Raw genomic sequence first — 144,179 nt, forward strand, 5'->3', positions numbered from 1 at the left:
CATTGAATCAAATTGATTAATAATGATCTCTATTATTAAAGGTAATTCACTGACTGCATTGAAGATACAGCAGCTACTGGAAAACAACAGGGGAGATGCAATGTTCCACACTTAATTGAAAAATACATCTATGTAATAAATAGGATATCTCCCCATGGCTGCAGTTTCCAGTCATTCTTTGTATCATGGGAAATATTGTCATAGTTCATTTGCACCTGTGACTGTTGTGGACTGTGGGCTTTTGCAAATGCTTATTATATTAACCTCTGCAAAACACTATTTATACACTAACTGGGGTAACTCTAACTTTGGTCAATAGTGTAGGTGATATCTTGTTGACTAGATATACATAGCAGATATCATTTGTTGCCCTATGTAATGGGATACATTTCAATGTTGCCTTGAAAACAGATATCTCTATAATAAATGGAACATTAGATGGTGCATTGCAGGGTTTACTCTAATGAGTTACTTTTGCCTTGAGTGCTTGCGATTGATTGATTACTAATACTAATATAAGAACTCTTGAACTGACACTTTCTGAATGGTCTACTGATTACAAGCGTTTGCTGTAGAACTTTTGAACAACCATAGTTAATTAACCCTGTGATATCACGCTGATGTTATGCTAACTGTGAGAGCTTTCATAATTTAATCAAAAATTCTAGTTCTTTAGTGCTGCATATTTTACTGCAGTGCTTTATCTGCGTGTGGTTTGGTTCCCTTGGCACGTGACCACTGATGAAATATCTCGTTTATTTCGACAACTGACTATAGTAATTAGTCATATTTACCCAGAGAGCTTATAACCCCAACCCCAGATCATTTATCTTGATAAAAAAATCATGAATATATTTGCTTGCACACATTATGTAGAGTAAATGGGAATTGTATTTGCTGTCCTGGGTTGGACCATATTGAAATCTTCATCCCAACACCAGATTGTCCTATGCAATAAAAACCTCCCACTTATGTATAAATGTTGGTGACAGAATATATATGCAGAAGATTATACGTGAACCACTCACCACTTTACAAAAAATTATTTGTGCAAATTGAGCACTAGATTTGATCTCTGATTCAAACTCAATTAGAATAATCTGGATCTATTTAATTTTGTTCAGCTCATTTCAAATTATTATCCTTCGAACGGACTGTACTTAAAGAAAAACTGGTTCTTTTTTACCACGGGATATATTGTTAGTTTGCCCATTCTCCTGGATTAGTAGTAATGCATCATGTTTGTGTACTTCTGTGTTTCAGTTGTGAATGAACATCTCATGTGAAAAATGTGCTGTATGTGACTAATCCAACCTCTGTGATGAATTTCCCAGCATTTCCCTGTTGGTTGAGGGAGTTTCCATCAACCTTTGGTCAGTTTTTATTGTCCTTTAAAATAAAACAATAATAGTAGGGAGGAGGAGTTAAAAATCCCAATCTCAGTACGATGTCAGACCACTCATTCTTCACAGGGAAGCTCACTTTAATATGATAGTTCCAATAATATGAAATAGATTTGAGCATTGTCAACCCAGTTCTTAGTGACAAGTTAACCACAGAAAAACTGCCTATAGTTTGCAAATAAAACAATTGGTTTACTCCAGGATCAGTAGAAGGAAGAAAAGCTTGCGTTTATGACCACATGACAACCCAAAATGCCTTACCACCACTGAATTACTTTCATTGAAGTATAGTCACTGTTGTAAAAAAACACATCTGCCAATTTGATCACAACAGCGATGTGATAATGACTAGGTAGCCTGGTTTTGTGTTGATTGAGAGATAAATATTAACCAGAACAATGGGGATAACACCCCTGCTCTTCTTTGAAATAGTGCAATGGGACCTTTTATACCCAGCTGAAAGAACAGATGGAGCCTTGGTTTCATAAGTCACCCAAAAGCAGCACCTTCAACAGTGCAATATTCCCTCAGTAATGCACTGGGAATATCAGCTTTGTGCTCAAGTTCTAGAGTGAGATTTGAACTCACAACCTTGTCACCCAAAAGTAAGAGTGTTACCTACTGACAGCTGACACCTACACCTTTTTAAAGATCTTCTTTCATGGGATGTGGACATCACTGGCCAGGCCGGCATTCGTTTCCCATCCCCATGTGACCTTGAGAAATTGGTGGTGAGCCATCTCTTCAACCGTTGCAGTCCATGGGGTGTAGGTGCACCCCAGTGCTGTTAGGATCCAGGATTTTGGTCCAGCGGCAGTGAAGGAACGGCAACATAGTTCCTAGTAGGTGTGGAGGGGAACTTGCACATGATGGAAATGGAACAATCACTAAAGGTGTTCTACTGAGGTGATGATTAAGGCACATATTTGGAAGAGTAGAGAAGGAGCTTTACTCTGCACCTAAGGTGGAAGGAGGCCCCTGTAGAGCATTACCACCAGCATAAACTCCTTGACCCCAATGGCCACCTTTTGAGTTGCAAAATTCCACATATTTCTATGTTATAAATGGTACCTAGAATGTTTTAAGATGAGTTAGAAATGTACTCCAGAGCACTGACATATCTCATTGTAATGACTAATTCACTGTAAGTTTAAAAGGAGGGAAGAAATAAATTAGTTAACAGAAAAGGTCGTTGAAGTTGAGTTAGTTTGTCTGCGGGGACTAATGGTTAGTGCATCAGTAATGACACAAGCAACATGCAAATCTTTCTGTTTATCCTCTAGTAAAATCAGTAAAGGCTCAATGGAAAGTTCAAAAGTGGACCATTTACTTGAGAGTTTTTATAACATTAACAATAGCTTAGAAATGATACTCAGTAACTTTCACCAAGAAGCACTTACTGCGTTTGTCTGACATCTTTTTGGCTATTTTAATGGACATGATAACCCTTTTAAAATAGTTTAGCACTTGCAGTAAAATAGTAAATAAAAGGAAGTCATAAAGACGTGTTAACCTGATTTGCGTTAGCCCGCTTATTATTGATAACTTTCTTGGTTAACCTTCTTTATGGGGTAGATTATCAACACTTGCCATATTGTCTTTGTACTTTTTAAAAAACAATTCATAAGAATTTAGTAAAATGTTATAATTTAATCTCAATCTTGATATTCATTTTGATTATATATGTTCTGAATCACTTAATTAAATTATAGACTTTTATCTCTGAACCATCCATAATCGTATATAATGTCAAATTCTATTAGGATAATTAATCCGAACAGTAGAGACATATGGTATTATTTTCCCATTATTATTCTACTATACCAGAAATCCCATTTCATACACTATGTTTATTGCAATGTTCTAAAAGCAGTCTTACAAAATAATATTGCTAATGTTCTTATGTTCTCAATGGTTAAGAAGACTAACACCGATAAAATGGCAAGATCAGATAAGGAATGCCACATTGCAATCGTGGTCTGAGAATGAGTTATTTACTAACCCATGGGTGAACACTGTTTAGATAATTGGGGATGAGAAATTTGCTCACAAGAACTCTAAGAAATGTACTGGAATATAAGTCAGAGGTCCACAGATGGAGAGGAGAAAAGCGGCAAGTCAGAGAAAGAAGATCGAGTAAGATGCAGAACTTATAAACAAGCTTACAGGGTTGCTGTGGAATAGGGCACCAGGCATGACTGGAGTGCCACATGTGGCAAAAAATCTCAGCGCAAGTAAGAAAGAATTTACATTGCATTTATATTACATTTATAATTGGCTCACTGCCAGCACTCTCCCGTGTGAAGCAGAAGGTTGTGGTTCAAGTGTTACTGTAGAGCCGAACACACATTGCTGTACTGAGGCAGCAGCTGCCCAGTTGGAGGATGTGTTTTTTGGATGAGGCATTTAAACTGGAAGCCCCATCTGCCTTCTCAGATGGACATTAAAGATTCCATGGAATTATTCGAAGAAGAACGGGGGAATTTTCTCAGCGTCCAAGCCTCAGATAATTTGTTTTTTTTTTTGCAATTTGAGTGAGTTTGTTGTGCACTGCCATGTTTCTTGCATTTCAACAGTGACTGCACTGCAACAAGTACTGAATTGGGTAAAGTTTTTGATATGTCCTGATATCATGAAAGGAGCTGTATAAATGAAAGTCTTTCTTTCTTAAAATGCTTACACTTGGAAAATTTACAGATATTGCATTTTAAATATTAACAGTTTTCCATTGTACACCAGGAGAAATAACCCTTGAGTGAAGAAGATCCCATGGTCTAAAAATTGTGAACTGTTGTGAGCCTTTCATGTTTTGAAATTTCCATAACATTTATAAACACATCAATTTTTAATGCATTTGAAAATTGGTTAAACTTTAAACAATGATGCATTTATGATGACACATTTATTGTGACATCACAGAGACAAAGAATTTATTATTAATCTAATGTGAAAACACAAGTTTATATATTTTTAGACCTGTGGGATGAATTCCAGTTTGAAGCAGTTTATAATGGTGACCAAGTATTGATGGTGATTCCTGTCTTTTAAAAGACATAACAGATTGTCCAAATATTTATTCTGTATTAAACTTTTAGATGAAAGAAAAGTTTGAATCTACAACCAAAACCTTCATGTGTGTGTTTATTACCATCAAACTTGACTAGTCCAATGCTCCACTCTCTATAAACTTCAGGTCACCTAAAGATCTGCTGCATCTATCTTAAACTGCACCTCCAGTGCTTGTGCCCACTGACCTACTTTGGCTCCAGGGTACCAAAGATTCAGGTTAAACATTCACAACCTTGTGTTAAGTTCCTTTATGGAAGATGCAGAAGTTGAAACTCCTCCTTTGCTCTGTACCCACCTCCAATCCTACAACCTTTTCTTGCAACATATGATAAAAAATATATATAAAAGATAGAAAGCAATAGAAATTAATTGATGATACTTTGAATTCCACATTGTTCATGTACTAAAAGCACAGACAAATTAGTCATGTTTGCTTAAGTATGTGACATCTTTATTAAGACCAGTGTTGCTGTAGCAATAGGAAATCAGAGTTGTGTCAAATATTAAAACTGCCTTTCAAAATTGTGCTGTGTAAGAATTTGCCATTTATTTAACTTGCACCAGAATGGATTTATTTTTAATGATATCTTTATGAAAGTTAATTTTCCACAGAGATTAAATGTAACATATTGGTGAAGAGATGAAAAGTTTCTGTCCTTTTATACAAGATCTCAATCAGAGGATTAGGGTTCTAACCTTGGAATCACTTCCTACTATGATGATCACAGAGGTATCATCTTGTATAATTGAGCATGTTCATCTTAATCATTTTCAGTGATGATCTATGCCTAGAATTTGGGGTGAGGAGCAATAAAACCCGCAATCTGGCTAAACCAGGACTCACCTATAATAATGCTCATTTTGATTTTCTTACGATAATTATCCACCATTAATGGGCCCAATAATAGCTAAGGATGTTAATCCAACTTTATTTAGTGGCAAATTCTGGAATTAAAAAAAAAATTAAGAGCTGTTCATTGACTGTGCTTGTTTTATGGTTTGTTCAGCTCAGGATTTTAAAGGACTGATTTTGTAGATTTAGAACCGTTCAAACAGAACTATTTACTGTTAGGCAGGTAATCAGAAAGAAAGACTCAACTACAACTGAAAATGATATGCTTCTCTACATGTGTAGTTTGTGGTGAAAATACATCGGCATTAATTTCTTGGTGCTAGTTATATAGTCTTTTCCATACTTATAATATATTCAAATAACTAAAGTCTGACATTTCTGATTTTCCACAGGGGCGGACAGTTGAACAGCGCAGCAATGGTTTTAAGCAATTTACTGCCTATGGATGGAATGATGTTCAACTGATCAAAACGCTGATGACTTTTTATATTCATTCACGGGATGTGGGCTTTGTTGGCTAGGCCAACATTTATTGCCCATCCCTGGTTGCCCTTGAGAAGGTTGTGGCAAGCTGCCTTCTTGAACCGCTGCAGACTAGTTGACTGTTGAAAAGCTGGCTGGCGGCTGGATGGGGAGGGGGAAGAGTGCTTAATTTCGAGGGAGCTCACGGTCTTGGGCAGTCTGTCTCAACACTGACATTGCATCCAGTCAACGTAACATTCACTATACAAATATTTAGTTGAATTAACCCCAATTCTATGGGTGTGTTAATTGCTACCAGGTTGTTTTTATTTCTCCCAGGGAAAACTGCTGCACCTTTCCATGAATGTTCATTAATAGCTGGCATCAGTCAGTAACAGCAGAGTTTTCAAAAACAAAGTGACAGTTTTGACATTTGCTTTTTTACAGATTGGGAAACGGGGTGAAGTATATGCTGAAAATTACAACATCAGCTGACAATTAAGGCGAATGGTCCCAGATTTGCACTAAGTGCAGTAGCGGACATGAAAAAGGATGTTCTACCCGCCGGCCGCAGTGACGGGTTTTAATGCTGTACCATCCCGCCTCACCAATAATACATTCACAGGAAACAGCCGGATTGCTGCCGGGATTTAACCGCCAAGCTGTGACCTCAGTGCTTCCTCACTCCGGGCGCCATATTTAAAGCACACCAGAGCGCAGCCCACTTCATGTCTTCAGACCAGGACTGCTCCAGGTGACAGACGGCCCCGAAATCAAAGGAGGTGGCAGCCCTCAGATTTAGTGATGCCTCTCTGGGGCACCTGCTGGGCACAGTGGAAGGCCGCCCCAATGTCCTCTACTGCCGCTCTGGCCACAGAAGGTCCACTAGAGTCACCAATCCGGCCTGGGAGTCAGTGGCAGCAGCAGCCAGTGCCACCAGGGCACAGAGGAAGTCAGCCATTCAGTGCAGGAAGAGGATGAACGATCTCATCCTTTCGACCATCTCATCACTCTCAACTCACACACCCACAAACCCATCGCACATCCACAGGGATCTCACACTTCAAGGGACAACACCACTAACTCTCACACACACCCTCAAACCTCCATCAGGCTCATATCCTCTTGAGCTCGCATCCTCATCCTGTCCATAGCGCCGCTCACCACGCAAAACATTCCACTCAGTGCCATGCGTCCTGCTCACACTCTCGTCATCTGTTTTCATGCAGGAAAAGCTGGCTCACAACAGCAGGGAGAGGTCCCGACCATGGGTACTGTGGCCCACATTAAGCCCCTTGCTCACTTTGAGCAGCATGCCATCTTGCTGACTGGTGAGTGCCTGAACCGTGCCTGTGGCATGGTGAGGTCAGCCATGGAGACCCTGGTCCAGCAGAATGCAGAGATGAACGTAGGCCTGCACTCCATTGCGGTAGCCACGGGTGAGTTCCTGCAGTGGCAATGCGAGAGTCAAACGTCCCTCCAGGTGTTCCAACCCCTCGATGAGTCAGGCTGGGACCCTCACGCACCCGAAGGGAGGAGGAGCAGCAGGTTGACACTCTGGGCAATCCACTCAGGAATCTCAGAGGCAGTCTGCTCCATCCAAGTCCCCTTTGCCTGTGATCCCCTCAACCTCGTCCTCTGTCACCTCAGAGGGAGCAGCTGGCCCACAGGAGGACAGCCAAAGCAAGCCAGGACCCCCAAGGCCTTAGCTTTCCAGAGGATGCACGCCAAAATCATCAGAGGCAATAGGGCCAACCATTGCACATGCTATCTCAACCCCTACTGCGGATGTCAGGGCAGCACCTAGGAAACGTGGTAAGCCTGGAAAAATTAAGAAATTCTGATCACAAGTGTTTGCACGGGTGAACACATTTTGTCACTTGATGATCTGAAACTATATTCACTTTCACTGAGTAATGTGTAATGTTGCCTTTCAGCTTCATTGACAGGTTCTGCGAGTCCTCCCACTGCATTCGACCCCCTGCACAACCCCCTGCCCACCCGCCTGCCACCCCCCCCCCCCCCCAACCCCACCACTAGCAGATCAGCTGCATGCAGCCGGACCACGAGTGCTTCTGGAGGGAGTAGTATATGTGGCAGGACCTTTCGGCGCCTCGTGCAAGCACTCTCCCATACACACTCTTCATCTCACTCTCCTGAACGTTTTCAATGCTGCCTGCTGGGGTTCTCTTTCAGTTGTCCCTCTGAGCCGACCTGCATCACCGCCCACCCACTGACTGCACTCCCATGCCACACCTGTGCCCGTCCAACACGAGATTTCGCTCATTTTCAATACAACAATGGTCAAGTATATTGTTAGCTCTCCCACCTTGTCCCCTCCCCCAATTACCCATGTTCTTTCCTCCATCACTGTTGACCCCCAGGCGTTACCTTCCAAATCCCCGCTGTCACCTGCCAACCAGATCCCTTGTTTTCCCCGGATGTCCAGGTGAACTTGCACATTCCCTACCTTCCTGAGAATCCCACCCCATCCACGTTGACCTCCCCGACCTCCTCCTTCCTACCCCCAGGGTCCGTGTCTGCCTCCAAATCCCCACCAACCACCCTCACCGTCCCTTCTACCTTTACAGATGCACCCTCACTCTCCCACCATACCGGCTCCCTCTACCCCATCATACACACCATTCCCTCCTAACACACCCACCCTCAGTTCTCTCCCCAGGAGGCAGTCATTAACTCCACAGGCACCTCCCTTGCACGTTCACCTGGACATCCCTCCCCCTTACTCCCTCCTCCACCCCTATTCCCTCCTTCACCCTTTTTCCATCCTCCACCCCAGACACCTTTCCCCCCAACTGAACTCCCTCCCTTATACCTTCCTTCCCCCTTATACTTATCTCTCCACTTGCTGCATTCTGTCCCATTACACCCTCCTCCTCCTGTACTTCCTCCTCCCCTCTCCCAACCTCACCCCTGACCAACACCCTTGTTCCCACCCCTCCCAACCTCACCCTTCCCACCCCCTCACCCCACCAGAACACCTTCCTTTCCCTGCCGCACCTAGACTTTCCTCTTGCACCACCACCCCCCCCCCCCGCCCCCCCACCCTTGTTCACCTTCCTCTCCCACTCATGGCTAGGTTGCTAGACCTTCCTCTCCCCCACCTTGCCGATCATCCATAGCAACTCAAGGCCAAGATTGTGATGTTCCGAAGCAGACCCGAAGCGTCAACGGAGACCTTCCGCTTTCTGAGAGCTGCTTCATGGCGGAGCCATGCCCGTGAGAATCCACCCAGCGTGCGATGCGTGTGTTCTCCAGTGTCTGGTCGTTGGAGAGCTCCAAATCTTCTGCTCCTCGGATCTGAGAAAGACCCAGCGGTAAGTCCCAACTTCTGCGTGTCACTCTTGTCCAGAAGTGTTCTGAGCCGGCATGTTTTCCCGCCGGCGTATTGGTAAATCTGGCATGGGGGGACGTTTCCCATTAGTGGGATGCAAATTGGGTTCATGCCGGCCTCCAGTGGGATTTAGTGTTCCACCATCAGATAATCCCGCTGTGCTCCCATACCGGAGTGAAACTGGTTTCTGCCCCTCACGCTGAATTGTTTCACCACTCCCACCACCCCCACCTCCGCCATGACGCCTGCCGCCGATGGGACCGGATGATTCCGTCTTTAGTCTTCCACCATTTTTGACAGTCGTCTCTCATCTCTTTTCAGATCCTCTTAAAAAGGAAATAGCTTGTAATCTATGGATGAAATGCTCGTCACAATGAATGCTTTTAGCAATGTCTTCCCTCACTGCCAAGTTCACCATTGACTGTGGTCATAGAAAGTTCTGCTTTCCATAGAAAGTATTTTATGAATGTCATAACTTTTAGCAACCCCTTGTTACAAAATATCTGCTTTAAAATATTGCAATTTAAATTTTTGTGAAAACATTGCTGTCACAGAATTAGAGCCTGGTTATCTGGTTATTCTAGCTTTAGAGGTAACTACCAAATACAGGCAACTCTTTTAGAAACAGGATTTGGTTAAAAACAGGGGATCCACTGAATTTTAAAAATATTTAATCTTCTAAAAATTACTTGGTTGTCACAAACATTCTTCTTAACAAAAGCTAATTGCCAACATGCATAATGGCCGTTTGATAAATTGCGCCTGTGTGTCCTTCAACCAATTTAATGCTTTACGTACATCCTCTTTGTAAGTACTCATAAGCTGATTTTATGAATGCACATGCCTGACAGGGCACCTTACTCGCTGGGAGTGCAAGTTCATAAAATCCGCTCTATGGTCTTTGACTAGCTGCATTTCCTTCATTTCCATGGTACTTTATGTATATTATAAAGATAAGAATTATTTTCTTAGAGCTCAATTGTTTCCTTTTGTAAAGATTGATCGCTTCATCATTTACTTACTTGGTAGGACTCAGCTGGAGGAAGAGTTCCTCTGGGTGCTGGATGTAGTAAGATCACAAAGACCTCCTCGAAGAATATGCTTTGCTACTCCAGGCACAGAGAGGAAATACTCCCCACCACCCCATTCAATGACCCAAATGTTAATATTGAGCTTGAAATTCTATAATTAATCCTCAGAATTATCCTAAGAACTATTATTTTTCCAGATAAATTCATTTTTATTCATTGTTTATGTTGTTTATATAGATTTCTTTATAGCATATATCCCAATAAGCAAAAGAATGCAGAAATTCAATTTTCTGCACTTGGGTGGAGTCCACTGCAGTCATACATTTGCTTTTCACGTGCATAAGATTTCACCAACTTCGGCGATGGAATTTAGCTCAAACCACTCATTTGTATTTGTTTGAAGATCAGAAGGTGGTGCCATATTATGTTGCTCACATTGGTTGGTTCAGCTACGAACGGACCCAGTTAGCTGGTACCCAGAATGAGTCCCTGTCTATACTCTCCAGAATTGTTTTCAATTCACTGCATGCAGTCTGAAGGTCGCCTTTCACCAGGACTTTATCGATGAGATGACCATAGTGCTGTTCAATATAAGTTGCTGACTGAAACATTTCCTGGTATTTGTCTTCCTGCAATTGGAGAGCAGAATTTTCACTGTAAGACCAATACCATGTTAATACACAGACTGAACAAAAAAAAAAGATAGGAAATCCCATTGGAAATGGAAATCCTTTCACAAAATACAAATGACTTAAACCACAGACAATTATTGTGGGCCAGGCTTTGTTATTGAAATAACAGTGAGACTAACAGCAACCACCCTTATTTCTGCAGAAATTAGACAGTGGCTTCTGCTGACCATCCATATGCTGTTAAATGTGGCAATCTGGAAATTATTGTCTGAGGTGTGGTGTTCCTCCAAATCCTTCTCAAAAAAGGGCACCTTGGCCTCTGCCTCCCCATTCAAATATATTAAACAGCGTGAAGTTGCTGTACTAATATCATAGATACAGACTAAGCTTGCCAGAATAAATGAGGCCTGTCTATTGTAGTGTAAGGACCCATTCAACATCTCATCGTGATTTGAATGATTTTTCTTTTTGTCTTGCAGGATTCCTTCCAGAGAGACGTGTGCAGAGCTTATACGTTACAAGTCACACAGGAGGATTGCAGCTCAGTTATGCTGGCCCCTACTTTGGCGGTGAACCTCCTGACTGGAATGCTCCAGTCAAGGGCAAGATCTCCCAGATAGACTTAGAGGCTTATAAGGGTTAAAGTATAACATTTGGCTATTATAAAGAGCAATATTCCTTAATTAAAACTACAGTGACACAATGTGTAGTCAGGACCATACATAAGCAGAGCTGGAGAGATTTGATTTTTATTGTCAATTAAAATTAACTCCTAAAAAGTGTGGAGTCCCATTTAGTCACATTTTAATTGCTAGAGATTTAAGAAAAATAAAATGTAAATACATTTTTTACTTTTACATTGTTTTTGCATTCTTTCTCTTCATCCAATCTTTCTTTCCCTCTCTCATTTCATCTTCTCTACCTGATTGGACATTGAATTCAATATCCCAATTGGTGGTACTTGTCTCAAATTCTTCGCTGCTCATTAATGATTCTTCAGCCTATTTGATGAAGAAGATACACAGCCGCTTGCCCCAATCTCATAGTTTGCAGATCTCCAGTGCTTTTTGGCTTCTAATTTACCATAAGTTCCAGCTGAAAACCCCACAGGAGGTCAACATGGGAAAGTGCAAACTTAATAAAAGGCTGTGCTGTATATTTGCCAATGGGAGTGAAATCCAGCCCATAATTTGTTTGATGTGAATATAAAAATCATAAATTGCCAAAGTGGCGCAATGGTTTTGATATCATTTGACTGTCTTTTTAGATCATTGTTGGAATGTATGGCATAATTCAGATCTTGAAATATGGAACATTAAAGTCAGAGAGGCTTCCACACCCCACCATCTCAATTTTCTGCTCCTCCCTCTTAATGAAAGCCAAGCGATATGCATAATGGACAAGTGATATGCTACCACACATTTTCACTCCTGCATGGCTTAGTGCTACTCGAGGTAGTGGCTCACCCATTAGGCTACCAGGGGAACTTTCAGGAATACTGCTACCATTAAATAATATTTCAGCATTCTTGCCATATTACGGATGTTTCTGTTAACTTAGTTACCTCATGTTCAGAAACTCATCCTCATTGTTAGCAACACTAGTATATTGTTGTAGCCACAAAGGATAGTGAATCATTTGTACATGATGAAGTATACTGCTTTAATATGGGTTTGAAATCTGCATGAATACTACTGGAGATTATACTAGTTGAATCTTGCAATGGCACTTTTATATGAAGTACATGCTTTTCAAGTGATTTACAAACATTGCTACAGCCAGCAGCAAACTTGTACTCTGGTGTTTACAGTAAAACGCTGCATACTTGACTTTGATGGAACCAAAATAAAGGATAATTTTCTTGCTTCTTTCTTCTCCCATCCTCTTTTCTGTCTGTGCATGTGAAGTTTAAAGTGAAATTCTCAACAAGAATACCTTTAAATGCTGCTTTGAACTGATTGGACTTACTTCTAATTCTTTAACATTATTATTTCCTGATACTTCAGCTGTCGATGTGTTTGCCTTTGGTTCTTGAAGAAATGGCTTGACAAAGATCACATAAGGTTTAAACTCTGCTGTCCTGAGGTTTTTGATTGTCTGTAAATTCAAAAAAAAGAGCAACTTACTTATACTCAAATGAGAACTATAAAAAAGATATAACTGTAGAATGGACACTATATCCATATTAGACATCATTCTGCTCCAGGATATTAAAAAAATACTTTGCATTTATTCTGGAGCTTATCAATTCTCTTGGAATGATCTTAACAACGAACAGCTCTGTTATGCAGCATCAAATAATGCAGCCATTGTGAGACCCCACAAATAACAAGAGACCCAGAGACCCAGGGTCATTCTCTGGGGACCCAGGTTTAAATCCCATCACGGCAGATGGTGGAATTTGAATTCAATAAAAAAACTGGAATTGAAAGTTTGATGACAACCATGAAACCATTGCCGATTGTCGTAAAATCCCATATGGGTCACTAGTGTCCATTAGGGAAGGAAATCTGCAACCCATACCTGGTCTGGCCTACATGTGACTCCAGACCCACAACAATGTGATTGACTCTTAAAATGCACTCCAAACAAGGACAGTTAGGGATGAGCAATGAATGCTGGCCTAGCCACTGACGCCCACATCCCATAAACGAGTAAAAATAAATGACCAGATAATCTGTTTTTGCTTACAGTAATTGGGGATAATGTTGGCCAAAACCAGGAGAATTCCTTGTTCCATGGTCTGTCTGTCAGTCTATCTTAAACCCACCATACAGAAAAGTATTACCAACTGAGACATTTATAAATGCCTAGTTGTAACAAAGAGGAACAGATTATTAAAATGCTTAATTGAGTTTGTTTATTCACTAAGAAAATCTTCCTTTTAAACAGATTTGATCGAATGGTTTAACATTAACTTCCTGTGTAATTTAAATGATCAGATCACATTGAACACTGAGATCTAAAGGTACATTTTTTTAAGAATGTAAGTCATGCAATACCCATCCATCATATTCTGCTTCAGGACAAGACCTAACTCACATCTCACATGAGATTCTTGAGCCACTTATGAAAGATGAATAGTTGAAGTGGCCTCCTCTTGCCTGCTTCATAGTTTTTATCTTCAAAATAACCTTCTTCCAAAGGAGACTACAACCCAGGGTAAAAAGCCCCACCTACTCTTTAAGATGGAAGTTGGGGGAGATGTAGCACCTGCACCCATCAGAAGCGAGTTCCCCTGCCGGACATCAACCCAGTAGTTGGAGAGCATGGGCAGGATTTTCCCATGGGCTTCGTGGACCCTAACATCAGGACCAAACTGGGGTCCCAAGCTCACATTTGCTGGGGGCCACATAGGACCGCCTCTCTCCCGAAGGTTGACTTCTCCTTCCTCCAACCCCGTCAATGGGCCATTGGGCCCCCAGCCTGCCGCAGGGTTGCATTTAGCTGGCAGCTTCCCCAGGTGGCGGGCAAGACGCTAGCAAGCCTGAAAAAAATCGCCCCTAATTGGGGTCTTAACTATTTAAATTGACTGCTTTGTGGAGCAGGCATCCGATCTGTACTCCAGCCTGGCCCTGTGAAAGGTCTCCAGAAATGGTTATGTGTTAGGGAGCTATCATGAGGTGCTCCTGCCAGCTATTTTCCTGCCCCCAACCCCATCCCCTCACCGCCCCACACCCACCTCCTACACCTCCTTCCATGGGGCCAAGAAAATTCAGCCCATGCTTTAATTGCCAGTTGCAATGATTGTCTCAAACCCTTCACCTTCAAATGTAGAGATGGAAATGCTTCTGCTAATCCAAAGGATCACTCCCATGCAGGTGCAGAGTTTTAATATCGGTGCTGGTACCCTGGACCATCCTGTGTATAAATGGAGTGAATGTGTAACATCAAGATTGTAGAGGTGGCTCTCTAATGTAAATAAGCTCTGTTACAATGAATGTGCCTTCATGTTTTATTGGCCAGACAAAAATATTTTCACATTTCACATGGTACTCTGAATTATTCTCCTTCTCTAAATGCTTTGATTATCATTGAAAGCAAGTTACCAAAGAACTTACTTGAGGATTTGCATCCAGTAAGCAAATCTTTTTTTTTAACATAATTGTACGAATGGAATCGACATTTATTCCATACAGATTGTCTTTGTATTCTCCATGCTCGACAAATCTAATATAAAGAATAAGGGGAACAAGTTAACCAGCTGTACTCAACTTCAAGCCATTTCTGTTTGAAGCATTTGGACACAGTCTCTCTATGTCACTTTTCATATTGTTTACAATTTGAAGAAGAGCAGAGAGTTTGACTGATTTTCTATCAATATTCCTCCTTCAACCAACACCACCAAAATATGAAGTCATCCAATGTACATGGTAACTTGTGTGTTGATGCTGAAGATGTGGGCAGGGTTCACAATAAGTAGTTTGTGTCTGTCTTCACTAAGAAGAGGGATGATGCAGACATTCTGGTTAAGGAGGAAGAGTGTGAAATATTCGATACAATAAGCATTATGAGAGAGGAAGTGCTGGAGGGACTGGCACACTTGAAAGTGGATAAATCACCAGGGCTGGATGGTTTGTATCCCAGGCTGTTGAAGGAAGCCAGACAGGAAATAGAAGATGCGCTGAGAATCATTTTCCAATCCTCACTAGATACAGGCGAGGTACCAGAGGATTGGAGGTCTGCAAACGTTGTACCAATATTTAAAAAGGGCACAAGGAATAGGCCAGGAAATTACCAACTTTAACACCTATGTGTTCTTTTGTTCTATTGTTTGTGACATCTTTTGATGATCTGCTTCTATCACTGCTTGTTTGTCCCTACAACCATACCAACCCCCTCCAATTCTCTCTCTCTCCCTCTCTCCCCCCCCCACACACCTTAAACCAGCTTATATTTCAACTCTTTCTTGGACTCGAACTCAAGTTCTGTCGAAGGGTCATGAGGACTCGAAACGTCAACTCTTTTCTTCTCCGCCGATGCTGCCAGACCTGCTGAGTTTTTCCAGGTAATTCTGTTTTTGTCCAGGAAATTATAGTCCGGTCAGTCTGACTTTGGTGGTGGGCAAATTATTGGAATCAATTCTGAGACACAGGATAAACTGTCACTTAGAAAGGCAATGATTGATCAGGGATAGTCAGCGTGGTTTTGTTAAGGGAAGATCATGTCTTACTAAGTTAGTAAAATTTTTTGAGGAAGAAACAAAGGATTGATGAGGGTAGTGCAGTGGATGTTGTCTACATAGATTTTAAGGCACTTGACAAGGTCCCACATAGCAGACTGATCAGAAAAGTGAGGTCCCGTGGGATACAGGATGGAGAGTTGGATCCAAAATTAGCTCAGTGACAGAAAACAAAGGGTAATGGTTGATAAATGTTTTGTGAATGGAAAGCAGGTTCCAGTAGCATTCCACAGGGCTCAGTGTTGGCACCCTTGCTGTTTGTTGTACAGATCAATGATTTGGACTTAAATGTGGGAGGCATGATTAGGAAATTTGCAGATTACACAAAAATTGGCTGTTGTCTTCAGAAAGATATAAATGGTTTGGTTGTGGGCACTCAGGTGGCAAATGGAATTCAGTCTGGAAAAGTGTGAGGTAATGCATTTGGGGAGGGCAAACAAATCAAGGGAATACTCAATAAATGGAAGAATATTGAAAGGGGTTGAGGAAGTGAGAGACCTTGGAGTGCGTGTCCACAGGTCCCTGAAAGTGACAGGATAGGTAAATAAGGTGGTAAAGTAAGCATATGGAATGCTTTCCTTTATTGGATGAGGTATTGAATACAAAAGCAGCGATGCACTGATCCTCCCTGTATAAAACCCTGGTTAGGCTGCAGCTGGAATTTTGTGTACAGTTCTGGTCACCACATTACAGGAAGGATATAATTGTTTTGGAGAGAGTACAGAGGAGATTCACACGACTGTTTCCAGGGCTAGAAAATTGCAGCTTTGAGGAAAGATTGGATAGACTAAGATTGTTTTCCTTACAACAAAGGAGGCTGAGGGGTAAACTGATTGAGGTGTACAATATTACAAGGGGCCTAGAATAGGGTAGGCAGGGAAGACCTGTTTCCCCTAGCTGAGGAGTCAATTACCAGGGGGCACAGATTTAAGCTGATTGGAAGAAGGATTAGAGGGGGTATGAGGAAAAACCTTTTCACCCGAGGGTGGTGGGCATCTGGAATTCAAATGCCTAAGTTTGTGGTTGAGGCTGAAATGCTCAGCTCATTTAATGGGAACCTGGATTTGCACCTGAAGTGCTGTAACCTGCAGGGCTATGGACCAGGTGCAGGAAAATGGGGTTAAGAAGCAACGGCTGGTTTCTTTTATTCTCTTTTTTGGGCCGGTGCAGGCACGATGGGCTAAATGGTCTCTTTCCATGACGTAACTTTTCTATAGTTCTATGGTTCATTCCCTGTTTGTGACACTTTATTGGGCATATCCTTGCTATTGTGTTTCCCTGGATAACATACAGAGGACGTATGGCTCAGGAACAGGCCATTCAGCCGAACCCCTAAATACTGGTGTTTATGCTTCAATTGAGCCTCCTCCTGTATTTTCTCATCTAAATCTACCATCGTAACCATCTGTTCCCTTTTACCCATATGCGTGTTTAGTTTCCCCTTAAATATATCTGTACCATTTGCTTCAGCCACTCCCTGTGATGGCCAGTTCCAACAATTAATTGGTTATGACCTACTTTGACATGTTCTAAGGATGTGGCACAGTGCTGTATCAATACAAGGCTTTGTTCCCTTGACGAAAGTACACAATGTAGTTGATAGCATTACTTCGGGTATGCTGCTCTTAGGGGCGAAAATGATTTTTCTCACATGGGCTGCAGCTTAAAGCACTGGTGCAGAGAGCAATTGTGGTTTCAACAATTTAATGGAAAAGCAATTGAGCCAATGCGGTTGCTTCCGGAAGCTTTATGATGTGTTTGACGTGGTAGCTTTCTCCAGTAACAGTCAGCAGATAGCTGGTACTTTCAGAGGCTGCGGTCGCCATGTCCTCTAGCTGCCAGCAGGTGGAGTGGCTTTCTCTTTCTAAACTGTAGGAGCCTCCTTCTCACTGGGTAAGTGTGGTTTCACGATGTTACAGATTCAGCCCAGAAATGAAACAGAGTGGGCTGTACAGCATTAGAACCCTCAACTTCTTAATTGTAGCATAAATGTTTGCATCGTTTCTGCTAAATTAGATGCAACATAAGAAACTAAGACTACATTTTAACCCTTTCAGAAATGCTCCTGACAATGAAAGGAGCTATAGCCTAGGTCAGCAAGTTTAGGACAGAGTAAGTACTCAAGGGACATAAAATAATAAATTTTACTATCAATATGTTAGCTTTAAGTTGATCCTTTAGGAGCATAAGAATTGCTGGACAATAAAAGAGCAAGATCTAGTTAGTTCACCTTCTACTGTCCTGGTAGTCACATGATACACCAATAATGGATTTGTTAACTAATAGAAACAAGGAAATATTCATTGTTGTGGTAGTGAACAGGTAGATTTAAGATTGGAATCCATTTTGCTGGAAACGATTATCAAGAATGTTATAGAAAACTGTAAGCGTACTCAGAAAATCATAATGGGATCAGGCAGAGTCAACATGGTTTTGTGAAAGGGAAATCATATTTAACTAATTTATTAGAATTTTTTTGAGGAAGCAATAAGCAGCGTGGATGAAGGGGAACCTGTAGACGTGGTGTACTTGGATTTCCAAAAGGTATTTGATAAATTGCCACGTCAAAGGTTTCTACACAAAATAAGAGCTTATGGTGTAGAGGGTAACATATTAGCACAGATAGAAGATTAGTTAGTTAGCAGAGAGTAGGGATAAATGGATAATTTTTGGGTTGGCGAGCTGTAGCTAGTGGAGTGCCATAGGATCAGTGTTGGAGCCTCGACTACTTACATTCTTTATCAATGACTTGGATGAAGGGATTGAATGTATGGTAGCTAGGTTTGCCAGTAATACCAAGATAAGTATGAAAGTATGTTGTCAAGAGAAGGTAAAGAGTCTACAAAGCGATATAGATGGGCTAGGTGAGTGGGCAAAAATTTGACAGATGGAGTATAATGTGGGAAAATGTGAACTTGTCCACTTTGGCAGGAAGAATAGAAAAGTAGAATACTATTTAATTGAACAGAGATTCCAGAACTCAGTGGTACAGAGGGATCAGGGTGTCCTGGTACATGAATCACAGGAAGTTAATATGCAGATACAGAATTTGATTAGGCAGGCAGATGGAATGTTGGTGTTTATTGCAAGGGGAATGGAATATAAAAATCAGGAAATGTTTTTGTTGCTGTACAGGCTATTGGTGAGACCACACTTAGAGTACTATGTACAGTTTTGGTCTCCTTATTTGAAAAAGTATACAAATGTGTTAGAAGTGGTTCAGAGAAGGTTCACTAGACTCATTCCTGGGATAAAGAATTTATCTAATGAAGAAAGGTTGAACAAGTTGGGCCTTTACCCATTGGAGTTTAGAAAAATAAGAGGTGATCTTATTGAAACATATAAGATCTGAGGGGATTGAATAGGGTGATGAGAATAAGAGGTCTCCCTTTTAAGACGGAGACGAGGAGAATTTTTTTCCCTCAAAGGATTGTTAGATTGTGGAATCCTCTTCCCCAGAAAGCAGTGGAGATTGGGTCATTGAATTTATTCAAGGCACAGTTGGATACATTTTGATAGTCAAGGGAGTCAATGGTTATGGGGAGCAGACAGGAATTGGAGTTGTGACCACAATCAAATCAGCCATGATGTTATTGAATGGCAGAACAGGCTCGAAGTCTGGATGGCCTACTCCTGCTCCTAAGTCCTATGTTCCAATAATTAACCACTTTTAATCCCTCTGCTAAAAATAATTTGATATGGAGGACCTGATGGACCTCCTGATGCTGAAAGGCTGATTCCTTTACTAAAATGAGCCTACCTGTTCTTCTGAATATCTGCTTCAAATGATAATTTACTGACAAAGTGATATTCCAATCCTTGCCTCTCATGGACTTTCTTTTGCCTTGTTGTTGCTGCATGTAAATAAAATGAGCATTTAGAAACACAATAATCTTTGAATATAGATCACAATGTCACTTCTTTATTTGCTTATGGTGTTGAAACCAATCTTTGAACAAATAAGATGTGGATTGAACATCACATTCAAAAGCAGAAGTTTTTGGGTTTAAGTACTTCGCAGGATTCACTCATCCTTATATGTTTGTGTGATGGATAAAATGATTACAGGGATGCATGTGGAACAAGGAGCCGCACACTGTGAATGCCATGTTGTCACGGTATCTGTCTACAAACACTGGAGATCAACACTGGACCAAATGAACTGTCACATCATTAATCTCTGCAGGCAATCTCTCTTGAAAATTAGCCTCATCTTTCATACTACAGTTTGGATCCTAACTTCTTGTCTCTCTGCTATTGGTCAGAATAAATTGTTTACTGGAAAGTCTTCTGAGACACTCAGATCTGTGCTTTGTCATAATCTCAGGACTTTTTGATCAGCTTCCACAGAATGGATTTGAAAAGGGAAAGTTTATGTTCATTTTGTTCTTTTACAAATTTTGAAAATGACATTTTTAAAAAAGGCTGTTACCATGCTAGTTGGAAACTGTTACTCCAATAGACTGAGCAACCAGAAATTCATTGGCTTGTTGAGGTAATCAGAAAAATCTACAGTAGTGCTGCCTTTGTAGGCAGCACTGATTCCAGTGGCAACACTATGACATAAATGCTCCTTTGTGCACCATAAGTTGGGCGCCTTCTCAAAGGATTCAGATTAATCGTTTTGCATAAAGGGTGAGCACATACAATGGTTTGCAAAATGTGTTTGTACTTACAAAAGGTTGCTTGGGTCAAAGCATCATTTGATGCCACCTTCTGGATTGTTCCATTAGACACAGCTGTAGGTCAATGAGCCCAAAACAACACTACAGGAAGTTGAAGAAAGAATCTGTATCTAAAATGAAGGTTCGAATTAACCCATCTATACTCGCCTCAATTTTATATTTGAGGAAAGAGGTCAAGAAATTAAATCTGTTTTTGTACTGAAGTGACGTGAATCTTAAAGACAGCTTCCGTTTTCTATGGGTAAGAGTTGACTATTAATAAGTTGATGGCTCAATGTCTTACACAAACTATTCATCCTAAAAATGAAAAATGGTGAAACTTACTGGCATTAAAAACATTTATACATATATCAAATGGAAGATTAACTGACTGAGAACCTGCTACTGGCTGCAATATAATTTCAGGATCCTGATGACAGTGTCAACCTTGGAACCCTTGGTGTCATTGAAATCTGCTAATTATACAATGGCTGTGTAATGTAATTCCAATCAAACTGTTGTTCCATATCAAATTTGCATTATTTTGAAACATCATAGGGATGAGTTACTTTCCTATATGATTTTTTTCCTAATTATCACTTAGAACAAGTGAATTATTTTACGTGGTCAGTCTGCACCGAATAATTTTACAAAATTAATGAACAAACTAATACTTACAAGGAATAGCTACATTGTAGCGGTTAGGATTCTCTGCTATTATTCTTTGTCTCATCTCATTAACCTTTGCTCCTATAGAACCTGCAAATATGCACAAAAGGCAGGAGATAAAATGAAATGGCTCCAATTAGGTCTGATCTCCAAATTGCTATGTGCTGTTAATATAACTTTAGATTTTGATTAGTACTCAAGATATCTGTTTTTAACCAGTTTAACCCATTATAAAGTCTTGCACAACACTGAGCAGTAGTATTAATGAACTTGATGCGATAATATTCCTGTTTCTTTCCTCCTCATAGTACTCTCCATCTCTGCCATCCCCCTAATTATATGGAATTGCCTGAGTCTGAAAGTATTCATGTGATTGTGCTACATTTACTGAATGGTGGGACTTACCAACGAGGACCACCAGTCTGTGCACATCATTAGGGTGATGGTGGTAGACAACCACTTCCTCGTAGGTTAGATATTCTATGTCCTTCTGCTCGGTCTGTTTCTCTTCATTTTGATTTGCTTGTCGGTCTTTCCTGCTGAGCCTGAAACTTCTCCGTAAACCAGCTGAAACACAACAAGGACAGCTTAGAAAGAAGCAATAGTACAATGCAGCTCATAATGTCCAACTTTACCACCCCACTTACTACGATACACCACTGTATGAGGTACTATGTAAATACAATGTAAATAGCCATAAAATGTTTCTATTAAAATAAGTAGATGTTGTGATTCCATTGGATAGATCACAGAGATCCATAAAGCTGAGAGCCATGTTGCCAGTCCTTCCACAGAATCGTATGGTGTTTTCATATTGTTCCTATCGTTGTTTGCAAATCCCTCCATGGCCTTGCCCCTCCCTTTTCAATTAATGCCATTGCTGAATTTGACTAATTTGCATGGGATTTCTGGATTTAGGTGCTTTAAGTCAATTAGATACAGCAGGAGCCCCAGTACTCCTCTCATTATATCTCAACTTTATGAAATTACAGATACGCCACACCATAGGCTTCCCCCCACATCCACATGAATCTGTTCCATCACAAATCACATGACATGTGGAGAGGATGTTTCCTCTTGTGGGAGAATTTAGAACTAGGGGGTCACTGTTTAAAAATAAAGGGTCTCTTATTTATTGAGAAGAATTTTTTTCCTTCCGAGGATAGTGAGTCTTTGGAACTCTCTCCTTCAAAAGGCAGTATAAGCAGAGTCTTTGAATATTTTTTAAGGCAGAGCTAGATAGATGTTTGATTAACAAGGGGGTGAAAGGTTATCTGGGTAGGCAAGAATGTGGGGTTGAGTTTACATACAGATCAGCCATGATCTTACTGAATGGTGGAACAGGCTCGAGGGGCTGAGTGGCCTACTCCTGCTCCTAATTTATATTTTTGTATGTTTGTACGACATGGAAGAAGAGCTGGAAGAAGCTCTGTGATGAAAATACTGACAATTAAATACATGACAGGAAGTGACAGCACCAAGCATGATCTACATCAGACATATATTTGGGATGTATTATTGCGATCTGCACAGAATAGTTAAAGCATTTCTACTTTACAGCTCCTGAGATAGCGAGACAATGCATCTTAATAAAATATAGGAGCCGCCAAAGATTTCAAAGTTGGAGCTAAGATGCAATAGAAGCAGAATAACTTCCCTCTATGTTATTTGAATGGGAGAGAGAAATATTGATTAAAATCAATGCTATGAATGCTTCTTTTCATTGTTGTTTTTTCACACTTTTTGAAAATGGGCAAGTGTCCTTCCGTAAGGTTACTGGTATGTGGATGTGATGAACAGTAACTGAAACTCTATTATCAAGACAAACCATAATTAGTCAGTTGTAATAAACTGGACCAAAAATCTAGTGAAATTCATAGGAACTGATACACAAAAAAGCGATATGACTTGGAAATGTATGGGAATGAATCTGAAGCTGTTTAAATTTAAACTAAAACTTCCAAATCAGCTAAAAATGCATACAAGAATGTAACATGAGTTTGCTTAGCCATTGCACTTAACATTCGTTGATGGGATATTTTAATCCATATCTTCCATATTATTTTGTAGTTCAGTTCTTGTACTTGATTTAAAGTTTCCTTTAATTTGGACAACACTGAGTCATCAAGCAAACTGCAGCTATATCTATTTAAAACTGATTGATTTAAATCAACAACAAGCTTGTTGCTGCTCATTAACTAGGCATATTAACCCTCAGCGAATGGTGTGTGGATCTTTTCCTAGCAACATATCAGTTTCACTTTCCTGTATTATTTTAAGAAAGCTTTTAAGTGAAAACTATTGGCAAATGTATTACAAAAAAACTGTTATTCCAAAGAGGACGTTTCTCAGGAGGATAAAACCCAAATAACCACAAACGTCAGTCTGATTTTAAAAAAATGTTTAGCAAAAAGTGCTAAAAAGTGCTCCAGAGCCCAGGGATGTGAATATTTAGCTTCTAATTACAGTCACTTAAAAATTTCTGGAAACGTGAACTTTGTGGACAGGACTAAGCTCAGCAATGATACCCAGTGGCATGCTGCCATTCACATCTAAGTTTTCCAATTGATGGTAGTCAATTTGAAATAAACCAGTTAATGTCAGCATTAAAATAAGATAAGAAAATCTAGGCATTGTTGTAAAAGTTAGTTTTAGTGTCTCGCTAAGAGGGCTGGAGGCTTGTATGGTTGAACATAAACCGTTTATTGTTAACCCATAATTATATACATATCCAAGGTACTACCATGCATAGGTCCTACTCCATGCTGGCTCCTTCCAGACTCCACCCATACAGTCTACTATCATGTAACCCTCTACACCATACCATGGACAGTACTATTCTCCAGTCCCACATTAGCCCTTGGTCTGCTGAATACCCTTATACTACAATGGCATGCTACTATCTCTTAAAGGCAAATACAACACACCGTTTCTTTTTAAAAGAAATCTTTCCTCCCTTCCAATGAAGTATAACTATTTACAATACGATCTTTATTTTACTTGTTACCCCTTCTCCCCACTCCTTAAGTCTCTGACTTTATAAATTCAGACAGTCCTGAGGCTTGACAATTCTTCCGGATCTCATTCTGTCATGTTTGGAGGAATGGTAGTCCCAGTTGCTTTGGGTTGATTTTGTTGGTTTAGCATTGAAATTGTAGTGCTCTGTGCTTCCAGTACTTGGTTGTCTTCATTCGATCTGCTTTTTGCTCTCCTTCGAGTTGTGTTTCTCTTTATCAAACAACCCGTCTGCTTTGTTTGGACACCGTGGCTGTATCCCATTCCTTCTGAAGGGAATGTGCACTCCATTCATTCCTAGAGTGGACTCAGATGTTTTTTTTCCCATGGGGGCCGCCATTTTCTTTCTGGTTGTTGATGTTTCAAAAATGGAACTTTCTTTTCCACTTGTTGTACAACTTCAGCCAAGTATTTGTTTACTCTTTTATTTTGCAATTCATTTGCAAGCTTATAAATCTTTTCATTCAGTCCAGCAAGTAGTCTGGTGAGTTCAGTTGTCTTTGTTTCAGAGTCCTCTGCGAATTCCTTATGCAGCTCAATAGCTTCACCTGGGCATTCAGCTCCTTTCGGAGTCTTTCCTCCATGTCACTGATTGCTCCTTAGATTTTCCTTTTCTTGTAATTCAACAGAGTTTCCTAAAGTTTCATCTGCTGTTCTTCCATTCAGCTGTTCAAGGCAGCCTTCATTTCTTCAGGCTGTTGAAGGGTTATGTGCTCCTTTTGCATTTTGATCTTGAAGGTTGTTTAGTTGTTCTTTCAACTGTTTGTTTTCTTGTTGACCTCTTGCCAGCTCACGCTGCGCTTCAGCGCATTGCTTTGTCACGACTTTAGCTCCAATGCTGCTTTTGCTGAAGTAATTAATATCTTTTTGAGCTCCTCGTGTTTACCCATGGCTACATATTGATTCTGCAAAGAGTCTTTCGGGGCTGCAACTTCTTTGATTGCCTTTTCTACCTGCTGTTGTGCCTGGCAGTGCTGTTGTGCCTGGCAATGCTGTTGTGCCTGGCAGTGCCGCTGGTTGAGACTTCCTAACTCCTACTTCAATTTGCCAACTGTGGAATTGGGGGTCGCTATTTCCTCCTGGTACCTTTGTGTGTTATCTCTGAAATTTGTTTGTTCAGATCTCAAACAGCTTGGTTCATCAAAAACTATATTGTGTGTTTCCAAAGAAATATACCCAGCTTGGGCCTTGCACTTCAAATTGTCCAGTTCAGCTTGGATATGAACATTTCCTGATTTTATTTCTGCTTCTTCTTGCTCTGCCTGCTGCAAGGCTGTTTCCTTGTCGTCCACCACCAGCTGCTGGTACAATTCTGGAAACATGTCTGTGTTTTTGAAAAGGAAATCATTTGAGACTTCAGCCTTGAGCTTCCCAAAAAGATAGATTCCTGGGACTTCTGGAAAGTTCTGTTCCCCTCTGGCGCCCTTGTGTGGTTTGTTGGGGGAATTTCTTTTGCCCTTTTCGTCACTTTGCTAGGGGCTATCTACGTCTCTTTTTTTAAGCTCTGCGTGGTCCTCAACTTGAAGATTAAAACATTTGTCAAAGGCATTTAACATTTCATCAAAGTTGGCTGAGGACATATCAATGCCCTGCATTAGGATGACTTTACTTAAAGGCATATACAACAGGCGTCACTCCCTAGGCTGGTGCATGAAGCTCTTTGGTGAAGGCAGTAGAAAGTCACTGACACCTGTGGAATTTGACCCCTGCATGGCTTTAGAGAGAGGGGATTAAATGAGAGAAAATGGGGGGAAAAGAAAGAAATGTTACGACAGTATTGATATTAGATTATGCAGGCACTTGTTTAGACCAAGGGACTAAACTAGGGCCCATGTAATTGTTTGCCCACAGCACTGAATAAATTATATACGAAAACTAAGAAAAAACACACACTTAATAACAAAATTCTATTTCTATTTTTGAATGAAGTTTTATTGTAGGTGTGTCAAGTGCCTAGGAAAGCATATATAACCAGGGCCACTGTTTTATGACATTTTAAGAAATCAAATTCTGTTTTCATAACTGGGAATCTGGAATTTTTCTTAACTTTTATGGTAATCACATTCAAAGATTCCATTAATTTGTATTTGGACTATGAGTTTATATCATTGTAGATTATTACTGAAGGATCAATTTCACCTTTGTTTCTGGTTCCAAGATGTTTAATGGTATTTTGGGATGAAACTTGATGGTCTTCCGATGAAAATCATAAATCAGTGGTCTTGATCTTAAAAGATGCGTCAGATAGTTTAGCAGAATCTAGATTCTCACCTATGTACAGCCCATTCAAATACCCATCACAATCACAGTCCTCTGAAGAGACAGGGGAAGCAGTAAATAGAAGGAGAACGAATGATAAAGGTCAGAAAGCAGAAAGGTTTTCTCGTGAAAATCTATCAGTGTTTGACAACATCAACTCAATAGCAATTACACATCAGTCATATACAAGGGTCAAAAATAGGGAAACATTGCAGGGTGACTATGTCACAACTCATATTTCCTGGAGCTGTTCAGCCTTGAACTGAACAGTAAATCCTGGAGTAGTTTTAATGTGTCTTGTTATGATTTTACAGATAGAGTAGTGATGAGGATGGACTAGTGGCTGAATCTGATTAATCTTTTCATTATCTACTTGATCATTAGACAGTTAATAAGTTATCAAGTTGGCATTGGAAATTTTAATCTGCTGGAATGTTTAATAATTTTCAATACAGTTAATGAATGCAATTTCAATTTTTGAAAATAATTCTCTGTGAGGTTAATTTGTCACAATTCCAAGATATATGAAATTTCCTTTTTAACCATAATTCATCTCAGATATGAGCAGTATCCATGTATCTTACTTAATAAATACTGTTACCATTTGTCTTAGATAATACAGGCAAGACATGAATGTTCCTTTATGTCACTTAGCAAGTTGCTTTGATCAGGAATGCACTGCTTGAAAGGCTGTTAGAAGCAGATGCAATAGTAACATTCAAAAGAGAACTGGTTAAGTACTTGAAGAGAAAAGATATTATGACCTATGGGGTAACAGCAGGGCTGGCTGAAAAATTGGATGGTTCTGCCAAAGAACTAGGATAGACAGCCTTCTTCTATGCTGTATCATTTTATGATTCCATGAATCATTAACCAGAGCTATTATGAGTACTGCTGTGGTTGGACTAGATCCAGGATTTTAATTGGGAGGTGGATAGAATGAGAGGAGAGCAAGACAGGAAGAGTGACTGGGATGGAGAGAAGAGTGACAAGAACCACATGGAGATGGTGTAGTGGTTGAGGGGTGATGAGAGAGGAAACAAAATAAAAGGCACTGTAGAAAAGAATAAAGGAAAAAAACAGAGATAAAGGATAAGAATATCGAGAAGAAGGGATGGGAAAGTAATGCAAATTAAAATGTTGCAATTATAAAAGTATGTTTTGTATGCACTGAGCATAATTCATCTCTTGCTCATTTCTATAATTGATCCTTGTATTAGAATATCACAATGGTTTAATGGTTGCCATTTTTGGCGCACTCCCACTTGGGTATTAAAGCAAGTAATACCTGGAAAATTCAGTCTCATCATGATTTGGGAACATTGATGAATTAATGCCAAAAAAGCTTTCCATAGGATCTATCACAAAATAAAGCGCCTCAAGCAGATTAAAGCAGCCAGCTCCCCCTGCATGAATCTATCTATCTCATTGCAATATAACACCTGGAGGAAACTCCACTGTACTGATCTTGATTCAAAAGTCCAGTCTCATGAACAATTTTTGGCTTGTAAATCAATGTCCTATTTTACAAATGGCAAAATGCCATTGCTTCTGAGAGAAGAATGCAGTTAAATAATATCAAAGGCAGCTATTGTGATTCTTATGGTAAATATTCTTTCAACTAGCTCAAAAATAAGAATGAAATAACAACTGTCTATAGAATAGATTTGAAAACTTTTTAGATGAAGCTTTAAAAGGAATTCAGCTTTGATCAATCAGCAACAACCTGGTTGCTTTCTCAGTAACATAGATTTGTTATGAGACTTTTGGAATGATACATTTTCTGTTGCAAGTCAGAAATTAAGCGGTTTTGTATAACCTAAGTCAATTTCACACCTTCATATGGAAGAAAAGTGAAGCAGTGTTTCTATGTTACTCAATATTTAAGACTATTCTGTTTTTAACACATGAATTTTAAATTAATATATTACAGTTCATGCCTTAATTTTTGTGGCTTAATCCATCTGTAATCTTCTTGAGTTACTTAGAAATTTAAAATATTAATATATGAAACATTAATATGTGAGATATTAATATGAAGACTTCCAAATATTAACAGTATTGATGATTTACAACCATTACTGTAGTTCTGTATAAATTTGCATGTGATTTATAAGACAACATAATGCCCACCTTTCTCACAGCTTTGGTCATCTGAGGATAGCATTAATGGAAAAAAAAAGAAAATATTGAAGAATTTCAAATCAGCCAGTAAAAGTTAATCTGGTTTATTGGGTTAGACAGGATACCAAATTTATTCCAACAGTAATTTCCTTTTCAATCAAAACAGAGAGGCTTTCCATCATGGCAGAAATGGCAGATGAGACCGGAAACCCTAATTCTCGACCCCAAACACAGCATTTCCATTTTCATAGGGGTGGAAACTGGAGTTGGGCTAAGGTTCATGCATTTGTGGGTATTTAAATCATCAGCTGTCTCCACTGAAGTGGGATTTGGTAGGCCAGGAGTGTGAAACCGGGCATGTGCAGATTAAACCAGGTAAGATCTGGTCTGAACTTGGTAGAATCGTTTGGATAGCCAGTGTACACCTTTGGGTATGGCCCCAGGATACCTCTGGGTGAGGCAAGGCATCCTTTGGGAGAGGTAAATCATCCTTTGGGAAAGTTAAAGCACCCTCTGCAATTGTTAAAAGTAGACATGATGGTGAGGAAAAAGTGCATAAACACACTGGAACTGTCAAAACTGCCAAAGAACTATCAAAACTGTCAAAGAATTGCCAAACTCATTGGAACCAGTGGATACTGTGTGAGTTAGAATAGAAGGGGTAAGGGCAAAGGGTGGTGGCATGGGTTGGCATGAGTTGGCACTAAGTTGGCATAGGGGCTATAAATGGCCATGGGGATGTGGGGGATGTGGGGGGTATGAGGGGCAATGAGGAATAGATAAAGGGGTATGAGTTGACATAGGAAGCATGAAGGGCCATGGGCGATTGGTGGGGGGCATGAAGTGGCATAGGTTAACATGGATGGGACATGGGGAATGTGTGTGTATGTGTGTTTGGGGGTGGGGGGGTGGTGTTGCTGGGGGGGGTTGCGGTAAGTGCTGTTTTATGTTTTAATCTTTTTTCATTGAATTCAACAAAGTGGCAGAGCACAGAGGCAGCCTTCTAGCTAGTCCGCCTCCACACTCAGCAGCCTCAGCACTCGTTCCAGAGATGGAGGGCCCGACTTCTAATCCACACACCACCCCCCCCCCACCCACCCCACCCACCAGAACAAAATCAGAGCGGGTCACCATTTTTAAAGGTCAGGCTTGCAGAGTCGAGAATTCTCATATCACTGCACACTGGACCCAGGACCAGAAATCTGGGCCTCAATTACCTGCCTTAAATAAACAGGGGGTGTCTTAGCCTCTGTAACAGGAGCAATAGCTGATATTTGGTCTGTCTACATCGTCGTTGGATTTGGACCTATTCTGATGAACGGTATGTACCCAAACCTCATTACCTGTTTTTCCACTTTACAGATGCTGACTGAGCTGAAATGCATTTCTAACAACCTCTCCTGTATTTTCAGATTCACCGTACTTGCTGTTTTCCTTTTTAATTTCTTTGACAGGGATGCGAAAATGTTTCACTCAGAATGTTGTCAGAATCTGGAATCCTCGACCTGAAAAAGGTGGTGGAAGCTAATTCCATAAATCATTTAAAAAAGGAGTTGGGCAGGCATTTGGGAATGAGGAACTTGTGGGCTTACAGCCACAAAGCAGGGATGCTGGACTAAGCACGACTGCTCACCTGAAGAGCCAGCACAGGCACAATGGGCTGAATGGCCTCCTTCCATCTGTGGGAATTTTTGTGATTCAGTGGGTTGGATTTGAAGCAGCCGGCCGCAGTGGGAACCTGGCAGCAAGGCCCACGTAATCACGGGAGACGCTCCGTGCTCGCTCCCTGGCAGTGGCAAAACCCTTGACTTATCGAAGGGCGGAAGACATGGGATTCACAGCCACTGGTGGTGGGATGTCAATTAATAAGCCAACTGAAACCCGTTATCTCTGAGCCCACCGCAATTTAGTGGCGGCCCAGGGTTTGAAAGGGGCTGCATGGCTTTCCCTCACCCTTGGAAGGGCGCTGCTGGATTTTCCAGTGGCGTCCTGGGGGCTCCCTCACAGTCAGGCACTCTGTGCCTGATGAGGAGCCTGGCATCGGAAAGGGGAGGGGTTGCTAAGAGCCATACCACTGCCCTTGCCTCAGGCACCCCTGCTCCCCCATGACCCACCGCCCCGCGATTCACATCCTGTCTCACTCACCTTTGGTTTGGGATCCCACGATGACCCTGGGCCTCTGGTGGGTGCATTGCCACCAGCCTCTGATTGGCCGGCAGCTTTTGCAATTGGGGCTTCCGCCAATGGGAACCTCAATCGTGGTGAAGGCCACTTAAGTGCCTGAAAGGCACTGGATTCCAGTGGGCCTCCAACACGAATCTGCAGATTCTCCAACCTGTGGGTGAGACCCCTGTTGGTCTGACAGAATTCCAGCCTATGTTTTGGTATGGCAAATGCTGGTCACGTTTACGAATGATCTATTCTTAGCTGAAACAATGAATAATGGCATTTATCACAACTGAATCCAATTCCATCCCTACCTGAAGCCTATACCCAAGCACTTCCAGCAGAGGTGGGTAACTGCAGTGGAAAGCTTGGTTGTATTTTTATTCCTAACTTGAGGCCAATGACATCCATTGTGTTTCCCAGATGTCACCTGACTGAGATCAGCTAACTCAATACGGACTAGTGACTAAGCCTACAATGTTCTTGGTCTAGATTGCTCACTATCTTAACTAGCAGAGTTACTGTAGGTATAATTAATCTTTAGTTTTGTAAAATCAGTCCTATGAAATGATTTAGGTCCCCCTTTTATGAACTTTCTAAGTACTCCAGACAGTAGTAACAGCAAATAACTCAATAATACATATTGATGAAGGCCAGACCTGCCTCCTTGAAATAATTAATGGCTGCTGTGAAAAAATGGAATACACTCATCTTGAAACTAAGTAAATAAGTTTGGGTGGATACCGGAAAATGCCTTTGTACAAAATAAGGGTTATTTGGAATGGTGCACTTTCCATTAATACATTTCGAAACAAGTTTGAAATGATGCTTGCAGTGTCTTCTATACCTTTATTAAAATGAAAATGCTGACAATGTCTTGATTATGTTCTTCTTACCTTTGTCACCCTTACAGGATACATGCAGCCAAACACTGAGGTAAGCACATTGAGGTAAGAAGGTCTCAGGAGCAGCATCATTGCTGCTCTGCTCTGCGATTCTTGCAGAAGCCAGAAAACAGCACTTAAATGAAAAAACTAATTTCCAACCAACACACCAGTTGAGACCCAAAGAGCCCACCCAAATGAGGCAGACATGTTTAAATCACAGACACTGCTGGGACATTAAGGGGGTGATGGTAGCGGAGTGGTAATGTCACTGGACTAGTAATCCAGAAGCCCAAGCTAATGTTCTGGAGTCAAGGGTACAAATCCCACTACGGCAGCAGGTGGAATTTGAATTCAAGTTATAATCTGGAATTGAAAAGCTGGTCTCAGTAATGGTCACCATGAAACCATTGTCAATTATCATTAAAAAAAACCCATCTGGCTCACAAGTGCCCTTTAGGGAAGGAAATCTGTTGTCCTTACCTGGACTGGCCTTCTTGTGACTCCAGACCCACAGCAATGCAGTTGACTCTTAACTACCCTCTACAATGGTGTAGCAAGCTACTCAGTTCAAGGGCAATTAGGGATGGGCAACAAATTCTGGCCTTGCCAGGAACGCCCATATTCCATGAAAGAATGAAAATAAAACTCAAACTTGAGAACATGGCTGCTTCAGCAACTGAGATTGATATACAGGAACCTTAGCATTTCAACCCTGCACAAGATGGCGTTAGAACTTATATAGTTAAAGCATGGACAGCAGAAAACAAAATGGAAGTAAGTTTATTTGCTGCCTCCTTACAAGATGACCTTTTACTGCTTTTCTCTTGTTCCAAATTAGCGTTTTTTCGCCTGTAGGCAAGTCGTCTGAAAACAAAAGAGAGAACTTTAAAGAGAAGGTATTTTATCAACATCGTGAAGTTATACCAAGGAAAGAGATATCTATGAGAACTGGGGTTTGCTAGTACTCACATATTTTAAGCTGTATATGTACTATTCTGGGATTGTTTGTCTAGAAAGTGTTCTTGTGGATACTCCAATGGTTTAGTTTGGAAATACATCATTCAATACCGTGTCGAGTCACATAGTCCAGGAAGATATAGGGCTGCATTTTCTCCCCGAGTCGGGAGATTTCCTGACTCCGTAAACCTGACTCAGGACAAAGTGTCCCGAACAGTCAGGTTTTCATTCTGTGGGGGTGGGTACTGACTGGAGTCGAGCATATCACGCCTGGAAAGAGTTCAGAGGTAACAACAGGGCAACCAGTTGCTGAGGCAGGCTGCTTAAAAGGCCCACCTCAGTGCTCTGAGACTTCGTTCCTGTTCTAAAAAGAAAGTAAAACAAAAAATAGCCCTCAGTCTTCACACCTCACAACGCCTCAACCCTACACACTCCTCATGCTCCATCTGTGCCAACTCATGACACCTCATGCCCCCACCCACCCCTCATGGCCCCGCATGTCAACTTATGTCCTTCTACCTCCCAATGGCCCCCCCTTATCCTACATGCCAAATTCATGCCAACTGACACCAACCTAGCTCATCCCCATAGCCCTTTATAGTCCCTATGCCAACTTAGTAGCAACTCATGTCAACATATGCCTCCCACCCACCACACTTTCCCTTACACCCTCCAAGCCAACCCACCCAGTATGGTGAGATGAAGAATAAGTAAAGTTCTATCACAATCTTCACTATATTTAAAAAAAACTCTCATTGATAAAAGCCTATTCAATACATTTAAACCCCTAAAAGTATTTGATTCTCCATAAAAACAAAAATGTGTATTCCACACCAAGTACACTATCTCTTATAACCACTTGGAGCTTTCAATCAAACTGTGAACCCAACCGTCCCACCAACCGGAATTTGGACTCAAAACATTAACTCTGCTTCTCTCTCCACAGATGCTGCCAAACCTGTTCAGTTTTTCCAGCATTTTCTGTTTTTGTTACATTACAATTGCCTCTGATTTAGGGAAGGGAAAAATATTCTCACCTTATTAAAAAAAAACCTACTGCATGTGCTTAGACGTAAGTACGAATAGGATTGGTCTTTGTTTTCGCATTGTTGAGAAACCTGCCGGCACTAACTCTCCAGACTCACATATGAATAGTCGGCCAAACTAACAAGGTAATTACCAACTCTGCACTCATACTACAACGTAAGTCAGTATATGTTCATTTTCTGCAGTGACCTCTTGAATGAAATTCCAGCTTCTGGGGCAGAATTTTACAGCCCCATCGTGGTGGGTGTGGGGCAGAAAATGCGGTGAGCTGTTCAAAAGTCCATTGACTTAGGCAGGACCATAAGATTCGACTGGCAATATGGTTCATAAAGTTCAACCCTTGCATTCTGGAGGTAGTAATGACATGGTTAGTCATTACTTCATTGCAGAGGAATGGTATAGCTGACAGCACTCACTCTCAGCAACTTCTAGCAACTTCACATATGCGTTTCAGTGCACAGATCAGGAAGTTTCTGAGGTGCCTGTCTCCACCAGAAGCTGCATGATACCAAGAGATTCACAATTCAAATACATTGAACAATTTGATGTTCCTGTACTTATCTGATGTGTACATACTAAACTCCAGAAAAAGTTATAGCTTTCCATTCCAGTCTAAATTCCCATTTTAGCAGTGTGGCAAATCTTAATTACTGCCAAACATCCCTTCTGGCATAATAATTAATAAGTGTGAAGTCTCATTCCTTCTGATTTTATTTATTGTTGTACTTTTAAAAATTTAAAATCTTTAAATATTTTCTTTCTTTTTCTTTCTGTCTCTTTTATTTCTCTCCCTTAATCCAATCTCTCTTTCGTTTATTTTAATTCCTGTACCTGATTTGACATTGAATTCAATATTCTAACTTAGACTTCCTGGTTCCCACCCTGCACTGCTAATGATGCTTCATGTGATTGTTTAAGGACACACACAATTGCTTGTCCTGTTCACACTCGTTTGAGGTTCCCTGTAGAGCATGTTGCAATCTTCCAATGGTTGACTGAGAGGAACTTTTAGTGAAAAAGCCCATAAAAAGCAGTGGGGAAGTGTAAGTATAACAAATTAAATATCTGGCTCTATGGTTTCTCACAGGCAAACCCCATACAATAATTTTATGGTGGAAGATATGGGAACAAAGAAGCACTAAGATATTATTAACTTTGATTATACCTCTAAAGGCAAGTAGGATTGTGCAGTATTTCCAAATAATTAAGTTATAATGTAATATTACATTTGAAGCCTGAATGAAATAACCAACATCTAAGATTTGCAATTGTTCCAGAGGCATCAATTTTAGTTGCCTAAAATCAACATTTTACAGGGCAATCATTCCTGATTATTAGGAGATTGGAGCTACATGGAGGATGTTCAACTTTAATTCCAGCACAGTGTTAGTTAGCAGAAGGAACAATTGAGGTGTGTTGGATAATGTCTGTGTTGTATTGTTAGTGAAGCAGGACTTTTGTTATTTCAGAACAAGCCAAATATAAGCAAATAACGTCAAGAGACAATCAGCCTTCAGTCTTCAACTTGCCATGTCACTAAATATCCACTTAATTTGAAACGTAAACTGGACAATGTTAATTGTGATTTCTAACCCACCCTTGACCTATTAGCTACTAAGAACAAATACATGCAGGTACCTACTTTTCTTGAAACTTTTTTGATGGAATAAGACCTGCCCGGAGGTTTGCATCTCCCACACGCTTTGCTTGCCACCACACAGAATCATCCTGGCTCACAACCTGAAGTATATCCCCTTTCCTGAAAGGTAACCCTGCTTCCTTACATGGAATCGCTTTATCCTCACTTGGATCATAGTCAAATAAGGCTCTCACGTGAACCTATGGAAAAAAACCATAATTAATTTAGAACCAATAGTCTAATAATGCTGTTGTGGATTTCCCAGGTAACCTATTCTGCAAATCTGTTGTTCTTTTAAAGTGAAAAAGAATTGTCTGATTTTATCATTTATTCATTTTTAACTTGTGTCCCCTAGCATTCAAAGCATTCACCATTGTGAACAAAATTTCTTCATTACCATGAAAACTTCCATTAGGACATCTCAGTGACTCTTATCTTGCCAAAGAAGCCCAGATTCCCTAATGATTACTTCACTTTCTGATACCTGGAGTGATACTCATTTCTCACCTTTGTACCCTGGCAAGAATAATATCCTTCCTTTGATTAAGTGACCAGAACAACTTACAATGCTCCAGATGGATATAACACCTTATAAAACAATATAACCTATTTTGATTTTCACTCTGCAAAAGGAACCCAACATATTGTTTGCTATTTTCCCCATGTTGACAGTTTTGCATGCTTGTACACTATGATTCCTTGATCACTTTGCTGTCTAGCGTTCATCACTATTGTTTCATTTAACCCTTACTATCTTTTGTTGAGTTCTTTGCCCCATACCAATTAACCATATTAAATTTCAAATGCCACCAACTGGCCCCTGTTTCCTAAAAAGGTCTAAAATAGTAAGGCCTCCAACATCAAACCCTGGGGTGTCTCATTAATAATCTCTTTCTAGCCTGAAGAGTCCCATTTAAGGCTATCTTGTTTCCTAATTTTGAGCCTATTATTTAATCAGCAGCATACTTTACCTCCTATTCCGTGGCTCCTTACCTTAGCCCTTAATCGTCGACGTGGAGCCTTGTGTAAAGCTTTCTGAAAATCCAAGTATAAAATATCAACTTATATTGCTGCTGTACTTGAATCTTCTTGCATCTCTGTTCACAATCAAGAGAATTATCTTACGACTTTATGTCATTTGACTATAATTTCAGTTAGCATCAGTTTTATCTTGATGTGTAGTCTCGTAAAGAGTCCTGCTTCACATGCCTTCAACTAGGTCTTTTCACTGAGTAATTCATCTGATCCCCAACAAAAAACTTAAGCTCAGTCTTCTGAGTTCCCAGAACGCAGAATTCAGCTCCACAACTAACTCTATTAGATATGATTGAACCACAGATCAGCTTCTGGTTTTTCACTTCCTGCATGTGCTCTACAACTTTTACCATTGTTTTCTGTTCATTGCCTAAATTTGACCTCTTCCCTTCCATTATACATTCAGAAGAGATCAGAAGCATTCAACATGGTACAGCAAGGCTTGAACTTGTCACACACTGCAATACCAGCTAGGTCATTCATAGCTATGACAATAATACAATGCAGTAGCATAAAGTTTCAAATTTTGGGGCTAGTCAGCCCCTTTCCAGTTGGACAAACATAAAGTGGTAGCAAGAATCAAAACAGAGTTTGTAGAAAACTACCCAACATATAATGTTATAAAATCTACAGTAGCAATTAACTTCAACAGTAAATCTGATTGGTCTGTCACAATATTGAAACTAATAAAAGCCCTGGTTCTCCTGGCAACTCACTTGATAAATTCATCCCAGGGCATGGAGAGTATATAGATCAGGATTCTAGGTTTATGATCACAGCCAAACAGCAGTGGGTCATCACAGCTAGTTTCAATCCCTTGGATTAAAGATGAGAAAATAAAAGCAGCTGGGGATCCTAAGATTACTCATGAACAGTAAACCCCGCTGGCAAATGTGCAGGTATGGGCATCAGGTAAAAATACCATTGGACTTGGCTGTGATTTCTATGTAATAATTGCTCAGTTGACAACCACTGTGTAGATTTGGGCATGAGGAATGAGTATTTGAATGATGTATCAAATAGCACCAAATGCCTACTAAGCCTTACCTCAGCACTGGTCAACATCTTCAGGAGCATAATGGAGAAATCCTGGCAACAATGTTTTAAAATAATATTAATGCTTATTAATATGTGGTGTTTATTATCATAATAACAAACTCCTGCATTCCTGTGAAATGTGAAATAGCAGATAGCCCTGTGTCTGAAGATGATAGCAGCAAAATAACTTATGAATGCTGCATGAGTCTTGAAAAAAATTGTTCTGTACATGATAAGCTTTCATAGGTTGAAAGAAGCTAGATTAGATAGCATTTAGACAATCGCAACAACTTGCCTTTGACTTGACATGAACACATAATGAACAATTAGTATTATAGTGCTAGAATGAATTGATCAATGAGATGTAAGCATCAGTTTGTACTGACTGATTTATTTTATTGAGAAACCAAGGTAAGGTAGCAAGGTCCACAGCAGAGGACACCATCAATCTTGAAAAAGAGAAATAGAGCAAATCGAGAAGCAGCAATTAGATGATGTCAAGCTTAAGTCTTAAAAGCCTAATGATTATAGGAGGAAGAAAAGACTGACGAATGTCAGGAATTCCACAGTTTTGAGGCCGTGGAAAAGAGGGTTCTAAGCTTAGAGACTATACACTGATTCTTGACTTCAAGGTAATGAGGACATAAGGAAGAGGAAGAGTATGCAGTACTAAGAGCAGGTTCGATGTTAGGCTACATTTCATTTCCTAGAGAGTTGCGGACCTCTGAAATGTATTGCAGGGTTACACAGTTTGTGCTGAATCTCTGACTGCCTTTAAAAGGGAAATGAGCCAGTTTTTGACTGAGGGGGAGATAGAATCACTTAAAAAGCAACTGGATTAACAGTTAATGTACACAAGTTAATGTGATCTCCTGTTTGGTTTCAATTGCCTGGGAGAGCCTGAGAAAAAAATTTAAGTTATTTTCTTCTCTTACTGATCCCTTTTTACTGCCTCCTGATTGCAGGGGTGGAGAAGGGTAAAATCAGGAAGTGTCTATTCATGATGTTCCAGGCTTCATGCGTATGGGATGAGTTCAATGCATTTAGAAATGCATAATCTAATCAAGCAGAGTGAGCATGGCTTCATGAAGGGGAAATGATGCCTGGCAAATTTATTAGAATTCTTTGAGGAGGTAATAAGCAAGATAGATAAAGGGGAACCAGTAGATGTAATATATTTGGCTTTCCAAAAGGCGTTCAATAAGGTACCACATATAAGGCTACTTAATAAGATAAGAGCCCATGGTGTTGGGGTAGTATATTAGCATGGATAGAGGATTGGCTAACTAATAGACGGCAGAGTTGGGATCCGGGGAATCGGTGGGGTGGGGGGGGGGGGGGGGGGGGTGGGGGGGGGGGGATTTGTGGGGAGGGCATTTTCAGGATGGCAGCCTGTAACTAGTGGAGTGCCACAGGGATCAGTACTGGGGCCACAATTATTTACAATATATATTAATGACTTGGGTGAGGGAAATGAATGTACAATCGCCAAGTTTGCAGATGACACAAAAATGGGTGGGAAGGCAAGTGGTGAGGATGACATAAAGAGTCTCTAGAGAGATATAGACAGGTTAAGTGAGTGGGCAAAAATGTGGCAGGTGGAATATAATGTGGGAAAGTGTGATGTTTTGCACCTTGGTAGGAACAATAGGGGAGCTGAATATTATTTAAATGGAGAAAGACTGAAAAAAGCAGCAGCACAGAGGGATTTGGGGGTCCTCGTACATGAATCCCAAAAAGCTAGCATACAAGTTCAGCAGGTAATAGGTAAGGCAAATGGAAAATTGGCCTTTATTTCAAAGGAAATGGAGTATAAATATAGGGAAGTCTTGCTAAAAGTATACAAGGCACTAGTTAGACCACACCTAGAACACTGTGAACAGTTTTGGTCCCCTTACCTAAGGAAAGATATACTGGTGTTGGAGGCAGTCCAGAGAAGCTCCACTAGGTTGATCCTGGGGATGGAGGGATTTTCTTATGAGGAGAGGTTGAGTTGGTTGGGCCTATACACATTGGAGTTTAGAAGAATGAGAGCTGACCTTATTGAAACATATAAGATTCTTAGGGGGCTTGACAGGGTAGATGCTGAGAGGTTCTCTTTGTGGGACAGTCTAGGACCAGAGGGCTTAATCTCAGAGTAAAATGTTGCCCATTTAAAACAGAGATGAGGAGGAACTTTTTCCCTCAGAGGGTAGTCAATTTGTGGAATTCTTTACTGCAGAGGGCTGTAGAGGCTGGGTCATTAAGTAAATTCAAGGCTGAGATAGACAGATTTTTAATCAGTAAGGGAATCAAGGGTTATGGGGACAAGGCAGGAAAGTGGAGTTAAGAATTATCAGATCAGCCATGACCTCATTGAATGGTGGAGCAGACTTGATGGGCTGAATGGCCTACTTTTGCTCCTACGTCTTATGGTCAATGCACCTACTGATCTTCTGTCCATCATTTTCACATGTTTATGTGTGGAACAAAATAGTTGGGAGGGGTGTGGGTCATAATTATATTGATGAAATAGAGAAAGACTGCAAAGATTGAAATGGAGGGAGAGGTTGGAGGCTAAAGATAAGAAAGGGGTCATCTATCAGATAAGCTTTTTTCTTGCAGTCCACTCAGGAGGGTCAGAAAGCCTTTAGAACAACTTCTTCAGACATGGATGCAGGTTACAACCCTGGGAGAGATGAACTTAATAGAAAGTTCGGGATTATTTAGGAAAAAATGCATAGCATGAAAGAGAAATAAAACATCTTGGAGCCAGCTTTAGCAATGGGGCAGGGGGAGATATGAAAATACCATTTGTGATCAGGGGAGATGATGGAGGTCAATAATAATAATAAAAGCTGAAAATGAAACCAACATAATAAGAGCTTTTAGCTGTTGGCTAGACTTAGTAGATACACAAAAAATCTTTGTAGGCTTGAAAGAAGTAAGAATTTCATCAGCCCTTTAAAGAGAACAGAGATTGAAATGTAGCTACTGAGCCACTGCACCATGAAAAGATTACCGATTGTACATCCTCACTGTGATCAGTGCAGAGGAAGTTGGTGACGGGAATTATCTGCGTAGAAAATAGATAGGCTCAGATTGTGAGTGGAGTTGCTCATTTCAAAGAAGAAGGAAGAGAGTCCCACACAACACAGATAAGACAATATAGGAAAGTAAGGGATTGAAGGAATGGTGTAGGACAGAAGTAAGTTCAGAAACATACATTCTGAGACAAAGAGAGATACAATCAGGACCAGAGATCAATTACTGTAATCCAGAAAGCAAAGGTTCAACAGACCCAGTTGAGATAAAACTTGATATCAGTGACAGGGTAGTTATAGTGCAGCAGAGAGGTCCTTCATCAATATTTCCAGGAGGAAAACAGTAGGGCCTGAAAAGCCCAGTCTTTGGAAAAACTAACAATTGCACCATCAGAATAGAAAATGCGTGGAAAAGAAATTCATCAAAATTATAAGATACATTTTCAGTGGGAGTGGGGCGTGAATGAGGAAATAATTGCTTAAGAGACAGAAAGGCTGGAGCTTCATTTTCTAAAGATACATTTATCAGCTTTTAACAATAGAATTTCATGCCATATGAATAGAAATCAAGTTTCGCTAGGGTGTTTTTGACTGATGAAAAGGCTAAATGAGATGTGAGGAATTTTTGAAAAACAGTAGGCACATTGAAACTGAGATGCAGCACGATCTCTCCTGGAAAGGGATGCATGAGATATCAACCTTCCAGGCCAACTGGGATACTTCAGTGCCACAGGTGGAAGGATGATAAGGAAAGGGTTCTGTTAGTAAAGCCACTAGTTAGTAAAGTTGGTCACTAGAGGAAGGAGACATGTATCTTAGTGACATTTTCTGAAAGGCACCAGTTATTCTGAGAACATAAAAACATTTTGTTAGAAAATACTCATGAAGCCCAACAAGCTCACCCACTTCTGATAATTTAAACCCAACTGACTCTCCTTCTCACCATACCCTCAAGTCCCTGTTCTCCGATAACATATTATTGACCTATTGGTGACATAAGTTCCTGATATTTCACTTGTGTCCCTTGGTATTTGAATTATCTTTCCCCATAGTGAACAATGTATCTGGATGAACTCTGTTAATTCCCTTTCTTATCGAGAAAACCTCCATTAGGTCACCTTTTTACTTTCTCATCTCTTTGGTTATTGGACAAATAGTCAATTATTTGCCCATTCAAGTTGAACATATGTGAGTCTTGTGACAGTTCACTGCTCAAATAATCTTTTTCAAAAGCTTTGGTTAGGTTATTAACACTGCAGCTTCAGCTACCAGGTTAATAAAACACGGCATCTGTTATTACTATTTCAGCAAGTGCATGAATCACAGACTCTTCTTACCTTGCTTTCATTAAGCTGATCCTCTTCTTTGACTGCTGGGATTAGCTTTAAGGTTATTGAACCCTGACACTGGGCCTGCATAGATAAAATGTAAAAATGTCAAACCATTACTGTAACTTTGGTTAAAATTAGGTCACATTCAAAATTTTACAAAGGATTCCAGACTCTTTCTTTTTTGATTATGCTGTTAGATTATGTCCAGGAATGGTTTAAAACTATAAGACAACATACTCCTTGTCAGTTATGTACTATCTACTATCTTTATGCCACTGATGTTCTTATATGTCCATTATGTCCATATATGTGCTTGTACATGAAGTTTGCTCATGTGAAAGCATGAGAGAAGGTGCAGAAAAGAATTGTCCCAGGGAAGAGGAACTTTAGTTACATGAATAGATTGGAGAAGCTCGGGCTGTTCTCCTTGGAGAAGAAAATTAAGATCAAGAGGAGATTTGATAGAGGCGTTCAAAATCATGAAGGGTCTAGACAGAGTAGATAGGAAGAAATTGTTCCCATTGGTGGAAGGGTCGAGAGCCAGAGGACGATTTAAAGTAATTGGCAAAAGAAGCTAAGACAACATGAGGAAAAGTTTGTTTATGCAGCAAATGGTTAGGATCTGGAATGCACTGAGAATGTGGTGGAGGAAGATTCAATCATGAATTTCAAAAGGGAAATGGATAATTATCTGAAGAGAAAAAATTTGCAGGGCTACAGGAAAAAGGCAGAAGAGTGGGACCAGATGAGTTGCTCTTGCAGAGAACTGGCATAGACATGATGGGCCAAATGGCCTCCTTAACTGCTGTAACCATCCTATGATGCTATAATTCTATGATTCTATGACATTCCACCCTTATGGAATGTAAATTAATGATGTGACATTATCAACAATTTTGTCATCAACACCTAATTGTTATTTTTACAATTTCAAAGAAGGTATTACCACATAAAAATAGATTAAACCACTGTCAATATGGTGGAGAAAGGAATTTACAATAAGGAATTTAAGCATTCACAGCTAAATTCATTTTCAATGTTATATGCAAGTGACCTATCATATAGATTTTGTATATCCAATTCTAGCACTTCATTTGAGATTTGAGATATTTTAATAAAAAGTTAAGGCTTCATGCTGCTGTTTTTTTAATCCTTCTGTCTGATTATTGTGCAATTGCTTTGCTCAGTGGTACCATTTCAACTGTGAAAAGCAGTACTATTGGTTTCCTCCAGATAAGGGGTGGAATTGTTCCGGATTTGCACTGTGTGTGGTAGCGGGCGGGTAAAACGGCGTTTTACCCACTGGACGCAATGGCGGCTTTTCACGACGTATAGTCCCAAACACACCGCATTAATTATGCATTCCCGGGAAACACGCCGTTTCCAAGGTGGGTGGGCTCTCATTCGTCTGCCAAGCCATCACCTTGCCACCTCATCACGCCGGGCGCCATATTTAAAGTCCAGCCGCATGCACACATCTTAGTGCTTCTAGCCCAGGACTGTTTCAGGGAAGACTGCAGCCCTCTAGGTTCAATGACACGTCCCTTGAGTGCCTTTTGGATGCAGTGGAAGCCCGTTGTGATGTCCTCTACCCCCGCTCTGTCTGCAGGATTGCCAGCAACCTCACTAATCTGGCTTGGGAGCCGGTGGCAGTGCAAAAGAGGACAACCACCTAGTGCCACTACAGGATGAATGGTCTCATCCGTTCCACCAGGGTAATTCATCACTCTCAACTCACACACTCACAAATCCATCACACACTTTCACACACACCCTCACACCTCCATCAGGCTCATATCATCTTGAGCTCACGTCCTCACCCTGTCCATGGCTCCGCTCACCACACAAACATTCCACTCAGTGCCATGTGTCCTGCTCACACTCTCTCCCTCTGTTTCCATGCAGGAGAAGCCTGCTCAATTCAGCAGGGAGAGGTCCCAGACCGGGGGGTGGAGTGGCCCACATTAGGCCCCTCAATCACTTTGAGGAATGTGCCAGCGTGCTGACTGGTGAGGACATGGACTGTGCCTGTGGTGATGGTGAAGTTGGCGACAAACACCTTCGTGAGGATCCTGTACCACATCATCCCTCTCTCAATGCAAATGTGAGTGCCTCTCTCTTCTGCTTTTGACTCTGCTGCCATGCACTACTTACCTCTACTTTGGTTCACAGTGAGATCTGTCAAGCGACTGGCACCCTCAGCCAGCCATTCCCTCAGCTTTGTTCAGGCCCTCACGCCCTCCATTGAAGGAGTAGAATTAAGCAGAATGGAAAACCGATCACAGCGCTTACCCACACCCTCCATCAGCACAGAGACACACATCTCGGTGGAACCTAAATCTAGTGTAGGCTCAGGTTCACATTCTGGTGGTCACCACATGGACACGTGTCTGCAGCAGCAGGAGGCATGTTTGCGCGAGCTCCCTGGCACCTCTCCTCCGTGACCTACCAGGCACAACCCTTTTCCTTCAGGGATGCTCAGGTAAACATGTACGTTCCCTTCCTTCTCGAAAATCCCACCCCCATCCACATTCACCTCCCCGACCTCCTCCTCCTCACCCCCAGGGTCTGCGTCTGCCACTGAGTCCCCACCAACCACTCTCGCTATCTCTTCGACTGCTACCGTCAAACCCTCACCCTCCCACCCTACCACCTCACTCTGCCCTCGGCCATTCTCACCAACCCCTTGTTCCATGCCCATCCTCAGTTCACTCCCCAGGAGGCAGTCATGGACCCATCAGACACCTCCCTTGCACATTCAGCTGGACATCCTCCCCTCTGAACCCTTTCCCCTCCATGGATCCCGTTCTCCCCTCTGGATCCCTTCCCCCCTCTGGATGCCTTCTCCCACAGAATCCCTTCCCCCGGAACCCCTTTCCTCCCCTTAGTCCTTCCACCCCGTCCGGACTTCCCCCCGCTTAGTCCCTCCTCCTTCCTGACTCACTCAGACACCCTTACTTCTTCTGCAAATCTTTGCCCTTCCCCACTCCCGACTCCTTTCTACAGCCCTACCTTTTCCTCCAGTCTCAATTCTTCCTCCAGTCTTACTCCTTCCCCCTCCCTGACTCCCTCAGGTACCCTCGCTTCTTCCTCCAGCTCTACTACCCCCTTCCCGACTCCTTTCTCCACCCTGACTCCATCCCCTCTCCGTATTCCTTCCTGTCCCTGGACTCCCTACCCTGTCTGAATTCCTTCCTCCCTCTGAACCTCTTCCCTTACATCTTCCACCCTCTTACAATTACCACCCCTGTTGCCACCTTCTCCCCTGTTACCCCCTCCTCCTCCCGTACTCCCTCCCTCCCTCCCTCCCAACCCCACCCCCCGACGCCTTCATTTCCCCCTCCCAGTCTCACCCCTCCTTGACATCTCTTCATCTCCCAGTCTATCCTAGACCTTCCTCTCCCACCCCCTCAGCCTTCATCCATTGTGAGCATCAACAGTGACTTTCCATCTTCCATGAGCTGCTTCGCAGCAGACCCATGTCCATGAGAATCCACCCAGCATGCGATGGATGTTCCTCCAGGCTCCTATTGCTGTCAGGCTCCAGCATCTTCTGCTCCTCAGATGTCCGCGATGTGAACAAGGCCCTGGCGGTAAGTCCTGACTCTTGCACGTCACAGTTGTTAAGATGTGTTTTGCACCGGCGTGTTTTCCCGCCTATGTGGGCGGACGATCCAGTCTGCTGGGGGGGGGGGGCCTGCGGGGGAGGTAAATGAGTCTGGCTGGCCTTATAATGCTATGCTACTGTATTACAGTGAGGTTCCCAACATCTGATGGTGGGAAATGGGGCCTACAATTGATGGGCTGAGTGGACGATTGCAACCTGGTTTCACGATGTTGTGAAACCGATTTTTGCCCTTCTCGCCATATTGTGCATTCACGCTACTGAACATGCCCGCACCAGCGGGCATGGAAAACCCTGGCCAAATTCTCTCAATTGATCATAAGGGGTTGTTCATAACCTGATGAAAGGACTATTTTTCTGGGGCTGTTATACCAAGGAGGAAAGTCAAGATCATTAGGCTTCTTCATTGAGTATCTAGCTAACAGTTAAGGAAATCAATACACGCATGACCGTAAGGAAAAGTTGGTCAAATCAGAAGTCTGAATCTATAGCTAATTAGCTATTAGGTAGGTCAAATTACTTCATAACAATCAGATAGTCCATGTCAGAAATTGCAAACACAAACCTAGACTTTTCTTAGCTCTGTATTTAATAAATAAGACTATTACAAAAATATATTTATAATTTAGATGAACTAACACAAAAGATGCTTTAACTCACTCAAAAGAAAAAAATAGCAAATGCAAAAATAAAGCCTTGTTTAAAGATTTGTTTACAAAGATAAACTATATACCAGAATCTGACTGATCTCTTCAGGTGTCTTGTGCTCAACTGGGATTTCATTGACCTCTCTTAGTTCATCTCCAACATGAACTAAACCTGCAGAAACAAGAACAAAATGAATGTACACCTTAATAAAGGAATACCTAGTTAAAGGGAGTGATAACCCTGGGCCCTGGCCACCACTAATAGCTTAATTGGTGAAGGGAAATGTAACTGAACAATACAAGCTAGAAAGTTTAAAATTCAATCCTCAGACTTTGATGAATTAGCTGTGCCCATTTAGGGTAGCAGCTGTGGGTGCTACAATTGGCCTTGGACGAGTGAGGAGAAAAACAGTTAGGGTTTCCGCTCTCGCTTACTATCAGATGATTGCTGGTGTGGTTGTTTGTGTGTAAATATCGGGTGAGGGTAGTGCTAGGCCCAACTGTGAAACCCTCCACAGTCAGACAGCTTAACTGTACTGACTCTCTGGCCTCACAAAGAAGATTGACCACCTGGATATACTTTTGATGATTGGCCTAACCCCAAGGAACCATACCCCCTGCAATTGTAGCACCTCAGAGAAGGTACAAGAAACATGGAAGAACATAAAACTTTGAAGTATTTCTTTTTTCATCCTATAATACTCTCTCAGTATCACAGTGTCACCTCATAAGTCTTTCCAAAATTAATTATTTTTCCAAAAACAGGGCCTTGTAACCAAGCATAGATAAATGTGTTGCAAAAGGAAATTAAGCCCTGGATTTTCATCCGCAGGTTGGGTGCACAGGGTCAGAATTCCCACTCCTTATGGCCCCTCATACCCTCTATGCCAACCTATGCCCCTGTACCCAGCCCCTATTGTCCTTTATATTCCTTATGCCAGCTTAGTGACAACTCATGCCAACCCATGCCCCCCTCCCACCACTATTTGCCCTTACACCTACCATGCCAATGCACCCAGTATCAACCATGGGCTGAACTCAGGACCCATGCAGAGATGAGATAAATAAATTTCTACGTGCCTATTACAGACTTCACTGTATTGAAAAAAAAGCCTCATTCATAAAAATCCAATTACCATATTAAGATTCCTTCAAGGACACAATGCTTTATAACAACAAACATTTCATTCAAGCATTGGAATTAATAGGCCCACATCAAAGAGTATATAACCACTTGTCATTGTCAATCAAACTGTGAAGTGTCAGGTACCCTACTGTGCTAAAGGATGTTATGAAATCATTCATGCAGCACTGATCCAGTAATGGAAGCCCTCAGGCTTATGTCAACAGAAAGAGTGAAATAACAAGCAATGATTTTTTTAACACTCCAGACATTTTTTTCAAAGACTCAAAGAGCCTGACTTTTTTAAGTGCCTTGACAGTGTGACAGCTCTCTTTGACAGATACTTTTGACAGTTCCTCTTGGCACTTCTGACTGGTTCTCTTGACAGGTGCTTTTGGCAGTTTTGAAAGTTGATTTTGACAGGTCTATTGACAGGTCAATGAGCTTGACAGTAATGAATTTATGCACTTCTAACACACATACATGCCTAGTTTTAACAATTCCAAAGGCACCTGACCTCTACCAAAAGGGCACCTTACCTCCTCCAAAGGACACTTGATTTCTCCCAGAGACATGCCAAGACCATATCCAAAGGGGTACCTTACCTCTCCAAAAGGTTACCTCTTCTGGCTATCCAAACAAATCAGCAAAGTTCAGACCTGCTCCTACCAGGTCTACTCTGCACAGTTTGGGCTTCATACTCCTGGGCTACCAAAATTTGACTTCAGCGAAGGCAACTGTTGATTTAAATGGCCAGCCACCTCCGTAAAGCATGCATGCATGAAACGCGCCCTGCCTCCATTCCTGCCCCGGCGAAATTGGGAAGTGCCATGTTCGGGAGCAGGACTTAGGATTTTCAGGTACTTCTGTCATTTTCACCATGACGGAGAAGTGCTCCGTCATGGCAAAAATCTGGAACTGAGTATTATTTTAAAACTAATTGACTGTAATGGAGTGATGGTCTGAGTATGTGCTAGTGGCCGAGAACCCCAGCATGTCCACAATTTCCTGAAATGCAGCAAGTTCGCTAGCAACACTTGGGAAATGGCAAAATTCAAGGGAAGTTCTAGCTTAACTTAAGTTCTAATAATTAGAACTTGTAAATTTTGGAATGTGTTACCAATGCTACAAGTTGTTGTGGGACACCTTCTGTTGCATAACTACAAATGTCCCTAACCCAGAGAGAAAGAAAGAAATGGAGAAAAAGTGAAAAACTGTGAAAGAAGCAAGGAAACTAGAGAAAAGAATCAGAGTCTCAGAAAAAAAAAGCTGGAGATCGAGATAGTGGGAAAAGAATAAAGCTAAAAGCTAGTGAGAAGTGATTAGAAATGAGAAAGAATGGAATTCAGGGAAATGTGAAGTAGGAGACATTGGGCTGCATTTTATAAGGATGGTAGATTGCTCACTGCCCCCTCCCCACCCCCCTCCCCCCCAGATCCCTGGAAGTAAAGTCGGTTGGAGGCCAACTCACTGAGCTTGCGCCACAGCCATGAAACATTGTGGGCGGGCTAAATTTTTGGAGATGGGACTTCCTCTTTCAGGAGGAGGTCCCACCCCCCAGGAGCTGCTGGCCAATCCAATTGGGCAGCTCCATCAGCGCCAGAGCTGAGTATTGGGTACTGTCGGGACTGCAGGGAGAAGACCCAAAGAAGGTCATGGCCCAAAGAAGGTCATGGCTGCCCTGAGAAGATAAGACTCGGGGTTTTAGGGGGTCTAGCGATCCCAGAGACCAGGAAGGGGGATGAGGGGGTGGGGAGCCAAGTTCTATCGGGCAGGTGGTGCAGAAGGAAGGCGGGGGTGACATCTTGGGGATGATGTGCTGATGTGTGCAGGCCACCCCCTTCCTTTCCTCATTTCTCATGTAGGCCTTTAAAAACAGCTTGCCCACTCCTGCCTCTCTGTCCAGACCAACCATGTAATGGCATTGGCAGCATATTATTCAGGTCATTAGGCTTGTTATCAAGCTTAAGTAACCCTCCATTATTTACCTACATATGGCAGGCGGGCTGCCAATTTCGACGCCAACCCACCTAGCATATTATGGGGGTGAGTGGGAAGGTGTTGGGCTAGTCACCTGACCTGTTTTACGTACACCGCCCCCCTTCACTGCTGAAAACACGCCGGACAGGGCATGTAAAATCCAGCCCCCTCTCTTTCCTCCACCTACTTGACTCACCACAGGCCTGCAAAAGCAAAGATAATCAGAGAGCTGTTAGAATTTTTCAACACGATAAATTCCCATTCCAATGCAACAGGACATAATTTTGCCTATCACTAAGCCAGGACAAGTTGCCAGGTCAGGGAATGTTAAATATTGTCGGTGGGCCAATGCAGCCCTTTAACTTCAAAGAGCCCCCTCCTTTTTCACAATCCTGCTCTGTGTTATAGAAAGCCCCAGAAATACACTTACGCAGCTAAGTTCCAATGTTTCCAGAATATGAGTACTTTGGATGATCATTTCCCTTCATTTGTATGTTATTAGACTATGAGAGGCCTCAAGAGAGGAGAGGTATTCTACGTCCCCTGTCACTTCTGGCAGAAAGCCTACAAGTAGCAGAAGCGAGTGGGGAGCTGGTGAAATAGCTGTCAAAGAATCTTCTTCTTCCATCCCCTGCAGTTATACCAAGCATCTAGTGTACTACAGTGGAGAATGCCATGCAGTTGCTGTGGGGCTGAAGAGTTCATGTAGTGATAGATGGGAGAAAAACGAATCGAGAGCTGCCGTTAAATTATTACAGAGCAGCACCATTCAATGTGACAAAGCGCTAAATTAGAATTTTAAAAATTGAAAAATTTGCAAGGCTTTGCGGACAAGCAAGAGGAACTAATTGGACAGCTCTTTCAAAGCCCTGGCAAAGGCAAGGTGGGCTGAATGGCCTCCTTCTGTGCTATATTATTCTATGATTCTATAACAAGGAGAACAGCAGCCACCATGGCAGCGTAAAGGACACTTACCACTGCGGTCTGCAGCCCCACCACGCATGATCCGTGCAACAACAACGGCGCCGGTTTGTTCATCCATTCTAATTGTCGCTCCCTGTTGTGAAAGAGAAAAAAAGGCTTGCACTTATATCGCACTTTTCATGACCACTGAATGTCTCAAAGTGCCAGTGAAGCACTTTTGAAGTGTAGTCCCTGTTGTAACACAGGACATGCAGCAGCCAATTTGCCCATGAACAGCAGTATGATAACAATCAGATAATCCATTTTTTGTGATGTTGATTGAGGGATAATTATTGATCAAGATATTAGGTATAACTGCCCTGATCTTCTTTGAAATCGTGCCATGGGATTTTTTTACATCCACTCCACCAGGCAGATGTGGCTTTTATTTTACATCTCATCTGAAAGATGACAGCTCTGACAGTGCAGCAATCCCTCAGTAATGCACTGGAGTGTCAGCCTTGATGTTTGTACTCAAGCCCTTGAACCTGGAACCTTGTGATTCAGAGGCAAGAGGACCAGCTGCAGTTGTGAGAATTGATATTTGTCCTGGTATTTCAATTTTATTATTCATCTGTCACCCATTTTTCTTACAATCAATTAATCATGCTGTGCTTTAATCACAACATGACAAGTATAAAAGGCTTTTAGTGCTTCTGGATAAACTCATTTGATTATTAAACCAAAGAATGACATGACTGTATATTAAAATGTCTTCCATTTTATATTTCACCTTAACTCCACCAATGTCAAATAGCGCTTTAAGGTCAGACTCTGGTACAAGTTTAAAATCCTTCCGAACAGCAATAACTATTTATCAAAATGAACTTTTATGCCTTGCAAGTCCGTTACCACAAAAAAAGTGATCAGTTAGATCTGAATTTGATTCTATTTTGTGATATTACCTTTGCTTTCGGCAGAAGCACCTCATCTGCCCCCAGTCTAATTAAATGCATTTAACGGTTGTTCCAAATCTAAAATGAAAGCAGTTTGAAATAAGAATTAACTGCATTATATACTAGATGTTGAAGCTGCTCATCTCATTTTTATTCCATTCTGCCAGGACTGAGTTATGCAGTTGACTTCCCTTGAGGAATAAAAATTGTTCTGAACACTTCATGCTATATCCTATATAGAGAGGAGCTGTCACTCCCTGTACTATTGTGACCCACAGCCTTTCTGAGCCAGTTAGCTGAAGTAATGCTGAGAGGGTTAAAGGTGAGGGCAGTTTAAACTGGAGACCTTTAACCTATGAATTAAATTAAAACTGCTCCAGTTTATTTCACTTAGGATTTTTTTAAGGCTTTTACAAAGTGGAAAGGCCAAATTCTTAGTATATCACCAGGCCCCCAGCATATTAACTGCTTTCATCTTACTTTTGCACTTCCAGATGCATTAAACATTTATATGGTTATAACTTATTTCAGCTGAATTATTAACCATGCTTAATTATTCAGTATGATCTTTTTTCCAGATTCACTGAAGAACAAAAAGAGAACAATCGTGGCAAAGAACAAAGGAGCAAGATACAGTTGATGAGATGATGTAAGCCGGGCCTATGGCTGGTTTGGGTTTTGCATCAGCCCTCCTGAATATTACTTATCGAAGCCCCAGATTCACAATTACAGGAAACTTTATTCTGTGGTCTGACTTCAATGACATCATAAAACAATTACAAGATTGTGAGGGGCATGGACAGGGTGGATAGGGAGCAGCTATTCCCGTTAGTTGAAGGGTCAGTCACAAGGGGGTGTAAGTTCAAGGTGAGGGGCAGGAGGTTTAGGGGGGGATGTGAGGAAAAACTTTTTTCCCCAGAAGGTGGTGACAGTTTGGAATGCACTGCCTGGGAGGGTGGTGGGTTGGTGGAGGCGGGTTGCCTCACATCCTTTAAAAAGTACCTGGATGAGCACTTGGCATGTCATAACATTCAAGGCTATGGGGCAAGTGCTGGTAAATGGGATTAGATAGGTAGGTCAGGTGTTTCTCACTTGTCAGTGCAGACTCGATGGGCCGAAGGGCCTCTTCTGCACTGTGTGATTCTGTGAATTAAATACATGATTGTATGCTTGCATGCAAATGAGCTTGCTCAAATATGATACGTTCTGTTAATTAAGTCAAAATTAAGATTCCGAGCACAAGCGTAAATATGAATTCAGAATACCAGTGGCTCTTTATTTTTCACAAGGCGGATAATCTTCATAGACTCCTCCTCCTCCTCAACTTCTAGATCATCTGGCATTGGTGGTAGCACAGGATCAAAAGCCTTGCGTGCAATGGTGTCATGGGCTGAGAGCACAGCCTGTGATTGTTAAACAAAGTTTACTTTGACATTAGGTGATAATACATTTCTACATCTTTATGATCATGCTGTATTGCCTCCCTCTAGTCTGTGTTGTGTGCTGTGGTAGGCTACTACATAAATGAGCATTTTTAAAACCTTATTTTATATATATTTATAGAGAGAGTCATTTTTATTTCAAAATCATCAACTGTGGTTTCTAAGTTGATTAAATTACAGTGCCTTACAGCCATTACACTTAGATGTAGATTTTATCACAGGGCTTTCTGGCATTCATCATGATAATTGCTGTAAAAAATGCATTGATGAATTAGAACACTATTTATTATGAAAATAATGGATAGACTCTGAGGCTGTAACCTCTCAACTCCGGATTTGTTTGATGGTTATTCATTGTTTGATATTGCTGCTTGGGGTTAGAATTGATGATAAGAGCATGGAGGCAGTGGGATACTGTGGTATGTGTGTATCATAAATGGCCCTGCTTTTTCCATGGCCAGACCTTATTAGGCATTCAGAACAAGCTACCACATGTAATCTGTTAGTGATTACTAGCTGACCATTTAAGGGGCAAGGTGTCTGGCATTGCTGCAGTTATTTAAAGAAGAATCTGTTTAAAGGGAATGAAGAAAAATGTTGCCAACACTTGCTCAACACTACATTGTGGCAATGGATCAGCGTGACAGAGCACCGAGATTTCATAATGTGCTCAATGTGCTGCTGGAGGAAGCAGTGATTGAGAAGGTTGCTACGTATGGTATTCTTTCCCATAGGAGGGTTGTAAAGAGTGCCTTAAAAGTGGTGGTGCTCGATTACAATGCTCTATCTACCACCCAGAGAGATGAGCGCCAAATTTGGAAATGTTTGCAGGCCAAGAAAATCAATCAAGAGCGAAATACTGCAGATGCTGAACACCTGAAATAAAACCAGAAAATGCTGGAAATACTCAGCAGACCAGGCAGCTTCTGTGGAGAGAAACAGAGTTGGCATTTTAGGTTGATGAAGGGTCAACCTGCAATGTGAGGATTAAAAATTCAGCAACAATTAACCTCCGCATTTGACCGTCACAATCCACAATCAGACATGGTGATCTTCGTATTTCTGTAGTCCTTGTTTTACATTATTCCAAACCTTCCTGAGGGTGAGGGGTGCTGCTGGGCATACATTTCCTCATTGTTTCTATACACTGCTTGCCTTAAGGTGTCCTGCTCAGAGGTATGCAATCTCTTTAAGGCCCTCATGGCTGACAGCTTGGCTTTGCATGTTCCCACTTTCTCAGACCTCAGAAGACCACCGAAGTGCTTCTTGCACTGATCCAATGCCCTGCTAAACACTGGCTGCTGACCTCTCTGGCGACTGCCGGCCATACCTCCATTCTTTGCCTGGCAGGCCTTTTCCTGTTGCTCTTTGGAAATTAAATATTCCTCCTGGCTCTCACTGCCTGTAGCATCACCCCCAGGGGGGCATCGCTGAACCATGGGGGCTGACCTGACAGACCATCATGTTAGTGCTCTGAAAGTCTGTTCCCTCGGGCCTGACACTCCCTGGCTGATGGGCACCCTTTAATTGGGGCCTGCTGTCCATTATAGGATAGATATTGTGGAGGCGACCTACTAGTTGGTAGCCTCCAACAAAATGCTGACACCCATCGCAGTCCGAACAACAGAGAAGTCGGGACCCATACGTGGTCTTGATGCTGCTCTGCTGACAGTCTTGGCAAAATCCAGCTCGATATGTTTCTAAGTAATCAGTATTTGCAGGAACGTGCTATAGTTAGCATATTGCTCTCCTGTCTAAAGACCTAGTTGCGGCTTCCAGCACCACCAATACCTCACATGTGTTACTCACTCCACCCTATTTCAGCGAAAGTACATCTACCCTGAGGGGTTTGGAGTTTCAATTTGAAAAGAGTGCACGAAATATGAATGAAAAGGGTCAAGTGGAGGCAGCAGTAAAGGAGCAGGAAATCTGTTGGCCGGGGACCCTAAGGATTTGGATTTCCTAGGGCTAGTTTTCAAAGGAAAGTTGCAATCAAAGCACCATTGTGCTCTGAATTATATAATACAAGGCATAATGACTGCGGAGAAGATCATGATCTACATCTGTTTGGCCACACAGTCGATACTTCAGTCTACACAACTCCCCAGTGTCTGCAGTGGCACTCCCTGCGACAGAAGCCCTAAACACTTCTAGATCAGTTCCTTCAACGACTAATGATACAACAAGCTGTTATATGTATGCTTTCAACTTTCTGCAAGGTTGGATTGAGAGTCACCAGGCAGGGCTTTCATGCTCTCATTGCGGCCCAGAGGTATACTACCATGCAGATCACTGAATGTGCTGAGAGGGAGTCCAGTGACAGGAGCAGGCCTGGATAAGGCTGCTGACTGACCACTTACATTCTCCCCCAACTGACAGAGCAAGGGAAGAATTTTGCCCTTGATGGGCGGGCGGGCCCCACCGACTCGGCGGCGGGCAGGCAGCTGATTGCTGCCGCCGAAACGGGCCCCGCCGCCATTTTGATTGGGCGGGCCACTTAAGGCCTGCTTAGCGGGAAGCGCTACGCACTTCCGGGGCGGGGGCTGGTGGGGGAGGGATTCCCCAACTGTCAAAGTGCCTATGTATGAAAGAGCGCACAGCTCCCTGAGACTAAGTGCTTTCTCAGGGAGAGCACTGAAAGTTTTATAAACTTCAAAAATAGAAAAATTAAAACATTATTAACATGCTTCCTTCATGTGACAATGTCACATGAGATGGGACATGTTAATAAATATCATATAAACTTTATTAAACGTTTTAAAAACGGACATGAAACCTCATCCCGCCGGTGGATGAGGTTTCATGTTTTTTCTCCTTCCGCTGGGGCTCCTGGCCTGACCGCCAGCCTTAAGGTTGGACGGGCAGGTCCGTTAATTACCTTAATTATCCTGTCAATGGCCTCAATTGGCCATTGACAGGTCGGCGAGCGGATATCTGATTTCGCGGTCCGCCCACCTTCCTGAATATTTAAATAGGGCGGTTCCCCCCAAGGTCATCCCACGTTATTTTCCCGTCAGTGAACGGACCGCGCACCTAGCTCGCAGACAGAAAAGTTCTGGCCAGTGTCTAAAAGCAGAGAAGATTATAACCAGCCATTGGAAGCTTAGTGACACTGGATACCAGACCATCCCATTACCCAACAAAAGAAGCTACATGGCAAACCTTCATCCCAAGAGGCTCCTGCTGCTGTATTGTAACTGGCCAAATATTTATGTTGGGAAGAAATTAAAGAATAGGTCATAAATCACGCAAAGCATATACTTGCATCAACTGGAGCACTAGAATTAGTATTTACATAGTAACAAATCAGGTTTAGTTTATTACACTTTGTTTAGAACTCTTCTTTCTACTATTGCAGAACGAGATGGCAGCCAATCCATGGGTTTCCATGGTAGTTGATATGGTGCATTAGACAATGTTGGGTATGTTATTTTATGCCAAGCATATGTGAATAGAAGTGTTAATAAAAGGGCAGCTTAGGCATTGAGGTGAACATATACTATCTGTAACAGCTGCTATGCCACTTTTTGTGCCTTTAGAGGTGATTCTGCAGCAACATTCTCAGAGTTACAGATAATTTGGACTATTGGGTGTGGGTGACCTCCTTCTTCATCACTGTCTCCAAGCTTAGATCTCTTTGGCAATATTTGCGCATGCTGCAAAAGAGACGATCTTTGATGATGTGACCTGAGTGCACTGCATGTCATTACTAGATCGAATGAAGCATAAGAATTGTTTTCTATTTACTTACCAAAAGACACAAGACTCTGTTGCTTACTTAGTATGATTGTTGGATAGTGAATTTCTTGGTACCTGCACACTCAAATCCTGCTGGTTGACAAATGTATTCTAAAGAATGTAACATCATCTAACCCCTATAATAAGGTCTAAAGTTTCTGTCTAAAGTAGGTGTATTGATTTCTATCATAATATCTATCCTATAATCTCTACTTTAGTAACTATGGGCAGAATTTTCCATGGAAGTTGGCAGTGGGCATGTTTGGCGATGCGAGTGGACAATATGGCAAGAAGGCAACGAGTTTGCAATCTTCCGCTATGCTCGTCAATAGCAGGGCGTTTCCCGCCGTCGGATGTCAGAAACTTAATTGTAATACATCTGCAAATCATTATAAACCCAGCTCATCGGAATCATCCCCGCACGCTGCATCATCCGAGTATGTCAGTGTGATTCCACGCTGACGTGTTTCACAACTGAACATAAGCGATGTGCACCTCGGGACTTTGAGGTTTGTTTGCCTACCTTGCTTTGGGCAGCACCCGCAATCATCAGCGCCAGGCTTCGCAGGCAGCACCGCATCACTTTTAGGGGGGCTCATGGGCAGGTATCTACCTACCAGACCAGCTGTAATGCGGGGGTGGCTTTTCAATGGCTGCAGGGCTAGGGCTTGCTCGCGGAAAGGGGAGAAATGGCCTCAGGCAAGGGAAGAGGCTGCAGGGTGAGGGCTGTACTGGGGAAGGGGGGGTATCCCAGGGTGTGTGTGGAGGGCACAAGTTGATCTGTGCAAGTGGCCTCAAGATGGTGTGAGGGCTGAGGAGGCAGCCTCCAGAGGAGATGAGGACAGATGGAGATGTGAGAGTGTGTGGGAGAGAGTGAATGGTGATGCCCCTTGAACTGGCAGTGAGATGCCAGTGAATGTGTAGTGGACTTGAGTGTGAGTTTAGAGTGATGAGATGGTTGCCTTACCCTGGCGGCACAGATGAGATCATTCATCCTCTTTCTGTATTGAATTGCCAACCTCTTCTGTGCAGCATTGGCACTGACCCCTACTGCCATCGCCTCCCAAGCTGGAGTGGTGAGGTTGCTGGACCTCCTGCAGCCAGACTAGGGGTAAAATACATCACGGTGGTCCTCCATGGCATCCAAAAGGCATTCCAGGGACACACCACTGAATCAGGGGGCAGCAGTCTTCTTGACTTTTGGGGTCATGTCTTCTGTGCAGCAATCCTGGGCTGGAAGCACTGAGAGGTGTGTGCCCGGCTGCATTTTAAATATGGTGCCTGGCATGATGAAGCGACGAGGTGAATTGGTATGTTTCCTGGGAATGCACGATTAATGAGTTAGGATTGGGAAGGTATGGCGTGAATAGCCACCATTGCGGCTGGTGGATAAAATGTTCTTTTTCCTGCCCACTACTGCACTTAATGCAAACCTAGGATGATTCCGCCCTATGTCTGCTCCACTGCAACTAAACATTTTACAGTGTCAACTCATTTTAAATCAGTCTTTGTTCTAACCTTTGTCTTGAAAAGTGATGAAAATCTTGGAATCAGATATGTCTGTAATAAACTATACTTATATTAATAGTTATTTGGTAGTACAGAACTTGAGGATTGCTGAGAAAAGAGACATGTCAAAGCTTTTTGCCTTGCACTCATCAGGACACTCGTAAGAATACCAATATAAGGGGAAAGCAACAATGTATGAGAAGAGAGTGCTGATTGGTTAGCAAGTGGACTCTGATTGGTGGGGGTGTTGCCATGGAGAATGCTCCAATTGATGGTGACTGACAGTTAACTGCAAAGAATTATCTGAAATTTAAACCAGGCAGCTTGACCCTGATTGATCAAGGCATTGTCCTGAAGAATGAGTCAGCAAGTGGCTGTCACTTATTTTGTTTAGTTGAAACAGGTGCAACCTGTGTTCATGTTCTTTCTGACTGCAAAGAACAGGCACCTGTGTATCAGAGTTCACTTGCCAACCAATCAGCACTCTTTTCTCATAGAATATAAATTGTTGTTTTTCCCTTATATTAGTGTTCTTGGGAAGAGTCATAATGAGTGCGAGATGAAAAGCTTTGACATGCCTCTTTTTGCAGCAATATACTTATGTTCATTAGATACTTGGTGAAAAGATTGGAAACATAATAATACTCAAACTAAGTGTGACAGTGATAGGATTCAACCAGTTGAATTTCTGTTCTAGTGTTGGGATTCCAGCACGGGTGCATTTCCAGGGTCCTGACCCTATCTCATGTTGGTGCCTGATGCAATTTTTGATGAGCCAGTCAGCTAGTGGCCAGTGTGCACCCTCACCATCCAATTAAGGATGGAGCTGGGAACCCAAGGCTGGAGGGCCAATAGGAGGCCTTCCAGCACTGACACATTGGCAACCCCCACCTTCTGAGCTGGCAGCTGCTGATGTAGGTAGCTAAAAAAGCGGGTACCTCAAGATGGAGGTGCCCCTGGAAGACTTATTAAGCACTTAAAAACAAAGAGAGGCCACAGCTGCTAGACCATTTTTGTGGAGGGAAATCTCCTTCACTGGACGGCCTGCGACAGTAGTGGCCACCTCAGAATCATGGCCACAGGAGGGGAGTTAAAATGGTAGATGGAGCACTACCTCCGGTGTCCTAGTCTTTTGCTTGGAGGGCACCACCATTCATTGGCTGGGATTTGGCCTCAATGGGAGGCCCGACTGTCAACTCAGAAATTCCAGCTGGTGTCCAAAGACAGGCCTTAAGAGGCTCATTAAGGGGCTTAACTGGCTACCCGCGTTTATGGGAAGGTAGCAACACTAAACGCCTCCTCCACGGACCCCCCCCATAAAAGCGGGCATACTTAAAACTGGCTCCTAAACAGGAGCATGGCAGAAAACTGGCACGCCGGCCAGCAGCAGGAAATTACAGGCCTGCCTACCACCATTCCTGCCTCCACAGCCCCTTCCAAAACTCAGCTCACTATATTATCTGTGAATGGAGTACAATTACATGCTTTGTTATGGCTCAGCTGATGGTAAAAGCTGAGCTGCTCAAACCTCAGAGGGAAACTTGAAACAACTGCCACGACTGTTTTTCAATTTATATTTTTATTTCACGATGCCTGCCTTGGGCCAGAATTTTACGTTCAGCGTGCGGGCACATGCCCAGCACGCCCGAGGGTAATATGATGCGCGATGATATCGGGCGTGCGTCCCGACATCACCGCGCACCCTCGCGATATTTCGCTAGGCAGGTGCGCGGTGAAGATGGAGACGTGCCCGCCATCAATGAACGGGCCAGTTAAGGCCCTTGAGACACCAATTGTCTTGGAGTTTACGTAGCCCATGCGATTTTCTGGGTGTCGCACAAGCGCAACAGGTGGATAAGCCACATTTTCAAAAACCTTATCCATGGGCGGTATAAGAAAGGTGAGTGCGCTCGCTAATGCGAGTTGTTTGTACTTTAGCTTCTAAGTTGCTGCTGCCTGCTTGTGTGAACAGGACAATTGACAACTTCACTTCGCTTCAGAGCTGCTTTGACAGAAATAAGAGGCTTCAGTTCAGGACTCCAGAGGAGTCATACCACTTGGATCCTTTCAGGTATCAGACAGCCTCTCCTTACCCTGAGAATGGGGATTGTGGTCTCTGCTGGAGGCACCTCCTCTGAGGAGGAAGAGAGGGCCAGAAAGGGGAGGAGGCCTGGTGCCCCTTTTCAGCCTCCAGGGGAGCGACCTGTGGGTGGACAGGCACAGGGTGGAAAGGGGCGCAGGGTCAACAGGAAATCTAAGGTGGAAGGGGCCACAGAAGATGCCACTATCCTGCTGCCAGGGTTTACAGGAGGTGAAGCAGCTGAGGTGCAATACCGAAGGAGGCTCTGCCTCTCAAGGGAGACCGTGACCTCCACCTATCAGGTGATTGGCCCTGAGATCAGCTCCAATTGTGTGGATGGGCCCACCAGTGACGCTGAAGGTCACGGTGGTCCTCAACTTCAACGCCTCTGGCTCTTTCCAGGGGTCAGTGGGTGATCTTTGTGGAGTCTCCCAATCAGCTGTCCACAGTTGTGTCAAGCTGGTGACAGACGCACTGTTCAGGCGGGTATTGACTTTCATTCACTATCACATGGACGAGACCAGCCAGGCTGAGCGAGCCAGAGGCTTTGCAGCGATTGCTGGCTTCCCCCGCGTCCAGGGTGCTATAGACTGTACACATGTGGCCATCAAGGCGTCAGCAGGTGAGCCTGGTGCCTTCATCAACAGGAAGGGCTTCCACTCCATGAACTTGCAGATAGTGTGTGATCACAGGATGCTGATTCTGCAAGTCTGTGCAAGGTACCCAGGGAGCTCCCATGACGCTTACATCCTGAGACACTCCCATGTACCAGAGCTCTTCAGTGCTCAAGCCCAGCTGGATGAGTGGCCGTTGGGTGACCAGGGCTATTCCCTCAAAAGGTGGCTCATGACACCTCTCTACCATTCAAGAACAGAGGCTGAGCAGCGGTACAATAGGAGTCATACCTCCACCAGGGCGGTGGTAGAGAGATCCATAGTCTTCTCAAGATGTGCTTTCGATGCCTGGAATGTTCAGGGGGCGCACTCCAGTACCCCCCAGATCGTGTGTCACTGATAGTGGTTGCATGCTGCGCTCTCCACAATCTGGCACTGGAAATGGTGGGCGGGGGGCGCAGTGGAGGAAGAAGATGTTGACACAGCTGCTCTGGGAACAGACGATGAGCCCAGTAGAGAGTCTGAGGACGAGCACGGTCAGGAGAACACTGAGGGGATAGACGCTGACCTGGGCAACCTCCAGGGAGGCAGGGGCACCCAGGAGGCTTTGATCCAACACTCATTCAGCTAGCCTACCAAATAAGAACCACCACCACATGCCAGGGCTGCAGGCTTCATACTCGATACCTGACAGGAACATTTACTTGGTCAACAACATGCACTATGTGCAATTTTAATGAAGTTCAGTGACAAACAAGTCACTCATAACATCATGGGTTCCCCTTCACCTGCAGAACTAATGAAGAGGCTTGTTGAACACAAACACATTTAATGATGTGGTGCCTGGTGTACATAATACAAATTAAATTGATGGGTGTTATCCATTGCACCTGTTAACATTTAATGTAAAATTGGGGGAAAAAAAAATCACCAGTGATAAGCCCATGTTGTGCTTCAGGTGCTTTTGCTTGTGGGTGCTGTGTCTAAGTGCTCCCCCCTCGCTGGCATTGGCATTGGAGACAGCCTGCTCACTCTGCTGTCCTGTTGGCCTTGTTGACCTTGGTGGGCACCCTCTGGCCTGTGGAGCCTGTGCTGGCCCCGCCTGAGAGGGAGCTGCCAGTGCCAAAGCTGGCATCTCCCCAGTTGCTGCAGCCTCATCAGACGCCACGGTCACTGGCAGAGGGGCGGAGGAGCTGTTGCCATCATCTGGAGTGCCCTGAGAGGAGCCTGCAGAAATGACAGGCAGTTTGTGTGCCAATGTGAGGTCACTGTGGACCTCCCTGCTCACCACTGATGAATGGGCACATAGCTGGGATACTGGGTGCCCAATCCATCTCCTACACTGACAGTGACCATCTGAGGTCATTACCAGTGTGAGGGCTTGCAGGTCCGATGCATCCCCAGGGACCCCTGATTCAGATCCTGGAGGAGCCTCTCCATGAGAATCACCACTCTCTCCATGGAGGAGGCTGTGCCATGAGAGTCATTGTATTGCTCATGCTCTGCATGAACTTCCCCATCACCGAGACCATGGCACGCATTCCCTCATGTATCTCCGCCAGATCCTCCCGCACACCCTGCTGGACTTCCAGCATCTGCTGCCTCAGGGACAACTCCAAAGGCACATCATCAGCCACCGACTGAGCATGTTCCTCGTCCCCAACAGTCCTCCGACTGCCGGTGCCCTGGGCACTCTCTGCCTCCGCCTGCACCTCAAGCGAGTGTGAAGTGCCCTCACTGATATGCACCGAGATACTAGCCGCCGATGTAATGCCCACCGAGGTGCTGGTACCTGCGCTGGTGCCTGCTTGGCTGAGAGGGTGTGAGGCATGTGCGTTTCCATGGTTGCTGTCCTCTGGGGTTAGAAATGGGCCTTCAGGCTCCTCACCCCGATGGGCTGCTGGTGAACCTGAAAGGAAGAACAAAGACATGTAATTAGTTGAAGTCATTACACTGTTACTGTACATGCCTGGCATTCGGATCAGGGTGCCCTCGCCTTTCCATTATCAATGGGGATTCCATGTTCGAGGCTCACATCAATATAGAGACAACAGTGGAATGGTTGGCCTTACGGACATTCTGACCTCAGTGCACTGCACTCTTACCTCCCTGTGGCACCCCAACATCACTGTGGCCAGTTGACCCAGGCACTTGGCGGCTCTCCAAATCCAGGGCCTCCTGCTCATATAGAGTTAGGATGAGTAGGTGGGTGGACCACTGCTAGTCCAAATCCTCTTGGTATTGCTATAGGATGTCTTCTCCTGAAAGGACAGAGGAGCATTGATTAGTCCACCCTGTACCTACAGGGCCAATGCAGCCTGGCCAACCCTGCCTGAGGAACACCTCGCAGGGCTCAGCCAATTCGTGACCCTGCAGCCACAAAACACTCATTCCAAGAAGACAAGGCTCACCCCCTTGACCAGATTCTGCCTCATTGACATTTGCCACTCACATTCTAAGACCTCTGAGATCCTAGAGGTGTGGGGTGGGCAGCCCCTAACTGCTGTGCTGAGTGACCAATGCCAAAATGATACTCAACCTTCTGGGTCACAGGACATCATTGAGCTGCTTACGGCACTGCACCCATGTGCGCCTCACCACATTGAGGGAGCTCACCCTGGATGCCACCTCCTCAAGGCATTTTTGGTGAGGTGGGAGGGTCTCCTCCTCCCTTCCCTGGGGACAAGGATCTCGCTGCGTGGCTGCCACCTCCTCCAGGAGGGCAGCGAGACACTCATCCAAAAAATGAGGGGCCGGCTGCCCTGCTGACCTGTACTCCTGCCTGCCGTGTTCACCCATTATGATTTCCATCACGAGGTGCAAGTGCTTCACTGGCAGCCTTTGAGTGGTTACCACAGCTGCTTTTGAATTGGCTGCCAGGTCACCATTGGACCCAGCGGACAATGAGCTCCCGTTCCTGCCCGCCCCTTCTCGCTGTTGCTGCTGTCGTGTTCTACACTGGGTGGGCCTTAATTGGCCCGCCCGTGTAAAAGCCTGGTGTGGAGCTGATCGTGGGCAGCAGTTGGCTTCCCGACCGCCCCCACTGGCTCCTGCCGAGCCCGCCAGATGAGGGAAAAATTCTGGCCTTGAATTCAGTAGTAATAAGTCCACCAAATCTTAGAATTTTTTTCACAAAATTAAATTAAACATTTATTAATAAAAGAAATGATTTTAAGTACGTAGATTCTAAGTACATAGGTCCACAAATTACTACTATGACAACTCCTAGCTCTCCTAATTAATCTGCCACCCAATTACACCTTCGTTAAGGCAACACTAAAAACAAATAAATTTCAACAGACCCAAGTAAAGCACTCAATACGTGAAACTGTGTTATTCACAGTGAGTTTTCTCAGCTTCAGTTCCTGTACACAGCCACTTGATACCTAGAGGCTGAAGGCTTTTCACACTTGTTTAGATCTTAGAATGCCTTCTGCTTACACATAACCTCAGCCCTTTTATACATGTTTCTTCCTTTTTAATGTAAATCCCATTGTTACAATATGCCTTTGCAACTTTACTTTTCTCATAATATAAATCTTTCATAGTACTCATATTACAGTAATCTTTGGGGAAAATAAACACATTGTTTGGCTTAGCCTCTTATGGCCAGGTGATCTTACCATCTCTTTGAAATTTACTACTCTGGTTTTATCTAAAAATGCAAATGTTCCTCATACATCACATTCTAAAACTTTTGCTATGTTAATGTATTTTGCATTTCAAATCTAGCTTCCCTTTTGAACACTCAAAAGCTCCAGACAAGCTGTCTATAATTCAACTAAATCCCCTCCACACACATCCACACAGAGAAATTAATCCAAACCCCCACTATTAACCTACCTTTACAATAAATCGCAATATTATGAAAATTATTACATTTTCATGACACTTACATCTGGCATTGCTAGGCCCCTGATGAACTCTGAATATTGTTGCTTGTTAATATATTTGTCACGTTGGTTTCCAGTCCAGTGAGGTTACCAATAAAACCCCTTAAGAATTGCTGGCACTGAGCAGCAAGAAATATTATTGTTTTGTGGTGGTGAATGTAATATAATTAGATGAAATTGTTCTGGTGCTCGGAGGTTATGACTAACACTAAACAACAAAATTGAATGCAAGAGGTTGTTTACATGTCTACAAATGAAGGGAGTGAAAATTTGCAGCCTATAAAGTATACAAGTTTTTGTGGTGCTTTTTCCAGCTTTAAGCATTTTTAGAATGGGTTTTCTCAGTGGTTGCCCTGCATTACATCGGTGTACGAATGTATTTGGCTGATTGGACATGAACCTTTGAATGTGGTTCTGGCATCAGACTGGCCATTGCTGAGCTGACAACAGTCTCTCTCACTTCTGTGCCACAGTGAAACCTATTTTGACATGTGTTGCTTTGAAAATAAAGACAACTCCACCTAAGGTTCAAGGAGTCATATGACCTACTCCTGCTCTTATTTCTTTACACCCATGCAGCCATGTGTCCTTATAGATGTTAGGTGAGGACATGATTGAGCTCAGTTATGATGCTACATTCAGCTAGCCAGCAATCATTCATTGATAAGGTTCAGAAATAAAGAATGGCCATTTGACTGACATATCCTTTGGCTGCCCTGTGAGGGGGAATAGGTGGAGGGAAAGAGTAGACACTATTAATATTAATTCTACTCCAATAGCTTGACCTGATGTTTTTCGTATGAAACTTTTTATGGTCTTAAGCTTTATGGTGCTAAGAAGAAACGTAAGAGCTTATAGATAGCTTTTCATGATCACAGGATGTTTGAAAGTGCGTCCGTGCCAATGAATTACCTTTGGAGTGTTGTTACTGTTGTAATGTTAATGCAGCAATTAATTTGTGCACACTGAGGTTGCTTGTTTTAGTAAAGTTGGTTGAAGGATAAATGTTGGACAGGGCATCATGCCGGGAAGAACCATTTCCCCCGTCGGGGTGAAAGTGCAGGAGTGGGCTTGGGCAGCGCGCCTTCAATCAGCGCCCAGTGTGACATCTGCCAGGAAGCACTATGCGCTTCCTGTGCAGGCGGAGGGGTGGTGGGGGGGGGGGATTCCTTCAGCTGGGAGTGCGCTCTTTCACGCATGCGTACGAAAGAGCGCACTGATCTCCCTGAGGAGATCAGTGAAAAAATTTGAAAACACTCTCACATGAGTTGGGACGTGTCCATCACTTTAACTCAAACATTTATTACATTTTTAAAAACCCTCATGAAACCTCATCCCGCCCGTGGATGAGGTTTCATGCTTTTTCTGAGGGTTGGACAGGCAGGTCCATTAATTAGGTTAATGACTTTTTAAATGGCCTCAAAAGGCCGTTGACAGGTTGGCGGGTGCACAGCTGATTCGGCTGCGCCTCCACCAATCTGAACATGGAGATGATGTGGGGTGACGTAGGGAGTTCAGCCCGATGTCATCCCACACATCAAGTGGGCCCAGCCCCCAGCTCACCAACCTAAAGATCCTGCCTTATGGTGCCATAGGGTTTTTACACCTACCTCAGAGGGTAGACCGAGCTTTGGTTTAATGCCTCATTTGATAAACAACACTTTACACAGTGTAGCATTCCCTCAGTACTGCATTGAGTATCAGTCTGTGTATCTTTGGTGTGTGACTTGATCCTATGATCTTCCGACTTAGGCAAGGGAGATCTATCACTGTGCTAAGGCTGATCACTTGCTCAAAATCTTTGAGCCAATTTTGCTTTCTGCACTTTTAAATTTTGTTCTCGAAGATGACGTTCCAAAATAAAGATTAATTAAATAATCTAAAACTAAAAAGGGTAATTATTTGCCTACAAAGAGGTGCTTTTTAATAAAATAGTGTGTGGCATTATGTGATCACATTACACAGCATTCTTACCTGGAGGTGTGGTTTGGCCAATAACTGCATCAGTTCCCTTATGTCATTATTGTTTGGCCCACTCTGCAACTCTTCTGATACCTACAAGTAGTTTAAAAAAAAACAGAGGCCACAATAATGTACATTTATGTTTCACCTTAACCCAATTCTCAGAAATGCCTCAAATGCTTGACATACAATGAATTAGAAATATATTGCTTCTATATAGGGCCAGGTGCTGACCCTGGCTACTAAAATGGCCACTGAGGTTTTCTGAGAACACAATTGAAAAATACATTTTTACTGTTCTGAATGGTGCCTAATCATTACTACTTGATTTAACTTATCATGTCCCCATCTATGCCAGTTTAGCAATATCACTCCCAGATGCATTATAGTTTTATTGATATAACATGTAGTATAACAAGGCTAATAGAGAGTTAATAAGATTGTGTTTCTTATACACTCTTCAAAAAGTTTATATTGAGAGCTACTATCAGAAGCAGAAGATGGCTGAGACTCCAGACAATGGCTGAGACTCAGGACAAGAGTAATGGGTTGGCGTGTCACCCCATGTGGAATCCAGTTTGGAATTTTGACAGGCATAATATTACTTTGTCTGCATGTTTGACATGAACTATCCCAAAGCTGTATTCTACAAAATGGGCTAACTAAGTGGGAAGAAGGGCATCAGTCATGTGTTCTCTTGAAAGATAGGGCCCAGTATTTTGGCAGGCTTATTTACTATGATTCTAACTTTAGATTCAATATATCTTTGCCAGAATTTTCATCAATATGAAGGTAACAAAGAGGAAAATTGAGAGCTGTCACCATAGCAACAAACAGAATGCCTATGTATAAAGGAGCAATCTCATGGATAAGAAAAGCACATTATCCCAAAGTAACAATGTTCAAATTTTTCTTCTTGTCTTGACTATAGCTGTTGTCACAGAAATTTACTCCTTTTTGCCAAATGTAAGGACCAATATTCACAACAAAGTCATGGTAACTGTGGAGAAGAGTTCAGTTTCCCAATACCATTGGCCCTTCACTGGTGAGGTCTGTTTTTTCTTCAAATTCTAACCTTTCATACCCCATTGATTGGGAATCATTTAAGAGAATGGTAGCAAAGTAGTTATGTTTCTGGGTTAGTAATACAAAGGCCTGGACTAATGATCCAGAAACATGAAGTCAAACCTCACATTGGCAGCTGGGGAATTTAAGTTCAGGCAGTGTGTAAAAAGTAGAATCAGCAACTATGAAGCTATTGGATTGATGTAAAAACCCATCTGGATCACTAATGTCCTTTAGGTGAGGTAATCCGTTGTCCTTACTCAGTCTGGTCTATATGTGAATACAGGCCTATAGCAAAGTGGTTATGATCTGAAATGGTGTAGCAAGCCCCTCAGTTAAGGGTGAGAAATACAGCTTTGTTAGTGACACCCATACCTTAAAAATGAATTTTAAAATATGAAAAACACAAGACTTGCTAAGAACAGAAAAAAGACGAGTATGCCCAAACGATCAGTCACTGCCTGTTCAGTCTGAGTATTACTTACAATTGTGATTCACTCACAAGCTTTCTACATGTTTATATTTCTGAATGAGTTACAAACAGTGAAGAAACTTTTGTGAATAGGAATGGTGACCCCCAGCCGTATCCAGCAGCCTTCTTCAAAGGCCTAGATTTCTAATAAGAAACTCGCTGGTTGGTAATTGCATTAGTCTTGGTGTATTTTCGGGATAGCTTTGTCATTGCATCACCGTGTAATTGCAGCTTGTATTCAATAATGGTTCTAAACAGTAAACTTAAAGTACACTTCATGGTTACCCTGGTTCTTTAATACTATTTAATTTAATCACATTCCTGATTTGATCTAACTTGAATGCATTAAAAATCTAATACTTATTATCAAAAATGTTTTACATAAGATATATATAATGAAAGTTCTTAAGGAAATAAGATTTATATATATATATATATAAATTTATATTAAGAAAAAGAATCAAATATTCTGCTTTACTTATGAACTAAATGAAACAGCTCTCCTTTTATAATTAACCACTGCCCTATATTGTCCTGGACAATAAATGAAGATCTGTGGAAGAAAATAGAGATCTTTGAAATGTGGGTGCTCTCACATAAGCTAAAAATTCCATATGCAGACCATAAGACAAATGAAGAAGGACTTGAAGTTGCAAGAGCAAAAAGAACTCTAAAAAGTGACAAATAGAAAAGAAAATGTCAGTGTTTCGGCCATTTGATCAGAGATGAAAAGCTAGAGATCTCTTCTAGAGGGCAAAATGGGGCATAGTTGATTGATGAATGTGGATGAAATATAATGAATGTATGGGGATTGTACAAGACAGAGGAACATGGCATACCATGACAGCAAATCTCCTGGTGGGAGTAGGTACAAGCAGACAGACAGAGACAGACCGCCCAGTTATAGGGCAATTGTGGCAACCTTACATTATTTAGCTCACTAGAAACAATTGAATAAAACCCCAGATCAATGGAGCCAATACATTCGGTCATAAAGTACTTCATTCAACTTGCTATTTACTGAATTACTTAATTACATTTGCTAATTAGATTTAGTTCCAAGAAGAGGTTAACCCTCTTTGCAGCTCAGTCTCAGTTGACTATATTTCTATCTGGTCAGTTGTATTGAGCTCTTGCTCATTTCTAAATTCTTCTCGCAATATTTTTCTTCCTCCTTCATCTTTTCTTATTATGCAATGTTTCTGAGGCAAGAGGAAACATTCTCATTTCTTTTTCATTTCAGCTGCCTTGAGAATTGTGTGACCTGGTGATGATTCAGCACTGCCCTGGATCTGTCTCTAATTTAATTTCAAATCCCTACACCAGCCAGTGTTCACTTAGGCACTTCCTGACTTAATGGACCTCCTGCTATACTTACGTTATTTAGGGAAATGAAATTTCATTTCAAGGGGATTTTACTGTAATGCTGTATAATTTACTACCAATATGATCAATTTTAATATGAGGCACAAAAATATGGTCACTATACTTTAAAGAGTATTAAAAACAATAGACTTTGTATCATCCTAAAAGTTGTCATTATATTAAGCAGTAAGGATGGTTCCGGGTAGCTTAATTTTGCCAGTGTAAGTTCAGCATTACCAACAGGACATTGTATTTGCCTGGCCTACTGCTGATGGTGTCACATCCCACTGACCACCGGTAAATGTTATGCAGAGAAGTATCATTCTATCGCACTATAGGGGAATCACATTGTTGATCTCAACATTTCCTATATCAAAATCACTTCTCATGCAAAGATGTGCACAATGTTATCCTGATCAATGGATTTCTGTTGCTGAGCACCCTTTTGTAGCTACTTACATCCTCTGCTAAAGCTGCTGCGCTATGTAGGGCAGGAGATGGCCCCTGCCTGACAAACTGCTGGAGCTTCTGATGAATCTGAAATGGAAACAGAGACTATTTAAACAACATTTACTCCATCCACTGTGATTAAGTGAACAGCACAGAAACAGGCAGACTTCAGGGGTTGCTGCTCAGGTATGGAACTGTCATCCTGTGACATTCAGTGATAAAGCACATATCTCAGTAAAGATGTGCAAAAAAGATGACTTGTAACTAAAACAGAACAAAATTACACAAGAATGGAAACCAAAAATCTAATGGTTATTGTAGATTGATTCACAGTGTGGTGCATTCAATATTACTCTGCATTAAACTTTCAGTCAAGTTTATGTGAAATGTTCTTTAATGTTGTCTCCATTATTCCCAGGAATCACATCTAAACTAGCTCTCCCAAAACCAGGGCTAGCAGGGTGTTTAATGTCACAGTACAACATAGTTAAGGTATAGCGCTAGAGTCTACACTACACCGTTTGCAATACTATACCTTCATGAGTGAGTTGAAACTGTGTTCACTGAAGACTTCTGTCAGGAAGCCAATTTCTGCTGTGAGATTGGCATCTGGTCTTAGCTGTGCTGTCAGCAGAGCCAGTATCTCATGCAATCCTGTACAGAAAACAACACAATGATACCCATAGAACTGTTACAGAAAACACCACAATGATACCCATGGGACTACTACAGAAAACACCACAATGATACCGTGTCGGGGAGTCTGGTGTTTATCTTCAATTCCTTGATGGTTGGGCATTATTCAGAAAGTTTTGTTATTTAGCAGACCAAGTAAAGAATTTGAGACCATTTGCTTTCCCTGTGGTCCTAGATTTTTTAAAGGGATACACATTTGCGTATTTACCCAACACCTCGACTCAACATTTGTTTCACTGAATAGGATTTTGTATGTCAGCATGCATTCCAGCCTTAAAATCCACGGACCACAATCCATGTGGTTACAGCTGCGTCCACCAATCCCCTCCCACCAGACTTTGTATGGTTGGCAAGTGGGAACCTAAATAGCACAGGGCAGCCCAGCATTGTGGACATTATTCTAGAATCTGCCTCCCCCATGCAGCCAGAAATTCAGGTACCTACTGTCAATTGGAGAGGTGCATTTCTTAAGCCATCCATGCAAAGGGTCTGAAAACCAATATTTTTTCTGTTTGGTTCTAGACTACTTCTGCAACCTGGACGTTGCCCATTCCCAAATAACCTCACCACCCCATGATCCAAAGGCCTAGTTGCACCCATCAGTATGCCACAAAACTCGTGATCCACCATGCTGAGTCTTGAATTAGCTGGGGAAATGAGAACCCTACATGTAGGGAGTTTTTGTCCTCTTGGTAAGGGGCATGTGGAAGTTCCACCCCTTACAAGTCCAACTAAGAATTCCCAGAATCAAGGGGTCCCAGAGTAAATGAATCTAGTCTTTTCCATTGGGTTCTATTGGAGTTATACCAAGATTCTTGAAAATGTGGACCATTTTTCATTTGTTGGGAGCGTCCTCTTGATGAAGGCATATACAGATGATAAAATTCATAATCACCTCCAACATGCCAGCTCAGCCTTTGGCTGACTGAGGAAAAGAGTATTTGAGGACCAGGATCCTAAACCCCTGAATAAGCTTATGTTACCATATGGGCAGCAGTGATCCCCATGCTCCTATGCTTTGGAGACTTGGGCAACCTACTTCAGGCACCACAAAGCACTCGAGAAGTACCACCAGCAGTGTCTTCACAAGATCCTCCAAATCCAGTGGCAAGAAAGGTGGTCCAACAGCAGCATCTTCTAAGCCAACTTTCCTAGCATTGAGGTGCTAATCACTCAAAACCAGCTCCACTAGACAGGACATTTCATTCATGTGCCTGACACCAAACTCTCAAAGCAATTGCTTTACTCAGACGTAATACATACCCGAGGATTCATGGGTGACTCTGGCTTGTGACCAATATGGCTAAGGCTCATTCAGGATGGCACCAAACACATTGAGAGATTTCGCTGGGAACATGTAGAGGTGAAGTCCAGGCATTGGAGGGTGTGCAAATAATCTATGTACCCAACTCTTTAAGCATCACCTGCCACATGTAGCAGAGTCTGTAGATCGCACATCAGACTTACCAGCTATTTCAAAACTCATTGAACCTGAATGGAAACAAGTCATCCTCAATCCTGAGGGGCTGCCTAAGAAGAAAAAGATTCCAGTAGCCCAGTGGAACCCTCACAAAAACTTTGGGGTTTTGTATATTACTCCAGCGATGCCATGAATAGGAAATGCAATGCATAATCCACTTTGTCATCCATAATCCCCAAAAGAGACTTATAGCATTATGTCAGCTGGACACAAAACATTTCATTCAGGGGTTCCTTTAAACAGTTGCATATAAATTGGTAACAAGGGATAATGGAGAGTTAACAATAAGTACATAGGTTTCTGACCTCATCTACTAACATTTATAAATTAATGATTTAATTTCTTCTTTAAGGCAAAATAATATGTTTATCAAAGTGCTGCTTTTTCATACAGGAACATTTCTAAATCAAAAATGGATCTACATTTTTGAGTAATATGAATGGATCCTTTTATAGATTTCATAATTCTTTAGTTTCCAACATGGTGGTCTGTTGCAAGTCTCCTACAATCATTTCAATCACTGTGAACATAGAATGTAATTATAGAATCATATAATAGAAAGAGTACAGAAGGAGCTCATTTGGCTTATCGAGTCTGTGCTGGTTCTTTCGAAGTGCTATCTAATTAGTCCCACACCCCCGCCCCTACACTTTCCCATATTCCTGCAATATTTTCTTTTTAAAGTGTTTATCCAATTCTCTTTTGAAAATCACTATTAAATCTATTTCCACCACCCGATCACACAATGCATTCCAAATCCTGATTAAATGTTGCATATAAAAAGTATTTCCTCATATCACCCCTGGTTTTTAAGTCAATCATTATAAAACTGTGCCCTCTGCTAATTGACTCTTCAGCTACTGGACAGAATTTCTCTTTATTTATTCTTATCTAAGCCCTTCATGATTTTAAACACTCCCATCAATTCTACTCTTAGCCCCCTTTGCTCTAAAGAGAACAATTGACAGGAATGAACACAAGGGAATTATTCCAATGTTTTAATTCCTAAAACTTATAACTAAATGATATCACACTGCATTTCCCATCTAATTCTTACCCACTTATTATGAAAATCCAAATATTAATCTTTCTTTACTAACGCTATAAAGGGCTGGGCAATAATACTTCATAAATATATGAGTATCAAATTGATGACTCATTTACATTTTCTCTATGCTTGCTGAATCTCAAAACAGCAGGGCATATCTCTGAGTCATATTCAACATTTATTTCTCTACCAATAACAATAATGCAGATTATTTGGTCATTTATCTCAAAGTTGTTTGTCAGACCTCGCTGTATATAAATTGTCATGTTTACCTCAATTTGAACAGTGACTACACATTGACTGTGAACTGCTTTCAGACTTCCTGAGCAAATAAAAGGTGCTTTATGAATATAAGTTCTTTATTTTTAATGTGTTAATTTCAGCTCAGTTACAGGAAGCTATTGGTGTTGTTGTTGTTTATCAAGTGTTGGAGGTCTTGTTGCACAGTCGCTTGTGTCCCTGCCTCTGAGCCAGAAGCTCCATGTTCAACTTCCACTCCAGGCCAAGGAAGGCGCATTCATAATACAGCCAAGCAGGTTGAATATCCACCTGTAAATCCATCCAACACACACCAATGGCAGGCGGTAAGAGTGGGAGAGATTCCTGATCAGCCATGTGAAGAAAGATTGGAGCCTCTGCCATCACTATTCATAGCTACGGACTACAACATGTGTGTAAAAGCAACTCTGATCCCTTGGGGAACTGTTTGGCTCAGTTGGCTGGAGTGGATCAGATTGGTGCCAGCAGCGCAGGGTTTAATCCATAGTCCAACTAGGGTGAAATAAAAACAGAAAATGTCTTCTTCAGAGCCATACAGACCCAAAGTGTTAACTCTGTTTCTCTCTCCACAGATGCTATCAGACCTGCTGAGTTTTTCCAGCATTTTCTGTTTTTATTCCAGATTTCCAGCATCTGCAGTATTTTGCTTTAATCCCAGCTAGGGTGGATGTGAGACTTGTCTCGTTGGTGGAGGTTGTGGTGCTGTGAGTCAGACCTGCCTTTGGGCAGAGAATGGAAGAAGATTTATTAAATATGTAGTTAATTTTAGATTGAGTTCACAACCCAACAAATGCAATCTGAAGGATTAGGTATACTTTAAGTCACTCTGTGAATCAAAGAATGCATCAGTTTTATGATAAACTTACTGTTTAATTTAACTGAACTCAAATTTGCTACTTCCTTCATTACACCAAAAGCTTAGTGACGTTGCTTTGGTAACAGTGAAATTTGGCTTCAGCACACAAGATATGATATAAAGATTTGCTGTGGAATTTCAAAGTATATATGAACATTACACTGGATAAACTCATTACACCTAGTAGTGTTGCTGAGGCTGTTACTCTGGATATGCTCATAGTGCAAGGTGATAACGCAGTTGATTGTAGTTAAGGCGGCTGCGTAATTGCGTACCTCTGTATCATCCCCAGTGGAATAACTGTCCTTTCATGGCACTAGTTTTTACTAATTAGATCATCTATGTCCCTCAAGCTATTAACAATGAACTCCAGCTGAATCTGTGTGGAGAAAATTACTGAACTGTATCACTGGTCCTGTGTTTACTGATCAGCACACCTCTCAATAACCATTTCTTTGAAACATGGGGCGGAATCGTCCCAGGCTTGCACTAAATGTGCTAGCGGGTGGGAAAAATGACATTTTACCTGCTGGCCGCAATGGTGTATTTTCATGCTGTATTGTTCCAAACCTGTTGCATTAATTATGCATTCCCAGGAAACATGCCAGTTCCATGGCGGGCAGGCTCTCACTCACCCGCCACACCATCACCTCGTCGCTTCATCACGCCAGACGCTTTATTTAAAGTCCAGCTGCGTGCACACCTCTCACAGCTTCCAACCCACGACTGCTGCAAAGAAGACATGGCCCTGAAAGGCAAAAAGACTGCAGCCCCCAGGCTCAATGACATGTCCCTCGAGTGTCTTTTGGATGCAGTAGAGGCTCACCATGATGTTCTCTACCCCTGCTCTGGCCGCAGGTTGGGCAGCAACATCACCAATCTGGCTTGAGAGGTGGTGGCAGTGGTGGTAAAAGAGGATAGCCACCCAGTCACAAGAGGATGAATGATTTCTTCTGTTCTGCCAGGTTAAGTCACTCTTCTCATCACTCTCAACTCACATGCTCAAATTCATCACACATCCACAGGGATCTCACTCACTGCCAGTTCAAGGGGCATCACCATTCACTCTCTCACACACAACTTCATTGCCCTAATCCCATCCAATCGGACCACTCACCAGCCACACGTGCCAGGCACACTTATCATCAGGCCTGGCAGGCATCCTGCTTACACTCTCTCCATCTCTATTCATGCGGGACAAGCTGGCACACAAGGAGGAAAGGTTGCTTACCACTGGAGGAATGCCTGAAATTAAGGTCCTCACGGACTTTGAAAACACAGCCATCCAGCTGTCCAGCAAGGATCTGGACCATTCCTGTGCTGATGGTGAGGTTGGCGGTGCTCTGCCAATTGAGGATCCAGCAGTCGCAACATCCGTCAAACAACTATGCTGAGAGTGATGTATCCTGATTCACAGGCCACTACCATGCACTAATTATCTCTCCTTGCTTCCATAGGCATATCTGCCAAACAGCTGATGGAATCCATGATATAGAGCCTCCAAGCCCTGAAGAAACCTCTGATGAGGAATCTGAAGGCCCCTCCTTGAAGACCAGTCACAGTGCTCGCCCACACCCTACACCAGTGCAGAGACACACACCTCAATGGGACCTAGTTCTAGAGTAGCCTTGGGATCACAATCTGGTGAGCACATTGCACTTTCTGATCCACAGCAGGCAGCTGTCGGGACTTCCCAGGTGTCCAGCACTCAGAGGACTGCTGGAGGCCAGAAATGTGCTGAGGCCGAATCAGACGACGAGCCTCTGGACTCGTTCATGTCACAGTTTCTGGAGCTGCAAAGGCAAGCTCAGGAACATCAGGAAAGGATGTCCGCTGCACTTCTCAGGTTGCAAGGCACGATGGAGGAGTCTGCCTGGTTTCAGGCTAAGGTGATAGCACCGGCATGCCAACGCACCGAGGTCAACACTGGTAGAATTGCGGCTGCCATGGAGACTTCGGTCTAGGACATCGCTCCTGCACTGCTGCACTGGCTGAACTCCATCGCTGACACCAAAGTTGGCCTCCAAATAGTGTGTATGCAAGAGGAATGCGAGGCAGTTCGATCTCACTCCAGCTACCCTTTCTACTCAAGGAGTCAGCCTGGGGCTCTTGGGCATCCATAGGGAAGAGGATCAGCAGCTATACCCCCTGAGGAAATTTATCCAGGTGACTCCAGTAGCTTCCTGCCCATCTGAATCGCCTCTTCCTGTGACCTCAGCAGCTCCAGCTCCACAGGAAGAGGAGGGAGCCACTGCCACACAGCATGACCCCGAAAGCAGGGTGGGGACCTCCCGGTCTCTGCCTTCCAGAGGACGCCTGTCAAGATCATCACAGACAGGGCATTGCAGTTAACAGGCTGCCTCCACTTCCGCTGTGGATGCCCTGGGGAGAACCAAGATGTAGTGGCAGGGTTAGGAAGATGTAACTCTTTCGAGTACAAACACGTTTCCATCTGTTCCTATTCAGATGAAGTTACATAGTTTGCCATTGTGAGATTTGAACTCTTGATACTCTTTTTGAGTTACAAACATGTTTCCATCTGTTCCTATTCAGATGAAGTTACATTGTTTCATAGTTTGCTATTGTGAGATTTGAACTCTTGATCTTGGGGTTACAAACCCAGTACCATAACCACTTGGCTATTTAGGCCAAGTGTTAAGAGAATGTAACTCTTTCGAGTTAAAACCAATAAAACCAAATTAACAAAATTGGGATTAATCAGGCACAGCCCCTAATTCAGGTCAGCTGTAAAACCAAGAACAAAGTTTAAAGGAAACTTACAAACTTTAAATCAAAATGTGATTAAAGGGGTTAACAAAACACCCCAGTCCCCGCGGTACCCACCGGGCACGGAAGGCCTCGAGAGTGCCAGCAGACACCGTGTGCTCCCTCTCCAGGGACATCCGGCCGCGAACATAGCCACGGAAGAGGGAAAAACAATTGGGCGGGACTCCCCCGTCGACTGGACCTGTTAATGGCCAACTTGGCCAGGCCCAGGTTCATGAGGAGGTCCTCCTCCTTCCTGACCCCCTTCCGCACCGGGTAAGAAGATGTAACTCTTTCGAGTACAAACCAATTTCCATCTATTTCAGATGAAGTTACATTGTTTCATAGTTTGCCATTGTGAGATTTGAACTCTTGATCTTGGGGTTACAAACCCAGTACCATAACCACTTGGCTGTTTAGGCCAAGCGACTTGTAGGCTTTTTTTTATAACTCTTTTGAGTACAAACTTGTTTCCATCTGTTTCAGATGAAGTTACATTATTTCATAGGTTGCCATTGTGAGATTTGAACTCTTGATCTTGGGGTTACAAACCCACTACCATAACCACTTGGCTATTTAGGCCAAGCCTTAAGAAGATGTAGTTGTACAGCCTGGGCATGGGTGTTAATCACTTTTACATAATGTTCACTATTGTCAATAAACTCTTAAGAATGCCTTCCTGCCTATGGCTCCTTGTTCTGATGAGCAGTGTTCATGTCACTCAGATGTGAAACCTTTCAACACAAGATAAAGGCAGGTGTCACAATCCAGGGCCTCTTCCAGCCTAGTGCAGCCTTCAGACCAAAGTGATGGTCTGGCCTCACACTTGCTGGACACATTAATGATCTTGCATCTCAACAGTGCTCATCATTGATGCCAGAATGTTGTGGGCAGGCATCATAGAGTTCCATCATTCTCTCTGTGTGCTCTCAGCACCTTTAAGGTGGGGCTGACCCCCATCTCTTCAGCATCTGTGACCGGTGACACTGTGCTCCTGAAGGGGTCAGGTACAGAAGGCAGACAAAGGATTAGTTGCTTTTAAACTTTCATGGCTGCTGCGTCTCCATGATATGACCCTGACCACAGAGTGCAAGCGAGCTGCCCTTGGCCAGACAGGAGTCAGACATTCTCAGAGGCTGTGTGAAGATCTATGGAGTGTCCTCACTGCATGTTGTCATCATCCTGCTGCAAACGAGCAACTATTAGGGCCTCCACTGCATCAACATGACAGGAGCATTATCACAGAGGGTATGTGCACTGCCATAAGCCAGACTAGAGTCAGATGTTCACAGATGCAATGTGAAGATCTTATGGTGTCTCCTCAGTGCATGTCGTCATCATCCTCCACAAATCTAGCAGCTATGAGGGTCTCCCGAGTGCCTGCCTCATCTGGCCGTTGCAAGGACCTCATCGCCGCCTTGGAGCACTCCTCGCCTTCACCATGATCGGCATCCTCCTCCAGCTCCCGCATCTCCTCCTCAGCCAGCTCCTCACCCCATTGCAGCACCAGGCTGTAATGGGCACCGCAGGCAACGACGATGCGTGACACCCTCTGTGGACTATACTGCAGGGCTCCACCAGACCGCTCCAGGCACCACAACCTCATCTTCAGCATCCCTTGGTTTGCGCCACCAAGTTGCGAGTTGCAGCATGAGCCTCTTTATACCCTCGCTCTGCTGCAGTCTGAGGCCGCTGCACGGGTGGCATCAGCCAAGTCCTCTGCAGGTGGCCCTTGTCCCCGAGGAGCCAACCCTGCAGCCTCTGTGGACCCTGAAAGACGTCAGGGATCTGTGACCAACTGAGAATGTAGGAGTTGTGCACAATCCCTGGAAACTGTGGGCAGATCTGCAGGATGCGTTTGTGGTGGTCGCCCACCAGCTGCACATTCAGCAAATGAAATCCCTTGTGGTTGACACAGTTGACCGTGTATTGTGACGGAGACCTAGCGTCAACTGAGTGCAGTCGATGGCATGCTGCACCTATGGCAAACCCAAGACCTGGGCAAATCCAATCGCTCTTGCATTCTGACTCTCCTGGTCCCGGGTGAAATGCATAAAGTTGTGTGGCTGTCATGAAGGTGGTATCTCTGACCTCATGGATGTGTTTGTGGGTGGAGGCTTGTGATATCCCACAGACTCAACTGTGGAGCCCGGAAAGTAGCCACTGGCGTAGAAATTGAGATCCCTGGTCACTTGCACGGCCACTGGCAGTGGATGCCCTCCATGTCCACGTGGCGCCAAATCCTGCAGTAGCTGGCAGATGTGATCAACCAGTTCCCCAGACATGCACAGTCTTTGGTGACACTGGTTCTTGATCCACCCCCTCCACCAACCCCCACAGCCCACATCCACCACCCCACACCCCCCTACCCTCCACCTCGCATGTGCTTGTGTGCTACATTCAGCTGTAGGACAGTCTTTGCCCCTACCTCAAAGCCGCTTCAACCACAGAGCAGCCTTTGCCCCCACCCCCTCCAATGCACCTCAACCTTGAAGTCTAACAGGCATTCCCTGGCGAGCGCTCCGCAATGTTACTGTGCACTCAGCTCCCAGCTCCCCAAAAAGTGCACCCCTGCCAAGTGCACACCTTTTATATGCTGTTATGAAACATGTCAGCGTGTGATCAAGCCGGCATGGGCAGACAATCCAGCGGTGGGGGAATGAGTCCGGCGGCCTGACCTTATAATGCTATTCTGATGTATTACAATGAGGTTCCCAATGCCTGATGGTGGGAAATGCAGCCTGCCATCGACGGGCTGAGCAGATGATTGCAAATCAGTTTCACGACGTCGTGAAGCCGATTTTTGGCCGCCTTGCCATATTGGCCGCTCACGCCACCGAACATACCCAATGCCAGCAGGCACAGACGATTCCGCCCATGAATTGCTTTCAGCAAATTTGTGGTTGAGTTGTTTATTTCTGTTAATATTTGCAAACACATTAGAGCAATGTACCTACATTTATATAGCATTTTCACAACACAAACTGACCAATAAAACTGTTTTAGTGATGCTGATGGAGGAAGAAATATTGGCAGAGTAAATGCCTGCTCCTCTTCAACCGTGCCATGGATTCCTTACATTCACCAAAAATGGCAGTCACGGGCCTTGGTTTAGCATCTCACCCAAAAGACAACCCCTCTGATAGTTCTACTCTGTTGTGCCAGCCTAGATTGTGTGCTCAAGTGTCTGCATTTGGGCTTGATATCATAACCATCAGGCTTAACTGAGGCTGACATGCGGTATTATAGGCCACAAAGGAAAGATGAGGACTTGAAAAGTCACTAATTGAATTACATTCCTAAAATTGTTTTTTAGTACTTATAGGCCAAAGTATTTTAAATTAACCCCTCCGTGCCATCAGGCTTGTGATCCCCCAGAGTTTATATTGAATGCTGTGCTTGAGAAAATTTGTATGGTGTTACATACAAATAGTGCTACAGACAAATATTGTTATAGACAAATATTGACAAGTTCTTTGGACAAAGCTAGTCTGCGATTTATACCCAATTATTTATCCATTCAGTGTGAGACAACATTCAAATTTCAAGCCAGTCAGTGGGAGAGTTTCTTTTGTGTAAATAACTGCATGGTGGGGATTGGATGTTGTGAAATATGTCAGTTACAAATTTATAGCAAAATGTAACATTCTATCTTCAGTATAAATTGTAATTTAGAAATACACACAAATTAGCTGTAATGGATTCATCTACCTTCATTATTTCAGTTACATGTGTAATGCCCCATGCTGTTCTCCAGCTGAGATCAACCACCTGAACATAACATAGGCATCTATCACTTGTAGATAGTGAAGGAGAAATTGGAAATCCCATCATAATCGCAAGATTATATTTTGATAAAGTTATTTTGTATTGCTGATCTTTAATAACTGAAATAGACTTTAGTTATTAGTTTCAACCCAAGGTATAATTAACAGCACTGTGGGGGTACCTACACCACACGGACTGCAACGGTTCAAGAAGGCAGTTCACCACCACCTTCTCAAGGGCGATTAAAGATGGGCAATAAATGCTGGGCTTGCCAGCAACATCCACATCTCGTAAATGAATAAAAAAAATAGTTAGAAATAAATAGTTCTGAAGCAAAGCTGCATATATACATTACAAATATGCCCAAAATTTATTCTGAGATTAAAGTCTTCTGACATTATGAAAGACCAATTATACTTTACAGTAATCCTTTCTGCAGGATATGTTTCTGCTTTTGAAATTACTGACGTTCAGTGATCAAAGAGTTAACATCTCATGTTTCTAAAAGAAGAAAATTTGGGATGTTTCATTTTATCCAAGTAGGTCATAATAATAGTTGAAAAATGAATTAATCACTTGGGGCTGTTGCAGTCATTATCGCTTAACCTCTACTCTTGTACTTCACTAATTGGCTAATTTAATTACTCTGACCTGAAAACTCCTCTATGATGCAATCCTGATGTAGTTTTTATAAACCTAAAACTAAGGTTTTTCTTTTTTTCCCTCTGCATTTAGATTTTTTTAACCTTGAACTCATAATTTAATATATGAATTAATGAACTTTTAATTTTGACAATTGATTGATCCTTTCTATTTCTGATGTCTTTTTTTTGCTCATTGTGCTCCATTAGGGTCAACGTAGCTCAGTGGTAGCAGTCTTGTTTCTGAGTCTGAACTCTGTAGGCATGCCCCACAATGAACCTCAGTACACATTCTACATTAATAACTGAGGAATTGCAGCCTTATCTGAGGTATTGCTTGAATGTACTTCAAACTCTGACCCCGCCTGTTCATGTCAACAAAAACGGTTTTATGGCCTACAACAGAAAGTTCTGGCATTTTAGCCAAAAACTGATCATTTAGCTATCTGCTGTTTGTGGTATCTTGCTGTGTACAAATTGGCCTCAATAACATTGATCGCACATCAGAAGTAATCTATGGGTTGTAATGCACATTGGAGTATCTTGAAATTGTGAAAGAGGATATATAAATGCAAATTCTTCAAAATCATGTTTTCTTTAGACTGTTTAATTGCCCAGTGGATAATGCACTGTGTGGTACGGGTATCAGTGAGGTCCAAGTATTGGTGTGGAGGTGCCAAAATTGAGCTGGATGTCCTTGATGTGTGGAAGATATCTCACTCTTGTATCTAGCAGCAGATGTATGGAGATACTAGAAGAGGACCAGATTAAATTTGGCTGTACTGCCCAATGGTCAAATAATTACTCAATATCTGAGTATAATTATCAACTTGCAGTTTGAGTAAAACGTTGATGCAGGTCTGGTATCGTTAATCAAATTGACATTAGTGGAAATAAAAAATGGTCAGTTTTTAAAACAGGCACTCAGCTCATAACACCAGATTTACTTTCGAGAGGCTAGCTGAAAATTAACCTCAGCCCTTCCCTGAATCAAGTTGAAGCCTGGCTCCTGGAATGTGATACCAGATGGTTGCTAGTTTGCCAGCATCAATCACTGCATTTAGGAGAAAACCAGGAATGTTTCCTTGTTGGTATATGAGCTCTTACACTTGTGTGTGGTTTATAATTACCTGGCTATCTTTATACTCTCTACATTTGCCCCTTAGTGCTTGGTGGTGGTGTGTTACAGTTCACTCAGGGAATCCGAATTGCTGTGGCAACATGTACATTACATCCATGTTGTAATCTAGAGCTATGAATAGTGATTGTAGAGTCTTTGCATCACATGGCTGACCAGGAACCTCTCTCAACCTTACCACGGGAACCTCTCTCACCCTTACCACGGGAACCTCTCTCACCCTTACCACTTGTCATAACCATATGTTTGAAGGATTTTGCATCCTGATATTCAACCGGTTGGCTTTGTGATCAACACACCTTGACCCAGAGTTTCAGAGGCAGGGATACTACCCATTGCACCATAGAGCCCCTAGCCTTAATATTTACCCACCATATATTCGGAAATCTTTTCATGCAGAATTCACAGCTTTGCTGCTTTCTATCTGCTCGCAGTAAACACACACACCCTTATTTTTATTTCACATTTGAAAACTGTGCAGGACCAGAGTTAAGAGCAAAATACTGCGGATGCTGAAAAGCTAAAACAAAAACAGAAAATAATGGAAAAACTCAGCAGGTCTGGCAGCATCTGCGGAGGGATAAACAGCATTGATGTTTCGAACTTGTATGATCCTTCTTCCATTGCTCTTATTGCAGCCTTTCGCATATTTTCCCATATACGGATTTTTTTTTATCTTCAATTCACTGCCATCGTTCTTCTTTCTTTAATTATTTGACGGCAACCCTAAATGTTACATCAACCTGTGCACACGGATTGCTTGTTCTAAGTTTTGGGAAGAGTTTTGAATTGAGATTAGCCAATGATTCGAATTTCATGTCTTCAGCAGTCTTGTACTACCCCGTCACCCTGCATTTCTAACAAACCATGGGCTGAATTTTGCCCTTGGTGGGCACCGCCCATGATCGGCACCCGAACGCGATTTCATGCTGGCAGACCAATTATGGCCCACCCAGCGTGAAACGAGAGGGGCAGGACTGAGTGCTGCCTGTGCGGCGGGGGGGGGTGGAGGGGGGGGTGGGAAGGCGAGTGGGCTGAGTGTGAACATCACACATGCGCGTAAGTGAGCACTGCATAATCTCCCTGAGGCAGCTGAAGAGACATAAGCAGGGACATGTTATTAATGAAAAATTTTAAAGTTTTTATTTTATTTTTATTTGCTTTTGGAAACATCATCCTACACGCGCCCACCCACCAAGTGAAAATTTCTGCCCCATTTGTTCTGTTTCAGGGATAGGCTTACCTTTCTGCTGTTACTTGCAGTAATCAAATGCCAAGAACCCAGTGAGTAATATGTGAATAGCTATGCTGAGGGTTAATGTCACCAAACTGATAAGCAAGTGAAAGGATAATACTTGGCTTTTAAGATGCATTTTCAACAAAAATTTCATTCCCATGTATCAAGGCATAATTCAAAATTTGGTTAAAAACTGAGGATTTTTTTTAACAAAAACATGGCTACTTTAAAAAAATGGTGCTTGTTTTACAAATTAAGCGAGGAACTCATTCAGAGAATTGTAATTGAATTCTGTTTAAATTAATTTTGAATGTCTTGAGCATAAAGGAAACTGTAATAATGTACCTGCTGCTGTTGACAGAACAGGCATGGTGTTTACGCTGAATCTGAAGGACAAACTTTTCACGTTTCGAGGATGCTATTGCTTCATTCACTGGCAGTCCTGCAGAAGAGGATACAGATCACAAGAAAATGGGTCTACAAACAGCCAACTGCAATCGTTTGTCATATAAATCCACAGGAAGCGCCAGGTTACTTCCCAGTAAACAGAATTTCTGATTCTCAGATTCACAATAATACAGTAGGTAGCGTTCCTGCCAATGAACCAAAAGCAACAGGTTCGAGTCCCACCCCAGGACTTGATGGCCAAGCAAGGTGCATTCATAAGGCAGCCCAATATGTTGATTAACAACCTGCAAATCGTTCCAAGACATGGCAACAGCAGGTGGTAAGAATGGGAGAGATTCCTGGTCAGCCATATGTGATGGAAAGAAAGTTGGAGCCTCTCTCATCACCATCCATCTTCCCAGACTACAGCAAGCATGTAAAAAGTGCATGTTGCCCCAGCAACCCCGAGTGATCTGCCATCACCACCACAGGCCTGGCTGGTCGAGGGAGAAGAAGAAGCTTAGAAAAATATCAAAATGCGACAGGTGCCTTAGAGCAATCCCTGTTCATTGATTATGACTGTCAGTGGCAGATTGACCTGAAAAGTCACTCTGACAAATCTGAGACATCCTGTAAGGTAATGTTCCTATTGCTGAAACAAAGGTAATTATTCTGACAATCTTTAAGCATGAATAGCATTCTTTGACAATACTGATGCACCTAAATCTTCAAAATAAACCTCCAAATTTTTCCTAACATTTTCCCTCCTCTTTTCCCAAACGACACTAATGCCTCCCCAGTTATCATTATAAAGTTACCAATTGCCCTCCAATTCTGTGCCCATTGATGTTTCTTCATGAGTGAAACCTAAACAGTGACTATCGGCAGACTAATCAAATAACTTGTAACCCTGTGTTCACCTAGCACCATGTGCATTCACCAGTCAGGGGTGAAGAAGAATACTGAAACAAGGGTCCTGACAGCAATTGTAGCCTCCACTACCATTCCCAACTGATATAATTTAACTCAGCATAGACAAGGAATCAAAGTCGGGATCTTCTTGGTCTGGGTGGTTCAATATCATGCTGAGCAGCAACATCATGCTGAGCATGCTACACAGTGGGTGGGATTTTTGAGGCTGGTGGGGTGGGACAATAGTGGCCGGACCATAGTTTCACCCCATTGGCTGCAGCGCCAATTTGCCAGCTCCCCCCCCCCCACCCCCAGCCATTTTGGGGAAGGCCTGGTCGGTTCAGAGGGCTATCCATCCTCAAGCACTGGGTACCAGGTTAAGCTTACTTTAAGGCCAGGGATCAGAGACTGACTGGAATTTTCCAGTTGACCTGCAGGCCCCCTGCAGTGTCACTGCTTGGTGGTGGACCAGGGGGCCAAGCGCTCATGGAAGATTCTGAGGACGCCCCCCCTACCTGACCGCAGCAGCTACCGCAATCCGCCAAATATGTTAACACTGCTGTGAGGGCACCGCTTTTGACCCCCAATATCAAGAGCAGTAACCCAAAGTGCAAAATCCCGCCCAGTGTGACCGAAATCTGCAGTATAATGGAAAACAATGTCGCCAATGGATTCCTTATTAAACCCTCTACTGTTGAAAAGTTCAGTGTCATGTGTCGACATCTTAAATGGTTTTATCAACACTCACTACATGCCCCTTTTTGACGTCAAAACTTGAGCAGCGTAGGTAAGGTTCGGGCCAAAGGCATTTGGAATGGAAATGCCTGTTGCAAGATAAGTAACATTAACCTAACAAAATTTCAAGACTGTATTCGGAATCTCATTTGAATTACACATTATGTTTAATTTATTAATCTATGGGATGTGGACATCACTGGCAAGGCTGGCATTTGTTGCCCATCCCATATTGCTAGGAGTAGAAGAATGTGTACCATAACATACCGAATTAAGAAGATCTCGGCTTAGGTTTCTGGTCTGAGTTAATTGATCTCAGCCAAGGTGGCAGCACCCTTCGATTAGGCAGGGAGGTAAATTGGACTGGGTTGCTGCATCTCATTACTGTACAGTGACCCTGGCTGGAAAGTGCGTGTGTGTGTGGGCAGTGACCAAAGGTAGGAACTGTCTTGGTGGTGATGCTCCATACAAGCAAATTGTTTGCAGCGTTGGAGCTGACAGATGAAGATTAACCAATTTACAGTACCTGGAACCGTATCCACTCGTGAGTCAGTACCTTCGAAAGAAGTGGAGACAAAAGGAAAGAATATTGGGCAATGGGCAAAGATGAAAAGCTACTAAACAGCTTAGTTTCTAATTCAGTGTCCAGTGTGCAGGATGATGTGATGGCTATCTTAAATCTCAGCATATAGGTTGACCCAATGTATAGCACAAACCTATTTCTCTGGCCCCAAAAATCATGCTTTTTGCATATACTCGGCCCCCATTTTGCAGCCACGACATGCTCTACTTGCATTAGTAATCAGCCTCAATTTTTCATAGCACAAATGCATGTTTTAGTTAGGCACCTTATAACTGGGAGCAAGGGGTCAAGCAGGCAATACAGGCTGTGTTGCGAAGATGCACAGGGGTTTTTTTAGAAGCACCGTTCTTTGCGTCAGATGCTGAAGACATTTCAAAATGGTGACCACTCAAACCCACGCTGGCGGTCCGCTTTTATACTTGGTGTATAAGTCAACCCCTGTTTTTGAAGGGAATTTCCCAGGCTTCAAAGGTCGACTTCTGTGCTAACATCCATGACAGCTTGTATTCCTATGTTTTTACCTGGTGTTAAGTTTAGGATTAACAATTATCACATTATCTGGAGACAGATAAATAGAGTAAAAAATGCAATATGGAAATAGGCTGTTCAGTCTAAAGAGTTCCTGGTGTTTATACTCCACATAAACTGCCATCCAAATCCCATGTACCTGTAGCCCTGGTTCCATATCCCTTCATTCCCATTTCCTTTAACTTATTTTTAATTGTTGACATGAGCTCAGAAAATGTTGATGTGGTTGCCTGGCAGAAGTTGAATGCCCTTCTGTTACCATGGAGAAATTGTGACTGGGCAGATGTAAAGCTGGCATGGATTGCTTGGTGACCATCTAACTAATTTTATAAATTACATTAATTATATTTGAATTAAATAAAAGTAATTAATGTCTGAGATTTTCAATCATAGATACGAGCTTGCTAAAGACTTTGAAAATTCTGATATCAATAAATAGCCCTGCATATGAAACACTATCTCCAACATTCATGTGAAGTAAATTTCATTAGTACAATGAATGATGCTTTGAATTATTCCCACTACATCCACCAAATATCAGCTGTGGCTCAGTTGGTAGTCTCTGAGCCAGAAGGTTGTGGGTACAAGTCCCACTCCAGTGACTTGAGCACAAAAATCTAGACTGACATTCCATTTAAACTGAGGCCCCTCTGTCTGATCTGGTGGATGTAAAAGATCCCATGGCACTATTTCAAAGAAGAGTTGGGGAGTTGTCCCTGATGTCCTGGCCAATATTTATTCCTCAATCAACCTCACTAAAATGGATGATCTGGTCATTATTGATGCTTGTGGGAGCTTGCTTAGTGCAAATTGGCTGCTGTATTTCTTATATTAAGACTGTGATTACACTTCAATAGTACTTCATTGGTTTTAAACTGCTTTTGGGATGCATTGAGATCATGAAAGACACTGTATAAATTATTTATTTTCTTTCTTTTAAAATGAGAACAGTGCCTTATGATTGAATGGTTCTTTTATTTTTCTCTTTTAATAATTATTCATCTCACAGCTTGGATGTCTCATGTGCAGCCCTCTTCCCTTATTATCAGTGGAAAGGCAGGCAAACTCATCCCAGAAGAATAATCCACAGAATCCTTGAATCAACCATTAAGAGTGGTGAGGATGGTACAGACAGATGTTGCCAATTTTCCCTTTCCCTAGCTCTCCAGGAAGAGGTTTGTCTCTGCTGATTCACTCAAGTGATCCGAGGAGCTGCGTGTGTGTAGAGAAATCACAGCTGTTAACCCTTGGTTTAGCCACCGTGTGGTATAGCATTACAAACTACAAGAAGCAGCCCTCCCCACTGCTCCCTGCTGCCTTTAATAATCTGATCTAAATCCACACAACCATTGCACTCTGTATTTTGTTAGATTACACACCAGCTACAAAATATTCCTCGGAATTATTACCATGTTGTAGATTTTGAGTAAAATATAAAGAATAAAGTAATCAATAATTTAAAAAGACTGCATGCAGTTTTCCCGAAGGAACAAGCTAATGATGTTTTGCATCATTTTCATGTACCATCATTAAATACGGTTCCAAATGTTTTATGCTATTCATGGTAAAAGTAATTACTCAGATTTGCCAAGTCTACCTATTATGCAGTACAAATACGGCCTATTGATATTCATTATAAGTAGGCTGCCCCTATTCCAAAGGAGTTAGATTATTTAGAAGCAGTAAGTAAATGGGCACTGAGGATCAGCATTATAAAACAGCAACATCAATTAATCACGCTGATTAAATTAATCATTGTACTGTCATCATAGCCTTTTAAAATGGTGGCAGTTTCCAGTGTGTTTGCAGTGTTCTTAAACAATTTCACATACAATGAATTCCAATTGCGGTTTGTGAAAGTGGCTTGAAGCAAAGGGAAAGTTAACAATGCCACACAACCAAATCAGAAAAGGGAACATTTACTTTATGATTTCAAGCAGATTTCAGTAGTATTAATCTAACCCCTTTCTAATTGTCCAAAACAGTTCCTTTTCATTATTCAAGTAAATGGGATTCTTTCCATAACGTTTAATGAGATATCCCTTTGAGATATTTGAAACAAGGGGGAAGATTTCCATACAAAAAATGTGGGACAATTTTGCTATATGCAGTGCACAGTGGAAATCACATTTTTCCATCCCCTCACTTCCTTTCTTCCCAAAAAATGTTCCAACAGGATTTTGTCATGATTGGGCATAGTTTATTATCCTTCAGTTTGAAGTAGTCCTACCATTCGCTTGAACAACATTGTGTTTAATGCCTACTGCAAGCTCCCATTGGGGTTAGATATGAGGCAGTCCATTCAGTGCGGTGAACAAGAGCCTAAAATGATTCTATTGATTGGGTTTTATATGGAAAGCATTGGATATTAATTCATAGACCTGTTATGAAGCAAAGATCATTTTGCAGAAATTGATCACAGTGCCGTTTCCCATAATAAGGGAGGGGCGATGGTGGTGTGGTGATAATGTCACTGGACTAGTAATCCAGAGGCACACGCTGATGCTCTGTGGACAAAGGTTCAATTCCCACCATGGCAGCTGGTGGAATTTAAAATTCCAAAGTAATAAATCTGGGAATTGAAAGCTAGTCTTAGCAATGATGCCATGAAATCTATCATTGGTTGCCATTGCTTCATCAGTGCCCATTAGGGAGAGGAATCCTTCATCCTTACCAGGCCACACCATGTGGTTGACACTTAACTAATCTCTGAAATGGCCTATCAAGCCACTCAGTTGTACCAAACCGCTACAGATACCAGATAAACTGCAGCGGTTCAAGAAGGTGCCCTTTCTGAGGGAAATTAGGGATGGCCCATGAAAGAATAAAAATATATATAAATATATACATATATATAGGGGCAGTAGGGTAACTTGACCTTTGGAGGGAGTGGATATTGGATTGGTTACCTGTTATGCACTCTGCCTTCCCTTTTCTTTTGTGTTTCCACATGAAGAAGCAATTTGAACAACTAACTGGAGGAGGCAAACCACTCCCAGCTTGTTTGCAAGCCTGTAAAAATTGGGGATTGCTCTCTCAAGGACTGCACTGAGCAACCCGAGAGGAAACGGGAAGTGTAGATGATGAGCAGGGCCAGCCCATCAATGAGAGGAGATGGAGGAGCTTTGACAAGGTGGCTTGGAAACCAATCCACAGTGGCACTGATGCAGCATGAGTGAGTGGGGTGATGAAATAGATGTTTAATAAAGCAAGTGCAGCCTGTTGAAGGACAAGGAGACTTGCCAACCAAGGAATATCCGGAAAGCTATCATGTCGATGGGTTCTGACCTGGTTTGAAGGACTGTATCGTGGCTAATTTTACACACGTGTGCACTGGGCATCAGCGAGGACTGTGTTGGCCATGTTTCTGTTAGGAGCTTAGGCTACTGGAACATGTGTGAGCACAATAGGCAGTAAAGCTAGCAAATAATGGCTGTTTGTACAATGTAGCAATAGCCATTTTATATAAGCACTTGTGATAAGTGATTTTCTAAATTAGGTGACTCCCCTTTTCCATCTGCTTCCCTTCCTGCACCTCCCTCAACTTGCATCTTTTCCTAAGTCTGTAGCCTTCTGATGCTGAAATTCTCTGATAAATCTGGGAATGACTGGGTTGGGAAACCCTGCTGGACTTTTTTCTTCACTCTCCTGTCAATTATAATTGAGTTGGATTGTGAGATGGCGTTTAAATCCCAAGCCTCCAGCTCCATGTACCTGTGGCAGGGTTGCCAGCAGAAGCTGCCTGTCTTGCTGAGTGTTTCCAACTTTTCTGCTTTTAAGATTATGAAGAATTAATCATTGTCAAGAAGTGTTGGAGGGTTTGCGGAGCACAGGGATCCATTCATAAGGTTACTTGGAAAAGTTCCTGGTACCCGATCAGACCCTGTCAGTAAGTTTCACTTGTCTAATGAAGAGCAAAACCCTAAATTATAGGGGACCTGATCTTTAAAAGGTAAACGAGTTAGCTCGTGCAAACTGCAAGCAAATACCATGTGAAAAAATCCCCAGGAGTATGTCCAAGCACTCGTGAACCAAGGAATCATAGTCCATGGTCAGTCAATGCTTGCAACCTCTGGTACTTTCCAAACGTCAACAGCTTCTAAAGAGAAGGGAAAGCACTTACTAAAAAAATTGATAAATTAAACATTTCTAATCAGATAATTCTATGAATCAACATCTTAACCTGGCACTTCATAGTTGTACAAGAGGTGGGTGGAAAGTTTAAAGACTACAGTTCAATAGCAGAAAGCTCCCTCAATAAGCATTATCCATATAAAGTGCGTGCATATTTTTTGTAAAGCACTTGTTGAAATTCCATGGAGCAAAATATCCAAGGACTACCGTGTTTGCTCATGTAAATGTCGAGCCTATCACTTTTGGCCTAAAAAAAATAGGGCTGAATTATACGGGGTGGGGTGGTTCCCTCACCCCCAGCTAAGATCTCGGGAGGGGGCCTGCACAGGGGACAAACAGCTGCCACCACCACAGCTGATAAAATTGTGCTGGAGGCAGGGTGGGTGTCCGCTGGAATTTACAAGCCCCTCCTACCTGCAAACCCACCGGCAGGGAAGTGTAAAATCCAAACAGTAATTTTTCATGTACCTAGTGTAAAAGGTGAACTAGTTTTTCAGGGATCAAAGCCCAAAAATTTCAGGATCTAAATATAATCCTGGAGATGAAATGTACGTAGTCCTAAATTTTATAAAATAAATGTTAAATGATTAATATGAATTCTTTAATGTTGTTGGTTTTTACTTTATTCCATTACAATCCAGTTTTTAAAAATTTCATTTGTGTCCAAATCAGACACATTTGCATCCCTCAAAAATATTACCCGTGACTTTTGGCCTAAATAATGGTCTCAAAATTCGACTTTTACACAAGTATATATGGTAAGTCATGTTTTTTAAAAACAGATTTGTTCCTAACAAGTTTGAGAAGTGATGAATTGAGGTTGATATCAAACAGAGCAAGGCAGCTGCTGTGAATTTGGAGAGCTCAAATAGCAAGAGATTTTACTTCTGGTCAGAATTCTTTGGCCTGAATTTTTCTGTCGGTGAGCAGGGGGCGGGGCCCACTTGCCGGCATTGGGGGGAACCCCTGACGTCATCCTACCCTATTTAAATCTTCAGGAAGGCGGGGGCACAGCGAGATCAGCTGTCTGCCCGCCAACCTGTCAATGGCCAATTGAGGCCATTGACAGGATAATTAAAACAATTAAAGGACCTGCCCGTCCAACCTTAAGGCTGGTGGGCAGGCCAGGAGCCCCGGCGGGAAGGAAAAAAAACATGAAACCTCATCCACCGGGGGGATGAGGTTTCGTGTGGGGTTTATAAAAGTTTATTAAAGTTTCAGTGAAATTTTTTTACATGTCCCATCTCATGTGACATTGTCACATGAGAGGGACATGGTAATGATTTTTTTGTTTTTCTATTTTTAAAGTTCATAAAGATGTCAGTGATCTCCCTGAGGCAGCACTTAGCCTCAGGGAGATGTGTGCTCTCTCATGCGCATGTGTGAAACAGCGCACTCTCGCATTTGGGGAACTCCCCCTCCCCCCGCCCGCACAGGGACGCATAGCGCTTCCCGCCGAGTGTCACACTAGGCGGGCTTTAATTGGCCCGCCTACTTAAAATGGCGGCGGGGCCCGTTTCTCTGGTGGGGATCGGCTCCCCGCCCGCCAGAGATTGGATCAGGCCCACCTGCCCGACAGGCAGAAAATTCTGCCCTTTGTGTTTAAGGTGTTATGACCACAGCCGGTGTTAATTGCTGTGCAAACCAATTCCCAGAGGAAAGCTTGGCTTACAGGCTGTACCCTTTCTCTTTTGTACTCTGGAAATGAGAAGAAGGCATACTGATCTCAGCAGCCAGAAGCCCAGTAACATTTTTGGGAATTTAAAGATTAAAAGTAAAAGTTTTATTAACAAGAATAAAAGAAGAGTTAAGCACAAAGATTACAGTTATACAATTAGTTAGTCTTACAAAATATTCCCTCAAAAAGACTCTCTATTTGGTCAGACCCAAAAGTAAACATCTTCCAGGCAACACTCCCTTATAGATGTTTAACTATAAAAATCAAGTAATATTACCCAAGGCAAACTGCTGTAGCTTCAATAATGGCATATCACATGACCTCTAACACTCTTCCACTTTGCTGTGGAAATTCAAGACTTCAGAACAAAACTACTTGTTGCAAACCAAGACTTTTCTGGCTTGACAGGATGGCTGATTCAAACTGCATCTTCTCCCAGCCCAGGGCTACCAGCTCTAGCAGCTCCCAGTCCAGCTCCAGCTATCCTAAGCTCTCCATGGTATCTCTAAAATACCTTTTTACCCCATTCATCTCCATTGTTCTCACCCCTCTTTGAAACTCAAATCCTTCCAAGTATAATGTTTTCATGTCTCTATTGGTCTTTGCTTTCAGGTCAATAAAATATAATATCCCCTCATCTGTTTACCTATGGAACTCCTGCAAGATGCAAACATATTTCTTGATGCCTCTGACTACCCTTTGATATTCAAACAAACTCTCAGCTTATCTAAAAATGCTAACATCTCTATCCTTTTCATGCTTTAAACCCCCAGACAATCTGTCTCTAGTAATTAAATCATTTACATACATACACACACCCTTCTTTACAGAATAATACAGTATTCCCCAAAAACATTTTAAAAAATAACATTCATTTCTCACAAAGTTTAGTTGCTGAAATTGAATGGAGAAGACAAGAAATAGGAGGATATTCTGTGGTGATCCAATATGTATATTTATTAAGGCTTCCATAAAAAAGCCTTTGTGTGTGAGGCAGCCATGGGTTTTAGAGGAAGAATTTACAAACTTTCTTATTAAGCTGAAAATTTAGTATTATTCACCATTAGCTTTGTTTGAGGGGGTGGGGGAAATCGTCCTATCACGGAAGGAATCTGGAAGACAGAAAGATGAAAGAAAGCCAAAACAAGAAGGTTTTGTACTACCAGCCTGCTCATTTTTTCTGTGATTCTGTGTTTTAGACAGGACACTGAGACAACATTTTATATATTTTTTTTATAAAGCGAGGTGCTGTGGGTTAACTGACCGCTCTCTGGAATCTGGGATCGAATTGAGATTGACTTTTGGCTTGAAAGTCTTGCCTGATTCTGGCTGTAAGATTTATATGTAGGGTGAATCTGGGGGAGACTCGACGCGATGGCTTGTAGGGTACAGGCGCACATCACAAAACTGCCTCTAATTTGGTGCTAAGTTGGGCAAATTCATTCAGAGAAGATAAAGGATATCTTATTATGGGGATTGGATATTATAACACGGAAACAAGTTATTCGGCCCAACAGGTCCATGTTGGTAATTACTTATGCATTAGGAACTGCTTTACTGAGGTTGGGGGCTGGGGCATATTTTGGAACATAGTAACAGAAACGTTACTCTGCATTTAACCATTCTCTACCTGTCCTGAGAGTGTTCTATTTCCAGCATCAAGCACCTGGAGAGTAACCCAAGTTTGACACAGGACTGGATATTAATCACTGTAAAACTGCCTCCACCAGGGAATGGGTCTCTTACTGTTTTCCATCTGGATTTAGATCAAATATGCTAAAATTGCAGTACAAATGCACTTCAAAACGCCTGTCTGTGCATAACTGAATCTAATCTAAAATTTTTCAGGGTAAAATCAATTCAAAAGAGGCTGTGACCAGCAAATTAGACTTGATGATTTTCAGATAAGTCACAGTTTAAAAAAAACAAATTTATATTCATTCATAACCTTTCATGAACACAGGCTGTCCTAAAACATTTTACAACCAATCATTCTGAAGTGTAATCATTGTTGTAATGTAGGAAGTGGGATAGTCAATTGGCGCACAGGTAAGGCTCCAGAAAAGGACAATGGATTGAATATCAGGTGATCTGTTTTTAATGTTAGTTGAAGAGCTAAGGCCAAGGCATTGGGAATAGTCTCTGTTCTTATTTGATTCATGCCTTGGGACCTTTTAAAAGCAGCTGCGAGTGCGGACAGACAATCAGTTTAATGACCTGGCCTGAAAGATGGCAACCCTGACAGTGCAGCACTCCCTCAGTGGATTATAATTGCACCAACTCCTTTGATTCTCTTTTCTTCAATTTCTTTTCTCCTATCCTGAAGACTGAGAGACGACTCCTTTACTACATCCCCCAGTTGGCCATTCTCCATCTGCAAAACTGGACAGAGAATGTCACCAAACCTTCCTGCCGAATCCAGTTCTGTCATTGCCCATTGCCCACATACATACATTTTCAATGATAAATCACTGGTAGCAACCAGGAGTGTGAATTCTAACATTTTGCCATATGTCACATGTATTACTTTCCCCCACTGTCTAGTTCCCTCACATAGGGCAACTAAAGGCAACTGGAATAACCCTTCAACAACAACAACTTGCATTTATATACTGCCCTTAATTTGTAACATATTCCAAGGCACTTCACAAGAGTGACATCAAACAAAATTTGACAGTGGCATAAGGAGTTATTAGGACAGATGACCAGAGGGTAGAAGAGGTAAGCTTAAGGATTATTTTAAAGCATGACAGACAATTAGAGAGACAGAGAGGTTTAGGAAGGGAAATCTAGAGCTTAGGGGCTAGGCAGCTGAAGGCATGGCTGCCAATGTTGGAGTGATTAAAATTGGGATGGAGGCCAGATTTGGAGGAGTGCAAGAGATTGCAAAGGCTTTCAGGGCTCGAGGAGGTTACTGAGATAGGGAGGGAAAAAGGTCGTGGAGTGATTTGAAAACAAGGATGAGAGTTTTAAAATCATGATCTTGCCAGACTTGGAGCCAGTGTAGATCAGCGAGCACAGGGATGACAGGTAAACAGGGATTGGTGCGAGTAAGGATACCTGCAGCAGAGTTTTGGATGATGTAGTTAATGTACAGAAGAAGATGGAAGGCCGCCCAGGAAAACATTGGCATAGTCAAGTCTAGAGGCACTAAGGACATTGTTGAGGATTTTAAAAGCAGATGAGCTGAGGCAGGATGAGTTGGTCATTTTTATGGGGGTGGGCGAACAATATTGGTGATGAAGCAGATTTGAGTTTGGAAGCTTATCTTCTTGCTAAGCCTTGGATCAGCTAGGAATTAAACTGAAGACCATAATAATTTGAATCACCCAGTACTGCATCAGGTGGTGTGTTTACCCACTGAAGCACTAGGGAGTTTTTCCCTCTGTTTACTACAGAAACCTATAGGAGGCTCATATAATAGCTAACAATAGTAGAATAATATGTATTTCTTTTGACTTCAGCCTATGAACCCCCTCTTTATTATCAATGAAGAGGCTTTCTGTACACCAACACAGGAACGATGACAAGTTACCAATTGCTGACTTGAAAAATGAAATGTACCCAAAATTACTGGTAGAAAAATTTAACAATTCTAACCAGGACCTAGGATATATTAAATATAATAAGAGATATGATTTGGATTTCACGACACCAATCTGACCTGGAAAAATTACTCATGCTCTCCTCTTGCCGTTTCGGTTGATGTGTGAACCCCTTCATGTGCTTACCGTCTTTCACCAAGTTTACAAAATAACGTATCTGCCGAGAATTTAAGATTTTTGAAAATGTTTATACATTTTCCATCCTGAAACACCTGTTCTTTAAATTGATAATACTGACTGCACTAAAAGCTGAATTAAGGGAATACCTCAAGAAATCATTCCCATTCGCATGAAGAGAGCTCCCCCACACCATTTGTGGCAGCTTTTTCAGGTATTTTTCTTTAACTTCTACATATATTCCTGCTTGTCCAAAGCACTGTACCCAGGGAACGTTGCTTAAAAAAAGAGATTGCTAACATTTGATAGAATTACACAGCAGAGAGGCCAACAGCAGAACTTTTTAAATCTTGAAAATGATGCCATCTGTCACAAACTTCAAGGAATAAAAAATGATCAGATATTTGCCAGACCAGAATTGACTACAGCATTTTCATTAGCGCAATAGAGAGGTAGCTGGGAATAGCTCTGTACTTTCAAATATGGCCTGTCCCCACCTTCCACTTCAATTCACCAACTGATTTTTCTTAGATTGTATCATTATTTATTGTGGGTTTTAACACAGAAGAAATTAAAACCTCCACAGCTGCATTAGAGTCTTCCCTCTTCCGTCCTAATAGGGTTTGATGTGTTGCAACGCAAGTCTCAGCCAAATAGGCTCTGCGAGCATTTAACAATGCCACTGCATAATTGATCATCGAGTTGTAGCATTTAGGACCAGCCAAAATAAAAACACAGGTTGCTAGATTTCTGGTGACATTCTGCCTTACAAAAATCATCAAAATGAAAGCAGGAGAAGATCATGATACTCACAAGAGCCCGTGGTAGCTTCAGCAGTAATCAGCCTGAGATTTCAATAAGCTACGTACATCATACAGTCACAACACAAGTGAAATAAATCCTCTGTGTATCCATTCTGGGTAATTAGTGGAATGTCTCTGCTGTTTTCCTATAGTAAGGCAGCCACTAAGCCTCAGTGACAGGGACGTGGGTGTGAGAACAGCTAGCAACGACACAATTTGACTTATTGTGCCAGAGCCTGATGTAACATATGTGCTGCTTACTGTAGAAGGTTTAGCACTTTTGCAGCCAATGTTAACCCTCTGAGGTCCAAGGTACTTCCACGTTGAGCATGTCTGTAATATATGGAGAAGGCCAATTAACTGTTTCAATGCAGGGATGCTCATGCATATTTTTTCAATGACTATTTTGCATTTGAATCTTTCTTGTTAATTCCTCAATTACAGAATTACAGGAATCACATCTTCTGGGAGATGTATGGTTAACAGTTATTTTAGAAACTGGAGTGGGATATTGTTTTAAAACAAACGTTTTGCTTGCAATAATCCTGCTTTTCAATTAAAACAAGAATATTTTCTCCACTTTTGTTTTCTTTTTTTTCCCTGCTATTCAGATATCGGTCAACGCACAGCAACAGCACTCCAGTATTTTGCTGTTCTTGAGTGAATTCAGCATTTGAATGGCGGGAGGGAAGATGTCATCCCATCTCGTCTTGTCTTGCAGTGATTTATGGACAGCAATACGTATCGGAAGCGCTGGCTGGACTCTGTTCCCCTTTCCTGGCCTGGGAAGGTTGAACCTGCCCTGCTGCTCTGGTTCAGATTCCCTAGCTTTGTTTCTTCAGCCCTCCGCCACATCAATGGAAGCTCAAGTACTCCCTCAACCATCTGGTCCCTCCCTTAGGACCAGCACGAGCACACAGTTCAGAGGACGGATGGTTAAACAGATGACCTGCTTGAATTTGCCTGCACTGCTTTATGACTCATTTTATATAACAGATACATGCTAGAAATACAAAAGGCAAATCTGCAAATGCCTGGGAATCTGAAATGAGATCAGGAAATGCAGGCACTACACAGCAGGCCAAGCAACAACTGAAAATAGCAAGATTGGGCAATATTTTGGTGTAGCCCTTTCATCAGGATTGGCTCCTGAACCTGACAACATTGGGTGACTCTGGGGTCAGAAAACAATACGTCCGAGGGGCAGTGAGGTTTCCTGCTGCCCAATGTTGTACTCCCAGCTGCCACACCCTGATAGGGTCTTGAGGGAACCTGACTGCTATGCAGATGGGAGTATGCCAATTTTTTTTTACTGTAACAAGCGTGAGTTGAATGGCCTTTTATGGTCTTATTTTTCATTAAACATTGAACATGCCGAAAGAATGACTGAGAAAACATCCAGCACTTTTGCCTATTTATAACATTGCTTTTTCTACTGTTGTGGAGAAATTGACTGCCTTCCGAAGCCCCTGTTCCAGTCCTTCAGTGAATTTACCTCAGTTAAATTGTACTGACCCTCCTCCGCTACCTGTTGTAATCTGTGAAGGAAGATCACTACTGTTCAAACAAAATAAAACTGATAGCACACTCTTGCAAAAGTTCACGAGAGGATCTTTGGTACCTGTATGTAGCAGCAGTACTGGAGGTGCAGAAATGATTGGGAAGTCTTGGAGCATCACTTTAAGCAGCTGCATTTGATGTACTAATGAGACTATGCTGTTGATGTAGAGGTATGGTAGGCGAGTGAATCTACAGATCAACAGACTGGCTTTTAAAAGTATTTCAGAATAGAGACACTATACTTGCATCTGAATTATTTATGTAGTAACAACTGCAGATAATTGTAGCTGAAGTACCAAGGACTGAAAACTAAGTTGGCTTACATTCTGAGTTTCCCCCTGCCCTTGTTCTCTGGGGGCGTTAAGTGCTTATCTTTCCTCTTCACCAGCAGGTAAAATAAAACTGGCAGCTCACCACATGAGGAACTACAGAGACAATGCAACATGGTACCATTCACAATGTTAGTACACAGACATGCCCCATCTGTAGACTGGCCAGCATTACCTTAGGTGGGCGTAAGAGATCCCAGTGCACTATTTTGAAGAGGAGCAGGGAAGTTCTCTCTGATGTTCTGGACAATATTTATTTTTCAACTATCATCACTAAATGATCTGGTCATTATCAGCATTGCTGTTTTTGGGACTTGGCTGTGTGCAAATTGGCTGCCACTGGTTACATCACAGCAGAGACTACAGTTTACGTGTACTTCAATGTCTGTAAATTGCTTTGGGGAATCCTTGGATAGCTAAAAGCATTATGGAAAGAAAGAAACGCTTACATTTACTAATTACTAATGTCTGACATTTAATATCTGCATCATGTAATTTAGGAAGTCTTGGCATTAATACTATTTAAAAGATTTTCTGTGTGTGTGCATGTGTGTGCCTGAGGATGAGACATACTTAATTGTGGAATAAAGTGTCCGTCGTCTATTTAGTTTTCTCATTTCATTAAACTTAAGTTTTCTTCTTAGCAATTGTGTTTTCAGCGCCCCACCTCACTCCTAACACCACTCCTGATCACTTCATCATGACATTCTGCCATCTTGAGAATACTCTTTCACGCTGGAGCAGGTTACTTCTGAGAATACCCTCATAGACTAATCCCGAAATCAGCACTTTTACTGATACTGATGCCAACCTAATGCCTGAGTATGGGGATGGTTTCTGGATCAATCTAAGGAGCTGTGCTGAAATACACTCTGAACCTATAGCCAGAGTGAATCCTTGATTCAGGAGCAGACTCAAAATGTCAAGGAATAGATACATTCTGAGCATGATGCTTTTTCTCTCAAGCAGTCTCTCTGCTTGTTTCTTTCTTTAATTAGTAATTCTTGTTGAAATAAGCAGAACCCCCTAAGTTAAGAGATATTCATTATTTAAAATAATATAGAAGATTGGGTACTTTAAACCAAGAGGGATCTCTCAATTTGTCATCCTCCTTTAACTTTAATGTATTTTTTTTAATAATTTGGCACATCCCACCTTCCAAGGGATGGGAATAAATATTGGTCTTGTCAGCAATGCCTGCAAGCCCTAAATGAGAAAGTAAAAGAAATATTTTTTAAAACTGATGGCAGATGGGATCATGAAGGGCACTAACTTGGAGGAGTTAATGATCTGAGCGATATGTAGGAGTTGAATTAAGGTTGCTAGGTGCAGTCATTAGCGCAGGGTGTTTTATTAAATGTGTCGTTACCACAGTATCTGCATTAATTGAGCTTTTCCCTGTTAGAATCTGACAATTCTCCAAGCTATTTCTCTCAATGATACAATTGGGGTGGCAGTTGCGCGGGTGGGGTAGGGGAGGTGGTGGGGAAGGTGGGGGGGAGGCAGTGCGAAGTTGGGCAGCAACTCAAACCGAATTCGACAGAGTGAGGTCAGGGAGATTTTGAACCCCTGGTCTCTGTGGAGTGGTAGTCAGGTTGCTGCTCGAACCCAGCACGATGTGGTTGCTGGCAGGCAGGTGGACATGGGGGGGCTGCTGCTCACATCCCCCATTTGAGGTTGTGCTCATCTCTCCCCACCCTCATCTCACCGTTTCCTGAAGCTGGGCCTGGGCTGTCTGTAGAACACTGGGGCCACTATACCCTAACTTTCTGCTTTTCAAATGCTGCCTGGCCTGCAGTGTAGGAACAGCATTTTCTGTTCCCATTTCAGATTCCCGACGGCTTGCCATTTTTGTTTTATTTGTACAATTCCGTATGTATCTGTTTTGCTGTAATTGCCATCAAAAACAACTGCACCATATATCACATTGAGACTGTGAAACCATCTATCCTGCAGACATTCAAACACTGAGAAGCAATACAAATTAATTTAAGTTCCAGTAGCAAAAGATGCCTATCGCGTTCTTGGTTATTCATCGTCAGTCTACAACATAAATCGCCAGAGGCTGACACTGAGATATACACAAACCACAGCAACATTATTTGATTATTGTTCTAATGGGTTTTTTTTTAAAAGTCAGGTATTATACCTTTTCTAGAATCCTATATTTTTCTTTAGGAAACCTATAATCTTGATCTGTATAGGATGTGTTGCCTTCTATTTTGGAAAGTGTAAAAGTGGAGGCCAATCAGAGAGTAATTCACCTTTAAAGTCAATTGCAGTTCTCCCTTGGTCAGTTGCACTCAAATATAAACGGTGAGCATACAACAGCGGTGCTAACCCGTATGAACCTGGTCTTGGTTTGCAATTGTCCATTTCACAAATTTAAAAGCGGGGCGCTTGCCCTGCAACTTTACACTTTTGTATCTCCGTGGGCAGAATTTTGCCCTCGTCGGGCAGACTTGTCAGGGGCAGGCGGGGGTGGTTGGAAATCCGACCACCGTCCGCGATCAGGGCCCAACCGCGATTTCACGCTGGCGAGCCATCTAAGGCCCGTCCAGCGTGAAATGCAGGTTGTCACTGGCTGGGAAGAGCTGAGCAGGGGTGGAGGCCTGTCAGCCGTAGGGTCCAGTGGCGACCGGACGACCTGTTTAACAACAGCTCAGGCTGTCCCAGAAAGGCTGCCAGGGAAGGACGTCTGTCTGCCACTGCAAGGATGGAATCCAGTGTGTCAGCAAACACCAGATGCGAGAGCAAGTCATGTGAGGATCCCCCGTTTTTCCGACGAGTGCCTCACTGCCCTCCTGGAGGAGGTGGCTGCCAGAAAAGACACCCTTGTCCCCAGAGATGGGAGGAGGAGGCCATCGCACCTCACCAAGAGGGCATGGGAGCAAGTGGCATCCCGAGTGAGCAGCACAATGTGGTGCTGCGCACCATTGTGCAGTGCCGGAAGGGTGAGTACCATGTTTGCATGGGTTAGTGTGTTCAAGTGTTTTGGACTGGCCATCCCCCCCACGCCATGGAGCTCAGGGGTGTTAGATTCTGAGTGCCAACTGTCAATGACACCGGAGCTGGCCAAGGGACTGAGCCCTGGCTGCTTGGACTGAGTGCCTTGCGGCTTGAGGGCCACGACTTGGATGTGCCTTGCAAGGTGCTCCTCAGGTGGGGTTGGCCAGGCTGCAGTGGCGCTGCAGGTAGAGAGTGGACTAATCCATGCTCCTCTGTCCTTTCAGGAGAAATCATTCCATAACAATACTGAGAGGTCGCAGACTGGCGGAGGACCCTTACACTTTGTCATCCTCACCCCTGTGAGCAGGTGGCCTTGGAACTCGAGAGGCGCCATGCACCTCGGTCAAGCGGCCGCGGTGAGGCTGGGGTTTCAGAGGAAAGTAAGAGTGCAGCTCACTGAGGTGAGAATTTCGGCTTGTGCAACCATTATAGGGCAGTCTCTTCACTGATGGGAGCCTCATACCTGGAGTCCCCATTGATCATTGAAAGACAAGGGCACCATGATGCAGGTCTCCATTCTCTCGCCAGGGTGCCTGGCATGCACAGTGACAGTGTGATGACTTAAACTAATGAAATGTCCTTCTTCTCCCTTTTGGGTTCTCCAGCAGGCGTTCGCTGTCTGGACCCTGACAGGCCGCTCCTGACACCAGAGGACCACCATGCTCCTCAAGCACCTGCGTCACACCCACTCTCTGAAGCAGGACCAGTGCAGATACCAGCACCTTGGTGGGCATTAGTTTGACGGATAGTATCTCAGTGCACATTGGTGAGGGCACTTCACACTCGCTTGAATTGCAGGCAGAGGCAGAGAGTGCCCAGGGTGCTGGCAGTAGGAGGATTGCTAGGGACCAGGACAATGCTCAGCCGAAGGCTGATGATGAGCCTCTGGAGTCGTCGATTAGACAGCAGATGCTAGACATCCAGCAGGATGTGTGGGAGGATCTGGCGGAGATCCAAGAGGGTATGCGTGCCATGTCCCCCATTGTGGAGGAGTCCTTGTGGAGCATGAGCACTGCATTGACCCTCATTGTTGAGTGTGATGCCTCCTCCATGTAGAGAGTGGCGACTATCATGGAGAGACTGCTCCAGGAACAGAATCAGGGTTTCCTGGGTTTGCGCTTGGACCTGCAAGCCCTAACACAGGCACTGACCTCAGCTGGTCAGTGTCTGTGTGTGAGATGGATGGGGCACCCAGTATCCCAGCTAGGTGCTCATCCATCAATAGTGAGCAGGGAGGTCCAGGGTGACCTCATGTTGGCGCATGAGCTGCTTGTCGTCTCTGCGGGTTCCTCTCAGGGTGCTCTGGGTGATGGCAGCAGCTCCTCTGCCCCTCTGCCAGTGATCATGGTATCGGATGATGCTGCGGTGACTGGGGAGTTGCCAGTCATGGCACTGGCCGCTCCTTCCCAGGCTCCTCTAGCCAGAGGATGACGGCCAAGGTCATCAAGGCCAACAGGACAGCAGAGTCAACAGGCTGTCTCCAATGCTGGTGCCAGCGATGGGAGAGTGCCTAGACATAGCACCCATAAACGTAAGTTTAAAGCACCTTAAGCACAAGAGGGACTGGTCACAGGTCATCTTTTGTTCCCCTATTTTGTTTTTTTTCATGGAGTGACTACCGAACCGTTTATTTTCTGTCCAAAACAATGTGAGTTCCAACATAAAATTAAATTTGCTTTTGTGCTATTGGCTTGAGTATGCTTCATTATGTAGGTGTAGGGTAGGCTAATATGTCATGCTGGACGTGGGTGGCTCGAACCTTTGTTGCATAGGCATTAAGTGTATCTTGGGGGCCAAAGAAAGGGTCATTCCTTCCGCCTTGGACTTCCTACCGGCCCTGCGCCCCCTGTCCCTGCACCTCTCCCCCCACAGGTCCCTACCCTGAAAGCTGCACTGGGACATCTGGCCACCTCTCCCTTCTGCCCCTCTCTTCCTCCGAGGAGATGCCTCCAGTGGAGACCACAATCCCCATTCCCAGGGTAATGGAAGGCAGTCTGATACCTGGAAGGGACCAAAAGATCCGAATCCTCTGGGGGCCTGGAAGACACCAATGAGTCCAGAAATGAAGCCTGGAAATGCTAAGAATGAAGCACCGATCAGAGAATAAGGTGCCAAGTTTCAATAAGCCACCAGGAGCAAGTTATCTCCAAAACTACTGACTACTCACATTGACAATGCTGCTGACCCTTCTTATCCCGCCCATGGATGAGGTTTTGCAAATTGTGGCCTGCCCGCCTGCCCGTTTTACCCGGGTGGCGAGCGAAACCTCGCAGGGGTAATGTTAAATCAATGTCAATCGGGTTGTCAAGGGCCTTAGCTGGCTTGTTAACTAATGGCGGACGCGGGTCTGACTCCTGCGGGTGCCCACCGAGCGAAGTATCATGTGGGTGCACGATGACGTCGGGCGCGTAAGAGCTCGCTCAGCGAAAAACTCTGCCCCATGTTGCCCCCTGCAATCTGGTAAAATAGAGACCATTTGCAGGTAACTCTCCCCGAAAAAGAAAACCCCTCTGTGCAAAAGGCAATTTGCTGACTTTGTGGTCCCAGTGGAGGAACCTCAATCAGCAAAGACAATGGAAGCTTTTCACATGCACGAGGCACGATTTTCCACTGCATGTTCTCACGGGCAAGGCTTTTTAATTCTGAGAGCATGAATTTAGATCACTGCCCCTATAAAATCACTCTCCGATTCCATCTGTGTATTCAAACTCTCAATGCATTTTCAAAATGGAGATGGGGATTAAGGTTTTAGTGCCATAATCACTGTTAATTGCTTGCTTTCTGCAGTAACCTTATTAACATTTCAAAGCACAGCAGTAATGCAAACGTCGATTTTATTTAGCAGTGACGGTGGTTTTGAATCAGCAGGTTGAATTGAAATATAGAAGGAAAGGAAAGAGATTTGATGCCTGTCAGACACTTACAGATACCAGATGGAGAACAACAACTGTTTAGTGACTAGGCCAGTATGCGTGCAATTGGACCTCTGCATGTTAGGTATAGTCTTGGATTTGTGGTCAGTGGTTTTTAGAGCTTTCGAGGTGTCCGGACCATTCACTTTACCACTGGAAGTCAGGATCTGAAACAATGGATTCATTAAAGAAAGATTCACTAAAGTTATGTTAAACGTGAGGCTCATGAATCCTGCATAGCCAGATTGTATAATTGCTTACTGTTGTCATATTAATATTGTTACTGTTAGCTTTAATAAACTTAATATTTGTACTGAATCTTGTCACTGGCCTCTGACTTTTGTGCAGTACTTGCTTATTTACCCCAACTGTACAACTTTGGTCTGTTGGCTCCACATCACAATAAGTATCCATTTCACACTGATCTTACCTGTAGTATAAACGCACTGACATTTCAATCTCACTACACAAAAATCCTATTAAAACATTTTGCAGTGGGGAGGGAAGAAAGAATCTTATTCAATGGAAAGGCAGTATTGGGTGGGTTGTATACTGAGTGATCAACCCAATACCACCCATTTCATACCATCTCCGAGCTCCCTCCCCATCAGAACCCACACCCACATACAAAGACCCCCAGGGTTTGGAATTGGTCATCCCATTCCCTCCCCCAACATTGACTGGGCATCTCCCGTGGCCAAGGATCAAACCTACCTGTGGCTTAGCTCCAGACTCCTCCCTGCATGACTGAAGGCCAAGCCTGTCAACTTGGCTGACTTCTGGGTGGTGAATCTGTCAGGGATAAAAGATGCAAGCTATGGAGTCAGAACCCGTCCTTGTTCGAAACTCAGCACCTCTTATATCCAGGCCATGATGTGGATCATTCTGAGCCCTTAATGTTTGGAACCTCTTTTTATCTGCTCTCAGATTTGTCTGATATTTCTATGGTGAAATTGTTGATAAATGAACTACCAGTGCTGCTGTCTCCTCCAATGAAATAGTTTGGTGAATGACAATGTACAGAACAGCTTATTTTGTTGTCTGTTTGGTTGCTTTTACAAATCGGATATGCCACAATACAGAGCATTGAAACAGCAGACCATTGAATCTGCTCAGAAAGAAGGGTTTTGTTGAATTTCTTCACTCTCAATGCAATCATACACTGAATGTAAGTGCTTGTCATGATTTTCCATTCTGGTGCTCTTTTCATTCCTTCAGATCATTCAAGAGAAAAACAGAGCTCCATTTAATGGAAATAGGAATATTTTAAATGTATCTGCACAAGTGAACTGCCATCTTGAGAGAGGTTGCGTAACCATTTGCATAAAATGTATATTTTTGCATAAAATGTTTCAGTCAGTGCATGCTGAAATATCAGATGCACAGAAACTCACTCAGAATCCATTATTGCTCACAAATATCTACTTGACAGCAAAGCCGCTTAGTCTTTGAAGCTTTATCACATGGGATTTGGTCTTCCAGAACGGGTCTAATTTTTAATATTCTGTAGTCAGCCATGCAGAAAGGTAAAACAAGTGCAGGTACAATGATTTTGCATTAGTCCAATTTGCGTTTCTAACGCATCTACACTATAATTGAAGTTGCTTAATTATCTGATGCCACAAAGTTTTAGTACTAAATTATCACTGTTACTTACATTGCTTAATTTAAATTATTGAACAATTCAAATGTTTTCAGTGCAAAAAATGACTTTGCACTATCAGGATTGGACCATACAGATTTTGCCTCATTACTTGTTGCTGTTTTTGATTGGGATTAATTTCACTGTTCAGAAAGCTCGGGGTAGGGGATGTTATTCAAGAAATGGATAACCCCTAAATCAGGCACCGAGCATGATTTGAGATATATAGACCGATGGCACATGGAATTATTCCAGTGTTCTTAAAACATGATTTAAGTGCATTAGCTGAAATTTGACTTAGACCCAAATCAAAAAGAAATCACCATTCTAAAAATAATATTTATGGAAATGGGTGTACCTCTTGCATTTAAGAAGTCTATAATTCAAATTCCCTTCGCTATATTTGTCCTATGGTAGAGAATGCAATTGAGAGGCACAGCACTGTACGATACTTCTGAACATTGGGATATGCTACAAAGGTTGCTTCCAGGCCTGGATAGTCCTATGATCAAGAATTACTACTTAAAAAAAGGACAATCAAATAGCTTTGAATAGATCAGATAACCCAAAATGACACATCCAGCCTAGCAATTATTGTGGCTCACTGTCAGGCTTTGTTTGATAACACTCCTTAAGGACATTTTACTATGATAAAGGTGCTATCTAAATGCAAAGTGTAATTGATGACAGATTAATTGTGTAGTGACTTCTCGGGGAGGTGATGGGTGACCCGGCCATTAGCTGGAGAGCCGGCGAGGCTCTCATGTCATCTCTTTTCGTGAAGGTCTGCTGCATCCCACTCGGGCATCAGCATGTCAGCTGCGAGCCTTGCCCTGAGATCAAAGACCCTGGGGCGGAAATCTTTCCCATCAACAGCTACTGGTCAATCAGAGGCAGGCAGCTTTGCTGTGCTCAGAAGCGCCACTGGGGAGGCGTTAGCTGTTGCTGGCCTATACTCACCCGAGGCCTTGGATTGAGGAGGGTCCTAGACAAAGGCGAATAATGGCGGGAAGAGGGTTCAGTTCTGGCAGTTATTCCCTCATTAATTTAAAAAGTACAGTATTAATTTACAGAAGGCAATGAATGTCACTCTATTAATAACATTGTTATCCCATCCAACATAACATATTTCAAAGGTAATAATTGTGCATGCCAAAATTAAAACTGTTTGTGCAGTTTGGCCATTCACCTGTGCACACAAGCCATTTATTATCTTGTAAAACAGGCATTGCTGACATACGTGTGTGTGTGTGTGTGTGTGTGTGTGTTTAAGTGTGAGTCTCACACCACCTGCTGAGCACACAGCCTCACTGTTCAGGTGATGTTTCAGAATCACTTGCACTTATACTTTTCCGATTTTTGATGTTACCTAATTGCATAATTGCCTGCAAAACTCACTCTTATCCTTCTGCCATTGTCCACATGAAGAGAATGGATTTAAGGGATTACTTTATCAAGCAATGGAAATCTAATGAATAAATCACAACCACCAAATTAAATCTCACAGTCTAACTTAACCATTGGCCTACTGGTGTATCTCTCCGAAAAAGGCCAATGTATTATATTGCCTCAGCTATGCTGTAAAGCAGAATATTCTATTTGTAAAATTAAATTGATGCTATATGTGAATAGACAATTTGCTATAGAATTTTCTCAACAATTTTTTCTCTAAAGGCCTCTCTGTGGGACCCTCTGTAGATTTATACACAAAATGGAATAATAATAACGTCCACAATATAAAATATTTGAGATGCATAGAAATTCTCAAAGGAGCTAGCTGATTTTCAGAATCTTGCCTGAAAAATCTTTAGTATATTTTCATACAGAGTATACTCATTTTCATACAGAGTATACTCATTTTCAAACTATAAAATAACAGGAGCAAAACAAAGGACAGTCGAAGGAAGAAAATTCTCTGGTCTTCCAACAGCAAACGTTCATTAGTCATGCAGGAGCTCTTTGATGACATCAGTGTTTCTTGCCTGTTGGAGGAACAACATGATTCCCTCGTTATTTTGAAGACATTAATCTAATTCAGTGAAGTGTGTAAAGCTCATTTTGACATTAATACAAGCAAATACTTGTCAACAATGTTTAACTCAATAAGAACTGTAAGCTATAAAAACAAAAAAACTGCGGATGCTGGAAATCCAAAACAAAAACAAAAACAGAATTACCTGGAAAAACTCAGCAGGTCTGGCAGCATCGGCGGCGAAGAAAAGAGTTGACGTTTCGAGTCCTCATGACCCTTCGACAGAACTTGAGTTTGAGTCCAAGAAAGAGTTGAAATATAAGCTGGTTTAAGGTGTGTGTGGGGGGGTGGAGAGAGAGAGAGAGAGAGAGAGGTGGAGTGGGAGTGTGGTTGTAGGGACAAACAAGCAGTGATAGAAGCAGATCATCAAAAGATGTCAACAACAATAATACAAAAGAACACATAGGTGTTAAAGTTAAAGTTGGTGATATTATCTAAACGAATGTGCACAGGGAAGGAGGGTGTAATGGAAGAACGCAGCAACTGGGGAGATAGATGTAAGTGGGGGGAAGGTGTAAAGGAAGAAGTTCAGAGGGGTGAAGGAGTTCGGAGGGGGGAAGGACTACAAAGGGAGGAAGAAGTCCAGGGGAAGGAAGGAGTAAGGAGGAAGAAGCAGTCCGGGGACGGGGGTGGTGGGGAAGCAGTCTGGTGGAGGAAGGAGCCTGTGGGGAGGAAGGAGTTTGCAGCGGGGGAAGGGTTCCAGGAGGAAGAAGGAGTCTAGGGGGAGGAAGGAGTAAGGGGGGATTGTCCAGGTGAACGTGCAAGGGAGGGGTCCGACTCCTGCCTGACTGTCTCCTGGGGGGTGAAATGAGTGTGGGTATGCTAGGAGGGAATGGTGAGAATGAGAGAGGGCATAGTGAACTGGTAGGGTGGGAGGGTGAGGGTGCGACGGTAGCGGTAGAGGGTATGGTGAGGGTGGTTGGTGGGTACTCAGAGGCAGACACGGTCCCTGGGTGTGGGAAGGAGGAGGTCAAGGAGGTCAATGTGGATGTGAGTTGGATTCTCAGGAAGGTAGGGAATATGCATGTTCACCTGGAAAGAAAAGAGTTCTTGCTGGTAGCTGATGGTGGGGAGGTAGAAGGTGATTCCGGGGGTGTCAACAGTGATTAGGGAAAGGACATGGGTGACTGGGAGAGGGAAAAGGACAGGGGAGCTAAAAACATAGATCACCAATGCCATTTTGCAAAATCGAAAGAAAGGACCCTCATGTTGAACGGCAACAGGTGTGCATGGGAGTGCGATCAGTGGGTGGGCAGAGGTGCAGGTCAGCTCAGATGGACAACTGAAAGGCAGGATTGAAAATGCTCGGAACATTGAGATGATGGATCTACGTGCGTGACAGAGCGCTTGCATGAAACTCTGAAAGGCCCTGTCACACACACACACTTCACACAATCAGTCATGAGCTGGCTGTATACAGCTGAACTGCTAGTGGGGGAGGGTGGATGCAGGGGGAGGCTTCATGAAACCTGTAAATGAAACTGAAAGACACCCTTACACATTATTCATTGAAAGCGAATATATTTTCATGTTATAAAGTGACAAAATGTGCAACCACTTGTGATCAGAAATTCTTAAGTTTTCTAGGCCTACCATTTCTTCTAGGTGCTGCCCTGACATCCGCAACAGGGGTGGAGACAGCCTGTGCAATGGTTGGCCCTGTTGCCTCTGATGATGTCGGTGTGGGTCTTCTGGAGAGCAAGGCCTTGGAGGCCCCATCTTGCTTTGGCTGTCTTCCTGTGGCCCAGCTGCTCCCTCTGCAGTGACAGAGGACGAGGTTGAGGGGGTCACAGGCAAAGGAGACTTGGAGGGAGAGGACAGCCTCTGAGATTCCTGAATGGATGACCCAGGGGTGTTCAGCTGCCGCTCCCCCTCCCTTTGGGTGACCAAGGTCCCTGGCCTGACTCCTTGAGGGGAAGGAGCACCTGGGGGGATATCAAGGTGCCCTGTTTTCCTCTTGCATTGCCCCTGCAGGAAGTCACCCATGGCTCCCGCAATGGAATGCATGTCTGCACACATCTCTGCGTTCTGCTGGACCAGGGTCTCCAAGGCATCCGCCATCCTCCTCATGGAAACCTCCATATTCACATATGTGGGCAACCACTTCATCAGAGAGCAGGCAGACACACGCCTCTGACTTTTGTGCCACTATGTTGAGGGCTTCCAGCAGCTCTGCGTGAGGCTCCCCCGCCTTCTGCTGACTCTCCAGGATGAGTCAGAAGGCCAAATCCAGAGGCTCGTTATCTGACTCAGACCTCACAGATGCCTCTTCCCCAGCTGTCTTCTGAGCTTCGGGGAGCTTGGCTGAACCTACCTCGTCCTGCCACAAACACATGCCCAAGTGATGGCCACCAGAATGTGAACGCTAGCCTGCTCTAGATCTAGGTTCTACCAAGGTGTGTGTCTCTGCGCTGGGTAAGCGCTGTGACGGTTCTTCCAGGCTGCCTATTTCCAGCTCTTCAATGGAGGAGGTATCCTCCTAGGCTGGAGGTGAGGACCTGGATGGAGCTGAGGGACTGGCTGGATGAGAGTGTCAATCGCTTGGTAGAACTCCCTGTGAACCAAAGCAGAGAAGACTAGTATATGGCAGCAGAGTCAAAAGCAGGAGAGGGAGCACTCTTAGTTGCATTGAGAGAGGGATGATGGGGTGCAGGATCCTCATGTGGGCGTTCACCGCTGACCTCACTGTTTCCGCAGGCACGGTCCATGTCCTCACCAGTCAGCGCAATGGTACATTCCTCAAAGTGAGTGAGGAGCTTAATGTGGGCCACTCCACCTCTGGTCTGGGACCTCACCCTGCTGATGTGAACTGGCTTCTCCTGCATGAAAACAGAAGGAGAGAGTGTGAGCAGGACACATGGCACTGTGAGGTATGTTTGTGTAGTGAGGTTCATAGGGAGCTCTGCCAAGCGACTGATGCCCGCAGCCAGCCAGTCCTTCAGCTCCATCCAGGTCCTCATCTCCAGCCAAGAGGACTCCTCCTCCATTGAACAGCTGGGTTGAGGATGCGAGCTCGAGAGGGTATGAGGCTGATGGAGATGTGAGGGTGTGTGTGAGAGTTAGTGGTGCTGTCCCTTGAGGTGTGAGATCACTGTTGATGTCAGAGAGTCATAGAGTCACAGAGGTCTACAGCACTGAAAAAGGCCCTTCGGCCCTCTAGTCTGCGCCGGTCAAACAAGTACTTAACTATTCTAATCCCATTTTCTAGCACTAGGTCCACAGCTTTGTATGTCATGGCATCGCAAGTGCACATCCAAATACTCCTTAAATATTATGAGGGTTTCTGCCTCTACCACCCTTTCAGGCAGTGAGTTCCAGATTCCCACCACTCTCTGGGTGAAAGAATCGTCCTCACATCCCCTCTAAGCCTCCTGCCCCTAACCGTAAATCTATGCCCCCTGGTTATTGATGTGTGATGGGTTTGTGAGTGTGTGAGTTGAGAGTGATGAGAAGAGTGACTTACCCTGGCAGAATGGAGATCATTCATGCTTTTTCTACACTGGGTGGCTGTCCTTTTTTGCAGGCCATAGGCGCTGACCACTGCTGCCACCACCTGCCATGCAGGATTGGTGACCGTGCTTGCTGGCCTTCACTCAGAGAGGTGGTAGGGGATATCACGGTGGGCCTCCACTGTGTCCTAAAGGCACTCGAGGGACGCAGGCTGCAGTCTTTCTACCTTTTGAGGCCATGTCTTCGGTTTAGCAGCCTTGGGCTGGAAGTACTGAGAGGTATGCACGTGGCTGTCCTTTAAATATGGCGTCTGGCATAAGGAAGCGATGAGGCGATTGTGTGGAGGGCCTATTGGAGGCTGTCCGCCAGCAAAACGGCGTGTTTCCTGGGAATGCATGATTAATGAGGTGCAAAAGCCAGTGTGGCCAGTAGGTAAAACATCCTTTTCCCCTCCCGCTACCGCACTTGCTACAAAACTGGGTCGATTCTGCCCTTTAACCCTTGTCCTTGTCATTGATGACACACTCTTATCAAATACACTAAGAATAAATTAGCTCTCCGCATAATATTACTATAACACAGCAGTTCTCTGCCGTTACAAAAATCCAGATCTCCAAGTTTGCAACTTAACAGAGAGGTGATGAGACTAGTTATCCACAAGTTAGGTGTGAAAGATCACCATCTATCTCCTATTGTGTAGTGATGACTTTGGACTTCCAAACCATTTTGGTTGAATGCTACCATTATTGGTCGTTTGACTGAAACCAGCTTGAGGTAACTAGTTTTATTCCAAGATGCAAGAAAAGATCTGGGCTGCCTGCAGAAGAAGTCGGCAAGCCACAGCAGCTGAGTAAAAGGCAGTGCCATCTTTGCCTTTTAAGAACATGGAGGCTGTAAAGCCTTTAAAAGCCTCCCAGCCTGATCCTCAACCCAGTTCCACTTGTAAAGAAATTGGACCTCCTGATACGAAACCTGCTGAAAATTCACCACTTTGAGGGAATCCTGCAGTAAACCTGATACATGTCTCCAGCCATCCAAATTCATCTAAACTAAAATTCAAGAGTGAAAAAAACTTCCTTCTCCATCGGACCCAGAAAGACTGTTTCTGACAATGAGCTAGACACGTGAACTATGAACAATTCTTTTGTTTACAACTTGCAAAGGTGCTCTATTCTCTTTAAGTGTATTTTTTCTCAAGAGTGTGTATGTCTGTGTATGTGTATGTGTGTGTGTGTGTGTGTTTGTGTTGAGTGACTGATGTGGTGAGGGTGAGTATGTGGATAAATAATCTTCTTTAGTTTTAAACTAACAAAAGTCTGCTGCTGGTTCTTTAAATTGACCACATTTTAAAAGGGGCTTAGAAACATACACATCTACCTTTCCACAAAAGAAAACATTTTTTCCTGATTCAAGAATATTACTTATGAGGGTTGGGCTTTGAATAAGAGGAGACAGAAGTTAAGAATGAGAAGGGAAATTAGGTCAAATTCTTTTACCCAAACCATAATAGAATTTGGGAGCTGGTTACCAGCGAATACCATGTGTAAATGGGTCCCAGGGACAATGGGACGAATTTCCAGAGAGACAAGGATTGAAAGGAAAATGGTGAGATACCTGGTTAGTGGGGCTGAGCGTTTTTCTGTTCCAAAATTCTTGTGATCTTGGTAATTGAGAGCATTGGACTGGTAAAGCTAGAAGTGAGTATTACAAATGAGCTTTTACCATAAAATAGAAATAAACAGTTCATGATGCCAAGTAAATGTAATATTTTTTGTATTTGGATCTTCAAAATACCGTAGAATTGCTTGTACACTCTGATAAGGCTGCTGTCCAATGTTTGGCTGAATAATAACAGCAGAACTACAGGCCTTCGGGGAAATTGAATATACCCTTGGATTGGTGTTCATTTATTTCTGGTCATGCCTTTGTGATGCGCCCTGGGGTAGTTTTCTATGTTAAAGGTACAGCATAAATGCAAGTTGTTATGTAAAAATGCAGTGATTTTATTTTTGAAAAGGATTTTTGAATCTTTATCACTTTTCTCTTATTTAATGATCGATCGTGATAGCTTTACATGGTTTGATTTTTTTTCAGTTGACTACATGCTATTTACTTGCGCAATTCAAAGTGCGGCCTTTGGGTCATAGCCCCACCAGCTCTGGCTTGTTCTATTGCGTTTATATATTACATTCATCATTTAAATCTTGTGGGGCTGGAGGTTTGTAAGGGCTGATACCAGTTGCGTTGCATCATGAATGGGTAAATCGTAAAGCTGATCATAAAGATTCTTTTTGCCTATACTTGAGATATATGTAAATTAATAGGAGCTTTATATGTGGTCCATAGGGCTATGATTTGACTATAATATTATACATCTGATAATGCACACTGTGAAAAAGATACATTTCAGCAGAACTGCTTGCATCTGATGAAGTATTAATTCAGAAGATAGCAGGTATCAAAATAAATTATTTGGATTTTGCGGAATATTTCAGCAGGCTGGAGGGCTTATCAATTATTGATCTGTTCCTCAAAATATGCATTTCCAGTCTCCTTAACCCTGACACTTATGAACACTTAATTTCTAACACACAATCACTCTTTCAAGGACAGGAGAGGAGAGAAAAATTGAGACTGTCAAGTCTTTTTTATCTGATCATGAAATGTGGACATTGCAGGCAAGGTCAACATTCGTTGTCCATTCCTAGGCCGGAATTTTATGGCTCTGTTGTGGTGGGAACGTGGTGGGGGTGGGGGTGGGGGTGGGGGCGAGGCCCACTCGCCGATGCGTAAAATGACGTGCGGTGACATCCACTGGAACTCCCAATGTCACCGTGCCCCATTTAAGTTTTCAGGTAGGCGGGGGCGCAGCAAGATCAGCTGCAGGCCCGCTGACCTGTCAATGGCCAATTGAGGCCATTGACAGGGTAATTAAGTAATTAAAGGACCCGCCCGTCCAACCTTAAGGTTGGTAGATGGGCCAGGAGACCTGGCGGGAACTAGAAAAAGCATGAAACAGTGGCAATGTCAGCGGACTAGGAATCCAGATGCCCAGGCAAATCTGTGGACATGGGTTCATCCACCGGCGGGATGAGGTTTCAAGTAGGGTTTTAAAAGATTTTATTAAAGTTTTTGTAAAAATTATGGACGTGTCCCAACTCATGTTAGGGAAATTTTATTTTTCTATTTTTAGCTTTTTTATATTTAGAGTCGATCTCCCTGAGGCTGTACATAACGCATGCGCATGCGTGAAAGCGCGCAATCTCGATTTTGGGCCCGCCCGCACAGGAAGTGCATAGCGCTTCCATGGCGGACGTCATGCTGGGCGGGCCTTAATTGACCCGCCCACGTAAAATGGCGCCACGCCCCTGATTGTGGGTGCCGATCGGAAGCAAGCCTGTACACGCCCGCCATTCAACATCCCCCCTGATGGGGGGAGAATCCTGCCCATAAAATATGGTGAGCCGTTCTAAACTCTGTTGACTTTGGCAGGACCATAAAATCCCACAGTTGTAAAATTCTGCCCCTAGTTGCCCTTCAGAACAGTTAAGCGTCAACACAATTGCTGCGGGTCTGGAGTCATGTAGGTCAGACCAGGTAAGGATGGAAAATTTCTTTCCCTAAAGGGTATTCATGAACCAGATGGATTTTTACAACAATTGATGATAATTTCCTGGTTACTGTTACTGAGACTAGCTTTCAATCCCAGAATTTATTAGTTAAATTTAAATTCCACCAGCTGCAATGGTAGGATTTGAACCCATGTCCACAGATTTGCCTGGGCATCTGGATTCCTAGTCCACTGACATTGCCACTGTGTCATGGTCTCTCCCTATTTTCCTCCCCTTCTGTCCATAATCAGTGTGATTTATTATTGAAAAGATGGATGTGTGTGTGTTTTAAACCCCTGCTAGTGTCTGGTCAATTTTAAAAGCCAGCAGCAGACTTCCAAAGGTTTAGACAAAGAGAATTATTTATTCACACACTCACCCTATGCTACAGTCACATACCACGCACTCAAGAAGGATACAGTTAAATATGATAGTGCACTTCTACAAGTATTAAACTAGAAGAATAGTTAACAGTTCACATGTCTCTGCAAGTCCAGTGAAGAAAGAAGCTTTTTCCCAATCTTGAGATGTAGTGCAAATAAGTTCAGGCGGCTGGGATCAGATATGAGGAGATTACTTTGATGAGAAGAATGTTCAGCAGGTTGGGAAGTCAGCACTTGTGGCTGGGGTATAGGAGGCCCAATTTCTTTGTAGGTGAACTCAGAGCTTTGGAATTAGACTAACAGTCTTTTTAAAAGACGTTTAAGTCTCTTGGTTCCTGAAAGGCAAAGGTGGCTAAGCCTTTATCTGCTTTCTTGTCTTGTTGGTGTTATTCTGCCAGCTGCCCCGGGTCTCTTCTAAGTTTTTGGATAAAAAGGATTTCAGAATCAGAAAACCAGTTTCAGTCACATGGTCAAAGGCCATTAATATACAATAGAAGATCAATAGATCTTTCACATTTAACTTGTGGTCAACTGATCTTGTCAGCTTTCCATTGTTGCATTGCAAATCTGGAGACGTAGAATCTAGAAATCAGTGGGGAGAATTTTCTCCCCATTGGGGGTGAGGTGGGGGGCTGATCGGGAGTGGGTGTGAGCAGGCACACAGCCAAGCGCTGCCTGCGATCGGCTGCGCACCACCATTTTATGTGGGTGAGCCAATTAAGGCCCACCCAGCGTGATGCACACCCGGAAGCTCCCTGTGCAAGTGGGGAGAGGAGGCTGCATCAGGGATGCGTGAGAAGGAGCACAGAAATTTCCCTAAGGCATGGAGCTGCCTCAGGGAGATTAATCTCTTTATGAAAAATGTAAATAAAAAAAAATATTCAGACATACCCCCTCATGTGACAGTTTCACATGAGCTGGGACATGTCAATGAATTTTGATAAAAACATTTATTTGAACCCCATGGATGAGGTTTCATGACAAATGCAAAGGCCGCCTGGGCTCTTCACCTGCCCGCCAACCTTAAGGTTGGACGGGCAGCTCTGCTAATTCTTTTAATTAGTCTGTAAATGGTCTAAATAGGCCTTTGACAGTTTGGCAGGTGCGCAGCCAACTCTGGTGCACGTCACCGTGCCTAATTTTATGCTTCAGCGAGCAGGGCCTGCCCCACAGGCCAACCCGAAGATTCTGGCTCGTGTGTTTTTGGAGTAAGCTTCAAACAATGGCAAGTGTGAATTCCACAAAGGAGTGCTGTCTAGACACGTCCTTTCGAGGGGAGACCTCACCTATTACGATTCGATCTGGAACCTTCCAGAAGTTGGATGGCCTGTGTTGAAGTTGCAAAGGTCAACTGACCCCCCCGGCAGCCATTTTAACAATTCATCCGTGTCCATTTTGAAATAAATAAAGGCAAATCCTGAAGCTTCCATACGTGCACAGTTCAAGTGTGGATTTATGAATATGACATGCCTTTTACTGGGCGTCACATTCTGCATTAGACTCAAAGGTGGCCCCGACGTCCCACGTGCAATGAGTTTAAACAGGTATGTATACAGTGCCTTTCATGACCACCGGACATCCCAAAGCACTTTGCAGCTGATGGAGCACTTCATTGAAGTGTAATCACTGTTGCAATGTAAGAAATGCAAAAAGCAATTTGAGGGCAGTAAGCTCTCACAAGCTTGTTTTAATGACCAGGTCATGTTTATTTGATGTTGATTGAGGCAATAAATATTGGTCAGGACATCAGGGATAACTCCCCTGCTCTTCTTTGAAATAATGCTTTTACATCCACCTAAGAGGGAAGATGAGGCCTCGGTTTCATGCCTCATCCACAAGATGGCACCTCCAGCTGGGCAGCACTCCCTCAGTAATGCATTGGAGTCTCAGGCTTGAATGATCTTCTCTTTTCAACATTTAATTATATTTTACACAGAAATGGCTGAACGATTCTCCCCCAATAGGTGCATTCAAGATTCCCAAAGTGCTGGAGTTTTTGAGAGTTTGTATTTTGAAAAATGTAACTTTTTCTAATTATCCTCAGCCCTGGAAAAGTGATGCCCCTTCCGCCTCCGCACCCCCCCCCCCCACCCCCCAGACACCCAACCCCACCCCCCCCAACAACCCCCACCAACCCCCACCCCCCCAACTCCACTCACACATTCTGAAAGAAGGACGTCATTATTGTTTCTGCTGCTTGGTTGACCTGCTGGGATGGGGTGGGGGGAGGGGCGGGGATGAGGGGGATGGGCTCGGGGTGTGTGATAATGGGAGCGTATTTGGGTCACCTTTGCCTGGCGACTAGTCATAACTGATAAAGCCCCTCCTGTCGGGAGTGCCTTAGAGCACCAGCCACTGGAGCCTGGAATACAAAATCACAGCTCCTGATGTGCTTGTCTTTTCAAACGCTTTGATCACCACAGGACCCCCAACTGCCTTCATCTAGCAGATAAACTCTATACAATCAGGGTTTATAATTTTTGTCTGAATGTCATTGCTTAAATATTAATGTATATTTAAAATAAATGATCCCTGTACAAACTAGCAGTGGATTTTATTCTGAAATAGCAAAGAAAAACCTTTTCAATTTTCCCCTAAGTGTACTGGTGCAGTCCTTTACCCAAGGATATATGGTTTGAAGGTCTCATTATAATATTTTGATTTTTTTTTTGTTGTTCACAGTAGTTAAGCGCGTTCTTGACCGAGCTCTGCTATTGTAATATCCCTGCTGTGCTAACTAAATGCCCTGCCCCTATTTTGCATAAAAACAATGTGCTTCACTCAATTATTAATCAGCCATTTTACATCCCAATGTTTATCAGTAAATGGCTGAACCAGAACACCAGAGAATTAAACAGACTTGAATAAAATAGATTTAAAAAATAATTACTAGCTGAGAGCACGCTACTGAAAAATTGCTATGGAAAAAATTATTGCAAGAATTAATCACATTTGGGTGTGTAGGCGTTTTTTTTTATGATGCCACTCATGAACAGACTATAGCTTAGGTTAGCTGGCAGTTAGTTGGCATTTGGCTTAGAATACCATTTACAAATCAATTTTTCTCTCTTATCAGAGCTTTGTGAGATCACAGCGTTATTGTCCCATTAATCTTTCTCAGGCTTTGCTGCTGAAGAAGAAAAAACATGATTTCTTTCATGTTCAGCAACACCATTAACAAATAGGGATGGTTTCTTCTGATTGGCGCTTCCAGCAAAATCATGAATAGAAATTAGTGTCTGGAGGAAATTTCTCCACATCCTGTTTATTGTTGTCCTACCAACTAGACTAAATCCTTCCCAAGGGTGGGATAGCTGTCATTCTATCAATCATCCCACTACCTCTTTGAACAATGATCACTCAAATGTTATAGTTATTGACTTTTTTACTGAAGCCAGAAGCTGATTGCTTCACTTGGGGAGGGAGATTTTCCATTGCTTTGATCTTGCAGCTCTCTAATATTATAACTGGGATTTAGGAACTTGTTTCTTTCAACTCCAGGATTCCACTGTTAAAGTTAAGGTAATTTTATTTTCTCTACCATAACCAATTTGCTTCACAATTCTTAATAACTTTTAAAAATGGAACACATGATCCATGAGACAAGTAGTTGGGGACTATAGGGTGCCAAAGCTGTAATCAAATCAAAATATGTCACAAAGCTACTCAAATTAAACTCAAGCCTTGAAGCCAATTACTTCTGTATGTCTGCTGTGATTTACCAAAATCTTTTTCATACAATCAGCAGCTGTTGGGATGAAATTTGCTGATTTTTAAAATAAATTTCGTGTTTGCGATTGGGAGATTTACTTCTGCTCACAGCTTATTGTGAAATTATTGTTGACATGTATCAAACTATGATTTTGCTGCAGGGTGTCCTGAATGAAACTTATTTTTCAACCTTCCTCACCAATCTGACGCAATAAGGGCTTGGAGGAGATATTAGGTTGAACATCAGCCGAGCAAGGTTAGATTACAGATAAACGCTCCACCTCACCTCCACCTCTCTCGATCCCTCTACTGCCTTTTATTTGTCGTACTGGCTTTGCAACATCTGGGGCAGGATTTTTAGCTTGGCAACATCTGGGGCAGGATTTTTAGCTTGGCTGGGTGGGCGCGCGCCCGACCTGACCGATCGTGAAGTGATGCGTGATGATGTTGGCCGAACGTGTTGACGTCAATGCGCAGTTGCACGGCAGTTTGGTCTGGAAGTGTCCCCACCGACAATTAAGAGGCCTATTAAGGCCATTAAGTTATCAATTGATGTTAATTTTTCACTGTCCGTTCAACATTATGGCTGGCGGGCAGGAGAAAAGGCCAAGCGGCCTTTGCATTTTTTTGGAAACCTCATCCAAGGGCGGGATGAAGTTTCCAAAAGCAAATACAAATAAAATGAAAACTTTATTCTTTAATTAAAAATATGTCCCTGCTCATGTGACATGAGCAGGGACATGTTTCATTACGTTTTTCTGCTGTTCGTTACTTTTAAAAAATATCCCTTCATCTCCATGAGGCAGCTCTGTGCTTAACTGACCCACCAGTGTGAAATCGCGGTGCGCTGTCGATCGCGGGCAGTGGTCAGCTTCCTGACTGCACCAACCCCTCCCCACCAATCCCACACACCAAAGGCAAAATTCTGCCCCTGGTATCGGATGAGCAGAAGTTTTCTTCAACTAAACATTGGGAAGACTGAAGCCAATTTCTCCAGTTCCTCCACAAAGTTTGTTTCCTAGACACCTATTCAATTCCACCCTCACCAACACCAACCCGCTACCACCCATATTCCACCCCTCTCCCTGCAAGCTACTGTCTGAGGCTAAACCGAACAGTACACAGCCTTTGCATCCTATTTGACCCAGAACTGAGGTTCAGACACCAAACCTCTCCAATACCAAGACTGCCTACTTCCACCTCTATAATATCACCCCTGCATTAGCCCATTGACTGCTGAAATCCTCACTCATGCTTTTGTTACCTCCAGACTCCATCAATCCAATGATATTTATGTCTGACTTCCCATCTTCCATAAACTTCAGCTCATTCCAAAACTTTGCTACTCCTGTCCTAACTTGCACCAAGCATCACGCCTGTATTTGCTGAGGTATGTTGGGAAAAATTATCCCCCCATTGGGGAGTTTGTATGAGGGCGGGCACAAACCTGATCGGCGCCCCCGATCTGTGTGCTCCCTGTGCGGGCTGAGGGGTGGGGGTGGGGGCCTTCCCTGAGTCATTTCCTGCACTCTTTCGCACATGCGTATGCAAGAGCGCAGACATATGCCTCAGGGAGATTAGTTTGACAGGCGTAAATTTAAATATAGGAGAAAAAAAACTTTTAAAACATGTCCCCTCATGTGACACATCGTCACATGAGCTGGGACATGTCAAAGAATTAATGTAAACATTTTTATCAGGTTTTAAAACGTTTATGAAACCTCATCCCGCCTGTGGATGAGGCTTTGTGAAAAATGCGAAGGCCACCTGGGCTCTACCCCTGCCCGTCAACCTTAAGGCCCCACCCCTGCTCGCCGACTGGAGAATTCAGCCCATTGACTGCAGTTCAGCAATTCCTCGATTTTAGAATTTTCATCCTCATTGCCAATACCTTTCATGTCCTCAGCTCTCCCCGTCTCTGTAACATCCTTCAACTTTATAAGCCTCCAGGACTCTATGTATCGCCAACTCTGACCTCTTGTGCCTCGTCCAGTTCAAATGGCCCACCATTGGTGACTGTGCCTTTAGTCAGCTAAGTCCTGTGCTGTGGAATTTCCCTCATAACCTCTCTTCCTCCATCTCCTCCTTTACGATGGTCCTCATAACCTAACCCTCACACACTTTGATATCTCCTTATTTGGCTGGCGTCAAATTATGTCTAATAACCTCCTAAGATGCAAAGGCTTAAAGGTGCTTTATAAATATAGATTGTTGCTACTGTTGCCCAGCAGTCCTACAGACCCACTAAGGTTGATGGAGGTGTGGAGAGGAGAACTGGAACTGTACTGTTGTAACCCAAGCTCCAACCATATTTCCATCCAGCAAGGTTCCACACAGGGAGTTAAAGATGTTGAATTCATCCTACTGAGGGTGACTCTCAGAGCTACACAAACATGCACTCTGTTGTAATAGTGCTGTTGTTGAAGCAGACTCAGTTAATAACTGCAGTGTGGATGTGTCTCATTTGATTCTAGGATTCCACTGTTAGGGTAGTTAAGTTAGTTAAGGTAATTTTATTTTCTCCACCATAACCAATTTGCTTTACAATTCTTAATAATGTGGCTTATTGACACTCTCTGACTCCTGCGAGGTGTTTTCCCTTGCGCTTTAGGCATTCAACTTTCAAATAATGTTAATTTTAAGTTAAGACAAATGGACGGGGAGAAAAGTATAACTGGTCATAAATGATGGTAATTGATTTAAAAGGTTCTGGATGATGTGATACTCATTTTGTCAAAAGGGGGACACACTTTCACTGTAAATTACTCCCTAATTGTCCAAGTAAATATTAAAAATAAATCATTTAGACCAACTCCTGTCTGGCAGGAAATATTTACTTCTCTTGCCTCATGATACTTAGCATCTCAAAACTCAACAGGAACATTTTCAGTTAATGTCAGCTACAGCCCATTCACAAGCAGCTCCATAGGCAAGATTACAGATCAGCTTCTTTTCCGTAAGCAAGAATCTCCAGGAGGGGAAATTTCAGTCCTTTTTGATGCATGGTAGATGTTTTCAATGTGCCATTGAGCTGTGAAAGTATCATCTCCTGCGCATGATATTATTATGATGAAGGTAGCCCCAAAGTGACTTGGAAAAGCAACTCACATATTCAGAGCCTTATTAACAATTAAAACATTGCTAACAGTTAAGGCTGAAGTTACATTGCCACAGGCTTTCCAATTCATAGCATTTCTCAATGTGTGTCAACGCAACCGTGGCTGCATAACTTGGGCGCCAGGTTGATGGTTTCATTCGGGGCCTCACTAAAGCAAGAAATATGAGAACATGGCCACAAAACTTGGTTTCTGTAACACTGATGTGTGTAGATGTGTACAGGTGAAGTGGCTTATTGCTAGGCATAATTCCTGACTGAGGGAGGATACTGATGAGTCAGTGAAGGGGGTGTGGTGCATTGAGCATTGTGGGGAGTTAGTGGTACGATGGGTAAGAGACGTGTAAGGATGCATTCAATGACCTCGACTACCCATGTGAAAGCATTGAACTACTTCTGGCCTTGGAACTAGAAGTGAGAGGTGACCTCCTTGGCTACCTGCTCCTATTCCTTTCTCAGGATGTGCCTTGAAGGCCTTCTTGACCACTGCAGAAACGTGGGCCTGAATCTTCTGGTGGGCATGCGGGGGTGGGCCTTGCTCGCTGATGCGTAAAATGACGCGCGGTGGGCGTGCATCCCGACATCATTGCGCGTCATTCAGATCGTCAGTTCAGTGGGCGCTCACTAGATTCGGCTGTGCGCCCACCGAACTGTCAAAGGCCTATCAAGGCTATTAATAATCTAATTAAGCTGGTTGTCTGGGCTGCCTATCTAACCTTAACGTTGGCGGCCAGGCGAAGAGCCCAGGCGGCCTTCGCATTTATCATGAAACCTCATCCATGGGCGGGATGAGGTTTCATGAAGTGTTTATAAATTGAATAAAATTTTTTATTAAAATTCATTGACATGTCCCAGCTCATGTGACACTGTCACATGAGGGGGCATGTCTGAATATTTTTTTTTCTTTATTTTAATTCTTCATAGTCAAACTAATCTCCCTGAGGCAGCTCTGTGCTTAGCGCTGCTCACTTCGAGGTGCGCATTACGCTGGGTGGGCCATAATTGACTCAGCCACGTAAAATAGCGGCACGCAGCCCACTCCCACTCAGCACCCCCCAACGGGGAGAAAATTCTCTCCATGACATCTCTTTTCTTTCTCCTGGACTAATGCCGTCAGTGCTGCATCAAAGACCTGAGAGTCCTCGCTCTTGTCTGTTGCTTCATTTGGTGTGCTTCTCCTTGAATCAAAGTCTTCATCAAACAGACTGCAGCAGCTTTTGTGGAATAACTACAACTCCTCTTTAAGAGAAGCAGACTGCCTTTAAGAGATGTGGACTACATGTGTCATGCTAGCCACACATGCTGCTGGGCCCCCTACTGGGTGTGTACCCATATTCGGCACTGGGTTGCACACTGAAAACATTTAGATGAGGAGGCGTTACAAGGTTGTGGACCTCCATCAGCCTGAAAATGGGCCTTAAAGAACTTTCCTCCCAACATCTTGTAGACTAGTCTCATATAATTTAACTGCAGCCACAAACTAAAGTGCTTAAAGCATCTTTATAACTTATCTACTTCTTGTTTTTAATGTCAAGACAAGGATAACTCCAATCTATCCCAATATTAAATGTTAGCCATGTGGTAAGTAAAACTGTGTGTATGCATTTAAACACACATGCAGAAAGCCCCATTCAACTCAATGCAATGCACAGCTCTCTGTGTAGCTTGGTCTGCAATCTGACCAATGCTTTTTACAAATGTACTATAGACCACACTATCTGATAGCCACCTGAGACAGGTTTGCTTCAATGGTAGTACTCTGGCCTCTGAGTCAGAAGGTTATTGGTTCAATAAAAATCTCAGCTAAAATTCCAGTTGGAGCAATGCCAGACCCTATCTCATTCTTATCCTCCCTGCAAGAAGTATCTTTGAGCCTCACCAAAGTCCCACCTGTTATATGGCAATTATACAGCACCAGACACTAGCAATGTCCCCTTGTGTGGGAAGCTTGCTCCTCACCCATCTTCCAACTGATACGGCTGATATGACCAGACTTTCACTCATCGATGCTACTTTAGATAGGGCTTTGCTTTGTGTGACTCTTAAAATGTCACAAAATGCTAAATGTATCAAAATTATTTTTCTGAGAGCAGACGGCAAATATAAAATAATTCACAGTGCAGCTGTGAAACATTATGCATAGGGAGTACCTCATGAGCTAAGACTGGACTGCAAATGTAGTACACTTAATTATCTGTGACAGTGTTGAAATATGGAATGATTTATTTTCTAACTGTGAAAGGTTATTGCCGGGATTTTGGGGCGAGAATATGAGCGGGCACATTCTGAAAATAATGCTGCCGCATGGTATCCATGTCCTGATGCCTCTGGGATGCGATGAAATTTTCAGAGTGAGGGTTGTAGGGGAAGAGCCCAGAACCTGCTCACTTAATTGCCCATTAATGGGCAGGGGAGGGCCAGAAGGTGATTTTCAAAGCACAGATCACCAAACCCTTACAGTCTGGTGCCTAGCTGTCAGGTTCAATGCAGGGGAGCAATTAAGTATTTTCCTTTGTGAGGAAAGATTTTTGGCACTGGCAGTTTTTGTGAGAGATCAGGCGCAGTATCTTTTAGTTGGCTGTTTGGTCACTTCTCCACGCAGTGAGACTGCTGGCCCTCTGATATCCTGCCTTCCCTCTCCTGAAATGCTGAAACAGGCCCTTTCATGGCTGCCATCTGCCGTTGGGAATCATGCTCAGCAGTCAGTGTTGTGATGTGATGTACACGCACTTTCTATGGAGTGTGTCTTAAACTACTGTTCATGTAGCCACTGCAAATCAGTCTGCAATGTGTAATCCCATGAGTCTGTAGACAGAATACAACAGCAGTCCTACAGGTCAGATGGGTCTATAGAGCCTCCCAGTTACTATTGCATGTAGATAGCCTTATCTTCAAATAAAGAAGCTGCATGATTAAAAACAAAAAAACTGCGGATGCTGGAAATCCAAAACAAAAACAGAAATACCTGGAAAAACTCAGCAGGTCTGGCAGCATCGGCGGAGAAGAGCAAATTTGGCATTTTGAGTCCTCGTGACCCTTCGACAGAGCTGCATGATTGTTTTGCCTATTCTTGTTGTATGATTGGTATGTTTGCAATAAACAGAAGAACACAACAGTCAGTTCCCACGTTCTGGAAAAGTGCAGTGCCATTAATTGGGTGCCAAGCTCTCTGCTGGGTCCAGTTAGGCACCTGCACTTGAAGTTTGAGTTGTATGGCTGATGCAGACACAGCCTGCAGTCGGGACCTGGAAACGAACCGGGCCTCGGCTTCCCGACACTGGATAGAAAATCAAACCCTTTGTGTGAGCTACATACAGAATGGGTGACTTTTGGAACAGAAAGGGAGAAAGTCATATAGGGGAAAAATGTGCGAGGAGCACAGAGTGAATGGGAATCACCTACAGAAAGGAAGGAGAGAAAGAGTGAGAAATGAAGTTATAGATACGTAATGGTGACCTGCCAAAGGCCGGGTCCTCTGTTCATTTCTCCAGGCCTCACGGCCTTGTGCTTTCCTCTTCTCCTGCTAATAAGAGCCTCCCATTTTCAATTTTAATAAACAGTGAGGAATATGGCAGTTACAGAATGGGGAATGATTTGAGCACCATTCAGAGAGAGCAAGAAATTGATCCTTGAGAAAGGACACTGAAATAATGAGGGGAAGGCACACTGCAGTGGTGAAGAGATTTACAAAAGAGGGTGAGAATGAAAACTAGATAAAAAAAAAACGAGGAGAATAAGCATCCAAGATCCAAACAGATCAAGAATGGCACAGAAAGTCAGAGTGAAGACAGAGACAATTAAATGCAGAAAGACAGACAGAGCTAATTACAGCAAGAGAGACAAATTTCCTTTTAAATAGCCTGGAGCAACACAGTGGAGGAACATTCTGGAATGTAAAATTGGAAATGTGAATCAGGCGGTCATTATAGAAGCTGCCTGATGTTTCTTATCAAATGGATTTATCCTCGCATGATAGATCAGCTGGGCCTATATAAACACTTAAGTTTACTTAGAATATCTCATCTTTATTTTGTAAAATTTATGTTCTGGCAGTTTTTTTGTGTTTATTCTGGTAAACTCGATCATTGTTTTTTTTTTCTCATTTTAACCCAGCTATTTGTATATCTCACTACTGGCTGCTAGAAAGTGAATTTAAGAAAATGCATCACACACCATGTAGTACCTCTGCATGAAATCAAACAAAGACTGGAGACTTCTGCTACCAGTAATAGCAAACTCATGCTTAGCACTGTCATATGGCGTTCCTCTGATAGCTATTTAAACCGAGGCATTAACCCTTTGAAATGCCTTATGAATAAATTGAGTATCTGTCCTATATTATTGTCAAGTTATTTCTAACCTCAAATCTCAGGAAGCTCACTCAGCAGGCCTGACAATTTATAGATTAAAATCATACATGCTGATTAGAAATAACTATTAAAAACAAAAACTCTGTAAAAACGTCTTTCATGTTTAATTAATCTTAACGTATATTATGTAACTCACCAGAGCAGTAAATCTTACTCTGGATGATATATATATAACAGTATATTATAGATCCCACTAGAATAGGAAAGCTTTCTCTATCTTATGTCCATAAGTTTAATAATAAATCTTACGGTATTATATAACAGTGAACCTTTCAGCACGTTGTATAACCTTACTGCACAGTAAATCATTTTTTAAAATTTCAGTGCAACAGTAATTCTTTCAATATATGCATTATATAATTGAATAAAAAAATGTTTAAAAACTATAACAAGAATAAATCTTATTATGTACTGTGTATTTTCTAACATGCATGTTTTATTATTTATTTTATGCTCTTAATTATTTTGGGCCAAAATCAATATCTTCTAAGGCTTTTGTAATAAGAGTTGCTATTTAAATCTTGTCACTTACCACTTTAGAAAATGCTGAGCCTTTATTATCCAGATCTTTTCTAAAACTGCAAGTCTGCTCCCCTACTTTTTTCTGAATCCTAGCCTCTGACTGAACAATCATCCCACGTGTTGAAGACGTAAAGCTGAACTGGTGGATCTTATGCAAAGCAATTTTCGCTGGCTCACCCACATGCCATATGGGTCCAAAGTTAATCGCCTTTGCAAAAAGACCTTGAGAAACAAAAGTCACTGGATTAGGGGAATGTGCACAGAAACCGCTTGAGGTGTTTGTTTTGTGCTGTTGCAGGGAAATGAAATATTAAACATGGCTCAGTTGAGCGAATCATGTTTAGTTTTGAGATGGTAATAGGCTCTGCAGCTGGAGACAGTGTCACGGGGAGATTTCCCACGGGTGTCCGCCAGCCAAGAAACTATTTAAAGATCCTGAATTTGAAGCACTATCTATCCTGTACATGCATGCAGTAGATTTAAAAGTAAGGTGCTGATATAACTATCCATAAGAATACCTTTTTGTTATCAAAATCTTTATCACAAGTCCCATAGAATTGAATGACTACTTTTTTCCATAACTAAAGACTCACCATGCTATTTTGTTGCTGGTTCGTTTTTTTCTCTTTAAATGATTTATAATTTATGAAGTTACGGTTGTTTGGTCTACTTTGATGAGGTTAGGGTTCTTTTTTGGGGTGAGTGGCTAATTTAATTAAAACCACAGAAGGTTTGTCACACATTCAATCTTTCATTGGTTCATTCAACCCTTTCATCCATTCAACCCGTACAAAGGTCTTGGGAAATATTGATTATTGTCCAAAAAAAAAGTATAAAATAGATAATAAAATATGCATGTTAGAAAATACATAATACTAATAAGATTTATTGTTGTTGTAGTTTTTAAACATAGTTACTACTTTATTCAATGATATTGAAGTTCCCCTTTTCCTGTCAGGGCTGTGGGTCTGGGCTACGTATTAAGCAGTTGCATTAGACCAGTGCTATGGCAGAGATTTTGTTCCTTCCTTTCACAAACCTTTAGCAGAATTGGGGTGGAAATGTGATCAGGATTAATGCTGTTGGATCCCCTATCATTATTATGACCCTCCATTTTCTGTTTGAAATGATGGAGGATGCATAATGCATTATCAGGGAGGAAGAAAACCCATGCTGTCATCTCTTTTTAAGATTGGCATCCTGGCCCAGGCTGTTAGTCAGGGAGGAATAGGAGCCTTTTATATTCCCCATCTAGAGCATCCTTTCCCTAGCTACTTGAACTGTGATTAAGACCATGAGTAACCTTCTATGACTAACCATTGCTAATATATTTTCTCCTTCTCTATGGTCCTCTTCTTGCTTTCCTAATGCATCCAACATATCCTGGAATGTGAAGAATGGAGCCCAATTCAGAGACAACTCATTCGAAGTTCTTTACTTGCCATCACACATTTACCCTAGCTGTTAGTGACTTGGCTGACTGCTTCTTTCAGTTATGTTAAATATAATAGAATGTTATCATTTTATTGCCAGGGAAATAGAATTCAAAAGTAGGGAGGTTATGCTTCAGTTGTACAGAGCACTCGCGAGACCACATTTGGAGTACTGTGTACAGTATTTGTCACCTCATTTAAGGGTGTAAATACTTTGGAAGCACTTCAGAGCATGTTGACCAGACTAATAACTGGAATGAGTGGGTTGTCTTATGAGGAAAGGTTGGACAGGCTGGGCTTGTATCTGCTGGAATTTAGAAGAGTAAGAGGTGACTTGATTGAAACGTATAAGATCCTGAGGCATCTTGACAGGGTGGATGTGGAGAGGACATTTCCTCTTGTGGGAGAATCTAAAACTAGGGGTCACTGTTGAAAAATAAGGTGTCACCCATTTAAAACAGAAATTAGGTGATTTTTTTTTCACTGAGAAGGTCATGAGCCTTTGGAACTCTCTTCTTGAAAAGGTGGTGGAAGCAGAGTCTTTGAATATTTTTAAGGCAGTGGTGGATAGATTCTTGATAAGCAAGGGGGTGATAGGTTGTTGGGGATAGGTGGGATACAGATTTCAGGTTACTATTAGATCAGCCATAATCTTATTAAGTGGTGGAGCTGGCTCGAGGGGCTGAATGGCCTACTCCTGCTCCTTGTTCATACGTTTGTAATATACTAGACAGGCAGGGCACATGACCTGGCCAAAAATCTTTGAGTGTCTGCTAATTCCAGAAGCAGAGAGGAGCAGGGAATATGTACCTTAATCATCCAAGAGTATCTATTGCACCATTTACCTTTGGGAATGTGTTCCAATATTTTAGGGGGATTCTTTTTATTAATAATCTTTTTTTTTATTCATTCAGGGGATGTGGACATCACTGGCTAGGTCAGCATTTATTGCCCATCCATAGTTGCCCTTGAGAAGGTGGTGGTGAGCTGCCTTCTTGAACCGCTGCAGTCCATGTGTTGTAGGTACACCCACAGTACTGTTAGGAAGAGAGTTCCAGGATTTTGACCCAATGACAGTGAAGAAAAGGCGATATATTTCCAAGTTAGCAATGTGAGTGATTTGGAGGGGATAGATGGTGTTCCCATCTATCTGCTGTGCTTGTCCTTCTAGCTGATAGTGGTTGTGGGTTTGAAAGGAGCAGTTGAAGGAGCCTTAGTGAATTCCTGCAGTGCATCTTGTAGATGGTGCAGACTGCAGCCACTGTGTGTTGGTGATGGAGGGAGTGCTTGTTTGTGGATGTGGTGCCAATCAAGCAGACTGCTTTTTCCTGGATGGTGTCAATCTTCTTGAGTGCTGTGCACTCATCCAGGCAAGTGGGGAGTATTCCATCACACTCCTGACTTGTGCCTTGTAGATGGTGGATAGGCTTTGGGCAGTCAGAAGGTGAGTTACTCATCACATGATTCCTAACCTCTGACCTGCTCTTGTAGCCACAGTATTTATATGGCTAGTCCAGTTCAGTTTCTGATCAATGGTAACCCTGGTGGTGTTGATAGTGGGGGATGATAATGCCATTGAACATCAAGGGGCAATGGCTAGATTCTCTTTTGTTGGAGATGGTCATTGCCTGGCACTTGTGTAGCACGAATGTTACTTGCCACTTGTCAGCCCAAGTCTGGATATTATCCAGGTCTTGCTGCATTTGGATATGGACTGCATCAGTCTCTGAGTCGTGAATAGTGCTGAACATTGTGCAATCATCAGTGAACAACTCCACTTCTGACCTTATGATGGAAGGAAGGTCATTGATGAAGTAGCTGAAGATGGTTGAGCCTAGGACACTATCCTGAGGAACCCCTGCAGTGACGTCCTGGAGCTGAGATGATTGACCTCCAACAACCACAACAGTCTTCCTTTATGCTAGATATGACTCCAACCAGTGGTGAGTTTTCCCCCTGATTCCCATTGACTCCAGTTTTGCTAGGGCTCCTTGATGCCATACTCGATCAAATGTGGCCTTGATGTCAAGAGCAGTCACTCTCACCTCACCTCGGGAGTTCAGCTCTTTTGTCCATGTTTGAACCAAGACTGTAATGAGGTCAGGAGCTGAGTGACCCTGGCGGAACCCAAACTGGGTGTCAGTGAGCAGATTATTGCTAAGCAAGTGCAGCTTGATAGCACTGTTGATGACACCTCCCATTACTTTATTGATGATGACTAATAATCTGACTACTAACCTACTGACTACTAATTTTAAGATTAATCTTCATTTTATGATTTGGCTATGAAAGCTAAACAACTACTGAGCAAGTACTGATTGTTTTTGTTTGAAACAAAGCCAAAAAGCAGTTTAAATCAGTTCCAAAAGCAGTTCCAAATCATTGGTGTTACGAAAGCTAACTTACCTTCTTGGCCAGATCAGAGGCCAAGAACTCAAATCCCAGCTGACCTCCGAGTTTCCATGTATGCATGGACCAGGAGCAGGCTGTGCTTGTGCAATTCAGCATTTTAGGTTCCTTTGGCCAAGGATGTGGGCCCAGTGCACCTGCACAAAATGGAAAAATGGCATGTAAGTCCAGGCCATAGGACCAGGAGAAGAGCGCCAATGCAGACAGGTGTCCCAGGCAAGGGGTCAAGCAGAGGTCTCAAAGGGAGAGGGAACAAGAAGAGATCCAAAAATAAGAATTAAAGGCAGGGGATAGGGACAGGGAGAGGTCCCAGTTAAGTTAAGAAGAAAGAGGAGCAGAGAAGGAGACTCAAAGCGGTTGGCAGACTTTAAGTGTGAGGGCTCGGGAGAAGCCCTGTCAATTGAAGAGAGCTCAGGAGAAGTCCTGAAGATCTAAGGAGGCAGCAGAAGTTGGTGACTCCATGCTATGGGCGTTGGGACGCGGGTACCCATTCGGTGCAGTAGTATTTGGCTCAATGTGATTGAGAAGCAGAAGTTGTGCTTGTGAGTTGAGTGCTTGCTCGGGAATCCAGGGAAATGGAATCTTGGGAAACAAGATTGAAACCCTGCGAGATGGGCCATTGTTGAGGCTGTCCGAGTAGGAATGACTTTTGGAGAGAATTCCAAGGTGAGATCTTCGAAGGTGAAGGTTGGAATCCCTCATGAGAGACACAGAGTTTCAACAAAATTGGTGACTCAGTGTTTACTGACATCTGGGTGAAGTTGTTGAGAAATCCATGGTCTTGGTCCCATTAGCCATTTATTGTTCAGTGTGGCATGTCCAACCACAGTTTGCCTGTTGATTCACATGTACCTCATATTAACCCTGAATATTAGAGTATTAGAAAGATACTAAAAAATGTTTTATCTTCTGACCTTGTATAGTAAAATTTATTTTTGTTTGTTTAAAATCTGTGGAATCCTGTGGGCTTTTTCATTTAGCAAGTGTCTTGGATATTGTCCACTTTAAACAAAATGTTATTAGTCCCTAACAGAATCGTACCAAACATTTGGGGGTCTTGTCCTGGATCATAATATTGGAAGGATGCAGTTTACCACCAGTTTGGAAAGATTGTGCTCAGACAGGTAGCACTCTTGCCTCTAAGTCAGAAGGTTGTGGGTTCATGCCCCAATCCTTCGAATTGAGCATATAAATAAAGTTGACACTAAAGTGCAATACTGAGGGAGTGCTGCACTGTGTGAAGTGCCATCTTTTGATGATACATTAAACTGGAGCTCTTTTAGTTGTAAGAAATTCCATGGCATGATTCAAAGAACAATGGGGCAGTTCTTCCCAGTTTCCTGCTCAATATTTATCTGTCAACCATAAAAACTCACATAAATTGTCTGGTTACTCGTTTCTGTTTCTACAATCTTGCTACCCTGCTGTGCTGCCAACATTACAGCAGGGATGACACATCAAAAGTATTTGCTGTAAAGCTCTTTGGGATGCCTTGAGGTAGCGAAAGCAGCTATATAGAGTTTTTTCTTTAGATGCACTGTCACAGAGATACCCCAGGTGTTAAGTCAGCTACCCTTCCACAGAGTTACCAAGTGGGGGCTAGGGATGGACATTCAATGTGAAATGCTCTTGCACAGCTTTCAACAGGCAGAAACACTCTGGTCACTGGTTAATTGATATAATCCCAACTGAATGAGTTGTTTACTGTTTCTGAATCTTCTTTATTTTCTAAATGTTTTTTGCTGCATACGCAATCTGAAGCACTGTGGGACTGGGTTCCACTTAATTACTGTCAATGGATAACTAATTTAGCTGCTAGACTACATAACAATCACAGAAAGTAGTTTCTGTTATGCCATTATATGAATTGGTACTTCCAACACAGAACATTAGGTAGTGTGAGTATAGATGGGAATTTGGGCATGATGGTCAATGCACTCCATTATAATTCATGCACAGGAAGATGCCAATTACATTCAGCTATCATCTCTGTACCCACTGACCCTACATTAGCTCTCAGTCCACCAATAGTTCAATTTTTAAATTCCCATCACTTTGCTCAAATCCCTTCATAGGCCTATCTTTGTAACTCCTCCAGCCCTACAACTCTCTGAGAACTCAATATTCCTCAAACTTTCCCAACTCTGTTCAGGGAACCACCGGCAGCTATGCCCGAACCCCTGGAATTCTCTTTCTTAGGCACCGTGCATCACCATTTCTCTTTTGTTTTTTTTAACTCATTCTTTAAAACCTACCTCTGAACAAACTTATGGTCGCTTGTCTTCATGTCTTCTTTAGTTCCGAGTCAAATGTGTCTTATGTATCTCCAGCGAAGCAGCTTGGGATGTTGTATGGCATTAAAGGCTTTATATGAATGCAAATTGTTCTTGTTTAAATTAGCTCTGCAACTTTAGTGCTAGTTATAAAAATTTACTCCATTATCATTACATACCCTCTCAGTTTGAAATGGCACACTTGCTGGACTGATGGTAGTAAGGGAAAAAAAGGAAGTGATCAGTTTTCATTTTATCACCCATCATGTTAGACACTTCTTATAATACCATCTGGCACATGTGGAACCAAAGAAGATTTGAATTTATAGTACAGGGGAGGTGGTGGTGTAGTGATATTGTCACTGGACTAGTAATCCAGAGACCCAGGGTAATGTTGTGGTGACCTGGGTTTGAATCCCACCACAGCAGATGGTTAATTTAATGGTTCAATTTTAAAAAAACCTGGAATAAATCTAATGATGATTGTGAAACCATTATCAATTGTTATAATGCTGTTCACTAATGCTGTCCTTACCCAGTCTGGCCTACCTGTGACTCCAGATCCACACCAATGTGGTTGACTCTGAATTGGCTTAGCAAGCCACTCTCTTCTCAGGGGCAATTAGGGATGAGGAATAAATGCTGGTCTATCCAGTGATGTACTCTACCCCCCACCCCACCACCCACCACCCCCCCCACCCCCCAACCCCCATCCCATGATTGAATAAAAAAAGGGCTGACGGTTAAGGTGATTTTGGGTAAATACTGTAATTAATGAGTTAGCAGCTTGAATTCCCAATCAGTGCTAATTTACTACCAGTGTTGACAAGAGAGGATCTGCAGAAATTCACCCCTTAGTTATTTACCCTTGTTCATCTGTACTTTAGCATTCAGTTCTGAAGCACAGGTCTTGTGGTACCGTGGGGAGCATCTCTTCTTCTGAGGCAGAAACTCTGGGTTCAAGTCCCATGCCACAACTTGATGGTAAAGGAAAGGTGCATTTGTAACACGGCCAAACAGGTTGAGTATCAATTTATGAATCCTTCCAACATATGCCAATTGCAGGAGGTATGGCATTCATGTATAACTGTATGTTGCCGCAGCAACTCAGACTCTTTGGGGGCTGGATGGCTGGTGTGGAGCAGATTGCTGCCAGCAGCATAAATCCCTCTTCTGGCTGGGGAGGATTCAGAACTAGCCTCCTTGCCCTACCTGTGGTGGTTGTTTGTGATGCTGTGAATCAGACATGCCTTCAGTTACAGAGCTCAAGAAGAGGAAGACTGAAACATACCAACTCGCTGTCCTAGTTAAATCTTTTTCTGAATGTTTATTCTTCAGTTGGTTCACTGTGTTCTTCCCCTGCAAAATGCAACCCTGAGCCATGCGTCTTAGGAAGGTCACGGTATGATCTGTGGGGCATTGTGAAGCAGTGGTGGGGAATTATGATTATCCTAGTGTACTTAGGGGAATGTGGGGAATTTTCATTATTTTATCATTTCTTTCCAATGTTCCTTATAATTTTATTCCCTCAACGATCTGTGGAGGAGCTCAAGAATAACATTCACAACCTTTATACAATGACCTCAGTTGGAACTGTATCAGTGTGACGGGTCAGAATCTCCCCCTTATGTTTAAATCTTTCCATAGCCCTGACCTCCCCTATCGCTGTAACCCCCTCAGCTCAATAACCCTCCAAGAGCTCTGTGCTCCTCCACAGATCTGTGAGGGGATAAAATTATAAGGAACATTGGAGAGAAATGATAAAATAATGAAAATTTAACTTACAGCACATTCCCAAAGAAGTTTATTTTTCACATCTAGCTGAAACCTACACTTTCATGGTGCCTTTCCTATAACAAGGTGTTCAAAGACATTTACAGGGCTGCTATAGGATAAGAGCAGCAAACTTGATGATGGATTAGACATGGAATGCAGCCAGGTTCAAGCAGACCATCGGTCGCATTTAGCCTGATTGAAGAGTTAAAGAAGGGGACATCGCAATTTATACATTCTATTGTGGAAGCTGAACAGAATTGCTTTAATATTATTGATGTTACATCGAGGCCTACTTAGGACTTGATGTTGGGTAGGCAGTTGGACGGCAGTTATAGATTTATAGGTGGTGATGAAGAGATAAAATTAGGCTGTCATGTGGAAGTCATCCCTTTCCCCACACAGAACTTCACTGAATGACAACGTCTTTATGAGAAATAGCAGGGAACTGAAGTTGGCCTTGTGGGCCTTAAAACATTTACCAGAATATAGCAGCTGGTGTTGTAAAAAGTGGTAGGGGTGGGGGTGGTGAGGTAGCAGTGTGGCCTCTGCCCTTATTCACTTCGCTGCTCTCTGTGAGGACTCCTGTGCTGAGGGAGTTGTTCTGCATCGTGGATCAGAAATCGGAGCCTTTTCAACGTATGCAGGTAGGTGGGTAGTTTTCTGTCTGACTGATCAGCATCGGACACAGTGTTCTGACTCTGCTTGGAAGTCTTGGGCCAAGCTTCCCACTATCATGTGTGTGAAGAAGCATTCCCTGACATTATCCCTAATGGCCTATCTCTAACGTTAAGATTATGTCTCCTTGCTCTGGACTCTCCCACTCTCCCACCGGAAGGAATAATTTCTTTGTCTCTAGCCTATCAAACCCCTTAATCATGTTAAAAATCCTCAATTATCCATAATGTGTGGGAGTGGGGGCAGGATTAACACAACTGGTTATATCTCTTGTTCATCAAATAGTTTTCCTAAATCAAAGCATTTAATAATGGATTCCAGTTTTAGCATACATTTTGCCAAATACTAGTAACTGAAATATTTTAAACCTTTGATTGTGTTGCGATATTTGTACTTCATTGAAAGATGATGATGAACTGTTGGCAAAACAACCTTGCCTGGGACATACAAGTTTGCAGAAGTGAGTAAACGATGAAGTATGCAAATTATATTCTAATGAGACACCCACATTCTAATAGCCAAAAATTGTTTTTAATGAACTTTTTACTTCATGATAATACTTAGGAGAAAGTTAAAACCAAACCATTGGGCAGAATTTTGCCCTTGATGGTTGGGCGGGCAGCTGATTGCCGCCGCCGAAACGGGCTACGCTGCCATTTTGCGCGGGCGGGTCAATTAAGGCCCGCCCAGCAGGTTAGCGACTCCCATGGAGAATGGGAAAATAGTCACGGAGGCGGGCGGCCTCAGACCGCCGGTTCCAATGGGGAACTGCAGTCTCTATAAAGAGTGGCCAGGCAACCTGCTTGAGGCAGTGCACCATGGCCACTCGGGGAGAGAGAGAGGCAGCTACAGGACAGGAGCATAGCAGGAGGAGAGGGGCAGGATGCAGGAGAGGCCAGCTGGGTGGGGGGGGGGGGGCGGCCAGTGTGCCCCTCGCTTCTCTGATGCATGCCTTGCTGTCCTCCTCCAAGAGGTGTCCAGCCGTCTGAATATATTGTATCCAGACGATGGGAGGAGGAGGGACCCCCATTCACCAGGCAGGCATGGGAGGAGGTGGGTGACACTGTAAGCACCCATGACGATGTGTGGCAAGAGATTCAATGATTTGTTGTGCTCTGGAAGGGTGAATACCATGTCAGCCTTGGCCATTTGACCCAGAAGGTAGCCTTAGCCTTTGAGGACTCCCCCATGTCTTGCTGTCGTTACTGCACTGGGCATCTGTCGCACCCTGTGTGGGCAAACGGGTACTGACCATGCTTACATCAGCCTTAGTGGTTGATGAGAAGATGGGTTCTCCTTGCAGCATATGTTGATGTTTGTCGCATTTGAGTCGTCTGGGGGCAACTGCATGGGACGCAGCTAGACACATACTCAGAACTTCAACACATGTCATATTGATGGTGATGAGATAGTGGAAGGGGTGCCTCAAGGTGTTGTGGCCAAGAGCCATCTGCTGGCCTCAGTGCCGCACCTAGTTGTGCCTCCTTGTCATGGGCGCTAAGACCCATGTGTTATTCAAAGTGATGAATGTTGAATGTGTCCAAGGTGGCTGTTGGAAGATTTGATTGAGAGCAGCCGTACCATCTTCTGGTGACTAATCACCAGTAGTGTGGACAGGAGCCACTGGAGGCCTCAGATGGGCCACTGTGGTTGGGGTGCGGCGTGCGCGTGCAGAGTACATGAGCGATCAGCCCCAATAAATCCTCTTCTCTGTTCTGCAGGCAAAAACAGAGCACAATCAAAGGGAGCGCCAGAGGACAGGTGGTGGGCACACCGTCCTCCAGTGCCTCACCACCTTCAAGGAGCAGGTCATGGAGCTGGGGAGGAGGAAGGCGGCCAAGGTGGCCGGGGGCTGGCGAGGCTGGGGTCCGGCGGGCAGGTATTTGAGGTCCACAGTTCCAACCACTCTGTCTGCCCACCATCCAAACCACTGATGATGGCTACAACCGTTAATGCAGCAACACTGCTCATTCACAGACTGAGACACTCTGACGTGTGGGTCATACACAAAGGCCTCTCGGCCTCTTGAGGATGCGCATCTCTAGCCCCTTCCAAAGTCGCCTTATCCCATTTGTGACCACTATTCTCATGGCCTAACATGCCATGGCATCGCTGCTGCACATCCAAAGACGTTTTGCATCTTAGGAAGGTTTGTACCTCCACCACCCTTTCAGCCAGCGCGTCCCACATTACTCTGTCCAAAAGCTCCTCAGCACCTCACCTGTCAACCTCATGGCACTCAACTTAAATAAATGCCACCACGTTAGTCATCCCTGCGCCAAGGGGAAATGTTGCCTTCTGCCCACCCGGTCTATGCCCCTCATAACGGTATGAAGGTCAATAATGTGACCTCTCAATCTCCTGTGCTCCACGGCAAATGTCACAAGTGTTTGCAATGTTTCCTCATAAATCCAACTCTCCAGGCCGGCATGCATCCAGGTCAGGAACCTCTGCACCCTCCCACTCCAATGGCACATAACATTCCATGTGGCATTCTTGAGGCCATCTGACCAGCCTGTCTGTATGTGCATCTAATGTTTGGGCCTCCTCTTGACTCTTTTCCATCTCAACAATGTTCATCTCCTTAGTGTCTTGAAGGGTGAGCGCATTATGATCCTGGGGGGGAAAGGGATGAAAGGTGTTACTGACTGAACACTAAATGATGCACTGTCCTTGTTGTTAATTTCAGCATCACCACCGCATGGCCGTGGCCAACAAGACCGGAGCCCCCCCTCCACACCTGAGGACCACGACGTGTAACTTGTGTCACATCATTTCAGCGAGCCAGGCACCAGCGCAGCCACAAACACTTCAGTGGGAAATTTACCATCGGCTAGTGTCCTGGGTCACAGTGGAGAGGGCACTTCACAATCGCTGGAGGAGATGGCATAGACAGAGAGTGTAGATGGCGTCAGCAGCCGGAGGGCTGCAGGGGACCAGGCACATGCTGAGTCTGGCACTGATGACATGCCTCTGGAGTTGTCATCAATGCAGCAGCTGCAGGACAAGCAGCAGGATTCGCGGGAGCATCTGGCAGGGTTGCATGAGGGTATGCTTCACTTGGTCTCTGCGATGGAGGAGTCCAGGCAGAGTGCATGTGAAGGCATGAACCTCAGGGCAGAGCTTCAGGCTTCCTCCACTGAGTGATTGGTGACTCTCATGGAGAGGAGGTTCGATCGGATGGAGACTCTTCTGATTGAGATACGTTCTGACCTGCAAGCCCTCACAGTGCTAATGGCCACAGGTGGTCATTCCCAGTGTGGGAGATGTTTTGGGCACCAAGTGTTGCCGCTCGGTGCCCATGCATCTGCGGTGAGCAGGGAGGTCCAATGTGACCTCACGTCGGCGCAGCAGCTGCCTGTCGTCGCTGTGAGCTCCTCTCAGGGCGCTCCGGATGAGGGCAGCAGCTTCTCCGCTCACCTGCCAGTGATCGTTGCATCTGTTGAGGCTGTGACAACTGGGGAGGTGCCAGTTCTGGAACTGACCACTCCCTCCCAGGCGGGGCCAGCACAGGCTCCACAGGCCAGAGGACGCCCGCCAAGATCATCGAGGCCAACAGGACAGCAGAGTCAGCAGGCTGTCTGACAAGCCACTCTAAGCGATGGGGCGGCACCAAGACATAGCACCTGAAAACGAAAGCATAAGGCACGTTAGGCACTCCATGGGTTTGTCACTGGTGATTTTGTGTTGGCCTTAGAATAGGGAAAAATATACTTATGTTTGCCATAGAGACATCTTTGTTTTATGTTAGACAGAATAAAGTCCACTTTTCTGACCATGGTTGAGGGTGTTTCCTTTGGGCTGCATTTGTAAGTTTCACAGACATATCATGAGTGTTTGAGTGGACATTGATGTTTCTGTACTAAGCCCTTAGTTGCAGCTGATGAGGTGGAAGGTGTAGCACCTAAGTGCCACGTGTGGAAGCGCCAGGCAATGCTGGTCCTGCTGATCGATGTTTGTGGAAATGGCTGAAGGTTCTTTGGATTAAATTGTCCTGGGTGTTCTGCCTCCTTGGTGTAGTAGCGGGTCGGCGTGGTGCCCCTCATCATCGCCCTGTGCTTCCTCATCCTCTGAGCCACTGCTGGATTCATCACGTGCAGCCTCATCCAGGGCGTCAAGGTCTTCATCGTCATCCCCCCTTTTCAGTGCAAGATTGTGCAGCATGCAGCAGCTTACCACTATCAGAGAGACGTGATCTGGGGGGTACTGGAATAAGTCCCCTGAGAGGTCCAAGCAACGGAAGTGCATCTTGAGAAGACCGATGGCTCTCTCCACCACAGCCCTTGTGGAGCCGTGGCTCCTATTGTACCGCTGCTCAGCTTCTGTTCTTGGATGGCGGAGAGGCATCATGAGCCACCTTCTCAGGGGATAACCCTTGTCACCCAGCCGGGCTGGAGCACTGAAGAGCCCCGGCACCTGGGAGTGTCTGAGGATGTAGGCGTCGTGGGATCTGCCTGCGTACCTTGCACAAACTTGCAGAATCTGCATCCTGTGATCGCACACTATCTGCACGTTCATGGAGTGGAAGCACCTTCCTGTGACAAATGCACCAGACTCACCTGCTGGCACCTTGATGGCCACATGTGTACAATCTATTGCACCCTGGACGCGGGGGAAGCCAGCAATGGCCGCAAAGCCTCTGGTTCGCTGTGTCTGACTTGCCTGGTCACAGCGGAAGTGGATGAAGGTCAATGCCCATTTGATCAGAGCATCTGTAACCTGTTTGACAAAAGTGTGGGCAGCTAATTGGGAGACACCGCAAAGATCACCCACCGAGCCCTGGAAGGAGCCAGAGGCATAGAAGTGGAAGGCAACTGTGAGCTTCAGAGCCGCTGGCATGGGGTGTCCACCCACACAGTTAGGGGAGATCTCAGGGCCAATCATCTGACAGATATAGTTGATTGTCTCCCTTGACAGCGGAGCCTCCTTTGGCACTGCACCTCAGTCATATTGAGGTAGCTGCTTCTCCGCCTGTATACCCAGGCAGCAGGATAGTGGCGTATTCTGTGGCCCCTTCCACCTTGGATAACCTCTTGGCCCAGCGCCCCTTGTGCTTGCGCCTGGCCTCCCAAAGGTGGCTCCCCTGGAGGCTGATTGTCCACTCCTGGCCTCCTCCTTATTCTATCCCTCCCCTCCTCCTCAGGGGAGCTGCCTCCAGTGGAGATGTCAGAACCCATAACCCCAGGCTAAATGGAGGTTGCCGGAAAGCTGCAGGCCTGAGAAAGATTACTGTCTGCAGACTGGTTTCAAAGTAAACAAGAAGCTCTTGGAAATCGATGTGAACTGCTAACAATCACACAGGCAAGTTTAAAACACTTTCTGCATTAAATATTTCATGGATAACATGAACAACCCCTCTGAGCCCACATATCCCGCCAGTGCATGAGTTTTAATAAAAAATCAGTTACCCGCTTGCCTGCGAAGTTCGCACGGGCCCCTCAACACCATTGACAATTGGCAAGTTAAGGGTCGTCGGCTGACATCGGGACGCTCGCGCGACATTTTAAGCGCTGACGTGTGGGGTCGGCACCCACATTCTGCCCATTGTTTCCCAGCCCAGACACCCATCAAACTCCAGCCCCCACTTCCCACACTGAAAATCTGTCACAATTTCCAGAACTGCAATTGAAAACCCTTCGCTGATTTAATTAGCTGAAGTGCACCTCAGGGACAGGAGGTTTTCTTCTGAGGAGATTTATGCATCTAACTCCTCGCACTTTCAGCCACAATGGAAAAGCCATCTGCCACCTCATTAGCAGCAGATGCCCTTCCAGTCCCAGGTATTGCCTACAAGACCTGCTTTAAAATCTTCCATTCTGCCTGTGGAAAGTCTTACTTATTTATCATATATTTAACTCACCCAGCCAAGGATTGTACTTGCACTAAAGGTGTATGCAGCAAATATTTGTTGCATTCTTTTTATAAGTCAGTGCAGTTTTCTTTCTTCCAAGCCATTTTCCATGGCTTCCACTTCAGTTCTCTGCCCGAAAGCAGGTCCCTTAGTGATTATTTGCTGAAACACAGTAAAGTGCCATGATGTTTTTACCACAGGAATGGCACGGAGGTAGGTTCCCCCACTCTGCTACAGCTAGAACTGGGAGTGAGCCCCATGCTGTTGGCATTAATCAAATCCCCATACTAGCTAACCAGCTCCCCATTTACACTTGCAGTTGCCTAAAGAGACAATGTGGCAGGGAGCCATGCATGTGAAAATACTCAATGAGCCTCCCAACTACAATCCTATCGCACTGCCAGTAAAGGTTACTTTGAGCTCTGTTGGTCTGAATTATTCTTAAATGATCTTGAAAATCACCCATCATGTTGTTCATGGTAAGATGAATAAGATGCTCTTTTATGATGACAGATGGGTTCATTTTGCTGTGAAAATGAATGCACAAGTAAGTTCTTTTAATGTCTCAGAGTTTAATTGTTGTTGCTAAACACAGCTTGAGGTCAATAAGAGTTCAGTTGGAGGAGCTTACAAATCAGAAAGCGCCTTTCATTAAAAAAAATCCTTCGAGTTTTGAAGTGCAGTTAATAGTATCAAAGTTTTGCTATATAGATAGATTCCATATAGATTGGCTGTCATGCAATTCACATCCTTTCTCAGGTAAGAGGACTGGCAGATAACCCCACGAGAACATCTGCAATCATCCACAAACAGACTTCAGGGATATCTTTGATTGATTGATGTAGTTTCTCTCCCTTTCTCCTTCTTTGTGGAAATTTTTTCATCTCTCCTCTGATTTTTCAGTTGGCCTGATCAGGATTTTGAATCTTGCCAAAGGCGCTGCAGATTCAACTCTACACTGAACTCTAACCTTACTTTAATGTGTAATTGGATCATCAGAAAAATTAAGCCGTAACATAAATGGCCCAGAAGTTGCTGGAAACCTCATTGCAAATTCATGGTCCTCGCCGTGTTAAAAAATACCATTTTGCGGTGAAAGACTGTGAGCAGGATTTTCTGCTTGTTGGGTCCGACCCAATCTCCAGCGGGCGGGGAGATGATCCCTGCCGGAGAAGTGAGCCCTGCTGCCATTTTACATGGGCGGGCCAATTAAGACCCTCCCAGCGTGACGTCCGGCAGGAAGCGCTATGTGCTCCCTGTGTTGGGGGTGGGGGGGGGGGGCTTCCCCAAAAGCGAGAGTGCACTCTTTTTCGCATGCGCACGAAAGAGCCCACATCTCCCTGAGGCTAAGTGCTGCCTCAGGGAGATCGTTTTTAAAAAGATTAAAAATAGAAATAAAATAAATCCTTAACATGTCCCCCTCATGTGACATGAGATGGGACATGTTCATAAATTACATTAAAACTGTATTAAACTGTTTAAAACCCTGCATGAAACCTCATCCCGCCGGTGGATGAGGTTTCTTGTTTTATCTATTTAAGGTTGGACGGGCAGGTCCTTTAATTGATTCAATGATCCTGTCAATGGCCTCAAGTGGTCATTGACAGGTCGGCGGGCAGACAGCTGATTTTGCTGCACCCCCACCTTCCTGAAAATTTAAGTGGGGCGGGGTGACGTTGGGGGTTCCGCCCGACATCATCCCCTGTCAGTGAGCAGGCCCCGCCCCCTGCTCGCCGACGACAAAATTCTGCCCACTGTTTTAATATGTTAAAGGCACTATACAAATATATAAATTGCTGTTGCTGAGAAAGAGAATATGCCATAAATTGCGAGTTGGCATCAATTAGCGACGCTCCACCATTAGCCTTGTGTAATGAAACTCAAATATTTACCTTAATCTACTGTCAGAGGTCAGGAACTCCAGGCTATTTGTTGGAAGTTTATGATGTTAAGTTCTTGTAAAGAAAGTGCAAAGCCATTGTAAAGAATCCTTCTTTTCTGAGGAGGAAAAAAAACTACAAGGCTATTGGGACAGTGGTTAACTGAATAATCAGTTAAAG

General features: G+C 43.2%; 1 protein-coding gene across 10 annotated transcripts; it reads right to left on the bottom strand.

Moving 5' to 3' along the window:
• Positions 1-10,372: 10,372 nt before the first annotated feature.
• Positions 10,373-105,758, bottom strand: mpp3a (membrane palmitoylated protein 3a). 10 transcript variants are annotated; one of them, XM_041173480.1, is made up of 21 exons: positions 105,581-105,594; positions 104,879-105,033; positions 83,920-84,016; positions 70,201-70,319; positions 69,675-69,752; positions 66,326-66,406; positions 52,341-52,478; positions 50,192-50,273; positions 46,200-46,285; positions 41,848-41,922; positions 36,408-36,449; positions 35,418-35,614; positions 32,571-32,635; positions 28,728-28,748; positions 26,607-26,648; positions 21,726-21,887; positions 21,330-21,410; positions 19,748-19,841; positions 14,867-14,975; positions 12,774-12,902; positions 10,373-10,802 (listed from the first exon to the last, which is right to left on the bottom strand). In XM_041173480.1, exons 3-21 carry the CDS (start codon positions 83,942-83,944, stop codon positions 10,623-10,625), a joined length of 1,806 nt encoding a protein of 601 aa, XP_041029414.1. In that variant the 5' UTR covers positions 83,945-84,016; positions 104,879-105,033; positions 105,581-105,594; the 3' UTR covers positions 10,373-10,622. The 10 variants fall into 10 exon arrangements, with proteins under 10 accessions (XP_041029414.1, XP_041029415.1, XP_041029413.1 ...); XM_041173481.1 differs by lacking the exon at positions 104,879-105,033 and having other exon boundaries at positions 105,581-105,758; XM_041173479.1 differs by lacking the exons at positions 104,879-105,033; positions 105,581-105,594 and adding an exon at positions 97,067-97,303.
• Positions 105,759-144,179: the final 38,421 nt, after the last annotated feature.

This window comes from Carcharodon carcharias, chromosome 23 (assembly GCF_017639515.1).
Source record: "Carcharodon carcharias isolate sCarCar2 chromosome 23, sCarCar2.pri, whole genome shotgun sequence".
Taxonomy (NCBI): domain Eukaryota; kingdom Metazoa; phylum Chordata; class Chondrichthyes; order Lamniformes; family Lamnidae; genus Carcharodon; species Carcharodon carcharias.

What these genes read in the sequence shown, in the direction of transcription:
- mpp3a (XM_041173481.1), bottom strand. Translation starts at nt 83,944, where the DNA reads ATGCCTGTTCTGTCAACAGCAGCAG. An exon ending in AAGAGATCAGTCAGATTCTG is followed by an intron (nt 41,923 to 46,199) that starts GTATATAGTTTA and finishes TTATCTATGCAG; the next exon opens with GCCCAGTGTCAGGGTTCAAT. An exon ending in CTACAATGTAGCTATTCCTT is followed by an intron (nt 19,842 to 21,329) that starts GTAAGTATTAGT and finishes ATTTACATGCAG; the next exon opens with CAACAACAAGGCAAAAGAAA.